This window comes from Nematostella vectensis, chromosome 8 (genome assembly GCF_932526225.1).
Source record: "Nematostella vectensis chromosome 8, jaNemVect1.1, whole genome shotgun sequence".
In the NCBI taxonomy this organism is placed as follows: domain Eukaryota; kingdom Metazoa; phylum Cnidaria; class Anthozoa; order Actiniaria; family Edwardsiidae; genus Nematostella; species Nematostella vectensis.
In genome coordinates this window covers 820,663-923,096 of record NC_064041.1, presented here as the reverse complement: position 1 = coordinate 923,096, position 102,434 = coordinate 820,663, and the positions used below count along the sequence as shown (strand labels likewise).

The 102,434-nt window shown below is 39.9% G+C and overlaps 4 protein-coding genes and 3 long non-coding RNA genes across 17 annotated transcripts in view; 3 read left to right on the top strand and 4 right to left on the bottom strand.

Moving 5' to 3' along the window:
• Window positions 1–5,690: 5,690 nt before the first annotated feature.
• Window positions 5,691–42,749, top strand: LOC116607025. 9 transcript variants are annotated; one of them, XR_007312439.1, is made up of 4 exons: window positions 5,691–6,024; window positions 6,413–6,540; window positions 36,579–40,456; window positions 40,964–42,749. XR_007312439.1 is itself a non-coding variant. In XM_048730978.1 (4 exons), exon 4 carries the CDS (start codon window positions 16,666–16,668, stop codon window positions 18,508–18,510), a length of 1,845 nt encoding a protein of 614 aa, XP_048586935.1. In that variant the 5' UTR covers window positions 5,716–6,024; window positions 6,162–6,186; window positions 6,413–6,540; window positions 15,072–16,665; the 3' UTR covers window positions 18,511–28,445. The 9 variants fall into 9 exon arrangements, 5 of the variants coding, with proteins under 5 accessions (XP_032224819.2, XP_048586935.1, XP_048586934.1 ...); XM_048730978.1 differs by lacking the exons at window positions 36,579–40,456; window positions 40,964–42,749 and adding exons at window positions 6,162–6,186; window positions 15,072–28,445 and having other exon boundaries at window positions 5,716–6,024; XM_032368928.2 differs by lacking the exons at window positions 36,579–40,456; window positions 40,964–42,749 and adding an exon at window positions 15,072–16,428 and having other exon boundaries at window positions 5,714–6,186.
• LOC116615509 lies at window positions 31,711–57,348 on the bottom strand. 3 transcript variants are annotated; one of them, XM_048730981.1, is made up of 4 exons: window positions 54,092–55,478; window positions 52,264–52,647; window positions 43,038–45,824; window positions 31,711–34,654 (listed from the first exon to the last, which is right to left on the bottom strand). In XM_048730981.1, exons 3-4 carry the CDS (start codon window positions 43,286–43,288, stop codon window positions 33,904–33,906), a joined length of 1,002 nt encoding a protein of 333 aa, XP_048586938.1. In that variant the 5' UTR covers window positions 43,289–45,824; window positions 52,264–52,647; window positions 54,092–55,478; the 3' UTR covers window positions 31,711–33,903. The 3 variants fall into 3 exon arrangements, with proteins under 3 accessions (XP_048586938.1, XP_048586939.1, XP_048586940.1); XM_048730982.1 differs by lacking the exons at window positions 31,711–34,654; window positions 43,038–45,824; window positions 54,092–55,478 and adding exons at window positions 55,485–57,184; window positions 57,256–57,348 and having other exon boundaries at window positions 48,375–52,647; XM_048730983.1 differs by lacking the exons at window positions 31,711–34,654; window positions 43,038–45,824; window positions 54,092–55,478 and adding exons at window positions 55,485–56,223; window positions 57,256–57,348 and having other exon boundaries at window positions 48,375–52,647.
• LOC116619259 lies at window positions 48,375–52,264 on the bottom strand. Its single transcript, XM_048730980.1, has one exon. It carries the CDS (start codon window positions 51,216–51,218, stop codon window positions 49,992–49,994), a length of 1,227 nt encoding a protein of 408 aa, XP_048586937.1. The 5' UTR covers window positions 51,219–52,264; the 3' UTR covers window positions 48,375–49,991.
• A 19,355-nt stretch (window positions 57,349–76,703) lies between the features above and the next one.
• On the top strand, window positions 76,704–78,031 carry LOC116609279. Its single transcript, XR_004292854.2, has 2 exons — window positions 76,704–76,907; window positions 77,543–78,031. It is a non-coding gene; the product is annotated as an uncharacterized LOC116609279 (long non-coding RNA).
• A 1,728-nt stretch (window positions 78,032–79,759) lies between these two features.
• Window positions 79,760–81,307, bottom strand: LOC125570182. The gene has a single exon (XM_048731415.1). It carries the CDS (start codon window positions 81,305–81,307, stop codon window positions 79,760–79,762), a length of 1,548 nt encoding a protein of 515 aa, XP_048587372.1.
• Window positions 81,308–96,857: 15,550 nt separating this feature from the next.
• On the top strand, window positions 96,858–98,830 carry LOC125570286. Its single transcript, XR_007312643.1, has 2 exons — window positions 96,858–97,974; window positions 98,347–98,830. It is a non-coding gene; the product is annotated as an uncharacterized LOC125570286 (long non-coding RNA).
• A 3,220-nt stretch (window positions 98,831–102,050) lies between these two features.
• Window positions 102,051–102,434, bottom strand: part of LOC125570154 — a 1,738-nt gene continuing 1,354 nt past the window's right edge. Inside the window, exon 3 of the long non-coding RNA XR_007312530.1 lies at window positions 102,051–102,389. This is a non-coding gene — a long non-coding RNA (uncharacterized LOC125570154). The remainder of the gene's footprint in view (window positions 102,390–102,434) is intronic.

Below are 102,434 nucleotides of genomic sequence, written 5' to 3'. Positions count from 1 at the left end.
CAGGACTCCCGCTAGAACAGTACGCGAAACACAAACTTCTCAGTGTAGCCGCATACTTACAAAACAAATCGAGTATGCGACTACATGAAGACTACTTCTATTGTTACCATAAGTTTCGCCGTTCCAGGAATTTATCGATACTGAAACACAAACGCAGTTTGTCTGTGCCGTTGTGCGCACAGTATGCGTGTCGAGGTGATAGGCGTTTTATAAAGAAAAGTTTGCGTAGGTCTCGTTAAGTAGACAGTGTGTGCGTGTCGTGTATGTATGCAGTGAATGTCGTTATGTGCACAGTGTGTGCGTGTTCTTATGTGTGCGTTGTGTGTATCGTGTTGTGCAGTGCATACTGTTATGTGCGCGATGAGCCCGTGTTGATATGTGTGCAGTGTGTTATATGTGCTGTGCTTGGGTTTCGTTATGTGCACAGTGCGTGGGTGTCGTTCTGTGCAGTTCGTATTGTTATGTGCGTGATGAGCGCATTTAATAAGTGTGAAGTGTGTTATATGTGCTGAGCTTGGGTGTCGCTATGCGTGAAGTTAGTGCTTGTCGTTATGAACAGTGTACGGGCCATCTTGAATGTAGGGCATTGGTGTCACTATGTACACATTTCATGAGTGTCGTTATGTGTATCATGTGTGCGTGTCGTTATGAACACAGTGCGTGCGTGTCGCTATGTGCACAGTGTGTGTCGTTATGTGTATCGTGTGTGCGTGTCGCTATGTACACAGTGCGTGTGTGTCGTTATGTGTATCGTGTGCGCGTGTCGCTATGAACACAGTGCGTGCGTGTCGCTATGTACACAGTGTGTCATTATGAACAAGGTGCGTGCGTGTCGTTATATGCACAGTGTGTGCGTTTCGCTATGTACACAGTGCGTGCGTTTCGCTATGTGCAAAGTGCGTGCTTGTCATGATGTGCACAGTGCGATCGTTCTATGTGAGCAGCAGACTCGTACCCAGTCGTTATCTGCTGTTGCGTGGACATCCACAGGAATCCTGAAGCGAGGACGGAAAAAAAATAAAGACTGGCAGATTACAGATCAAAGATGGCGGACGAAATCGGCGAGCAAAAATGTTACGAATTTTCACAGACGAAGAATGACCTATCCATACTGCATTTCTTGCCTGTAAAATTCCATGTGCACATGACAACTGCAGAAATAGCCTAAATACTTTCCTGGAGTTTGGAATTCGGCGTAAGTGCGTGAGTGTCGCTATGTGTATCGTGTTTGCGTGTCGCTATGTGCACAGTTTGTGCGTGTGTCATGTGTGATGTGTGTGGGTACTTGTCGTATCTTGATGTGGGCAGTGCGAGCATTCCATGTGTTCAGTTGGCCTATGTTGTGTGTTTGCGTCTCGTTTTGTGCATTCCATTCGTTCCATGTGCGCAGTTGCCCTGTGTTGTTACGTGCACAGTGTGTGCGTGTCATTATGTGCGCAGTGCTTGGGCGTCGCTATGCGTGCAGTTAGTGCTTGTCCGGTATGCACAGTGTGGGCGGCTCGTCTTGTCGTCTCTAGTCCATGGGTGTCGCTATGTGCACCGTTCGTGGGTGTCGCTATGTACACCGTTCGTGGGTGTCGCTATGTGCACCGTTCGTGGGTTTTCGCTATGTACAAAATGCGTGGGTGTCGTTATGTGTATCGTGTGTGCGTGTCGTTATAAACACAGTGCGTGCGTGTCGCTATGTGCACAGTCCGTGGGTGTCACTATGTGCGCAGTGCGTGGGTGTCGCTATGTCCACAGTCCGTGGGTGTCGCTATGTCCACAGTCCGTGGGTGTCGCTATGTGCACAGTGTGTGCGTGTCGTTATGTGCGCAGTGCGTGCGTGTCGTTATGTGCAGAATGTGTGCGTGTCGTTATGTACACAGTGCGTGAGTATCGTTATGTGTATCGTGTGCGCATGTCGCTATGTCCACAGTCCGTGGGTGTCGCTATGTCCACAGTCCGTGGGTGTCGCTATGTGCACAGTGTGTGGTGTCACTATGTGCAGAATGTGTGCGTGTCGTTATGTGTATCGTGTTTGCGTGTCGTTATGTGCACAGTGTGTGTGTAATGGGTAATGTGCGTGGGTGTCGTTAAGTAGACAGTGTGTGCGTGTCCTTATGTGTGCGTTGTGTGTATCGTTTTGTGCAGTGCATAATGTTATGTGCGCGATGAGCCCGTGTTGATATGTGTGCAGTGTGTTATATGTGCTGTGCTTGGGTTTTGTTATGTGCAAAGTGCGTGGTTGTCGTTCTGTGCAGTGCGTATTGTTATGTGCGTGATGAGCGCATTTAATATGTGTGAAGTGTGTTATATGTGCCGGCTTGAGTGTCGCTATGCGTGAAGTTAGTGCTTGTTGTTATGAACAGTGTGTGCTGGCCGTCTTGAATGTAGGGCATTGGTGTCACTATGTACACATTGCGTGAGTGTCGTTATGTGTATCATGTGTGCGTGTCGTTATGAACACAGTACGTGCGTGTCGCTATGTGCACATTGTGTGTGTGTCGTTATGTGTATCGTGTGCGAGTGTCGCTATGAACACAGTGCGTGCGTGTCGCTATGTACACAGTGTGTCATTATGAACAAGGTGCGTGCGTGTCGCTATATGCACAGTGTGTGCGTATCGCTATGTACACAGTGCGTGCGTTTCGCTATGTGCAAAGTGCGTGCTTGTCGTGATGTGCACAGTGCGATCGTTCTATGTGAGCAGTGAGCCGGTGCACAGTGTGAGCGGGTCTCTGTGTGCAGTCCGTTGGAGTCGCTGTGTATATGCAGTGTGTGCGTGTCGCTATGTGTGCATGACGTTATGTGCAGTGTGTGCATGACGTTATGTGCAGTGTGCATGACGTTATGTGCAGTGTGTGCGTGTCGTTATGTGCTCAGCGTGTGCGTATCATGATGTGCGAGCGTTTCATGTGCGAAGTGAGCCTGTGTCGTTATGTGCACAGTGTGTGGGTGTTGTTATATACATCGTGTTTGCCTGTAGTAATGTGCCAATAACGTTGCGTGTTGCTATGTGCACAGTTCGTGCGTATCGTGCTGTGCGCAGTGTGTGCGTATCGTGATTTGCATATTGCGAGCGTCCCTTGGAACAGTGTGTGTGTGTATTCTTATGTGCACACTGTGTGCATATTATTGGGTACGCAGTGTGCGCGCATCGTTGTGTGCAGTGCTGGTTGTTTTTTGCGCGATAAGTCGATGTATGCAGTTCGTGCGTGCCGTCATGGAGTGTATGCGTGTTATGTGCGCAGGTGTGTTGCGCGATAAGCCGATGTATGCAGTTCGTGCGTGCCGGCGTGGTGTGTATGCGTGTTATGTGCGCAGGTGTGTTGCGCGATAAGCCGATGTATGCAGTTCGTGCGTGCCGGCGTGGAGTGTATGCGTGTTATGTGCGTAGGTGTGTTGCGCGATAAGCCGATGTATGCAGTTCGTGCGTGCCGGCGTGGAGTGTATGCGTGTTATGTGCGTAGGTGTGTTGCGCGATAAGTCGATGTATGCAGTTCGTGCGTGCCGGCGTGGAGTGTATGCGTGTTATGTGCGTAGGTGTGCGTGCAGTGTATACATGTCTTTATGCGCGTGGTGTGTCAGTTTAATGTGTGCAGGGTGTACGTCATATGTACACAGCGTATGGGTGTTGTTATGTGCGCCGTGTGTGTGGTTCTGTGTCGGTGGGTGCCCAGTGCTCCTTTGCTATTGTGTAGTTGTCATTATGTGTGTATCGAGTATACTTCAATACCTACAAGCCAGTATTTATTGCAAAACGAACCAAAATCAACTGAAAACCATATGCATTTATTTAGTTTACAAGTTCATGTGGAAAAAGCTGTTTGAGCTGCTTTTAATATGTGATTTTTGATAGTGAATAAATGGTCACAACTAACTCATGCTGTCTCACATTCCATCATAACTATATAAGCAGTGATATAAGTATCATAATTGATTTAATAACTAGAATAGAATACTGTGAGTTAAGACTGTTGATCTAGTACATGAACCATAATGCATATTACTTCACTTACTCACTTTGATTAAGGTAGCAAGTGGAATGATGTGTCTCCCCTGCAGCCGTTCTTGGAAACGTTGTGTGACTGACACAAAGAACGGCTGCGCGGGAGACTAGAAATGACAGAGAATTACAAGAAAATAGAATAACTAACAACATTATTACGAGTTTCAAAAATATAAAGAAGCAGTTTGTCCTTATTAGTTTGTCCTAAATTATTCAGTGTTGTAAATCATGCTACATGATTCATATGATTCATAGAATGTCTTGAGTGAGTCATTGTAAAACAGAGACTCACACTCCAGTCCCACCCCAAACCCCATTAAAAGATAGGCTACACGGCTTCCTTTGAGAGAACAAGACAGATGATAAGATCAGAAGTGCATAAAAAAGATGGAAGAAAAGAGTAAGAGGTCAATCATTGCTGGAGAAGAAACTGGAATCTAGAATTCACATCATGAAAATAATGCAGATGTACAAAACAAAATTATATTATACTCAATTTCTTGCTATGAGGAAAATGAGGAGTTTTTGAGATACATTGACACACAAATTTTTCATATTTTATTAATTTGAAATCTCTTTTACCCTGAATTTTCTATATAACAGGAAAAAAACAAATTAATGGAATATCATGCATGACTATACTACTATCTTGTGAACACTGATTAAAACATCAATTTACTTTTATTTTAATAAATCCCAACAATAATATAAAAGCTGGATTGACCCTTGGCTTCAAAAGAGAAAACCCTGGAATCGGAAGATACTACACATTGTTGGATAAAAAATTCCAAATTGAGAACTACATTTTGTTTTCAAACACCAACAAGCCAGGAAAAAAGTTTATTTTAAGCCCATTTTTCAAGGTTGAAAATAATATTGTAAAGTAGGCGGGTCTAAGGGACATGCTCCCCTGTGAATATTTTGCCATTTTCATGAAATGTTAAAACCTAAATATAAAACAGCATCATTAGCTCCTATGCAACTGGAATCTTATTTAAATATGTACCACCAATATAAAAAATTAGTAGGGGGGGGGACTTCGACCTGAATCGAAATTCATATATTCGTTGATAGAATTAATAAAACCAAAACTGCAAAAAATTGAAAATAGTAGATGCCACACTTTAGGGGATAATGATTTTCAATGCCAGCCAAACAAAAGTCATGAAAGTGCAAGCATAAGGCGCATAACCTTACTTTATCTATTTTGTAGGAGTTCTGGGGTTCTCCCGAGAAAAAAAATTGAAATTTCAGACTTTTAGGAGGCTTAGAAATTGATCAGAATACTTTTTCAAAAAAAAAAAAAAAAAAAAAATTAAGCCCTCCCTAAACCCTGTATCAAAAATTGAGGCCCTCCCCCAAATTGATGGTAAAAAAATAGTAACTCTCTCTCCAAACAGAGCAGTCCTCCCCACCCCCCCCCCCCCCCCACCCCCGTTTAATGATGACCCTTTCCTAAAGAACTCATATTTTAGGGACTTGTTTTCGCTGTGATAACTACAATGACTGTAATATCATAGAGCTAAAATACTAATTACAGATTTTTTTAAGCTCTTACTAATCAGGCATTATTTATAAAGGCCATCGTAGTATATCCGAGGGAAGATATGCTTGAATGTGATATGTAGACGTGAAAAATACCTTGATTGCTTGTCCGTCCGCCATTCGGGTTAAATAGCGCCTGCGATTACCTAGACAGCGGTTAAGTCCCCAGGCAAACTTCCTGTGCCCGAGGGGGTCTTGAACTACCCATAAGTCCGTGGGCTCATGAGGTTTTCGCGCCGTCTCGCACTTCGCATCAAAGTGTGAAGAGTTCTTTCGTTCCTTCAAATAATCAGCTTCTTCGCGTTTATCGGCTAGCAAAGAAGGAGATAGAGTGAATTGAGGAGATAGAGTGAATTGAGTCCTGCATCTTTTTAAAGCGTACTTTAAATGACAAAGCCCAGCGACCAAGTTCGAGAAACACGATCTTGACAAAACCCAGTCATTTGAATAAGCCGTTGGGAGACGCTGATATCGATGAACAGTCCAAGGTGGGAGTGCTTCTAAAATGAAAACTCCGAATTTGTTTGGGAATGAAAGCTCGAACTTCCTTAGTAAAGTAACACCGTAACTTTTCCACAAGCCAGTGTAGTTTGAAAATTTTGCCCCTTGTTTTCTTATTCAACAGACATGGTATGGTTTGGATCACACAGGTAATTTCGTATGTTTTTTTTATCAATTTCTGTTTTTATTATCGAACAACTGAAGATGTGTACGGAAGTATTTGTTGGAGTTGTTGATGCTACTGTTTAATGATTTAGCTTGGAGTTTTTGGCTTGTTCTTTTAGGCTGTTAACAAATGTAAACCCACCATGCCCAGCACACTTACAGAACTTACAGGTTTCACATGGGGGTGCTTCTATTTTACACTCTTTGCAGATTGAGAGACTGCATCATGGCCCACCACCTGTCAACCTTTCTCCGCTGCCTGTCCATAACACTCACACACCAAGAGCATTGCATCAACCTGCATAGGGATCATCTCCAAAACATCATCTTCTTCACAGGTACAGTCTGGTCTATAAATTACTCCAGAAACGTAGTTTTGATAATGAATTCTTAAATTTTGTCCAAATGGCCAGTGTTCTATTGTACTCCATAGATTGTGACCACTGCCTGTTTCCAGCCTCACAAATCATTTTTTCCAATGCTCAAAATTATTTCCTTGCTGACTTGTTTGTGAACAATTTCCTATTCTTGTTAAATAGTGGTTTAAGTGTTACGCACTGCTACAGGATTAAAGGATTAAAAATGTTATGTCAAGAATAACAAGCCTCACTCTTCCAATTACCCTGCGCTTTCATAAATTTAGAATAATTGCAATATAATTGCAATTTATTATTTATGGTGAAACGCTATATTATAATAGTAATGACAATGATAATAACAATAATAATTCACACAACTTCTGTGAGAAAATGTATCCCAATAACATAAAGTGTCATAGAAAAACGCCCTTTTGCTTGGTCTCACCTTGATCATGTCTACTCAAATCAGTGTTCTTTTGGGGCCACATCCACTTGCTTTTCATTCTTTTGTCCTTGGAGTATCATGCTAGTCATGGCAATTGTGGATACCAACTTGGTTTTGGTTAAGCTCAACTGTTGCTTTAGTTGTTTGCTGCAGTGGCACTTGCTTGTCCTTGTTATCGGAGATTGTGATTTTTGCTTCATCTGGTACTGAATGCAACTGAAGTATAAAGTTGAAGTCTTCTTCCGAGTCCCAGCTTTGTTTCTGTTTGCTAAGATCTGTAAAGGTTGACTATTGTAAACTTTTTTTTCTGAGTGGTAAAGAAATGAACAAAAGTCAAGTCAAACCTAAACCAAGTTGCTGTACCTGTGCTAATGATGTGTCATTGACAAACAGTTTTCGTTTAAAGCAATGAATATAAGCAGTTTTGATAAGTCCTAGTTTAGATAAGTCCTGGCACCATTATGTAAAGGAACTGAGTGTAATTTTTTTTAGTGAATTCTTACAGTACACGGGCCTTTTTCTTACATGCAGTATCAAGGTTACCATCCTATGTCATCTCAATGCCAACTGTGTGTTGGACGCCACCTTGGATTTTGTGATTCCACCTCTCAGATCCATGTTATTTGTCAAATGGAAAGGCCAGTTTCGCAATTTCATTGCTGCATATTTAGCCATTGTGTGTAGGTTACATGATTTTCACTTGAAATGTTTCTCTTCTAATCATATTTGCACTTTCATCTTTGCTGTTCTTCTTTATAAGTGTTGGAAATAGATATCTATAAAAAAGTAATGTAATACGTTTTTTCACATTTGTACTCTCTTATGTCTAGTGTTTATGAATTCAACATTTTTTCCCCTGATGCACATTCAGGGGGGGGGGGGGACCAAACAACTAGACAACCAAGGTTTATTGACTTGGGAAAAAGGCCATAATACTAATACATATCAAATAACACTCAACATTACAATCGTAAACCATGATTCTGTTCATGATTTTCATCCATACATGAAACTGTTTTGAATAGTAAAACAAAAAATAGTTACACAGAAAATTATTTTAATTTTGGGGTCTGAGTATTGTTACAGACGTTACATGTGATTACTCACAAAACAAGGTTTTATTTTTACTACAACACTCACTCACTCACTATCCATTTACGTCAGTGTCCACCTATTGGCAGGTATGACACCGCATGGAGTTTCACATCGGGGTCGTGCAGGTTCTTTACAGCATCTCTCCATGCGTTACGGTTGGATGCCACGCTTGCCTTCAGGCCAGCCATTTTTAGATCGCTAAGCGTGGCATCTGCCCAAGTCTTTCTGCGTCTGCCTCTCTTCCTTCGCTTCCCCCGCACGAAGTCTCTGATGGAGGACACAGGATTTGGTGCCTGTGCCCTCTCCACATGCCCGAACCACCGAAGGCAAGCTTTCCGGAGAGCCAATTCCAAGCTTTCGATCCCGAGCCTGTCCCGAATGGTGCTCAAACTTGTGTCATCTTCGGGTTTCAATGCGCACATCCATCTAAGCATTGCACATTCGCTTCTCTGCAGCCTTGCTAGGTCACTGCTCTTAGGAGCCCAACATTCCCCAGCATAGAGCATGGCACTCCTGACGCAGCTGCTGTAAACCTTCCTTCTTGTGCGGAGTGATAGGCTTCTGCTTGATAGAACTGGAAGGAGCTCTTTGAATTTTCCCCAGGCAGATCTTGTTCTGGTAATTATAGCTGCCAAGCAGAATTTAGATCCTTTTTGAGTGTGTTATGGTTCTGGTAACTCAACCTTTTAATAGAGCTTCTAGCTTTGTGAGTACTATTCAAGATGGCGGGTTCTAGCACATGTGTTTATGCTAATTAATGGATACTACAGGGATACCATGACAGAGTGGTACTTCATATTCTTTGTAGTATCAACATGAAGAACAAAGATATGGCAAAAGAAAGGGGAAAGTCCTTTAATTAGAGAAAAAATGATGTTACGGACGTTACACTAAAGCGTTACAGACCTTACACAAGAGCGTTACAGACGTTACATGCCTTTAGTTGAAAAAGAAAAATGCTAAATATTTTATATTTATTGTCGTTATGTATGGGTGCTTTTCTTCTCTTTAACTCTAACGAAACTGTATCGTTCTCTGGATATAGGAACCCTGTATTTAGGTATAGGGACCATATAAATAGAAGACACATAAACAAACAACTGAATCACTGTGTATGCTCTGTGTATGTGTATGCTCTCACTCACGTGCCATGGCATGACAGCGTTGCTTTACATATGTTACAGAAACAAAACAAAAAAGTAGGGGAAACTGTGACTGAATTTTTTTTTGTATTAAAGAAAGGCAAAACAACATCCTCACTTGATCAGGCTTTTTCATGTCAACTAATGTTTCATGATCTGAAGGTTTCTCCAAAGGATATATTGGTGCTATTTGGATAATGGCCAGTTCTTTTTATTTTGTGGACTATTTCTTTTAAAACTACCTCAACTTGATGGATATTATGAAAAGATTAAAACCCTGGCAAGCATACTGAAGCACATGGTTGAGTAAAGTGAAAGTGATTTGTTGCATGGCCAAAGGCTCCAAAGGTTGGTGGAACATGTAATCAAGATATCCAACCTGTTGATAGTTTAACAGCTAGATTTTCATTTATGGGCTAGTTTCACTGGTTCTTAAAAAGAACTAGCCGAAACTGGGTTCACCCTACTTGAATGACTATGACGATGTTTACTGGGTGCATAAGGAGTGTTCAAAATGAAAATGGAAGGTCGTACTTAACAAAGTCGCTCCTTATATAAGCTAGCAAACAGAAATCCTTTGGTAGCTAGGCACTTGATATCTAGAAAGGCTTTCAGATATTTTTAGAGGTCTCACCTCAAAGTCAACCTTGGGCTGACTGCTGTAATGTTTACAATGCAAACGACGATGATGCTAACAAATTGCATGCATACTGCCTTAGTGCGAAAGGTAAGCTTCACACATGATTTTTATGATTTGCAGCATTCCATCCATTTTTGCATGTGCTCTTGTACTGAGGGTACTCTCCTGTTGACAAGTACAAGTGGTGGTGTTAGATAACCAACTTTCAATTGCCTCTTGAAACCGACTATTTTTTCTTATTTTTTTTCCGGATCTATTTTACACCCTTTGAATTTTGCAATTAAAATAAGCAGACAATAGTATCTTCTGCATGTGCGTAGCATTTTTAGTGTGACAAGCAATGCCATTACTAAATGAAGGTACAGGCTAGTTTCAAGCCCCTATTGGGAACCACAGTGCGTCATGGCGTGAAACCGTGAACGCTGTTCTAGGGGTGATGACTCAGTAGCTTCAGATGACATTGGAATAACATGGTGCAACCTCTTTTTTTTTATCACTTACAATACTATGAAACTGTGCTTACTTGAAAGGAGAACAAAAGGCAACAGCTGTTGATAAGCTATACCTGGGTGGACAAGCTTCAAATGTCTGGTGTTAAAAACAGCAACAAATAAAACAATGATGTAGAGTAAACACGTACTACACATGTACATACAAGTATACCATACTAACACTTGTACATACATACAGATACATACAAATACTAACAGAAATACATGTATACTATATTAACAGATGTAGATACATACATAATACATGTATACTATACTAACAGGTATACAAAAATATAGATATATTTGTAAAAATAATTTCAAATTTAAATTTAAGATTTAAAAATTTTAAAATATGTATATATCATACTAACAGGTGTACATACATTTAGGTATACCTACAGTATACATACACAATTGTTAACATGGTGGCATGCATGGCTACCAATGGTACCATGTGTTGGGTTTAGGGTCTAGCACCTTCAAGTGCACTAGGAAGAAATGAATCATTTGTAATTACATTACTTTAACCACATGCATAACCAGATTTAATTGAGGATAGAACCCTGCCATAGACTTTATTACTTGCTCATTTAGCCATCTTATTTGTTGTTTTTCATGTAAGCTTAGCGGTATGATTTACATTATACAAACTGGTCCCATACTCCGCTCAGGTTTTGGTGAACACCGCAACTATGTAATCAACCAGCTTTATTTCAAGCCATTCTGTAAACACTTTAACCTCCCTGGCCATTCTGTAGACCACTCATCTATTTGCAGTGTCCCAATTTCTCGTGCTTACAGAAAGAGAATAACTGTCCTTTTTCTTTGTCCAGATCCCCTAAAACATGCCCAGCTCTAATTGCCTATTGATCTCTTTTAACTTGTTGTTGGCTCGCACTAGCAGGATCTGCCGACTACCTATTGCTTGTATCCAACATTACAAATACAAACCCCCATCCGGCTATAGTCCCTTCAATTAACGTCTAAATACTCAAAATGTCAGCCAAACTACTCTCTTTCCACAAAGGCGCAAAACATAACTATTTCAACTTTATGTTGATTTGTTTCCCTGATGCCACCACGCCTATCACAGACACCATCTAGTTATTCTACAGCTTCTCTATTGTTTTTCTAGTGATACCAGTTAACCAGAACACTGACACCACCAGAATTATATGCCGAGGATCAAACATTCTTCAATAATTTTCATCATGAAATCGTTTTTTTTTATTTTCCACCATAGCACATTAAGTCAGTAGTGTTAAACTTAGCTTCCTTGTATTCTCCAAGACTAGTCTTATTAATTTGTAGGTCATTGTCTCAATGATAAGGTCATCCCTAAGTATTTTCGTATAATTGTTTTCAATTTTACTTTCTCATCCGCAGTGACTCTGGTAAATAATTACACAACAAAGAGTGAGCCTGCATCATCTTCTAGCCCTCCATTATGCATACCAAGCATCCAGAATGCAAACACCTTTTGTTGCTCTCGGCTTGCCTGTGTCCTTCCTACCATTCTTGTTATTTCTGTATGTCTTAAGATATCTGAGCTTAAGGACAGGCTTTAGAAGTACTGCACGACATTGTCTTTTATCCAGCTTCCTGGTTCTACAGTTTCTACTTGCCCACCTCCCTAGTTCATGTCACACTGTTATTATTCCCGAGGACTTACCTTGCATTGAGTCTTAACAGTCGATTGTCAGTCAAGAGCTCAAGTTTGTCTGGTTTCCCCAGAAAAGTGATGAGTTTAAACTGCTAAAAATAACACGGGTTCTTTCCACTGACGGGTTAAGCTTGAAGCTTTCTGTCACATGATCCTGCCGATAAATATTACTTTGAAATGCTTAGTCAACAAAAGTCTTACTGGAAACCTAAAAAGTATCAATCCTCAGTTGTTGATTGCTTTTTTTTTTAGAACATTTCGCCATGATTTTCAAAAATCCATTTCCAACACTAGCTTAAGCATAGTAACATTCTAAGTTTAAACACATAGTTCTAAAAACCCTACGCAATATTAGGATGTCTGGTCATTGAGTCTGCCCACCAGGTCTGTGCTGTTATAGTTTGGCACACCGAGCTTTGCGTAGAAGCTTTTTTTCAACTTTCTCACACTTCTTTCTTTTGCAAGGTTGGAATAAAATCTCACCCATTCTTTTTAGTCCAGGAATTCCAGCGCTGTGAAGGTTCTCAATCAAGAGAAATTAATAACATGTTTTTACTCCTAGAACCACTAACATTTACTTTTTGCCAAAAATTTATACGACGAATTTCCCTGGTTGCCCTTGTGTTTTGACTTGTAATTGTTCGACTGGACTATCTCAATATATCCTGATCTGACCTGTGCAGTATTTGAACGGATGGGTTTTAAGGGGAACGTAAAGGGTTACCCTATTCCTGGAATCTTTTGCCTCAATTTACGGTGTTTTGCTCCATATCCCTTTTAAGTGGGTAGCTCGCTCAAGGAGTTGGATAGGCACGAGTTGGTGGCAAATAATAATAATAATAATATCGGCATTTATATAGCGCCTCATCAATAATTGCCCTAGGCACTTTACAATTATATATCAATTAAATAAACATTACACAATTAAAAATTAAAAATCACCCTGAAAATACATTGTGTCTAATAGGAAATGTTACATTTATAAAAATCGATATTATAATTAAAATATATATATATATATATGTGTATGTAATGTATAATTTACAGTGATATTAAAAAAAATTAATTTTAAACTAATTATAAATTAAATGCTTCTTTAAAAAAGTGAGTCTTAAGGCATTGCTTGAAAGTATTGAGATTTTGTATTGTCCTTAAGTGAAATGGCAACTCATTCCATAGTTTAGGAGCCGCAATCGAAAAAGCGCGGTCACCATAGGTCTTCAAATTGCCCCGTTTGACCTGAAGGTATTGTTGAGAAGCAGACTGTAGTGATCGGGAATGAGTTTTATACTTGCATAGATCTTTAATATATGGTGGAGCCATTTCATTGAGAGATTTAAAAACAGTCAGTAAAACTTTAAAAATTTTCCGGTACTTTACTGGTAACCAGTGGAGATCTTGCAGGATAGGTGTTACATGCTTAGTCTTTTTGTTAAGCTGATAATACGAGCAGCTGTGTTTTGAATAAGTTGTAATTTATGAATTTGGTAGTCAGGTAATCCATAAAGGAGGGAATTGCAATAGTCTAGTTTTGAACTGATAAAGGCATGTATAAGTATTTCTGTGGAATTCTTGTCAAGGTACTTTCTAATTTTGCCAATATTTCTGAGGTGGAATCTTGCAGATTTACATACCGTTTTGAGATGATCTTCAAAAGAAAGATACTTATCAAGAATTACTCCCAGATTCCGTGCAGCGGAGGCAGGTTTGATGATTTCATCAACCACCTTTACATGTTCAAGACTTGGGGCAGGACAGAACTTGGAGGAAAAAAGAATAAGTTCTGATTTATCATGATTTAGTTTTAGCCCATTATGCACCATCCAGGCATTGATCTCATGAACACAACAGTCAACTTTAGTTTAAGCCATCAAAAGTTCATCTTGTGAATTACCTCGAAAAGAAACGTAAAGTTGTGAATCATCCGCATAAAGGTGGTATAGAATGCCATGTCGTGCTATGATCTGAGCAATGGGCGAAGTATAGGCAAGATAGGGTAGCGGGCCTAGGACAGAGCCCTGAGGAACACCTCGTTCCAGTCTACGCAAAGATGACTTGCAGTCCTCAACCCGTACATACAGTTTGTGGGATGTAAGGTATGAGCGGAACCAAGCGAGAACATTGCCAGTCAGGCCATATTTCAATGAGAGACGCGAAAGAAGAATGGAATGATCAACGGTATCAAATGCCGCCGACAGGTCAAGCAGTAGCATCAATACCGAGTTTCCACCATCAATGGCACATAAGATGTCATTCTGCACCTTAATAAGAGCTGTCTCCGTGGAATGGAATTTCTTATAAGAAGATTGGGGGGAAACATCCAAATTATTGCTAACTATATGCTTTGTCAATTGTTCAGCGACAGCTTTTTCGATCACCTTAGAAACCATCGGTAGGTTAGAGACTGGACGAAAGTTAGGGTAAAGTAGGTGATTGGCATTGTGCTTTTTCAATGAAGGGTGAAGTTCAGCAACTTTCGTTGGGTCAGGCATTACACCTGATGAAAGCGAGGCATTAACAATCCTGGTTATTATAGGAAGGAGTGTACTAAAGCATCCCTTTAAGTGGGAGGCCGGCAAAGGATCAAGATTACAAGACTTCGATATGGGCTTGTGAGCTAGGATCTTAACATCATCTTCAGAAATTACATCAAATTCACTTATTTCCACTGTACACGTATGGTCACAATAAGGGTTGGGGCCAACCATGGTTTGCTGTTCCATTAGATTTAGATGGATTTTAGATATTTTTTCATTAAAGAAATCAGCAAAGTTGTTGGCTAACACCTCACTAGAGGGTGCAACTGGGTAATATTGAACTGACTTCTTCTCAAGAAGTTTGTTAATGGTTTTGAAAAAAACCTTTTGATCCAAAGAATGCTCCTGTTTGATCGATGTGTAGTATGAGGTCTTTAGTGAATCAATAAGATTATTGACTACCCCACACTGGTAAGCAAAATTAGCATGGTCAGTTAAAAGACCAGTGGAAACCCATTTCCTCTCTAAGCGCCGTCTCTTACTCTTTTCCTCAGAGACCTCGGGTGTATACCAGGCAGCTTTTGTTCAGAGTTCAGAGTTGAGAAGGTCTTCAGAAAGTTGGTCTATGTCAACCAATCGAAGCTTTCTGAAATTCACGACTTTCTTCGCAAACTGTGGTTTGCAAAGGTCAAGTTCACAGTGTATGGCATGGTGGTCAGAAGTCATCGGGTTCCGGACAGAAATCCCTTTGATGATGTCATCATCAGACCAAGTTATTACAAGGTCTAGGGTGTGGCCATCTTTATGCGTTATGCCTTTGACGTGCTGCTTTAGGTCAAATGCATCTAATATGTTGGAAAACTTTTTAGCATATCTGTCATTAGCATCATCCATGTGGAGATTGAAATCACCAATAAACAATAGTTGACCATTAGACTCAGCAAGAACCTGCTCCAGTAATCGAGAGAACTCATCAAAAAACAATGTGTATGTGGATTCAGGTGGTCTGTAGACAACAAAAATCCTGAGCTGGACAGAATCACGAAGCCGCACATCCATGAACTCGAACGTGTTGAACTGTTCACAAATCCGGCTGTTGATTTCAAGACGATCTTTAAAGAGCAGTGCAACACCACCACCTCTTGCATTTAGCCTTGGGCTGTGAAGAAAACGGTATCCTGTAGGACAAAGGGTACCCATTTCGACAGAATTGTAATCACCATTCTTAAACCACGTCTCCGTGATTGCCAATATATCTATGGCATTGTCCACCGTAAAGTCTTTTATAATTGGAGCTTTATTATTTGCTGATCTAACATTAAGGTGAGACAGACGCAGTCTGATCTTTTTGTTTATATTATCTTTGTTGGTATTGACAATAGGGATCGGGATTAAATTACTTGATCTCACCGATTTTCGTTTAGATTGAGACTCCACCAGTTTATCATTTGCTGGATAGTTATTGACAAGAACAGGGATGGGTTGCCTTGCATTGTTCATCATCGAAAAGTTATATGTTCGATGAAGGTGCTGAGGGTTGTTCATCTCTAGCTGCGACTGTCGAGTATCAATAAGATTATGAGCGTTTCGTGTCCGAGTCCATGTAGAACTACGAACTTTAAAGTGAGATGAAACAACTGCTGGAATGGGGCTGTTCTCAGGTCCTGGGTTCAGTTTGAAAACTAGGTCACCTTCAAGAGGGAGGTGAAAGGTGGCACTCGTGTTGTTGTAATACATGCAGGAGCATTTCTGTCTTCTGATTCGTACTCTTGAAAAAATCGGTCGAGTGGAGCAATGCCCTATCCATCGAACCTCGGAGGAAACAGGCGCTTTCGAAGACGCCAGCACCAGCATAAGTGAAACATAGAGAACAAGTGCAAGGCTGCTCCTCATTGTGCGCACCAGAAACCAGAAAGAAAAAAAAATTGTACTTGATGATGGAAATTGGGTGTTTCAAGAAAATAAGAAGTTTTGACTAAAATTGCTTTCTTATTATATTCTTAACTTTCACGTGACGTCACAGCCATATCCAATTACCATGTCCGCCATTACTGTGCCCCTCAGCAGTAAGGAAATGTATGTAAAGTAATGTCATTTCTGTAGTGTTTTCTAATTTTCTCGTCAAAAAGTGCTTTTTTAGACCCGCAAATGTCAGTACCAGTATTGCCGAAATATGCTACATCACTAGAGGGTAATATAAAGAATCGTTACATCCAGAAAATTGAAAAAATCGGCATCGATCCAGCTACTATTCCCGATGAAGAACTGAATCCTGAGTGTTTACCGCCAATAGAGCAGTCGGACTTGTTTAGTTTCTTGGTTTTGGAAACAAGTCATTATACTAACGACCAGTTCAAGAACTATAAAAGTCTTGAAGCATACAACCAAGTGGTTTCTGGGTTTGTAGCGTCCGTGAAGGGAAGAATTGTTTCTGACAAGTATGTAGTCGTAGCCAAAGTTCGCCATTCTCAACGAATGAATGATCCTCTCGTCGATATCTGGCTCATTACAGGAAAGGATGGAAGAATTTTCTCCGCTCATTGCCTGGGCTGTAAGGCAGGACTAGCGGAATCGTGTTCACACATTGCCAGTGTCTTATTTTATATCGAATGCTGGACTCGAATCAACGGAAAGCTGGCTTGTACGCAAGTAAAATGCTCATGGCTCCTTCCAACTTATGTAAGTAATGTGACCTATGCTAGGGCAAAAGAAATCGATTTTTCTTCTGCTAAAAAGTTAAAAGAAAAACTTGACGATAACATTGAATCTTTTAATGAATATTCTCAATCTCGAACTGTTGGAGACGCAACGAACAAGATCATGACCCCTAGCGTTTCAGCGGAGGATGTGTCGGAGTTTTACAAAAAGCTGAATCAGTGTGAAACAAAAGCTTCAATATTAAGTTTGATCGACCCATATGCCAATCAATTTATTTCAAAAAGCAGAAACATTCCAGTTTTAACAGATCTTTACGAATCAAGTAATTTAGATCTGAAATACCCCGAACTTTTACGGAAATGTTTAGAAGTTAAGATAAACATTTCAGACGAAGAGATTGATCAAGCTAAAAGTCCAGGATTTTTTAGGCATCGTGCTGGCAGAATTGGAGCCTCTGTCTGTGGTGCTGTGTTCCATGGAAATCTTGCACAGCCTTCTCAAAATCTAATTCAGTCTATCTGCTATCCGCATCTATTTAAAATAAACAACAAGGCAACCAAACATGGTTGTAAATACGAGGAACAAGCTATCAAAAGTTATGAACACCACATGAAATCGCTACACACCAACTTTCAAATTAAAAGATGTGGACTTTTCATAAACAAAGACTTTCCTTTTATACATGCTACACCAGATTTTCTAATATCGTGTGACTGCTGTGGATTGGGCTGCGGGGAAGTTAAATGCCCCATTTCCGTCACAAATGGTAACTTCAACGAATACAGCCTGAAAGCAAGCTCTTGCCTCGAAAATGTGAATGGAGTATTAAAGTTAAAGAAATCCCACAACTATTACTATCAGGTACAGCAGCAGCTATTTACATTGCCTGATCGAAAGTATTGTGACTTTGTTGTTTTTGCCATTGATTCTGATGGGAACTCACATGTTTTATGTGATCGAATCAACCCTGACCCATCCCACTCAAGCGGTGTTATGAAAAAGATCGAAACATTTTGGAGAATTTGCATTCTTCCAGAAATGCTTGGAAGATGGTACACCAGACGGTGTGATCTACCTGAAAGCAAACTCATTGATAATGTCATATGTTTTTGTAGGGGACAGCCTAATGATGACATTGTATCCTGTACCAATGCTGACTGTCCATATGGACAATTCCATACTAAATGCCTTTCTTTACATAATGTGAAAATGCCAAAGCAATGGTACTGCCCTCACTGCTGTAAACTACCACAGCTCAAAAAACGGGCAAAGGCTAAAGTTGCACCATCTCAGGTAAACCAGGCTGCTATGTTAAAAACTACAATTTGTATCTAATGAAAAGGCAACCATGACTGATAGACTCATTGAGTGCCACAATGTAAACTGCAGCAATGGAAATTTCTTCCATCTGAAATGCTTGGGGTTGAAAAGAATGCCTAACAATTCCAAGACAACATGGCTATGTAATATCTGCCGAGGAAAAAAGGGCAACACAATGCCTTGTGATAAACCTACCACTTCTACTTCTACAACACCTATTACAAATCCTAAATCACCTGCAACAACATCAAACTTATCAGATGATGATGATAATGATAGTGAAGATGAAATAGAAATTACAAAAGTGTCAACTAGTTCTGGTTCTGTTAACAAGTATGCTATTCTGGCTAATTTAAACAATGCAGATTATGACATCATTAGTGATCCTGCTGGATGGCTTACTAGTGACATTATCCAATATGCTCAAGTCCTGATAAAAGAAGTTAACCCAGCAATTGAGGGCTTACAACGACCAACTCTTGGAAGAGTCAGAAACTTTGATGTAGTGTCTAGTGAATTTATTCAGATTCTACACACTGGAAGTGATCACTGGGTCTGTGTTAGCTCACTGGGCTGTCCACCTGGATATGTTCACCTGTATGATAGTTTATATCATGATGTTATAAGTCAAGAAATAGAGGAACAAACCAATGACCTCCTAGGTGGAAGTTTGATTAGTTTAGATTTTGTACCCGTCCAGCAACAGAGCAATGGTAGTGACTGTGGGGTTTTTTCTATTGCATTTGCCACATGTTTAGCTTTTGCTACTAATCCAAGTCACTTTACTTTTGACATTCCCAAAATGCGCTCACACTTATTATCATGTCTCAAAGATGAGACAATTAGCATGTTTCCATCCTTCTAATTTCTTGATAAATTTTGTAATTAGAGTGCAAACAATGCAGCCATTGAGCTATCCACAAAACCTGTCTAGTAATACTAAATAGTGCGATCTGTTGTTTACTATCCTTAATTAGCACTATTCTGCAATATTTAATCCTTTTTATTTTGCAGTTAAATTGTTTTCAATCTAAATGCAGTAAAAATCACTGAATTTTGTAAATAACAAAACATATTTGCATGTCCATTGGTGTAAAATAATGTGAAATCATTCACAATGATACATAAAATTTACAATAATTTGCCATAGAATTTACCAGAGATATGAATTTAAGCAATATTGTCATGTTTTGAAATAATTTTGCTAAATATTGAAATTATTTTGTTCCTGTTCTTAATATTATATTGACAATGTGCAAGATGACTTTAGATATATAAATAATATTTGATTCAAAAATTCAACAATCTTGTTGTTGCTTTTTAGTTTAAAACCAGTCACTATGAGTTTGTTATTTGCCAACTTAGACATGCATTCACATCATAGATTTTTAAATGATTAACACTTGTTTACAAAAAAAACTTTTTGTTAACATAACATGTATCTTTGCTGTTTTAGATCACCTGATAAGCAGCTAAATAATTTTGTCCAATAGCGCGATAACACTTAAACCATGAAATAACTAAAATATGTCTACTATTAACTATAGAGACAAATAGTAGCAAAATCCTTTGTTTTCTATTGCTTAATTAGTACTATTTGTACTTTTTAGTTAGTCCTTGTTTCACAGTTTCAGTGCTATTGCTTTAGTTAGAATGATTTACATTAACCTTTGATATAAAGTATGGTGAGTCGCTGTACAAATAAAAGAACACAAATGGATCTAAGGTATATTACCTCAGAATGTATTAATAGGTTAATGAAAACCACTCTATTAATAAATATCAATAATTATTTACAATAGCAACAATGTATATGCTGAAAGTAATCAAGTAGTCCAAAAATGGATTTAGGTATTTTGGCCAGAGGTAAGTGGTTGATCTTTAGTCTAGTACATAATTCTTGCACTCCCCTTGTGAAAATATTTTCCAGGATCCTGTAAGATTCTATCGGGATCCCAAACAGGATTCTGTCCAGGATTAGGATTTACCAAAGTCTTAGAGTCCCACAGGATCTTGATAGGATGATTAAAGATCCAATATCTACTAGGATTCTGGGAAAGATTTCCACCAGGGTATTGTCTTAGAAAACAATAAAAATTCATTTAAACTAGCTAATCAAATGGTACTATTGATGGGCAAAAATTTACAAGGGCTGAACAAACTCTTAGAATACGGTCTATTATGGGTACCTGGTTTTCTGCGGGACCGTTCTGGTCACAACTCAAGAATTTAGTGGGGAGTGTTCCTTCTAATATAGTATATTTCCTTCGTAGTAGACCTATCACTCGCTCCACATGGATCCTCACATTCGCTATGCCTCTTGAACGCTCTACATCTACTGGGTGCAGCTGAGCTTTTCCTTTGGTGAATGCAGGAATCACTAGCTTTCCTTGCTTCAAACCAGCACTCTCAGAAATTGTAAATCCTCTATCTGCCATTATAGTATCTCCTGGTATCAATTTTTCTAGGATTCCACAGTTCTCAGTCAGAAATTTATCTGATGTTCTTCCTCCCCAAGCCTCAGAAACAAATGAGATAGTGCCTTGGGGTGTGATTCCAATCAAAATCTTAACAGTGTTGTGGTTGTTATATTATGAAGAAAAGGTCTGAGCTCTGGCCATAAGGTTTGTTGGTTTCTCAATAAAAACTTCGAAACAATCAATTATTACAGTAACCTTACGACCAAAGGTGTACTGAAAACACATTGGCATAGTTTTCCACATCTGTTCCCTTGCAGGCCAATGAATTAAGCAAGACAGCCTCGAGTCCATTGCATGTATCCATGAGGTGAATATCCTTGACACACTTGTTAAGGACACCTCAAAACGGTATGCGAAGTCTTGAAATGGTACATTTAACCGTAACTTCATCAAAACAATGATAAATTCTTGAAAGCTGTTCAAGCTGGTTAAATCTGATCGTCGTGATACGTACGGGCTTACATGTTCAAACACTACCATTAGTATATCAAACGAAGACAATCCAGTGTAAAAACGAACTTTATCTGGAGATTGGAAGAAGTCTTTATCTGGAGCTTGATATACAGAGTTCTTAAACAAATAATTGAATTCTTGAGTCTGCATTCCTCTATTTCTCCTGCCTTCAGAAACTACTTCAAAGTCCTCCGTTGAAGTGGAACGATCAATCATTTCGTGGACGACTGTTTGAATTCCCTTCTCTGCCTGTCTCGTCGCCGTCAAAATATTCATAACTTGTACTGCCACAAGCTTCGTCAGAATGAGCGTCTAGGCCTGAAACATCTTCAGTAGATGTGCTAGCAATAGCAAAATCTATGTTTTGCACAGTCAGACCAGTTTGTTCCAGCTCTTTTCTCTTCTTAGCTGCTTCGATTTGTTGACGCTCGATGCTTCTCTTCCTGCGCTCCTTGGCCCTTTCAGCCTTCAAACTCGCTTCTTCTTTTTGTTTATCGACTGTAGGCTGCTTCGCTTGTGGCTTTCCAAGGTTTAGAGTTGGCACCCAGTCGATGTGATATCTATCCCAAGAGGCTGCAGCTTTTCCAGTCACAAAATGTAACCCACATACTCGTTCACTGTCGAGGATTCTCTTCGTCTCTGTATCGCCTCGACTTATTGCTGAAATCCAGCGCCTTCTTCTCTCTCTAGTGAGTTCTTCGTGCTCTTCTCCTTGATTTGATACAATCTTGGGTATTGTATGAAAGCTAACACGACTTTTTCCGCTTTTAGAAGCACATCCAACCACTATACAATGAACCATATTGAGTAAAAGTACTATATATCTCTGTTTGTTTACGCTTGAGGGGCACAGTAATGGCGGATAGCAACCGTTGTCAAGTGCGGTGTCACGTGGGTGAAAGTCAAGAATACTTTGTTATTACTTATTAAAAACTAAAATATAAATAAGATTTTGTAAAGTCTGTCAAACTGGTTCATTTACTTTAGTTCAATTAGTTGTTTTTTATCCATTTAACGTTTGTAAACTTTTATACATTTAGTTTAACTTTATTTTGTACTTATGTACGTACTTTTGCAATTTTTAGCAATTAGCGCGCAGATGAATAACAAAGCACAAATAAGTAATTTGTAAATGTACAAGACCTATACTTTACACAGTGAAAACACAGTAAGTATTTGAAGAGGTCAAAGCAGTCCCGCGGGAACACACAACGCACTTTCAGAAAGAACAATGCCTATGCTTAAATGCTTAAATGTTAGACCCTATTAAAGCTTGCGCTTATTTCTAGGGGGCGCCAAGGTATTATAGGCGGCGAAGGTGGCCAGGGATCCGTAAGGATCTTAAGACTGGCAGTGCACTTGATTTAAAGGAGTCAATCGACGAGGACTCGACAACCTCTGCGGGAAGCAAGTTCCAAGTCCTGATAGTTCTAGGAAAAAAAGAGTATGAGTGGGAAAGTACATTGGACTGAATCTGGTTATATTTAGAGGAGTTTGTTCTGGACGGTCGAAGGTTTGGCTGAAATTGTTGAGGTAGAGCAATGTTCACTAAATTGTTGCGGATTTTATAGAAGAGGCATAGTTGGGCGAGCTGACGTCGCACTTCAAGCGAGTCCCAATTCAGGGATTTAACAAGGTCAGATGAGCTTGCCCTGGGGTCGTAGGTACCAGTAACGAAACGTGCCGCATTTTTCTGCACTTGCTCTAATTTGTTGATGTCTCTATCCGTGAAGGGGTTCCATACTGGAGAAGCATATTCCATGACCGGTCTTATCATTGAAAAGTACGCACGTTCCTTTACACTCTGAGAACAGGGTTTAAGGGTACGTTGTAATAATCCAAGAGTCTTGTTGGCTTTCAAAGAGACTTTACAACAATGCCTACTCCAGCGGAGATCGTGTGCAACGCGGATCCCTAGATAGTCATGCTCGTCTGTAGAATTCAGGAGCTGGGAGCCTAGCGAGTAGTTGAACAAGCTGCTATTTCTCTTCAAGGTGATCGGCAGTAATTGGCATTTAGAGGCATTAAACTCCATCTGCCAAGTCCGAGCCCAGGCTTCAAGGTTGCAGAGATCGTGTTGGAGGGACACATGGTCGGCTGGAGATCGAATGGTCCTGTAGACCACTGTGTCATCTGCAAATAGGCGAGTTACCGAGCTGCATTGGCGTAGGAACGCAAACAAATATGCAAATATTGCTAAGTTGAAGTATACGGGTGACTGACCACTAGGGCGGTGAATTAATTAAGTTTAGTAAAAAGGCTGAATGAAAATAAAATTACACAAAAATTCAATCAGAAAATGGCAACGAGAAAGAATCAATCAAAAGAGAGTAGCCTCACAAGCATAGACTTTATCAAACAGGCTGCCTAGGCAGCTCACAAAGCGTCTAGGAGTATAAATAAATAAGAGCATCAAGAGCAAGAATGGTTGTGGTTTACCAGGAGTTCCAATATAGCTGTAGAAAATGTCGTCTGAGGCTTTGGTCTCTACAGTCTCTTCAAAATCGTGTAAAAAATGCTTTCCAAATCAGTTACGTTAGTCGTAGCCACGACTTGGTCCAAAAAACGATGTCCTCCCGCTTAATAAAATATGATTTCTCGTAGTGTTTTCACTTGATTTCAAAAGTCTTTGGTAGAAATTGACGGGGCTCTGTAGGACACGTCCACGCCGACATAATGCGCAGACATAATGTTAAAGGTACAATAAAGGTACAACAACATAATGGCAATGTGGAGGATTTAGTCTTGTCGCTTTTTTGTCTGTACATAGTTTGTCTGTGCCCTGACTGCCTCTGAATTGTCCAGCGGATGTCTTGCGGTAGTTTTAATCTCTTGTGAGATTAAAGCGAGCCAGATTCGCCAAATTTTCAGCTCTTTGTTTAGTTATTATGGTGGTATCTTCTAACTGTTGTATCTCTTCTCAATGCAAAAAATATTTGCATGTTTTCTTACTCTTGCAAGCCATCTTTAATATCCTCCATGGAAAAAAGTAAGGTTTTAAAGCCGGCTTGGGGCAATTATCTTGATTATACAATTTATAAAGCAAGAGCTCTGACAAGGAAGACAATTGTTTGACTGTTGATTGACAAAACGCTACCCTCTACCCAAATCGCTGCAAAGCTCGGTTAATGAAATTGGGGCGCTTCTGTAATAAGATTTGTATGGTGACAACATATATGACAGTGTTTCCAGCAGTAATCAACAGAACTTCCATGGCTGCGCAGCGGAGCTCAGTTAGAGGATCTGAGGTGGTTTATTGGTTTAGTAACGCTGGCATTTCAGTCACAGCTTGGAATAGACTTATCCAGGACTCAATGGTCCAGATCTTAGGTGGCTTTCCTGTTGTTGGTACTTTAAGGAACCCTGGCATGAGCAGATAGCTCCAAAGATACAAAGCCTTGCTGTGGGCGAGCTAACTGACAGAAGCTCAACTGAGGAAACTGTTGGAATCTCAATTACCAGAGCCTCCCCCTGAGCATGTCCCATGATTTTGGCGGCAGTCACTTTTTCACCAAAAGTAAATATGGCTATGGGTAATAATAATTAACGTGCACAAATAGATAAATTTGTTCATATAATAACAACGACCTTGTTTGCTTGATAGGATGCTACTCCTGTTGTAATTCGTCCTCATCTAATTTTTTTCACTGGTTATGGACTTACAATCTGATTGTTAATTTATTTATTTAACTTCGTCCACTATAAATTAATTAAATTACACAAAAGTACAAATAGTAGACTGGGACACCAGTTACAAAACAAAAGTAAGACAGAGAACTAAAAGCAAATTGACAAGTCAACATTATTGAAAGCTAAAAACAACATGAAATGGCTGTGTCGAGCAGACGAGATTTGTGACACTTGATGCAAATTGTCTTGAACGAACTTGGATCATCTACGTTATAGGAAATGGTCAGCGCTCGGCTGTAATATTGTAAAAGCAGGCACTTAAACTGATTTAAACTTAGGCTGTTTAGTCGGAAATGATCAGGCAAAGTGTTCCAGGTGCGCGAGGCACGGACGAAAAAAAGAGTTTTGAAAGCAAGATGTTCTACACCTGGGAGGACGAAAACTTACATTTGGATTAACAGTAGATCTAGTGGTTCTGACTGGTTCAATACAAGTCGCGAGGCATTCCTGAGATATAAAAACAAAGCCACTAATGGCTTTATAGAAAAAAACTAGATCTAAGTACTCGTGCCAATAGCACAGTGGCAACAAGTTAGTGGAGAGAAGGCGTTCAGTGTAATTCTCTGCGCAGAGGAACGGAAGGCTTAGCATATATTTGGTGGCTCTTCTTTGCACTCTTTCTAACTTTTCTATAAGTTTAACTGATTGTGGGCTCCAGACCTGGGTAGCATAACGGTCCACGGTGGTTCTGCGCAGAAAGCCCAACAACTTGTTAGCCTTCGCGCAACTCTCTGTGACGTGCTTTGACCACGTAAGGTCGCTGGTGACCCAGATCTTTCTTGTGAAAGGAGACTGTTAGCAGCAACCCGTTCAGATGGTATGGGACTTCGATGGGGTGGGACTTCCTTGTGACTTTCTGACACTTGTCCTGGTTGAACATTAGGCCAGATGTTTTTTACCAGTTTTCCAGGCTGCTGAGATTTTGCTGGAGTAGGGCGGCGTCTGAATCCGAGTTCACACACTTTACTAGCTTTGTGTCGTCTGCGAAGCACGCAACTTTTGAGTTGTGCACGACATCTGGAAGGTCCACCTTGTCGAATGCTTTCGACATGTCCATGTAGATGAAGTCCGTTTGTTTCCCGTTATCCAACAAAGAGCCGATATGGTGCAATACCTCAAGTAGCTGGGTAGTACAAGATTTTCCAGGCAGGAATCCGTGCTGAACGTTGTTAATCAGAGTTGCTAAATGATCCCGTATGTTAGAGTTTGTAGGCATGTGGTCCTTCGGGTCAAGAAACACATACAAGCATAAACTACCTACTGAGGGTGAAATGCCTAAATCTCCTTAACAACTGAAAGAAAACTTGTGATGCTCGTACCAGTTTATATTGACCATATTACAAGTGTATATACCCGCTTAAAACAGTATTATTTTTTGACTTGAGGTTTTCTGTCAGGAAAATTAAATTATATGTTTGGCGATATTACATTGATTAAATATAGGTTTCCTCTTAAATGTAAGTCATTCTTTAACCCTTTCACTACTGAAGCCCATTGTGTGTCTCCGCTATTCCTGGAGCCTAATTAGCATTCCCCACTAATATACATACGCAAACAAAACATGCATGCTCAGTAGGTTTTCGAGGCAGATTGTAAAGAATAAAGCACAGAAACAAGTAGCGCAGATAATGAAGTTTTTAATGAACCGAAATATTGGCGTTTTTGCCACTCTTGTTTAGAGCTGTAATGATTTGAATTAACAATTTCATACAAAAATTCAAATTTCGCGCCATCTTCTCTACCAATGATCTCAAATTTTGCATCATTCACAAAATTATTGTTATCTTAGACACAAAATATAAATAGAATATATAATAATAATATTTAGTCTGTACGATAGTTCATGCCGTGCAATGGTCCATTTCATGGAATGCCTGGTGGCATCCTTTATGGCAGAGACCAACTTAGCAGATCCCGCACTTGTAATACGTCTGGATCTTGTAGCCTTTCGGGGTCTTTTTTCCCTTCTTGCTGCAAAGAACACATGCCCTCTTCCTTCCTTCTACATGAGTGGCGACATGGACTGGGGCTGGGACGTTCTGGGGAGTTGGGGGAGCAGGAACTTGTGGGCACTTTCTCGAGTTGGACTTCGCTATAAGCGCTTGCGCAAGTTCGGTCTTGAAAACTATAACAGTTCTCTTCGCCTTTCCTTGTTATCTGCGCTTGAATCCTTCAAGGATGAAGGCGTTGGTCACTGCCAAATTGAACAAAAACCAAAACACGTATTTATACCATTTACGCGATTGCCAGCCCTAGGAATAAGACAATTGGAGCTGGTCTATTTCATTGCGGCCGCGATACTTTTCACTTTTCACTTTGCAACCTAGTTCAAGAGGGGAAACATTCGTCGAAAGAAGACTGACGTCCCTCTTGTCGTGCCATTTTGCAAAGAGGAGCTGGCTTGACGCTGAACAATTTTGCCGGGCTCCAACTTACCCTTGGGGCTTGACGGCAATTCCCTGCAATTCACGCGCACAGTCCCCCATGCGTAGGTTTTTTGATCTAGTTAGTGATCAAAAGCACAAAAGATATGTCTGTAGCTGCTCAGGAAAGGCTAAGCCATATCCATAACCACATCGTAGCCGAGTCCATGGACACGCTGTCTGTTTTCTTGTCCAAGGTACACTTTGTAGTTACACACGTAGCCGTTGTTCACGTCGGCAGCCATCCACACTTTCGGGGTCGTCTTTCCCTTATTGCTGCAAAGAACACATGCCCTCTTCCTTCCTTCTACATGAGTGGCGACATGAGCTGAGGCTGGGATGTTCTGGGGAGTTGGGGGAGCAGGAACTCGTGGGCGCTTTCTCGAGTTGAACTTGGCAATAAGCGTTTGCGCAAGTTCAGTCCTCTTCGTCCTCTTTCCTTGTAATTGGCACTTGAATCCTTCAAGGGTGAATGCGTTGGTCACTGCCAGATTGAACAAAAACCAAAACACGTATTTATACCATTTACGCGATTGCCAGCCCGAGGAATAAGACGATCGGAGCTGGTCTGTGCGGTCAACTCCTCCCATGTGCGCCGTGTAAACATCTGTCACCTTTGGCTTTTCGATGTCTATTTCTTCGCGGCCGCGATACTTTCTTCTCACTGTGTGACCTGGCTCATAAGGGGAAACATTCGTCGAAAGAATACTAACATCCCTCGTGTCGTGCCATTTTGTGAAGAGGAGCTGGCCTCGCTGACGCTGAGTAGTAGTAGCTTTTATTTTACAACGCTATAACCCTGACAACATCAGCTGGTTTTCACAAGGGGCGTTGGCTATCTACTTTTATACATGATACAATATTTACAATAATTTTACTAATTGTATATAAATATATATAGATATTTAATTTCTTTTTGTAAAAAAATAAATTCTTAAAATTGGTTTTTGTGAGGGGCTAATTTTGTTGCGAAGGCATTAAATGTATCACATTCTCTTGTTTCAGGGGATAAGCTGTTCCAAAGTTTTGCTCCGTTATATAAAAAAAGATTTTTTCATGTTTTCAGTTTTAGGGAGGGGTAGTTGCAGTGAGGAAATTGAACCCCTGAGATTAATTTTAGTAACTTCATTTTTGAACTTAAATAATTTGGTTAAACATTCTGGGGCTTGACCCTTCAACACTATCTAAAACAATCTAAAACATTGTTTCAGATTTAGATTTTGCCCATTGTTCTTCTAAAGTGTCCCATCCTAAGGCAGCAAGCGCCTCTAGATGGGGGGAGTCATTCCTCCAGTTTAGAATAACTCGAGCAGCCCTGTTTTGTAGGACTTGCAATCTTCTAACGTGGCCCTGTCCCAGAGTATCCCATACCTCACTGCAATAGCCAAAGTGTGGTTTAATAAGGGCATTGTAGATGGAGATTAGAGTATTTCTGTCCACATAGTCCTTAACCCTCCTTATTGCACCTATACCACAGGAGACTTTTTTTTGCAATTTCATCAATTTGGTTGGCCCATGACAAGTGACTATCAACTGTCACTCCCAATAATTTGCTATGGGATACTTGCTTTATGTTGCTAGAATCGATTCTGATAGATGGCTGTTTATCTAAGTTGTTTAACTTATCTAAGTTGTCTAACTTATCTAACTTCATCTAAGTTGTCAACTTCCTCCATTGACACGCCAGATAGTGTCAAATTAGTATCATCTGCAAACATGCGAGATGTAGAATCTACGCTGGTAGATCATTAATATATAGGAGGAAGAACAGGGGGCCAAGAATTGATCCTTGGGGAACACCACACGTGATATGGCTTTCAGAGGATAGCGACTCATTAACCTGGCAAACTTGTTTTCGGCCAGATAGGTAGGACTTAATTAGAGACAGAGCATCATGAGAAATTCCAAGGATTTGCATCTTGCGAAGTAAGATCTCAGGATCCACTGTATCGAAAGCCTTTTTTAGATCTAGCAAAACGACCAGATTAAACATTTTGCGGTCCATGTTAATTAACCATGAATTTGTGCAATCCAACAGAGCTGACATGGTTGAGTGAAGCCTCCGAAAGCCAAATTGGTGGTTAGAAATTAAACTATTTTTTAGCAGATATTTGTATAATTGGTTAGAAAGTATTCGCTCCATAATTTTACTAATGACTGGTAGAATTGAAATAGGACGATAGTTTTCCGGTAATCTTCGTTCACCTTTCTTTAAAAGAGGTATTACCCTAGCTATCTTCCAATCATTGGGAAAATGGCAAGTTTTGATAGAACTGTTGAAGATATAAGAAAGAGACTGAGCAATTGCTGGCGCTGCAGCTTTTAACATTTTTCCTGACACTTTGTCAATGCCAGTGGCTTTAGATTTTGATAAGCCTGATAAGAGCTTAAGAACATACTATCAATGGATGCCGCAAGATTTTGACCAATGTTGGAAAAATACTGATTAAAATTCTCAGCTATTTCATCAGGCGCATATACACTAGCGCCATTTATTTTAATCTCATTAACTGTACGCTGATCCGAGGATCGTCCGAGAAGATCATTAATTATCTTCCAGGCTTCCTTTGGATTATCATGTTCCTGGGCTATTTTATTTTTATAATAATTAGACTTCGCCTCCCTTAGGGCAATGAACACTTGTATTGATCAAAGTCTTAATTTCCCCATGGAATACTTCGGCGTCTTAGCTTTTTGCGTGGCAGCGGAGCGTATTTATCAAGGACTTCGAGAAAAAGCGTTTTCCAGCGCGACCACATTGATTCCGTGTCAGGCATCAATGCGATCATGTGCCAAGGCTGTTTGCCTAAGTCCTCAATAAATCGCTGTTCATTAAATCTTTTCATGTTTCTAATTTCAATGATTTTAGGTTCAGAATTCAATGGTGTTTTATAGTTGATTTTGCGAATGCCGAGAATCATTCCATGGTCACTCAATCCTAATTGAATAACACTTGTTTTCACAATCTTTTCAGGCGAGTTGGTTACATAATGGTCCAGTAAACATTTAGATGACTTAGTTATTCTCGTGGGTTTTGATATCAATTGAGATAGTTGATACGTTTGATAAATTCTTTTAAATATTTTAGCTTCATATGTTGGAACCTCAGAGAGCATATTCCCGTTGAGGTCTCCTAGGAGATGAAATTCAATAGCTAAGTCATCCAGATTCTTTATCAAGTTTTCAAGTTTTCAAAACTAACAAATAATTCACGTGAACTGATAATAAATGGGCGATAAACTGTACAAACAATGAATGGTTTGCTATTCGGCTTAATAATTTCAACACAAACTGCTTCTAGGTCTTCAGGGACCAAATCATTTCGGATGCGGTAATTATGCGAGTCACGAACATATAAACAAACACCGCCACCGTTACGTTTCCGGTCTTTCCTTATGATATCAAATCCTGGAATATTCATTTCACCGTTTGTAACCGTTTCATCTAGCCTAGTTTCATTAAACCCGAACACATCAACATTGGCAAGCATATTCATTATTCTTATCTCGTCAATATGGTTAGGCCAACTAACAATATTTAGCAGAGCCATTTTAAACCCTCGTAAATTCAGAACTATGGAATCAGTGGAATTTGTTTTTAAAAGAGCTTGACGCTTAAGAAGATGAGCTTGTAACCGGCCACTTATTTAAGTTACTCTGAAGTACCTTGCGGGTTCAGATGTAGTCCACGGGAGTTCAAATGACTAGAGTTGATGTTTGCGTTGGGCAGGAACAACCAACCATTCTGATTGGCGAAAGAACGTAGGATACGATTCGTCTCCTTAACTTTAGCCCCAAATTCTTGACTATCACAACGCTGAGAAGTGCTGAGATCACGACATCCGTGTCAGGATGTTGTTGTGGTTCCATATTACGCAGATCATTAGTTCCAACATGTAGGATAACCTTGTCGGGTCTCTCGTCTATAATGGGTTGGACATAATGGTTCATCGCAGCAACAGTTGCTCCTGGAAATGGTCTTACAGAAACACGACGCCCAGAGTTCGCCAACTCCCATCCCTTAACAAATTTCACAATTGTGTCGCCGGCTATCACCACATTTTGTTTCCGATTTGGATCTTGCTCAGATCGAGATGATGAGGTTGAACCGACTTGGCCTTGGGAATCCGGTTGGATCCGAGGTTCCGGTACCGATTTTTTAAATCTGGCTTTTTCTTTTTCCCCTTTGTTTGAGCGTCTGAAGACGCTGCTGTAGATTTAGGTTGGAGTTGCTCGCTGCCCAGTTCAACTGCCCCATTCAGTGTAGAAGCAGGACTACTTGACTTGGTGCAGGAATATAATTCTTTAAACATTATTTGCAGCGCAAGCTTTAATGAACCTCTCTCTTCAGAAATTTTTTGACATTCCTCTTCCAAAGCTAACACTTGTAGACGAAGAGTATTATTTTGATTCCTGAAATCTTCAGAACACTGTTTGCCCCTCAGTTGATCGATATCCTTCTTGAGCTCAAGGAAAAGCTGATGGCAATGACAAACTTGCCTCTGAGGTTCAGGCTTATTCTCAGCAGATCTATCCAACTGACTCCTTCGTTACCGGCGAAGCAGTCCTTCGCGACCGACGCCATTGCCTTTCTCAAACGGCTGACCAGATCATTTTTTTTTCCTGCTGTAGAGAGAGCTCGCCTAGTAAGTTCTTCTTTCAATGAAGTAATTGTATTCGACTCGAGATTCTTCCCATTCAGTAGCGGTTCTTGTATATCGCTATGAAGTGCTTCATCCCTTTCATCAGAAGAGTTGTCAGATATCAATGGTGCGGAATTCAGTGCCAATGGCTGTAGGGAGTCTCTGAAATCGCGAATAGCCTCTTGAAACGAAGTACTAAAAGTTTCCTTACAGATATCTGAGACTAATTTTGCTTTCCGAAGTGAATGATAACTAAAATTTCCGTTTTCGTGGAGAGCGGAAAAAATTCTTGTGTCCGCCATGCTAATTTATGAGATGAAGTAAGGGTATCTGTCGAGTGGATCTTTGGAGATATAATCAATTTTAAATTCATTGAATTCCAAAAGAATTTGAAGGTGTGTCTTAGTGTTGTTGGCAAAATGTACAATACATGTGATCTACTTCACAATTCCCAAGCGTGTCTCTATGGTAACAACACAACAGAGTACTTTGATGTCCAACCTCCAACAATTGAAAATTGTTGGAGGTTGGACATCTTGATGTGTTTTGACTCAGGAGCAATAATAATGTATATACCAATAAAACTATTCCAATCCTGGAGTGGGGGGACACTCCCTTATATGGGCTATATGGGGATGTGCTGCTGGTCAGGGTTTGGTTTTTTACCTGAACAGGGGATTAATATTTTTGGCCTTTCTGTTCTGTCCTAGACAGGGAAAAGATAGCTGAACTTACTTTCACACGAAAACCCCTCACTTTAGTTGTGACAACATGAGTGAATTCCAGCAGAAATGTTGACTTGTTGCAATGCGTTTTGTCTTGTTTAGGACTAAATAAAATGAATAGGACAAACAGAGTCAAAAGATATTCCAACGTTTCGGACATTTCTTTCCGTCCTTACTCAGGGCGGTTACACTCGAGGTTTTTTTTTTAGGACAAAACACATTGCAACATTAAGGATATTGTCCTGAACAGGGTCCTAAAATTTAAGGGTGTTATCATAAACAGGAATGAAACCCTCAGCAGCATCCCTATACCCAAACTTGTGTTGAGTTCCCCCTGTACACCAATATTGTTATTAATAAACACAAGTTGCCGGTATAAAAGGTATAGAGGTCCGAGAGACTAATTAGTATTCAAAATTGAGCGAATAATATTTTGTTATGCAAAGCTTTTTTATCCGAACCAAATCAGGTTTGAATAAAATTATTTTTCAAGGAATAATAAGCAATACACAATTGAAAAGGTGATTAAAAGGAAATCATTTGATACGTTTTTGCTCACATTTTGAATTCTAAATTTTGCAGTACAGGAAAACTTCCCCTATATACTTCCTGTAAGGGATGGGCTGGCAAGAATTAGGGGAAGTTCACAATAAATACAGGACACTAAAGTGGGGGTCCGCTATTTTTTCATGATACTATTTTTTCCCTAATTCAGTTATGGTTGGAAAAGAGGAAGCTCACCAGTAGAGAAATCATCTTTCTCTCACTTTCATGTTCAGGGATACATTTCTATCATGACTGAAACTCTACTAGTAAACAACAACAGTGGGGAGGAGAGAGAGAGTATCTAAAACATAATTGCTGTTTGAGTGGGATTAGGTGTGGGTCGAATTAATGTTTCTTCTTCTGATATCAAATGAACAGTCCCTCAACAGGACATTTTGTATTGATTAGTACCCTAAAATGGTTGTGCTGTTTAAATCCCCCCGTACCTGTTAATAAAAGCAGTAAACAATCATACTATAGGGCTTCTTGTTTTTTAGTACTTTTTCCATTAGCGTCATCATCAGGGCTGCTTGCTGTTGTTGCATTTGTTGTTGTTGCATAGGCTGTTTATGTTTTCTGTCTTGTAGTTCCTGCCTCTTGATTTCAAGCTCTGCTTTACGCGCATCAGCTTGTTCTGTGATTTCAGCTTTTCTCAGCTTCAGTTCCTCCGCCCTATTTCTGTCCTTGATTTCTCCCCTTTCTTTCAAATACATCATCTTATCTGAGCCAGTCGCTTTTCTTTTTTTGTGTTTGGGCTCATCGTTGTTTTCCCTTTTCCTACTTTCTTTGAAGGTTTCAAGCGACTGTTTTTGCATTTCTTCGGCTTTAGCCTTGTCCTCGTCAGTGTGCTTTTTCTGCTCCGATCTTGTCTGATTCTCGCTGTCATGTTCGAAAAGCTCCATGATATTTTGAACACCTTGATCAACGTCTGTTTTTTCGCTGGGACAAATTCCACTGGCTCGTGCCTCTGCCTTCACCTTGTCTTTGTAGTTTTTCTCTAGCGTGTAAAAGTAGCGATCCCTAACAGATCGCTGACTTACTTTAAAGACTGGTTCTTCTATAGGGTTTAATATGGTGGCTATTGTGCTCCAAATCTCACCCCTTTCTTGGGATCCATTTCTGCAAATCCATGGTTCGTTTGTCAGAATTTCTCTATCAAGTAGTGTGTCGTGGGCATTTGTCCACTTCATTGCCGGTTTTCTAAAACAAAAAAAGAGGGGGAATTACCAACTATACAAGCCTTAAAACTTCAAGAAAACAAATAGTCACTATGAAATAAGTAATTCCGAGACATAAATATAGTTTACTTCATAGAAAGTGCGACGTACGGGATTTTATTCACGAGTGGCTTTTGGCTAAACACGAACGAGCGAGTGTTCGAGCGATTAGTAGCATGTCAATCACTAAAAAAATGTGGTCACTCATACATATATCTTCTAACATTTTTCCTGGTAAAGGTTTTGAAGCAGAAAAATGATGTTCAATGTAATATTACAGTTTACTGAAAATTTGACCACTTTTTGTCATAATGCGGCTGAGATATTGCAGTTCAACCAATATTGATACTTGTCGCATTCCGCCGTATGCCACTTTTGGAAACAGTTCCTGTCTAGCTGAAGGCAGAGAGGAATGTTGCAGACTTTCGTCGTTTCTTTCGTCGTAGCTTTTTTCATTTCCCTAAATTGCATTCAGACAGAGAAACAAGGCAATGGTCCACTCTCACGGTTGATCTTTTTGGGCGACCAGGGCGTGGACACCATTTTCTTTTCCTTCATAGTACTTCATATCACTGAAGAAGTTGGTCTGATAAGTCGACCCCACTCATACTTTTATTCTAATAGTTTATGACAGGGGGATGGAAACAGTATCCTTTTCAAATTTGCCATTCACTATTTTTCCTATCAGTAGTTAAATTACCAGTTGCTGCATAGCATGTTGAAGGCGTACAAACAACTTTTGTGTCCTGCCAGTTTACGAAAACCAATTACCCTTCCCGGAACCACCGTGTTGCTCCTCTTGTAGCCTTGCTTGTCAATTCATTATTGAGTTTCACTGGAAACCCTTTCCTGTTCTGCCTTACAGTTCCTGTAGCCATGCAACCCTTTTCGAGGAGATTTCAAAATAGTTTCAGGCTTCTGTAGAAGTTATCTACGAACAAGTGGTATCCTTGGGAAAGCAAACTGTCCATAAGTTCAAACACTACACCATTACCAAGCCAATGTGTTGTCTTAGTTAGTATTTTTCCCGCTAAGATGCTGAATTTGTAAGTGTTTTAGAGCAGGCTAAAACCTAGAATTTGAAGCCCCATCTAGTTGGCTTGTCTTTTTCAACTGCTTCATGCAAAATCTCCTCTTTGACGCGACTATTCTTTCATTAATTGAAAGATTTTGTCATGCATGGTATTTGTAATTCTCATAGAAAAGGTTTAACCTTTAGTAAAGGGTCATATTGGATGCAACGCTAATTGTCACCAGATGCATGCTGTCAGTAAAGCGACGCGCTGATTGGTTAATTCAAGCCAAGCTGTCAAATTGAATTCGAATGTTGCATCCACGGATTCCTCTATCGTCTCTGGGTTGCCGATATGTGTAAAAACTTAGCCTTTTCTGGTAGAAAGAGTTTGTTTGGGAGGCCGAAAATCGCTGGGGACATGGAGATATTTATATTCTACCGCACTGTGTTGGTTGATTTTCGAGATTTTACTCGTACTCCAATTCTGGCCGCTTGAGTTGATCGCATGTCTCTGAAGCCTGCCTGCCTTTACTTTTTATAGGTATATAGTAACGCGGAATCCCTCAACTGCTCAAACGTTAGAAATACCGCTTATTCTGAATAAATACACATCTCAAAACAATGAGAGTTTATTGTGACCTTTATTCTAGGATATAAGACAATTATAGGACAATTACAGGAGGTGATCAATAGTGAAAATATTCGAGCTAGTTACTGGGATTGACTGGAGACTGACTGTGAGGTTGGTAAGCCTGTGGTAAACCGCGACGAGAAATGCGAGTATATAATTCCATTACAAATAAGCTAAGCATGACAAGAAATCCTCCACCAAGATTTAAAGAATTCTTTTTGTCGCTCACCTTCCCTCTTACCCTTTTCTTCTTTGTGTCAGGGAGAGCTAGATGTAGTATTTACCCGACAGCCATTAAACTAGGAATAGCGATGACGAAGCGTACCAATTATTTTGCTACGAGTGCGTAAAGGACAGACATCGCTTTAAAGTCAAGTTCATTTCAAGGCAAAGAAGCAAATGTATTCAATATTCTTAAAGGAATTAAAGCTGATTCTTGAATTGCCAAATTAGAAACCAAATTACCACACAATGTACAACACTCAAATACAGTAGAAAATACAATTAATATAACTGTTATTGTTATAAAGATTGACTTGAACAAATATGGAGTGACATAACATGTAAGATCTCACATAATACTCAACCCTTACTTAATCCGTCTAAAACAATATTATTATTTGTATTTATATTATTAATAAAAAATTGCGTAATTAAAATTGTTCAGTGTCTTTTCCATTGACACGCCAGATAGTGTCAAATTAGTATCATCTGCAAACATGCGAGATGTAGAATCTACGCTGGTAGATCATTAATATATAGGAGGAAGAACAGGGGGCCAAGAATTGATCCTTGGGGAACACCACACGTGATATGGCTTTCAGAGGATAGCGACTCATTAACCTGGCAAACTTGTTTTCGGCCAGATAGGTAGGACTTAATTAGAGACAGAGCATCATGAGAAATTCCAAGGATTTGCATCTTGCGAAGTAAGATCTCAGGATCCACTGTATCGAAAGCCTTTTTTAGATCTAGCAAAACGACCAGATTAAACATTTTGCGGTCCATGTTAATTAACCATGAATTTGTGCAATCCAACAGAGCTGACATGGTTGAGTGAAGCCTCCGAAAGCCAAATTGGTGGTTAGAAATTAAACTATTTTTTAGCAGATATTTGTATAATTGGTTAGAAAGTATTCGCTCCATAATTTTACTAATGACTGGTAGAATTGAAATAGGACGATAGTTTTCCGGTAATCTTCGTTCACCTTTCTTTGAAAGAGGTATTACCCTAGCTATCTTCCAATCATTGGGAAAATGGCAAGTTTTGATAGAACTGTTGAAGATATAAGAAAGAGACTGAGCAATTGCTGGCGCTGCAGCTTTTAACATTTTTCCTGACACTTTGTCAATGCCAGTGGCTTTAGATTTTGATAAGCCTGATAAGAGCTTAAGAACATACTATCAATGGATGCCGCAAGATTTTGACCAATGTTGGAAAAATACTGATTAAAATTCTCAGCTATTTCATCAGGCGCATATACACTAGCGCCATTTATTTTAATCTTATTTACTGTACGCTGATCCGAGGATCGTCCGAGAAGATCATTAATTATCTTCCAGGCTTCCTTTGGATTATCATGTTCCTGGGCTATTTTATTTTTATAATAATTAGACTTCGCCTCCCTTAGGGCAATGAACACTTGTATTGATCAAAGTCTTAATTTCCCCATGGAATACTTCGGCGTCTTAGCTTTTTGCGTGGCAGCGGAGCGTATTTATCAAGGACTTCGAGAAAAAGCGTTTTCCAGCGCGACCACATTGATTCCGTGTCAGGCATCAATGCGATCATGTGCCAAGGCTGTTTGCCTAAGTCCTCAATAAATCGCTGTTCATTAAATCTTTTCATGTTTCTAATTTCAATGATTTTAGGTTCAGAATTCAATGGTGTTTTATAGTTGATTTTGCGAATGCCGAGAATCATTCCATGGTCACTCAATCCTAATTGAATAACACTTGTTTTCACAATCTTTTCAGGCGAGTTGGTTACATAATGGTCCAGTAAACATTTAGATGACTTAGTTATTCTCGTGGGTTTTGATATCAATTGAGATAGTTGATACGTTTGATAAATTCTTTTAAATATTTTAGCTTCATATGTTGGAACCTCAGAGAGCATATTCCCGTTGAGGTCTCCTAGGAGATGAAATTCAATAGCTAAGTCATCCAGATTCTTTATCAAGTTTTCAAGTTTTCAAAACTAACAAATAATTCACGTGAACTGATAATAAATGGGCGATAAACTGTACAAACAATGAATGGTTTGCTATTCGGCTTAATAATTTCAACACAAACTGCTTCTAGGTCTTCAGGGACCAAATCATTTCGGATGCGGTAATTATGCGAGTCACGAACATATAAACAAACACCGCCACCGTTACGTTTCCGGTCTTTCCTTATGATATCAAATCCTGGAATATTCATTTCACCGTTTGTAACCGTTTCATCTAGCCTAGTTTCATTAAACCCGAACACATCAACATTGGCAAGCATATTCATTATTCTTATCTCGTCAATATGGTTAGGCCAACTAACAATATTTAGCAGAGCCATTTTAAACCCTCGTAAATTCAGAACTATGGAATCAGTGGAATTTGTTTTTAAAAGAGCTTGACGCTTAAGAAGATGAGCTTGTAACCGGCCACTTATTTAAGTTACTCTGAAGTACCTTGCGGGTTCAGATGTAGTCCACGGGAGTTCAAATGACTAGAGTTGATGTTTGCGTTGGGCAGGAACAACCAACCATTCTGATTGGCGAAAGAACGTAGGATACGATTCGTCTCCTTAACGTTAGCCCCAAATTCTTGACTATCACAACGCTGAGAAGTGCTGAGATCACGACATCCGTGTCAGGATGTTGTTGTGGTTCCATATTACGCAGATCATTAGTTCCAACATGTAGGATAACCTTGTCGGGTCTCTCGTCTATAATGGGTTGGACATAATGGTTCATCGCAGCAACAGTTGCTCCTGGAAATGGTCTTACAGAAACACGACGCCCAGAGTTCGCCAACTCCCATCCCTTAACAAATTTCACAATTGTGTCGCCGGCTATCACCACATTTTGTTTCCGATTTGGATCTTGCTCAGATCGAGATGATGAGGTTGAACCGACTTGGCCTTGGGAATCCGGTTGGATCCGAGGTTCCGGTACCGATTTTTTAAATCTGGCTTTTTCTTTTTCCCCTTTGTTTGAGCGTCTGAAGACGCTGCTGTAGATTTAGGTTGGAGTTGCTCGCTGCCCAGTTCAACTGCCCCATTCAGTGTAGAAGCAGGACTACTTGACTTGGTGCAGGAATATAATTCTTTAAACATTATTTGCAGCGCAAGCTTTAATGAACCTCTCTCTTCAGAAATTTTTTGACATTCCTCTTCCAAAGCTAACACTTGTAGACGAAGAGTATTATTTTGATTCCTGAAATCTTCAGAACACTGTTTGCCCCTCAGTTGATCGATATCCTTCTTGAGCTCAAGGAAAAGCTGATGGCAATGACAAACTTGCCTCTGAGATTCAGGCTTATTCTCAGCAGATCTATCCAACTGACTCCTTCGTTACCGGCGAAGCGGTCCTTCGCGACCGACGCCATTGCCTTTCTCAAACGGCTGACCAGATCATTTTTTTTCCTGCTGTAGAGAGAGCTCGCCTAGTAAGTTCTTCTTTCAATGAAGTAATTGTATTCGACTCGAGATTCTTCCCATTCAGTAGCGGTTCTTGTATATCGCTATGAAGTGCTTCATCCCTTTCATCAGAAGAGTTGTCAGATATCAATGGTGCGGAATTCAGTGCCAATGGCTGTAGGGAGTCTCTGAAATCGCGAATAGCCTCTTGAAACGAAGTACTAAAAGTTTCCTTACAGATATCTGAGACTAATTTTGCTTTCCGAAGTGAATGATAACTAAAATTTCCGTTTTCGTGGAGAGCGGAAAAAATTCCAGGGCAAGCAGGATTGGTTGACTTTAGGGGCGGATCTAGCTTTTCGCTTAAGGGGGGCTTGGTTCAGTGGCAAAGGAGGAAGTGGGAATTTTATTTTGTTACATATGGCTTTCTGGCGTCCCAAAGGAATGTTGCAGCCCCAAATACCGAATGGGTGCAGAAAGGAAATGAAAGGTCGGACTTCAGCAACAAGCCTCAACTCCAGGTGTGTGGAAATTTTACAGCTATAAAACATGCCTATTTCAAGTATGGTTGCATTGGGATTTTCATCTCACAGTCAAGATTAGGGAATTGACTAGGGAAAATAATCCTTATATCTATATTAATTCATATTTTTGGCAGCTGTGATACTCCATGCTTTCATAAGAGGACAGCAGTCACAGTTTTACTGAGAGATGACAAACATTCGATTGATATAAAAAGAGGAGATAAAACTAGAAAACTAGACTCTTCTATTAATTGGGAGATTATTTGAGTAATTGTCTTTCTGTGGACAGGTTTATGCAATTCTTTTTAAAATTTCCTTAACATAGAGGTGCCAATACATTGCTACATATATATATTTATATATTTTTAGTTATTTTTCCTTATTCTTTGCCGAATTCTATTTCAACATTGATTGAGATAGGTGTATACACAGAATGTATGCCATGAATCAAGCCTAGCATCATTCATTCTATTCCTCCGTGCTTATTTTGCATTTTCCCTTTAGATCCCTGCCTTGAAGCAGCTGAAGAAGACTCACGTTAATGGCCGCTTCTGGTTAAAAGCTAATGCCTGTGATGTTAAGCCTGCACTACGAGAGTCGGTTCGGGGAGAGTGGAATGGAGACATTGACCTTGGTGAGGGACAGGCTCTCCGCAACGAGTATGCTCGTCGCAAGAGGCAGGTAACTCCTCCTGCACCTGCCAACAGGGAAACACTTGAGAAAAGGATTACTGAAGTGTTCACCTCACTTGATGCTGACTTAGCCGAGGGACTGAAGAAGGCTGAGAGGGAGTACGAGAAGAAATTCACCGATGGAGGCACTCAAGTCCCTCTGCTGGGAAATTATTGAAAGCTGGAAGAACGGATTACGTTGAAGGGTTCTTTGCACTTGTACATCGTTTCCTTGGCAACATTTTTACCCTGAAGGAGTTTAAGTTTCCTTGGCAGAAACTTTCAAGGTTAACTTCTATATTTTAATTATATCCACCACAACTTGCAGTGAGTCTGGTCCAAGTAAATCCCCTTCCCCGAGTATCCACTGCAAGCCCTCAACCACCCCCCCCCCTCTCTCTCTCTCCTGGTCAGAACGTTCCCCTCCTTCAAAAATTCCTAGATCCCCTGTTAATATTGTCACTGCAATTTCAAGGAGTTCTGCAAGCGGATGAGCCCTGATTTACCGTTCTACTATTGGACGGTTAATGAGCGTTTTAGAGATTTGGGCCAGTCACTCTCCACATTCAACAACCATCCATGTGATGATGATGACGACGCCAGCAGTGATGTGGATGAGGATTCTCAGGAACACCCCTTACGTCTTCACAGACTCTCTCTCAACAGCAGAGAGGATTCCTCTATCTTTGTGGCAGGACGGACTTTTCTGCCAACCAGGAACCAGCCTACCATCAGGCAGAGAATCTTCAAGCCATGTGCACACCTTCCACAACCAAGATGCACCTAGTGAATTCTTTTCCTTTCTGGCATTAGAATTGCCATTGATAGGGTAGGAAAAGGCATTTATTTGTTTTTGGATTTGTATTTATTTTTCTTTGTCTCAAGCCTGATAGTTTGACCAGGCTAACTTTGAGTGTTGGGCAGATACATTGTTTCGAGCATTTAGTATCAGGATTCTTTTTTTTTTATTCCTTGGGCCTGTGTTAAAATTTATATCAAGTAATATGTTAGTTTCATATAAAACACGAAGTACTTGGCAATTGGAATTTGATTACCTAAGCAGAGTGTAGATTGATACTAGTAGTGTAGATTGATACTTGGTCAAATCACATTGAAACATTTTTGTTGTGCTCTTATGTACCAATTGTATAAATTCACTGCTGAAAAGCACTGAAGGCAATAAGGGTGCAGGTGGCCCTTTTATACTGCCCCATGTGTACACAAGTATATTCGATTTGTATCTGGCTCTACGATACCCAGATAAACATGCATAGTTACTATTATTTATTTTTTATTCATGGGTGCTATTCATAATTCACTAAATAGAGCATTTTGAAATTAAATTGAGGAGCTATTGTTTAGAAGAAGAAGAAATTATTATATATTATTAAATTCTTAAAAATATCCTTAAAAATTACAATAAAGAAACTTAGTAACAATTGGTTGCATGCTTTTTCAAATGAACACCTGAGTGCTTTTCTCAAACCTGTGAAATACACTTTAGCTTATGTATCACTTATATCACTAATACACTCTAATGTATTTGTTCTTTTGTTCTGGCTTGAATGCTACTGCGATTATTAAACTTTATTGCACAGGTTTTTGTTAACCACTGTTAACAATGTGTACTGGTTTAAAGGCGCATAACCTATGAAGCAGTGGGGGTTACGATTCTTCAATTCTTGAGTGCAACCAATTTTGAAATAGGTGTATATGCCCTAATCCTGGCTAAACACCTGGTCATATACTCTGCAATTGATACTATTCTAAATTACTATTGTACCGGTTTCCAGGGTCTGCCCTCTCCCAAGGACTCTCTTTGACTATTACCACAATTGCCTCAAATTTAAACTTTCGTTAACTCATTATCCATTTTCTCGTCATAGAGTGCAGGTAAACATACTTACGTTTCTTCTCTCAAGGCCCTGGTAAGCTTGGGCAGTTTTTCCAAAGGACAATACCCAATAACTCTCTCACATCCGCTGTCAACCACGGCAAAACTGATAGCATTCTTGTCACGTATATTCGTCGGCTCAGGTACAATTATCAGTTCAATGTCACACTTTTTAGTCTGCTTTTTAGCAGCAATTTCAAGGGCCTTTTGGTATCGGTCCTCCCACATAGATCCTTTCACTTTAAACTGTTCTGAGAAGAGCATGGCGGTCGAAGGCGCAGCGACAGTTTGTGGAGTTGCGCTAGAGTTGGAAGGGAAGGAGGCGGACTCCGATGACGAGGGATCGCTCTAGGACAACATGAGATCATCTAGATCGTCGTCTTCGATTAATAGATTGTGCAAGCTTTCAGCGGGCTGTAGAGGAGATCCAGATCCGGGGGGTGCTTCGTCGAAGCTGCACAAGCAAGAAGGTGTAGGCGAGAGGCAATTGCATTGTAGCACATCAGTCAGGTCCAGTGGCGTTAAAAGGTGGGCAGTGGCGTCTTCAGTGCATTTTTCAGGAGTCACAACTGAAGGTGATGGGGAAGGCAGTATTTCAAAGTCCCAAATTATAGTCGCAACACAAGAGCGACCGTCTTCGTCATCAAACTACAAAACAAAACAAATGTGTGAAAACTCTTTACTCTAGCTTAATTTTGACTCAACTACAAACTCCTAGACATTCAAATTCGACCAATGTTATCGCCCTTACCTTAAGATCAGATGCTGAATTTATACGAGGCAGGGCTTCTTTGTTGCTCAAAACTCAGAGGGGACATTCGCGGTAGCGGGGATCAGCGCGTTTCTGCGATCTCTGATTTTCTCGATAAAACTTACGTGAATTTGGTGAAAAACAAGCTGAAACCACTCAACTCCCGCTACAGCCACAGGGAACTCGGCTTTACCAACACAAAAGATATAGATGAGCGATGTATCTATTAAGGCAGTCGCAGAGTTTCTTCTGATGGTCCGGAGACAGGACATCGTCCCCTTTCGGATGTAGAACGCATCGGCAATATGTTTCAAATTCGCAAAGCGTCATGGGAGATCGTTGTGCATCATGGGATATTACTCGTACCTCCTCTGATGTAAAAAGAACAGGAAATAAAACCTAAAACAGCCCCCCCTTTTTTTAAACGGAATAAAAAGCTAATAACCTATGCACCATCCAACCATATTACTTAAATATGACAGCACAGTTAACCATACTTTCACTACTCTTGGCAATGACCTCCTGCGGTCCGTTCAGCCTCTTTACTGTGCCCATCACGGAGAAACGCGCGAAGGGGTACTACAAAGGACCGCCAAATTACATAGGCACCCGGTACACGTAGACCGAAACAAAGACCGAGACCGCCACCACTCAGTAAACTCACAATTAAATGCCTGTACATTACCACTACAACCGCTGCACTGGGACAATAACTGGGAGCACCAACCCTTGGCATGGCTATTTTATTAGCTAAACCATCCAACCGTATTACAGAGATGACAACACCATTAACTAGTAAAAAAGCACCTTTTTATTCCTGTCAACCCATCATACAACGATGCCGCTATGACCTTATACTACCCCCTGGACAATAAACACACAGCACTACGTCAACGCGGCTCTTTTAACCGAACCCTTAGCGTAACAAGAAATGCATTCCTTTCCTCCCCTAGGCACCAGGGCATCTCATATACCGATACTTGATACGCATGCATTCCTTTCCTCCCCTAGGTCCCAGCCCACACATACCGATACTTGACACCGGAAATCCTTTAAGCTAGCAAATATACCACATTCTACGCATTCCTGCCATCCCCTATACTCACACCCCTTACTACTCTTAATATAACCAACTTTTGCACTAGTACTTTTCCATCGGCCATGTCTTTGAAATAATCTATTTGCGACGCCTGCTGCTGCTGTTCCACCGCCACTTTTAAGGCTATGGGTGCCGATTTCTTTTGTATTCGGAATAATGCCTGAAAACGTTTCAAGTACTAGCTCGCTCTTTGAGCCTAGTATAACCCAATTTCTTTTTTCCTGCTCTAGGCTTATAGCATGACAAACATTTAGAAATTTGACACATAAAATACTCAGAATTCAACTTTGCTTCTTTTAAATACCTAGAAATCATAGACACTGGACAAGTTGGCTTCTGTGAAGCTGTCAGATTTAACTTTTCGGGAAGATTATTTGGAGACTTCTATTAAATCTGCTAAAAACGATCAACTTAGAGAGGGAAATTGTGTGCTTCTAGCAAAGTGAGATTTGCTTATTCATCCATCTCAAAACGCGGCAAAAGCTAACAAACATAACGAAGCTGATCTTAAATCGTACAACGAAGCAAAAGGACCGGCCTTATCTTTAACTAACTGTCCTAACGGAGCTACAGTAATTGGCGCCTTTTTCACCTTTGGACGCGCCAGGATACGCTTAGCACCTGCCATAACTTGTTTGACAAGGGGATGTTCTGTAGGCGAGGGATAAGCAGCTATCTGATGAGCTCAAGCTATGCCATGTAGTGCTGCTTCTTCAGGGGCAGGTGCATTTGCGTATAGCAACAGCCTCTGAAGATAAAGCGCCACCTTATAATGCAAAGCAGCCATAGGCTGAAGCTGATGAGAGGAACGCCATGTTTTCCATCAACGAAAAGCAGTAGAAAATATAGCACTTGTAGAGGTTGCTTCTCTTTCTCATACTACTTCCGGCAAGTATCAGCTGATCCAACAAAATTGTTTAGACCGGACCACATAGGGGAAGAGAACACATCTAAAAAGAAAAAAAGAAAAAACGAAAACATAGCCCATAATAAATAAACTTCAAATATATAAATTTATATGAGGACAAGCGAAACTAAGATGACTACCTAATAAGCGTCATTCAGTTTATATACCCTTTAACTGACGCGCTACCTTCCAATGTGCTCCCTAAAACAATACCGGTATATATTTCTAGGTGTGGTCTGCTCAAATGGCAGCGCATCCAGACCACCCGAGAACACGAGAACGTGCAAAGTGTTTCAGTTTCAGTTTATTGTTTTGTCACTTTTTACATTTTTTTAAATAAAGATAATTATAATAATTTACATAGTGTGACAAGGAGGACCGTAAGAAACCGCAAGGCTTATACGAGACGGACCTCCTAAATCTTAACAGAAAATACATATTTGATAGTTCGGACAGTCAGATTAATCATATAAATATTTGGTAGGAGAGCTTTCCTTTTTTTTCATACTTATATAAAAAACACACACACACAAACACAAATCGAGAAAGAAAAAAAAAAAGAGTTAATAAGAGAAGTCTTTAACTTATTACAAAAAGAGTTAATCGTTTTGGCAGACGGAATATCAGAAGACAATGAATTGAAATATTTAGGTCCCTGATGTCTTAACGCAAACTTATGTATATTTGTTCTAAACTTTGAAATATGGAACAAGTTAGAGCTTCTCGTGTAATAATCGTGAATTTGAGAGTTCAATTGAAATATCCTGTAAAATGTTTGGGGAAGTAACCTATTTTTAAATTGATACATTAACTTACCTATTTGAAATAAAAATAAATAATTGAATTTCAATATGTTTAGATTCCTATATATCGGATCAGTGTGTGCATCATAGGATGCTCCAACAATTATACATATTGCTCGTTTTTGGAGCATAAGAATACGATTTAAATTAGATGGATAAGTGGATCCCCAAGCACTAACACAGTATTGCAAGTATGGATATAACAAAGAATAATACAACGTCAATAGTGATTGCTTTGAAAGGCAAAAACTTGCTTTATACATAATTCCTACAGCTTTTGAAACCTTACGCGCGACATTGGTAATATTGTAATGTCAAGTGTTCGTCAAGAATAACACCTAAAAATACTGTTTCTTTGACTCGCTTTATATTCTGATCACATAAGGTGACCTTTATATCAAGGTTTTGCCTTTTTTGCCGTGGCATAAAGATAATATATTTTTTTTTATATATTTATAGATAACTTGTTTGCACAAAACTAATCTGTTAATTTGGTAAGTTCATTATTGATAATTTTTATGGGAGAAAAATATACTTGTATCATCAGCAAATAAAAGTATGTCTAAGGCGGTTGAAACGCTACATATATCATTGATATAAATCAAAAAGAGAAGCGGCCCGAGCACGCTGCCTTGTGGGACACCGCACTTCACTAATTTACGACAAGAAGAAACGCCATTAAAATTTACAAACTGCTCTCTATCTGAAAGATAACTTTCAAACCATTTGAGAGGAGTTCCACGTATTCCATAGTTATGCAATTTCGCTAGTAAAATGCCATGATTGACCGTGTCAAACGCCTAGAGAATATTTTTTATAATCAATAGCACTAGATAGAGTATCGTATAAATGAAGAAGTGCAAGAGCTGTCGAATGGTTATTTCTAAAACCATATTGGTTATTTGTAATTTGTAATGTATTTGTAATTTTTAATATCATATTTAATCATGAAATTATATAACCGTTTATATACAACTTTCTCGAAAAATTTCGAAAAAACTGGTAAGACGGACACAGGTCTATAGTTTGCATAAAAAGCCTGATCACCAATCTTAAACAGTGGTAAAACACGTGCCACTTTTAACTTCTTTGGGACTATACCAGACCGAGTAGATAAATTGATAATATCAGCTATTGGTTTGGAAATGATATCAATATTTGGCTTTATAATATCCATGTGGACGAAGGCTTGAGCAGATCTCAATGATTTCTTGGTGATCAGTATCAGAAAAAAATATTGAATTAAGAATATTATTGTTCAGAAAACTAGAGAAACATTTATCAGAAGATGGTACTTTCTTTGCTAACAAGGGACCAAGATTTGTGAAATAATCACAAAAACCATTTGCAATCTCCATCGGATCGCTGACTTCACGGCCGGCAACCTTAAATGTAGAAGGCAAACGTGAATTACTTTGACGACGATTAATAACTTCATTAAGAATTCTCCACGTTTTTTTAACGTCGGATTTGTATTCGGATAGTTTTTTGTCATAATAATCACGCTTTGCTATTTTAAGTATGTGATTAAGCTTATTTCTAAACTTCTTATATTGATGTTCGTGACGTAATGTTGGAGAGCATAAGAATTGTCTATAGAAGTTTTTTTTTTCTTGATTGGCCTCAGGAGACCTTTAGTTAACCAAGGCTTCATTGTAATGCTTTTCTTTGTTTTTACTTTTTTTAATGGAAAACAATTGTTTTATGCCTTCCCCACTTAGCTTCCATAGAACGAGAGCTGCTTTAACCCGCGCTTTGTTTACTGGGCATGGATACAAAACAAGACAGTGTTTGAATCATAATGGCTATGGGCTGTTAGCCCAAAGCCGCTTTATTAATAAAATTTGTCAAAATATATAATTTGCTCTGATAAATCTAAAAATTGCCCAGTAAAGGTGAGGGCAAACAACGCCAAATGCATGGTGGGTGATAATCCACAATGCAGCCCCACCCAAGGGAAAAAGCAGCACTCGAGAACGATAGCACATATAAGCTACAATCATACCTTCGCATAGTGTTGCTACTTAAAGCAAAAACAAAATGCTTTGTCAATTATCCAATCACAACACAACAAGGACACAGCCCATGCAAATGTTTCCTGTATTGTGACAGGAGAAAAGCAAATGCCAATTTGATAAAGGCGGCAGACTTTCGCCCTTATGAACAAGCTACTAACAAAGCAATTGTACCGCAAAGACACCGCCCATGCAAGTGATTGCCAGTACTATGCAAAAAAAGAGAACAATTTAAGTTAAATGGATTCAAGCAAACTGCTACCCTTGTAAGCAGTTGCCTTGTCTGGATTGTAGCTCAACCTAAACTCAAGGATGTGCAAGAAATACACTACTATGCAAGTTGCTACATATGAGATGTACTGCACACACTCAATCTATCGCCCTTGCAAGTAGTGGAGTGTATACAGTACACATCATATGCCTTCGAGAACCAATGGATTCCCCAGCAATCGACCAGTTCTAAAAGGAAAAAATTGTACTAATTCACAAGACTATTGACCCGTATGTACTTCTGAAGGGCATTAGATTTCCAGCGTCCCATAATCCTGATCTGTGCATCAGATAACCCTTGCGCTGCCGCATGAGATGCAGCTCCAATCCGAAAGCTGTGCCCTTTATAAAATGATGGATTAAGACCTGAATGTCTTATAGCAAGTGACAGCAAGTTAGTGAATTTATCTCTAGTAACAGCATTACCAAAACTGTCCAAAAATAGGGGGCCAGCATGTGTACCCCTCAAAACTAAGTACTGCAGCAGTAAATTAACTGGACAAGGGCTGTTCTGGCGCTGAATTATCAGGGAGAAGGGACGCTGATTGTAGCTGTGTTTAAAATTATGAAAAGTCAATTTCAGAGCTTTAACCACACCGGTCTCCGCTTTGAGTTGGGATAGTTGAAAAATTGTTAACAGACTTCCTGTATTCTGAGTTTGACTGGATTGAGTCATTTCCCCAACTCGTAAGAAAGCATAAAAGGCAAAACAGCACATTGATTGAAAAAGACATGATTCAAATTTCGTGGAACAAATAACAGGAGCTGCTGTAACCAAACGTTGTAGTATTGGCAAGGTGATGGGGAGCCGAGTATCAAGTTTAAAACAAATTTTGCTATAGCCTTTGAGTATCTGGATCACGTAAAAAACCTTAGTTGGATCAGGAAGATTAGATAAACGATGTGAATAGCCCAGCGCAGATACATAAGTGTGAACAGTTGAAGGGGCATAGTGATGATCGAATAAATATGCAATAAAAAGAGCTACCATACTTGGCGATATGGGCAGCTGTACAGCACAATTCTGGAAGGTAGCGCTGAGGAACTGGTTAAATAAACGCCAAGCCCGTCTATAGGTAGGGATGGATGATTGCTGAAGGCTTGAAGCCATGAGTGTTTCAACTATGGGCCCCAATGTTGTGGCAACAGAGACAACGGAATTTCCGTCGGGTTGGAATGCATTGTTGCTGGGGCTTTTTCTTTGAAAACCTGAAGCTGGAGACGAGATAAAGAATCTGCTAAAATGTTATGCACACCTGGTATATGCTTTGATCTGAAAAGAATATTATGTTTAAGACAAAGGGCGACCAAGTAGCGGACAAAAAACATTAGAGATTTATCCCGGCAGCTCTGTTTATTGATCACGTAAACCAATGCTTCGTTATCAGTAAAAAATAAAATGCACTGGTTGGTCATTCTATGCCCCCATAAATGTACACTAAGGACAATGGGATAGAATTCCAGAATAGCGATATTCTTTCCTACCCATGTATCGGGCCATTGCCCATAGCACCATTCGTCACCAAAAACTGCCCCATAACCCAGAGAGCCTGCAGCATCAGTAAAGAGCCGAAGTTTAGGTGAGCTCACCCAGTGCTCGTCAAGGAAAAATGACTTGCAATTGAAATTCTGAAGAAAAGACAGCCAAATTTTTAAGTCCTCCTTGGCACTTATATTTAGTCTGATCTTGTGGTGAGGGGCCCTAACATTAATAGTGAGATCTATCAGCCGCCTCAGAAAGGCCCTGCCAGGCATGACAACAGAACATGCGAAATTTAGCATTCCAATTAGCGACTGTAACTCCTGGAGGGACACCTTCTTTCTGCGCAAAAAACTAGTAATCAGCTGTATAGACTTGTCAATTTTGTCTTGTGGTAGGCGAGCCACTAACATTTGGGTATCAAGTTCAATACCCGCAAACTGCAAAGTAGTGGCAGGTCCCATTGTTTTCTCTGGTGCTATGGGAATACCCAGATAGTTACATAGGTCCAGAAAAAGTTGTAGTTGCGCCCTACATAGATCTTCGGTAGGGGCTATGATCAAAAAGTCATCAAGAAGGTGGAGGATTGAATGTATATGTAATTTGTTCCTAGCTATCCATTCCACAGCCGTACTAAAGGTTTCAAACGTTTTACAGGAGCTGGAACAACCCATAGGCATGCATCGATCATAATAGTAAGAGTCTCTCCATTTAAAACCCAACAAGGGGTAGTCCTTAGGATCGATAGGAATTATGCGAAATGCATTCTTTATGTCAGTCTTAGCAAGATAACAGCTGGTACCATTATGCCGAATAAATCGAATTGCGTCCTCGATAGTGGCATAACGGACGCTTGTATTAGCTGGCATTATGCCATCATTGATAGAAATCCCTTTAGGGAAAGAAAGATGATGTATAAGCCTAAATTCACCGGGTGTTTTCTTAGGTACAACCCCCAACGGTGATACCCGAAAGGGTGAAAATGGTGGGATTGCAAAGGGACCTGCAAGCCTATGGGCCTCCAGCTCTTTGAAGACCTTGGCATCAACAATTTCAGGATGTTCCGAAGCCGAAAGCAGGTTCTGAGATTCAAGGGGTTCTAATGTGCCTTCAAAATGCAAGGAAAAACCTGAATTGAAACCCTTAGACAGATAAGCAAAAATGGCTGGTTCATACCCAGAAAGTGAATGCAAAAAAACGTTCACTTTTTACCGGGGTTGGAAGATTGGGGCCTGGCATGTTCCGATTGTCCTCCCGGTTGTTGCCGTTGGGGACGAAAACATTTAGTGGCAGGGTGGCTACCAGCACTGCAGAGATAACATGCATGCTTGAAGTCGCAACCCGAACATGCCTTGCCACTGTGGAAACGGTAACAGAAACCTTTTGGGATAGCCTGGTGTGATTTGTTTGGAATTCTTCCGGTACTGGCAGGTTTAGTTACCGAAACATGTGACCGAAGCCACAATTCGGAATGGATATTGGCCCATGGGAACAGGGAGGGGTTTACCTGGCGCAGCGTACGGAATGTTTCATCATAATAACGCCAATTGTGGCCACGATTAGCCAAATCATGGATCGTTTCCCCATATTTCATGAGGGCTGGGGCCTCATTGGGATATTTCTGGGTATAAACCGCCACAAAAATTCTGAAGGCTGATGCCCACATCTCCATAGTCAGATTCCGTTTAGGCAGAGTAGTGGGCTCTAGACAAATTGAGGGCTGCCGGCCCCCACTACCTGATGAGACACTTAACTGATATTTGTCCTCTGACCAGGGATTGCTTAATAGAATACCAAACTCTAAAAATTCATTATCCCAAATCTTCGCCTTTGTCTTTGTGGAAACTCTTGTGTCGAGCGAAAATTGAACTGTCTGAAGGTCATGTGTAGGGGGTGGTGGAGGGTCCTTCTCACCTGAGAGCTGGCCCCGAACGTTGGCGATGGCTGACTCCACCAATGCATCGGTGCGCGTTTGGGGTGGAACCTCCACTGGTGTGTTAGCTTCTTCAGCAGGAACCCGCTGTGGGAGGAGAGGTATAAGGGCATCCGTGACCCTGGTTGTGACCGTTGAAATGATCATCTCCAACGTGTCTGGTGACAAGGTTGCGTGTTACGGCTGATGGTGGTGCGACAATTTCCTCCGTGTTGTTAACGGCTGGTGGAGGGTCGACCATTGACCCGGTTCTCCTTGCTTGCAGCCGAGCAGATCTAGGCCTTTTAGCTGGCTGAATTGGAGGTGGTGGTGGTCGGCGTTTCCTAGGCATGGTCTACTTCTATAGGGAAATAGTACAAATCTATCTGCAAAAGATAGGTACATGGAGCTGATGTAATATCATCCTCCAAAATTAATAAATTAGAGGAATGAAACCCCCAAATAATAAACATATGACAATGGGAGGATTGAAACCACCACAGCATCAGTGCAAGAAATCAAATCACAGCAAAATGAGAAACAAAATGATAAACAGGAGGATTGAAGCCCCATACAATCTACTAGAGAGAAAAATATAATAGAAAAGGAGGATTGAAAAAAAAACCCAGAAAACAAATTACTGTACAAGGAGTAAAGCCTTGTGCAAATAATTAACAAGAGGATTAAAGCCCCATAAAATCTTAGGGACAAGGGGAGGAATAAAGCCCCCACGAAGCCAATTGTAAGGATTTAAGCCTCACAGAATTAATAAACACGAGGATTGAAGCCCCATGAAGTCCGCGAGTTGATATAAACCTCTCGCGATTGAGAGCAGAAGGAGGATTAAAGCCCCCACAAGGCAAATTTCAAGCCGAACTTAAACAACAAAATATAATGTATGACTCCTCGTAAGGGAAATTTAATTGTACAAACATCGGATATAACATACCCGCAGTTATGAAGCAACTATGCAAGAAAGAAAATATCAAAATGCCAAAACCGTTAAATACTTCGCTATTAGTTCGGTAAAACAGTGGAGGTCAAAGAGGGTCAACAGCTCAAGTAAACAGTACGATAAAAACAGATTTTGAACAAATTAGTGCCACCACAATAAGAACGGAGTAAGTAATAGTAGTTCGGCTAAATTCAATGAGTGAAAAAAGAGACAATCCGTAAGGCCTATCAGTCATCAACAAACCTACCGATCGTTAAAGATGAGTTTCGGTCTCCGTTGTCTTGAGTAAGTTGATTGAATGAATGATAGCACCGCGATAGCTACGATACAGCATATACTGGCTATCTTGAGACAAATGAACTCCATCACGCAGGAATGGAGTATGGAAAGGGTTTTTAAAACCCCTGTGTGACCAGCAGAACACGTTTGGCAAGGACTCGAGAAGAACACTCGAGATTTGGTTAAGAGTTTCAGCATTTCTGTTAAATACGCGGTGACCGCGGAATGCACGCCCCCGTGGGATAACATGGCATAAACCGACGACGCGAACGGAATACTCGTTGCGTAAGAGCAACACTAATTCTTCAATGCGTGAGCCAACAACTTCAGGACCAACACAGGAAAGGTCATTGGTACCAATTTCAATAATAACTACATCGGGAGAGGACCGAGAAACGACATGGAGATCCCTGGCGCGAAGCCAAGGAACAGTGCGTCCTCCCACGCCGTGCAAAATAACATGGATGCTACCAGCAAAACCAAAGGAAAGATCCGCCCGGGAATCAAAATTAACCGAAAGATCCGAATGTAGACGACGGACAAAAGAATGTCCTAAGATGAGAACTTTAGGTATATCAGAAGCCATAACAACTCACCGAAAAACTTTAGCGGATCCTTCGGCGACTGGCAGCAAATGACACCGTGCACGAGTGTTTCCCTAGCCTAGTGCTAATGGATAGGGGTCAATGCAATGCATCCCCAACAGGAGTCACGTGTGGACAGTTGTTATATAACAATAACACAGGGTCCCCATCAATGAATTATACTGCACAGGGTTCCGATTATAATATTATAGCATTAATTTGAATAACCCGTGGGAAAGCATAAAAAGTCTATTCGCAAGCAAATATTTTCTATAAATCGTCGTAAACGTATCTAAGAAATTGCACTACAAGGATCATCATCAGGGATATGATCCCAACTGTGCATTTCTAGTTCAGATCTAAATTTCGCCTTGCTGGTGGCGGATTTTTCTCTATAAAATGTCCATTGTTTGTGATCAACAACATTAATATTTTCTGAAAGTAAAGTAAAAACTGGTAAGTGATCAGATACATCCGAAAACAATACCCCGCTTTTACTGAAACTATCGTGGTCGTTAATAAAGATATTGTCAAGAAGTGTAGCGGTATGAGAAGTTATTCTTGTTGGGCGCGTTATCAAAGGAAAAAACATTTTAGAATACATTATGTCCAAAAATTCAGCAGTTAAACGATGGGTATCATGCTTCATTAGGTCCAAATTCCAATCGGCCATTAATATACACAACTTGTTATTTTTAGAGATGACTAAAAGAATTTGATCTAGTTCATCACAAAATTCTTGTACGTCTTTTTCTGGGGGTCTATAGACAACGCCAACAATAATGTTTCTTTCCTTTTGACGAGTTATTTCAACAACTAAGGATTCCGCGCAGGTATCAGAAAAGCATATTTCCGGGCGGCATTTAAACTCGAATACCTGTTTTAGATACAAGCCAACACCTCCCCCAGTTCTGCCTTTGCGTGGTTCATGAACATAATTGTAGCCTGGAATGTCACAAGAATGACAAACATTTTTTAGCCAAGTCTCACTAATTCCTATCATTGAGAAAGTTAAATTCAATGTTGACAGTAAATTGGTTACCTTATCAAAATTACCGGACAAACTTCGGGTATTCAAATGTAAAATAGACCCCTTTTCCGTCTTACTATTCACTAATTCGTTAAATTGATCCTCGATGTAGTAGTCACATGAAAACGATGAATAGAAATTTGCATCGGGATCATTATTAACGCATAAGCTAAGTTGCTTGTTTGTTTCAGAAAGTAAGGGGTTGAATTTAAGATTTTCTATTCGATCATGATCGAATCTAATTACGCCATTTTGCTGTTCAAAAAGCGCTGATTGAAAATCTTCATCCGCTAAATGACAAAAAGGCAAAACGTTAGCTAAAGGAGTTTTAAGATTACTTATCACACTATCCGCTGCCGGCTGCCTGGATGTTACCTTCGGCTGCATCCTGTTTCTGATCTCTAATAATTAGATCTAGTATGAAGTAAGCCCTCTTCCCTTCAGCTCTCGCCTTCTTCATCTCTTCGATTTTAGCTTCCCTCTTAAGAAGTGTAGCCCTTGCAAGATCTTCTGCAACGTAGAGACCCGCCGGCTTGTCAATCCTGGCCTTTCTCACAACCGCCTCCTTCGTCTTCCAGTCCTTAAGTTTACAGACAATCGTCCTCGGCCTCTCTTTCTCCGACTGCGTCAAGGATCTGCCCTTTGCCTTTTTCCTTTCTACGCGGTGCGCCCTTTCGATCCCAATCTCCAAACCAAGCTTCGTCTGGATCGCCTTTTTCACTTTAGCTTCTGAATCGGCCCACGACTCTCCTGGACTTTCTGGTATTCCGGACACACGTTTATTATTACGTCTCGACTGGTTCTCGAGATACTCGAGAGCGTCCTTTACTTTAACAACCTCGCTGTCAGTCTCTTTAACTTTCTTGTTGATAGGCCCAAAGCGTTCAACCTCACTCTGAGTGAACTCAAGGCTTGCCTTTAGGCCCGAAACCTTCTCTACCAGATCATCGACCCGGCTACTTATCTGCGATACCATTGATTCAAATACGGATCTCATCATGGATTCCTGGACGGCCAGAAGATTTTTCACGGCCGCCATTTCCTCGTCCTCGACGATAGTAGTCGGACCGGGAGATAAAGAATCAGTTCGGTTCTTCGCTGCCTTTTTTGATGACTTTCTCGACATGATTAAATACAAAGACGCAACAAATTAAAAGAGCAAACTAAAAAAATGGAAATAAAAAATGACTAGTTATGTTCTCCCATCAATGCTGTACTTTGATAAGCACATGTATGTATTCTTTAGTGAGTACTGCAGAGACAGCAGCTCCAAATGCAACGCAGCCAAAATCAATCGATATACAACCTGGGCATTCTCAAGTGGAGAAACAACAGCAACCATTATAGCTATAAAACAACCACACTGGTACGATTTACCACCCATTGACTACTAACCATCCACTGGCTATATGTACCGAACACTAGTTAAACAAGCCACCCACTGGCGAACCAATCACCGGTTACGCAAGTCAACCACTGGCTGTTAAAATAATCCACTTGTTATAGAAGCCAACCACTGGCTATAAGAAACCATCCACTGGTTATATAAGCCACCCACTGGCTAAATTTACCACCCATTGTCCATACTAGTTTAAAAGGCCACCTAATAAATAATATTCTCTTTATTTTGCCTCACAACGTTCGCAGCATCCTAGATCCGCAGCGCAAAAGCCACTATACAGATACCTGGCTCGCGAAAAACTGATCCTCACTGAACTCTGAAACTCTGAAGTTAAGATCACATCTGCCAAACTGACCAGAACGATGACGACCAACATGGAAAGTACACTTTAAAGGTGGTAAATCTACCTAATCGTAAACAAAAGAAGCCAAATAAACACCATTTAAAGTGAGAAGTGGCCAATAAGGGGGCTGAACGCCAAACTGGAACCACCAAGGTACCACTTGCCTAACAAGCTTTCATATGACTAAGAACTCTGGGAATAAGGTGAGGTGGATCCAATATCAAGATGTGTAGTTGAGTTTGGATTTTTTCAACACGCCATTTGGTTGAACACAACATATATTCAAACCACGCTACGACTGACGAAAAGGCGATAAGCGGCGGTGAAAAACTGTAAATCATGTAAACAAACAGTCTCAGCATGTGACAATCAATGTAAAACAACAGCTCATATCTACTCACAATTCTATGAGATCTCCAACAGCGTTGCAAGTGGTAAATAATAGCAAAGAATGTAACCTCTTTCCACTGAAAGATCAACAAACGAGACACAGTCGCCTCGCTCACGCCACAAGACGCGCGACCACGTGACCGCACAGGAATCCCGTGCCTGAGTAGATAAAATGTAGGAAAACCCCCAAACAATCCCCAAGCAGGACCTCCGAATATTTTTTCAATTGACCGTCTGGCACAGAGGCCTTGTGCCTCATTGCCTGAAATACGGAATCGTAGTGGCCCGCATTATTACGACTCGCCTCTTTGGAGATCATTTTAAGGCCCAGCAGGGTGCCCAAAACTTTCTCTTTACTGAAGTTTGGTGATTTTAGAAGTATTTGGGTATTCTGGAGGCTTGTGTCTACTGTTGCCTTCTGGGACTCCTCAAGCTTTTTAATCCTGTGCAGCACTCTGTTTAGACCCTGGCGAGAAAACATTGTGGAGGAAAATTGACTTTCTTATAGATTGTCATTATAGATATCACTTTAGCTATTAAAGCGACCTGCCCCCACAATACACACCACTTGGGTATATCCACTTAGGTATATCCACTCTGGAGTCGAAATATCCACTCAGGTGTATCCACTTAGGGATAAAAACCACACAGGTATATCCACTGAGGAATAACAAACTCCACTAAAGAATCCAAAAAATCATCCACTCAAGTATATCCAGTCAGGAGTCCAAAAATTATCTACCCAAATATATCCACACAGGTATAACCACTCGAGAGTAAAAAATTATCCACTAAGGAGTCAAAAATTGTCCACTTAGGTATATCCACTAAGGAATCAAATATATATCCACTCTTGAGTCAAAAATTACCCATTCAGGTATATCCACTTAGGATTCAACAATTATCTACAAAAAAGTTATGCTCGCTGAGGAATAATTGTTCATTTCACTTAGGGCACGAACTTGTATTTATACGTATTTAAATTAACTAGGAAACTCTGTGTGTCTATCATACACACAAATTGTCTACAAGTAATTACAGCACGAAGAAAAAAGTTATGCTGCACTGTCCAGAAATAAAAAAAAGTTTCAAGAGAAAACAAACTTAAAGTTGCAGATTGATCTTGGAAAAAAAACGGATTAAAAGACATGGCGAGGCCGTCAAATCGAGGATATAGAGCTAAGAAAAAACAAACGCCTAGCCACGACATAGTATAACTAAAAACCCACGTGGTAATAAAGAGAAACCGAAGTATGTAACAAACATGGACAATCGCCAAGTAAAGTAACGCCAAGCTTATGAAAAACGTCCTGTGCTTAAGCGAAGAAAACAAGTAGGAAAAAAAACCTGGTAGAAAAGAACGTTCGACATTTTGGGCTGCAATAACGTCACAGCACCGTTCACGGCCTTGATCACCCTCTTAGGAGACGGTGAGATAGGAACTTGGTCGGCCATTAGAAGAGAGAAAACGAGAAAGACGGTCTTTGGAGAGATCCGATAAGCGCCAGTGAAGCTTGTTCTGCCTTGAACGGCAGCATTGAGTAGAATGCAGGGATTTGACTACGTGTAGTCTGCTTTTGGAGTTGTGAATATGTAAATTCCCAGGACCTAATTAGAATATGCATATGTCTTTGCATAGATCTTTCTTTCTTTGGTGGGTTTTTATACAAAACTCGAAATTGATTGTGGGCCACTGTATGTCACACTTTCATATATTACGCGAGATGCTGTGGTGCGCCGCTCCAACTTCGACTCAACTTCGTTAATATCTTTACTTGACATGTCCTCTAACTCTGGCTTTTTTTTTGCAAATCAGAAGAAGGCTTATTCCAATCGAATATTTACAGAATATTGCACTCATTCTATTCACAATATTTCATAACACATCACATGTACTTGTTCGTACAAAAAAACGGCCAATGCGCCCCGCCTGATTACACGACCAGCACACCCTTGGTACTCTAATAAACCACCCCTGCCTATGATATGGGGCTCCTGGCCTCGTTCGCCCAGGATTCTAGCCACATCCGGACGATTTTTTAGACGAATCTTGGTTAGCGCCTTGCAAACCTCCTAGCCTGTAGAGAAGATTTCGTCAACAGCGGGCGACATCCCATACTACACTGCCCTCTCATTTTTGTGTGTGTTTTATCCATCTCTTCCTCTAATGCAGCTATGGCCGCATACGCGTCAAATAATGCGCATGGACTACCCACTTGGCCTTAGAGAGTCTCTATTCTTGAATCCACATTTCCAGTTCCCGCTTTTTTCCCAATCAATAAGAAGGATTCCCTTGTATCTGAATTCCATAACAATCGTTCCTTCCATTCTCAAAGGAGACAATAACAGGTTTCTTGTGTTAGAGACCTTGGCTTTAGCATCTAGCAAGATTAGGGATTTACCAGAACCTGCCATAGGGGTGCATTTGAACCTCAACAGAGTATTACAACTATTACATAAACTAACCTTCCGAACTGTCGAAGTGATGAGCTCCACTTTGCTTTTAGACATAACAGGCCTTCAAGTACTTGTCCACGTGGATGATGATGGTCTCATTTGTCGTGGTGAACAATGTGGGGGATTTACGGCAACAAGTAGTGGTCTGACTATCCTGCGAATTGTAATTATAGTTGATTTGAAGTTGACTAGTTCTATTAGCGAGTTAACAAAATATAGCGCTAACAATATATGATATATATTTATGTACATTTAGGCTCAAGTTCAAACTAAGTCAAACTCCAATAGGAGTATTAAAAGTTTCACTCCACAAAGGGCATATGGAACTCCTCCGTCATGTTGACGAAGGCCGCTCCGTGGTCCCTCAAAGCCATCTTGTTGATGTAGATAGCCAGCTGTTGGACCTATCCTATCTTCCTCGACTTTTTTATGTCTGCAAGACTGGAAAACAATTTAGCATATTACTTAAATTTAACAAATAGGTTTCATGTAAATAAAAATAATAAGAAGGACATGGAATATAAAATATCTATGAAGTCCAGCGGCTGTTGCAAGCGAAAGCTGCACAACGTCTACTATCCTAACGTAGTGGTAAACCCCTCGCCCTTTGACAGTTTAACAAATTAGGTTGTTACAGATATAGACACAGCTATCTGTACCAAAAGCTACTCCAGGCCATAGTTACATATTTATCCACATTTTCAACCGCAAAAACCTCCAGGATTTGCCGAGTTTCTTACAACTGTGCAGTCACTTCTTGACTTGCTACGGTACTCAGATTGATTGGAACAAGCGCTTCTAGCTTCTCTTCTGAGAGCATAAGCGAAACTTTGTTTCGATGACGTGATTCATGATGTTTATGGCTGAAGTGACTGGAAGTTGAAATTTGCGTGGGGATTTCGGAATCCACATGCCCTTCTTGCCCCTCTAGTTCTTATTCTTCAAAGGCTTTTTCTAAAGCATAGTCGAGGGTATGTACTACCATGCTCACTCTGGCCATTTGCCCTATTGCCTTGGACACAATACCACGTCGGTTCTCGTTATCAGGTTTTGCCAGTTTACGCCTTTTTAGCTCGACGTGTTTCTCCATGAGCCGTTTTTGTAGTTGCGGGCCCATTGCCCGCCTCCATTTAAAGCCAAAAGCCTTTTCCTGTCCATAGTGAAATTAGATATTGGTCTAAGTTAGCTCATCATATGCACCAAATATCTTGCTTCCATTATGAAACATCACTTGATGGAGATTTTCGAACGAGAATTGGTCCACCATTAACCTGGGAAGTTCGTGGTCTTGGGCCTTGTCTTTTATAGCCTTGAAGTCTATCTGTATATCCAATACAGGTTTGGCTACCACATTTAGTGCCGCCATCTTTTTCCGTTCTTTCCTGGCGCAGACATTAAACCAAGTAATAGCAGGTTCCTCCCAACTTTCATTTATCTCCATTGTTCTGTTGTTGCCGGTGAACGAGGCATCGATAGTCAGAACAGGGAGAAAGATGAACTCGTGTGAATAAGACTGTACTAGCTCTATGGTTTGCTAAGAGACATGCTCCCTTGGAAATGTTACAGCTTTGGCGGTTGCGATACGTTTAACATTTTACGTTTTGTTTAAGTTTTCGAGAAGTTTAGTGAAAAGAGACATGATATCTTCACTTAGCCCGTTATTTTAAGTGAATCCTTTCAAGTTGACTAGATTGGCTTGAATCCTCGAGACCAAAATCTCGTGTTAACAATAAGAAATTTCCCTTGGAAACCTTAATTTCACAACAAATATAACGAGGAAATGATAGCCGATTTTTTTAAAGAATGGTCTGGCTTATACGTATTGACTCTTGTTCTCCATTTCAAAGCAGTAAAAGTATTGGCGTGTTTGAGTACTGTTTTTGCATCTGAAAACAGTGCGCTTTAAAGGCATTTGGCGTGCAACAAAGCCCTAGGGGATTCTAGAACAAAATAGTCCGTTATTTTGCTGAGCAAAACAATAAACAAAAAAACAAAACAAAAAAATACAATTCAATACAGGAAACTTCTTTTTAACAAGGGCGAATTGATAAAATGAGAGACAATTGAAGGTTCTGAGGCGATCTCATTCAGAGATTTTTGATGCAAAAAAGGAGGTACATGTCAATATCATGGATCTACTTCAGAAAATGGATACTAAGATGTACACCAAAATAAAATGTAACCACAACCACCCTCTAAGGGATATTGCTCCTGTTGTTATATCAACTAATTACAATCTTCGTAGAAAAAAAAAACCCGCGGCAATACTGATAGATATCGCAACGCCTTCGCTAATCGGCTTGCATTTAGATATTACCTAGCCTTAGCTAGGTTTCGCAGTAAAATCACTGGATTGATTTCCCCATAAAGTCATATGCTAGACTTTTGGGGGCCCAGAAAATGGCACTTTGAGCTGGTGTGAGCATGCGATGCACACAGGGTGGGACATATTCTTTAAGAAAACAGGAACAATAATGTTAGAATTATAATAATCTACAACAAATATGTTTAAAAATACATGATAAATGCTTGGTTTCGGAATGCAACTTGTGCACCTGATAGTGCAAAAGTGTAATAGAAGGTGAAACATGATTATGCAGCACGACAAGCTATCATGTAACAGCCCCCCAGTATAAAGCAACTGCAAATTATTTACACTTTCTAAGGCTCTTGTATTAATGTTCTGGTACAATAGGAAGTTTCGAAAAGATAAGCGCTGTCACCACCATGCTCTTCACATATAGTGCTCTCAAACCCTGGCCATAGAGCCCCGCTAACTCACAATAACCTTCTGTTGTCAAACAATACTTTTGGATTCTAAGAGTTTTGAGATTTGTTATGCACCAGGGCCTTGGGTTTTAGGGGCTCTCCCCATGGCTTTGAGGCCCACAGCCAGACGTGACAAAAAGAAGAGAGCCTTTAGAATTGTTTAGAATCCCTAGTATGAATTTATAGCACAGGGCTAATGTGACTAGAATTTATTTGGTCACCCCAAAAAAATGCATAAACTATGTTTCTACTTCTTATATGGCATTAAATGCTTTGCTCCCAAACGGCCTGCATGACTTCATTGAAATACTACTGAAAGATAAGTCCCCTCTAGGTTAGAATGTATTTGTTTAATCCATTTGGACTTGACCCTTATATACTGTATGTACTTTAGTATAGATTTATCACGAAAGGCACTTCTGCTGTTGGTGGCACATGAACTTAGATAATTATTTTCCATTTAATATAATACCCTATGATTTTTTGTAATCAGAAATGTATGCACCAACACACACATCCCCTCCACCCGCTTGTTCTATGTTCCAGGAGCTCTCAAGAGGCCCATAAAAAAACACTTAAAGTGGAACAGGGTGTCTCCTTAAAAATTTAGAACCTTATCTATTCTTTTACCTATGGTGCCAATGATGCAAAAGAGACTGATAATACTGTATAACTAACCTTGCTGATCCCCTCTGTCACTTTGGCCTCGCTAAATCACTCTCATCCGCATCATATAATGTATCATATAAATAAAACCTCATGATGAACTATATATTAACCTAATTGTAATACAAAGACGTAATTGCACCATTGCTGGCATATAATGCAAATCATCAGAGTACAGAGCAGAGCATTAATGATGTGGTGTTCCTGTTGTTTTTCATGCAACATGTTTTTGTATACGTTCTAATATCTCTATTTCAATGCGGGGTGCATTGGGGAATAATTGTCGAAGGCTGTCAAATTTATGGGGAAAAAACAATTAAGAAAGGGAATTATATAGTATCAAAAGTTATAGTTAATCTATTCATGCAATGAAACTACGGCAAGTATTCGAATTCTTTTTCAGATTTGATTTTCCGCGCGCTTGAAGATTTGTTTACACATCTTCCGAAATTGTCTAGAATAAGATTTCGCCTCCACGGTGATAATTTTGGAGATATACTTATTGTTACGTGATTACTTTACTGATTGTTCTTAGCGCTATATTTAGATGATTGACAACTCAATGATACTATCGCTACTATATTATCGCTTTGTGAATAAACTATTGAACACAACACGTAACACTTATTACTGTATACTTTTAATGTGTTCTTTTTGTGAGACACGGGGGTCTTAAGGTCATTTGTCCTTTTTGCTGCGGGAAATAAATTATTTTTTGTGCTTCTGTAAAATCTTGAAAATAGCGCCTTTGCGAGTGTGATCCTCTACCTTACAAAAACAATGCCCGCAGCATTTATCATGGAATAGTCGAGTCTAGTCTCTCTGCATTACTATTATCATTAACTATTCTCTGTAAAATATAGAGCTAAATAAATAAAAGAAAAGCTTTATTTATGATAGCTGAAATTCAAAATTGTCGTCAAAACAACAAGCAAACACAAACCAAGCAAACAACATGGACAATCAAGGTGTTCCGGACGAAGATTTCATTTTAAAATATGTGAATAATATATAAATAAAACCACAATTCCCTTCCTTTTTCTTTCATATGTAATGCTTGTTTGTGTAAATATCTATTTTGACGCGCAATCTTAATGGTTTCACAGTTCTACTATAAGAATCGTAAAAGAAACTTTTCCTCTCAAATAAAATACATCTACAAATTAAGGATTATCTCAGTTAGGTAAGAACGACCTTACTCGTGTATATACAGTTTTGTCAGTAAAACTATGTATCATTTAGCTAATTCAGTTGAGAATTTGTTTGTTATTTAAAAAGAAAAACTATTTCGCAATCATCCTTGCAAAGTCTTTCTCTTCCTATTACCTGTTATGGTTTCACAAATTCTATTTTCAAGATACCGAAACGTCAAAATGTCCCTTTTTCTTTCTCATGAAATATTGATTTGTTGTCTGTTTTCTTTTGGTAAGAATACTATTATTAATATTTTTATTTTCCTCCATGTTTTTCTCATGTTGATGTTTTTCTCATGTCCATGTTTTTCTCATGTTGAATGATAAGAAATTTTTTTTCTCTTATTCTGGTGAATCAATTTGAGACTGAATGAAGACGATGATGAGCAGCATTTGTAAAAAATTTCCATTTTCCTTTCTTAAAATTCTTAAATTAAACGAAACTTACCTCGAAGTTGAAGTTTGATTGGGATTCTTATAGTCACCATAACATTGAGGGATTAAGTGAGATAGCAACGATGCGCATGCGCAACTTCAGTCTTTAAAGAAACAGATTGTAGGCATCTTCAAAAACTTGAGGAAAAGCCAAACAATACTTGGAGGGACCCTCTAATACAGGGAGGGCACTTAATCCCTCAATGTTATGGTGACTAGAAGAATCCCAATCAAACTTCAAGTTCCAGGTAAGTTTCGTTTAATTTAAGAATTCTTCTACGTCACCACATTGAGGGACCAAGTGAGATTTTGCAGCCAAGATGACTGCAATCTGCGTAAATTTCCAACACACAATGTGGACAGTATTGTTGTAACAACAATGCATGTATTTACTCTAAAAATAATAGCCAACGCTATAACCAAGTCACATGTGAAAATTGAACATGTTTCAATGAAAGTGATGAAGACAAAAATTCCACTCTAGTACTGTAGTCTATTGCTCAAACAGTTATGAATCATTTGATACAGACAGTACTGCTTTAACAAAGTCGTTGTCGCTGACAACTGGCATGTTGTAATGTTTGCCAAATGTCCTCTCACTGGACCATCCGGCCTTTGCAAGGATATCTGTCACATGCACACCTCCTTTCCTGGCTGCAGATGTTGATGTTGCGCGGGTACTATGAGCACCAAATGCAACTGTGTCAATCCCAGCTTGTTCCATACATGACTTAATCCATCTCCTTAGAGTATCCGCACTAACAGCGTGATGAGGTTTGGAGTGGGTTATGAAAAGCTTTGTTTCACTCCCCCTGAGAGGTTTAGTTCTTGCTAGGTATGCCTCCAAAGTTCACATAGCTTTTCTTCACTTGGATACTTTGTCAGTTCAATGAAGGTAGATTTTACAGTAGGCCTGGACTGTTTGAGTAAACCAAGCTTGAATACAATGCAATCTGCTCTTCTTTCCATTGATGAAATGTCAAGTAAGTGGAGTGATTGCACTCGCTGTGCTGTAACGAGTGCTAGCAGCATGACAGTTTTCAGTGAGATTTTTTTCAAGGAGAGCTCCTCATTTGCCACCCATTGCCTTAAAAAGTTCAAAACTGGTTGTACATCCCATACAAATGCATATCTGCTTTTTGTTGGCCGACATTCAAAGACTCCTTTCATAAATCTTGATATCAGTGGGTGATTACCAATTGTAATTCTGCTGCCACAGTCCAAGCATGATAGGGCACTGCGTGCTGTATTTATAGCGCTATACTTCAGTCCTGAATTGTAAAGGCTAGTAAGAAATGCCAAGGCATTTTCTACAGACACCTCAGTTCTATCAATCTGTCTCTCACTGCAAAAGTGTTCCCACTTTTTTAAGATATGTTGCATATTGCTTCTTTGTTCCCGTTCTCCATGACTTAAGAATAATCGTCTTAGCTTCATCTGAAATGCTTTTTGTTTGTAGGCACTCCCAGAGACATAACAAGCCATCAGCCGCAACTTTGGTTTGAGTGGATGCTGTTCCATGGAGTGAGGTAGAATCAGCAGGTCGTCCCTCTTTGGCAAAACCCGTGGGTGATCTATCAGCATGTTCAGAAGTATGGGGAAGAATGTCTGAGTTGGCCAAACTGGAACAAGTATTACTCCTTGTGCTTCCTCCTCTGCTACCTTCTGAAGGCATCTGCTGATCAAACAAAATGGGGGAAAAGCATAAAATATTCTGTTAGCCCAAGAGATTGAAAATGCATCAACAAATGTTGCCTCTGGGTCTGGTCTCCATGAGACATAGGTTGACAATTGTTTGTTCAACCTCGATGCAAAAAGGTCAACCTCCATTGGCCCCCATAAGCTGTTAATTTCTGTAAAAACAGTATGGTGCAATTGCCATTCTGTTTTATCATTAAACAACCTGGATTCCTGATCTGCTGTGACATTATCTTTTCCTGGGAGATGTGCAGCACTCAGCCAGATTTTGTGCTCAATTGTCCAAAGCCATATTTCTCTAGCAATGGCGTTACATGATCTAGATTTACTGCCACCCGTATTATTAACATAGCATACTGCTGTAGTGTTATCACTTTCAATCCTGATGTGGGCATTGTAAACATATTTGCATAAAGATTTTAAGGCAAAAAATATCGCTTGGGTTCCTAGGTCATTGATGGAGCAGCTGGTTTCTACAAATAACCAGCGCCCCCCCTGTTCTCTTGTTGCCTAGTTCAGCACCCCATCCTTTTTTGGATGCATCAGTTCTGAGTGTCATGTCTGGATTTCCATGTGAAATCTGCTTTTCTGAATTAAGAATGTGTGTAGCCCACCATTCTAAGTCAGATTTGCATGTGTCACTTAGTTGGCACTCAGCATCAAAATTCCTTTTGTTTAGTTTTAGATGGTCAATTTTCTCCTTCTCAAGGCTTCTATAGAGGAGCATACCCATTTCTACACCAGGAGTGCTGGCCACTATGAGCCCGATTATGTGAGCTAAATCACGAATAAGTATATGTTGCGATTTTCTTAGCATTTTCTGGCACTCTGACTGTAAATTGAGGGCTTTTGCTTTCGTAATTTTTACTGTCATAGTAACCGAATTGATAGTAAAGCCCAGAAAATCAATCTCTTGTGTTGGTATAAACACAGATTTCTCGGGGTGTATAATAAACCCCAACCTTTGAAATAGGGATACAGTCTCTTTGACGTTATTCCAACACTCCGGTTGAGTAGCTCCCTGTAGGTAGGAGCCGTCTATGTATGCAACATTGACAAAACCTTGTTGCCTGAGTTCCGAGTACACAGGCTTGAGAAGCTTAGTAAATTTCCTAAGACACCATGCAAGTCCATTGGGGAAACTAGTATACTGGAAAAGAGTATTTTTCCATTTAAATCTCAGATATTTCCTATGCTCAACAGCAATAGGAACTGAATGGTATGCATCCTTGAGATCAACAGATGACATAAAGCAGTTGGGTCTTATCAGTGTAATCACTGATTTAATACTCTTCATCTTAAAATGACGATATTCGACATTCTCATTGAATGTTTTTAAATTCAGTATAACTCTGTGGGTACCATCCTTTTTTGGTCTTATAAAGATAGGGGATATAAATTCCCCTGGGCAATGCATGCAGACTTCAATGATACCTTTCTTTAAGAGCTTCGCAAGCTCACTATCTATGCTAGCTGCTTCTACTGAATTAGTGTGATAGATTTCCCTTGTACCTTGTTGACAATTCAATTCAAGGTCAGAAACCAAATCTATATGACTATGAAGCACAGAGTCCAAAATGGCGCTATCTGAGGTAATTTCTTGCCACTCGGGCAAGAATTCCTGTAGTCTCCCAGCCTTGAATTGGTCCACAGGTACCAAGTGAAAACTATCGTTTTCAAAACAAATGGCTGGAGCTCGACTCACCTCATGTATAGTTTTGTTCACTGCTTCTGTTTCTCATCCCTCCCCTCTTTCGCCGACTGTCTTGAGGGAAGGAGCGCTTGGCTAAAAAAGGCTTAGATGAGGAGTTGGAATACCCACTGGACGAGCTTCTCGAGTAGAAGTGTTGGCCCGTCCTACAGCGACTGCTACTAGAGCGTGCGTTGTTGTTATGGCGGCTTTTGTTTCTGTCTTTTCCCATCGCCTTCCTGACCACCTTGTTAGTCTTGTCAATATCATCCAAGCGTTTGGATGTGTCTCCCTCAAAAAAGAACTTATTGATCGGGACAGATGATGAAAACAGCGAAGTGTAGTCATCATTGAGGTCAGGTTTTATGCATTCACGGCGACGGCAGTTCAGCTCGTAATTTGCATAACTTAGCATTTCAATAGATGACATTCCTTTCTCAACAAGCTTGTCAAGTTCAATAACAATATCACTGTTATCGATTTTGTTTTCCTTGACTTGGGCCTGTAGATCGATAATGCCGTTGAGCTGTTTGGTGAGCTCGATTACGCCTTTCACAAGCGCACTCTGTGCAGTTTGTGCGCGTGAATCAAAAGAGCGTGTTTGTGGGCGAAGACGATTCCGAAGACGATTAATTCGTCTACTTTAGTCGCCACTAGCGAGCTGCAATTTTCTGGGCGGATGATTTTTTCCATGCTTTCCTTCATCTCCGCCTCGTCAGGTTTTTCAGCCTTAAATATAAGGTTGTTTACCAAATCTGCGAGTTGTGCATCTACTGACTTCTCCGTCTTTTCCTTCATGTTCAGTCTCTCAGCAATGGCGCTTAGCACGTTGTCTGAGGACGTTTTTCCCCCACTAGGGCTTGGTGCAGATTTATCTGTGGGTTGGTCCGATACCCTGGCAGCAGTTTTCTGGCCCACTGGTGAGGCACCAATGCGAGGTCTCTTGGAGGTTTTGGGCTGATTTTCATCAGCACTTTCATCTCCGCTCGATCCGCTCTCACTTATTTGAGAACGCGAAACCTCTTGTGGACCCGAGCCGTCTTCGTACCAGGTCTCCTCTATTGTGGTCTGGAGCTTTCAAAAACTATGTTGCATAGTTTCTTGGAGATTAATAATGGAGTTTGAGATCAAACTGCCAAATTTCATGAGTTCGCTCTGCTCATTTGTCGAGGCTGGTGGCGTGGTTTCGGCCGTTTTCCCATTCATGGCCGGTGCGCCTTGACTTCCCGCCACTTCTTTTGTGGCGCTTTGTGTGCCTTTTTTGGCTCCACTCTCCTTCTCCAAAGGAGTACTTGCCTCGCTCATGTCACTGAAGCTATACTCACAAAAGGACTAAATAAAATGCCAGACACATTTATGTTAGTCCCGATTATTTTATTCGTAGAAATGTAGTAAATAAAGAAATATCTGTTAAGTATCAGTTGTTTATCAAATGCAGCTTGCACACTTAAAGCTTGTAACCTCCTCTTGTGCTAATGGTAAATAATCTCCTATTTGGCATTATAAATAATGCCAAATAACTAATATAAATTACTAATATCACCAATATTTTTGGGGTTAGCTGCAAAAAAAGCATGATTTGGAGGAGGTCAAGTATTTATTATGGTGAGGGAAATAGTTAAGATCAAATACTGTACCATACATTTTAAACAGGTTGTATGTATGCAAGGGGGTGGGAAGGATATATAAAGCATACAGAGGTTAATGTTAATATTTTCCTTTTTTTTTTTGTAACTATGACCAGCGCGAGCGGCCAGCGTAGGAGTTCCAAACTTCATATGCCACTGGGTCAGCCAAAGTTGGGAAAATTGAGCGGCAAATTTTACGGGTCGAAAATACGGAAAGCCACGGAAAACCAACTCGATGATTATGGTGATTTTAATGTAAAGCGATCGTAAACTGAAAAATAATCAAATGAATCTAAAATTAGAATTTTTACCTCCAAAGCGCGTGGGAGAAAACATACATGCATCAATGTGTCTTTGTGGCCTGGGTAGACCATACAATAATATTTGAACTCTAATCATGGAATAAAGTAGAACATAAAATTGCACAATTATCCTAAACAAGTTACATGAAGTCAAGGCATAAAGGCCAAATTGTTAGACCCTTATGTTCTCTAACCTAGAGTTGGCGTTTCTGTAAAATAGATTTGTAGTAAACTCGTAGATTGTACATTGTAGACGATAATCTCGCACATGAAAACATATATGACCCACCGACAGGAGCAAAAAATGGCAAACACCTTACGAATTATAATATGGCCTCTCAGCGAGAAAATTTCGAGATCGAAACAAATGATCACTTATTTCCAAATTTATTGCTTTGCAAGAGCAAGAAAAAACGTCCCCGTAACAACGTTTGAGTCCACTTATGGAGAAATAAATAGTCCAAGGCTAGTAACAGAATGTTTCTTTCTCTGCGACAAAAAGGACTCAGAGATAAGAAGGCATATGACGATTGTATAAGACTTTGAAAACAAGCGTCGTTTTGCCCCTTCTCGGCCGCCATTTTGGATTCCTTGAGACAAAGTCAATTTTTCCGTCCTGTCATCTGATTGGCTAATCCGTGCGTCTGAAAATAGCCTGATCCTAGGAAACGCCGTGACACTTATATAATAGTTGATTGCCCCTACTTATGAGCCCCTGCGGGCATTTATTAAGTATTTTTTCTGAAAAACCACAGGGAGCCCAACTCAGAAATCAATAAGATCATGTGGGGTTTTTTTCATTCTTTCTTTTGAAAAACTTTCAAGTAATTCATGTTTTCTTATCAAAATGATACTGTCATATCTGTACAAGGTAAGCCTGTGAACAGTCTCCTCTACTCTTGCCGTGATGTCTTACTTTCTATGATTGCTACCAAACATTGGGTGTTCATAATAACTATGTATATCTGAGCGTTCATCTTCACTGTCATGTCATCTCTTATCATGTTTTCACATTCCTCCCCATCGTCACAGCGACTGCACAGATCTGTGAAGCCGCCACCAGACTTTCTGTACTTGCAACGCTTGTTATTGATACATCTGTCCTTTGCGCACCCGCACCTGACTAGATGGATAATGGCATCTGGTGCAGGTGGTAGATCTCTCATCACAGGGACCCAGATCTTCTTGGCGTTTTGCCACTTCCTGCCATATACACTTGGTGATGGCAGCACAGGGTTAGCGACTATGTCGTTGTTCTACACCAGCAGCTGGTAGTGTGATCGAAGGATGGCCTGCTTCAAGGCAGCCGATGTGGGGGCCAGCCGTTCCGATCTTGCCTGGTTCTTCTTGAATAGCCACCACCTTAGTGCCTTGCACAATTTCCGCATGCGGCAAAAAGAACTGACATACCAGCTTCGCTTCTGCGAGCTGTGACTGCGCACTTGGATAGATCCCTGTCCCAAGATTAGAAATCGCGGCAAGCACCTCCTCACTGGCTTCACAAAATGCTTTCCAGTATTTTGGCTTTCCCTTGGAAGCAAAGGATCCGGTGTTGTAAGACCCAGAAAGTGCATGGAAGGCTGGTAGGGCGACAGTCTTGACGGGACCAAGAGTATTTACCTCAGACTTTGTATTCCTTACTTGGTTGCGTCAGAGTCAATGACATAGTGATTTGGGCAAGGCTTAGTGCACTCAGCCCTCTGAAGTGCATATGAGTTTAAAACGCCCCCTGATATTAAGAGAATCTTTTAAAGTTAGTTCAAACTAACTTATTCCAGTTCAAACTTTATTTAAATATAATTACGTACCTGATGCGAAGTCCTTAGGTCCTTCAGTGATCGGCAATTGAGATTTATTGATGTCATCTAGCTTCCCTCTGAGTTCCCACTGCTTGCTTTAATTGATGGACTTCCTGAGCATAATAGCTGCTTCATAAAGAGACTTCAGCTGAGTTGTTTTAGAACGATCCTCCTTAATTGACAATATTGAGGCATCCCTTGTTTCTTTTAGAGATTCATTCTGATTCCTTCTTACTTAAAGGCTTATGGAACGCAATGCCGCATAGTTCATCAGATAGAAGTCGCTTAACTGACTTCCTGTTTGAGAGGGGATCGACATTATTTTCCTCCATGGTATTCTTGCATGGTTCCCGTCTCAGTAAATTAGTCACCTTCATTGTATAGCATTTGTTATGGTACTTGATATCAATAGCGTGCGCATCGCTAGCATTGATAGCTGAAGACAGCTTTACCATTAACTTCTCATCCCCACTGATCTCGGTAGCTTTAGGAATTGCTTGACGTGCTTCTCTTGTGCTTACATAGTGGAGATTTGCGGTAAGTGGGACCCTGCTTGTAGAAAAAACATGTTTCCCTGTCTAGTGACACTGTCTGGGATCTTGTAAACCTCTGGGGTGTTCATCTCGATTTTCTCTAGACTGACGTACAGTCATTAAAACCTTGTTTTTCTCATCTTTTTATTGAGTTGGGCTCCCTGTGTTTTTTTATACAAAATACTTAAATGCCTGTCATACCACCTTTCTCTTACAAAAGCAGAAATAAATCATTACTGGTATTTCACTATGGATTTTCCATCTTAAAAATGCTTAAAACGAAGCTTTAGCTATAATTTTAATTATAGCTAAAGCTTCGTTTTAACAGCATAATTAAAATTATGCTGTTAAAAATGATTTAAAAAAAATTCAAACAGCCTTGCTTTCATACTGTGTTAGTCACGTGACTTTTGTGTAGTCTTATATGCTTATATGTGAATCCCAACATATCCTGCAAGTTTGAAATGATTTGGTTAACAAACGTCAAAGATACTCCTGTTTTTATTATAGAGCCTCGTTTCCATGCTGGAGGAAAAACGTCATATCTTAAACACGTACGCGCACTATAAAAGGGAGCTCCCTAGCAAAGCTCCGAAAAATCTGTCAATCAAATCAGTTGAGTCGATACTTCAAAGCGTCCGGACGTGTTTCACGGAGCTCTCGACAAACCAGAAAATGAGTCGAGCTACAGTTCAAGTAAGTAAAAATTTGGTCCTTTTGTTATCAGAAACGTGTTAAAATGCAACGGTATCTGTAGCATAAAAAGAATAATGTTTTAAAGCAGAAAAGACATATCTCAATCGTAAATAGAAATAATTTTCCCCTACGCGAGTGCTAAAGTTCCCCGTTCGAACTTAGGCATGTTTGTGGCTTTTTTTATCAATAAATCCTCAAAATTGTCGAAAAAAAGAGAAACCGGTAGTCCCTTCTCTCTTTTTTATTTCAATCTCTTACGGGTTTTAGATAACCGACCTCGTGAACGTAAAAATACGAGCGCACAACTTCATTTGTGTCGCTCGTATTTCGCTTCTCGTCCAAGGAGGAGTTTTTTTGCTTTTTGGCACGAGAGTTGTACATTTGTCAAAGACTTTTATCCGCTTATGAAGTGCTTTACTCAATCTTTACCCAAGTTGCATCGATTTTCTCGTATGGTATTCATAATAACCATTCCGCTTCTCAGTAAAAAAAAAAGGAAATTCAAGTTTTGTTAGGCAATGCATAAAATCTTCTAAAAATAGAATAAGCCAATGCCTGTAAAAACATTGATTGATGCACTTAGATCATGTGTTGTAAATAAAGCGAATATAATAATTGCTTTTCTTCCTTTATTGTCACTTTACCTTTGACCTATTTACATTTCAATCACAGACCTATCCAAGTGCACAAAGTTTGGAGCCCCAAAGTTTGTTCCAAGTTCCAATTCTGCATCTCCTCAAACCACTACTCCTACTACTGCCAGCTCTCCACTAACATTACAAATGTTAATATTTGTTTATTGTAAATACCTAGATTAGGCATGATCAAGTGTGCTGTACATGCACAGACTGATCTATGCAGTTTACAATATTGTGAATGTGAGTAAGTATGTAAGCACTGTACTTGAAGATTTTCCCTAAATATAGTGTAATTCAGTGTAAATAGAAGCATGAAACCATTAATAAAAACTACTTGTTGTTTGAGTTGATTAGGCAGCATGCCTATGGTCATCCTCACATTGTATCATATATAAACCAACAATGATGACAGTGCATTACAAGACAATTGGTATTGTAGTGGAGGCAGTCTCAAAGTCTCAAGGGGAAGTAAGATGTGAAGTGGAGGCTAATCCAGATTACGAGAGCAATGGGGATGTAATATTGTATTTTCAAGGGTGCATCAAATCATCTTGACTTTATTATCTGCATTTTCCTAATATCAGATGGAACTCCCAATTCCAAGCAGGAGAGTTAGGGGTATTGGGCTTTGTTCCCTTTTCTCAAAATATAGGAATCAGAAAACCCTTGTATAGATTGTTTATTGTTTCATCTTTTGTAAATGTTTTCACAATGATTGAAAAATAAACTGCATAGTTTAGATTGCCTTTGTTATTGAATAGTTACACAAAATAGATGGTAAGATGTGTCATGAACTACAGAAATAACACACCAATTTAGTATATTCAACATATACATAAACCGAGATGTGTTGTTATGCATTATGATGAAAAGTGTTTTGTAAAGATAGAGAGGTTTTCAAACTCCAGTGCAACAAAATGTAATTGTTAATGTTTAATAGTCAAGCAAGAACAAAAGAGAACAAAGACATTACAGTGTATTAGTACTAAATAAACTAAATGGTATTTCACGGGTTTTTGAAAACCACTCTGCACATTTTATGAACCTAGGCAAATGTAGAGGGGCTATTATTTGATAGTAGGTCCTAACCTGGTTTGCTGTCTATTTCAGATTTAGATTTCAGTAGTACATAGCCATGAATTGTCAACGGGGTGTGCCCTGACATAGATATCATGCAAAAAGCAAAAATTATATGACTAATAAAAAAGATGATGTACACTTACCCTTCTATAAAGACATGTTTATGCAAAGCTACTGTATAAAACATAACAAGTCAACAAATGTAGTATTGCTTATGAGCTGAATGCTCCACCCTAAATCCTACACAGGACATAGATCACTAGAACATTGTTTGGGTGAGGCATGGGCGATGATTCAAAGAGGGGCATTTTAATTTGAAGCTGTATAAAGTGGTTTTCAAAATCCGTGCAATAAAATGTAATTAAGTGTAATAGTCAAGCCAGAACAAAAGAGAGCAAAGACATTTCAGTTTATTTGTACTAAATAAACTAAATAGTATTTCCCAGGTTTTTGAAAACCACACCATCAATCCTTTATGTCTGCCAAATATCTTCATATCATATCAGGGCTGCATCACAAACACTAGCATACTGTCTCTGTGATCAGTTGATTCAAGGTCATGAAGCATCATTCTGAACAGTATAGACAATATAATAATTCTATTGTAGTCTTTATTTATAAAACATGACTTTTCAAAATTACGAGGAAAGATAATTACACAAACGTGTGTCACCAAACTTCCAGATGACACAGTTGGTGAGTTTATCAACTTCATAGAGTCACCGCAAACACATTGCATCTGCACGCTGGTAGAGTGGCCCTGTCTACAAAATGCAACGCTTTGCGTGTCAAAACAAAGACTACAAAACGCACACATTCCTTTCGTTTTTTTTTAAATAGAATAGACTTAGTGAATAGATAAATTCATCGGACTGGCTTCCTGGGATTTGATCGCAAGCTATTTGAAAAGACTGAAGGGTTCAGTTGCTTGAAAAGAGGGAGGAACTTCAGTGTGAATAAGTATACATATCAGTTGTTGATTACTCGGGGTTCGTGAGTAGTGCTTCAAGCAAACTTGGCCTTCTCGGTCGTTGAGGTTTCCTTTGATGAACCAAGACAGGATTTGTAATCTTGTTGATGATCCTTAATTCTCTTAAGTCGACTTTCGTCTCCTGTAGAAAGTTCTGTGTTGAACAGGGTGCTTCGATCTCAAAAAGGATTTCGCCACCATTCCAAATGGCCGTTGCACTGCTTATGGATCGACTGAAAGACCGAACTTCTGGCTTTGGTCTCTATATTTGGGGGTAGTTTTGCGACTGTTCTTTTGGTTGAATCTGCTATCCACAATAACAAACTTAGTGGGGGCTTGGAGAAAGGAAAAGAGTGAGCCTGGAGCAAAAGTGACTGATTGACACTGGGAAAATGGCGCGAATTTCAAAAGCAGCCTCCATTCACAACAACAAAAAAACGGAAAATGCCGTATTATTACATCATGTCGAAAAAAAATACCATACATGCAACAGATACCACATTATTTATTAAATTAGAGCTTTATTGACTAATAAAAAGTCGTTTTTATGATGCTTTATTCGAGCTGTCTTTCTCCCCTTTGATAACGCTACCAGCCGCTTTGGAATATCTCTAGCTCGGCATGTAACAAGACAACTGCTCACTTCGATTCGTATTGTAGACTAACTTTATTCTTTAATTCAGATAATTATATAGTATACACCTTTGACCTTATATGGCTTAACAATCACTTGTCACGTAATCATTACGAGCCTTTACCGAAAACAACAATATCGTCAGCTAAGTTTAACACTCCAGGTAACCCTGCAAGAACCTTCTGAATCATGGCCAGAAATACCGAACCGGAAGCCATTTTGATGTTATTTTCGAGCTCGCGCGCTTGCCAATCAACTGATTGTTTTTTTTTCTGGTCTGTCATTGGCTTATTTTCCGAACAGCGCGTTTGTTTATAAAATGGCGTAAAGACGGAAGGTTGGCTTTTACGCTACATTAAATCAGTTAACGAGCCTTGATTCAAGTCCTATTGTCATATAAAGACAAGTTAAAGGGAAAGGAAAGCTCTGGGAAGTGAAAAGGCTGATCACTTTACGCCAAATTGCCAAAAAAAAGGTAAGAACTAAGTTGTAATCAGGTAGAAGCGAGTTAACCTGCCGACTAGTTTTTCGTCGTTTTAGGGCACGTTGCACTCGGCGGGATTTGGTGGAAGTTTCATCCATAAGGCGACCTGTCTTTGCAAAGTCTTTCAGTGCAACTAAGTTGATAATCAATTCTATTTGACAACCACGTGTAGTTAGAATACCTGGTGCTTTGGAGGGGTTTACTCGACGTACGATTCATTCATCTGATTGCATCCGGTATGAACGGCATAAAATCAGTGCCTACATGTACATCTGTCAATTTGATTATATTCAGAAAATTATAAAATGAAACTTGTCAGAGGGCAGAAAAAGTTCCTATTCTACGTCAGTTATTCAAAGCAAACAAACACTGGAATATCCTAGTTATAGTTGGAATTTGATTTCTTTTGCAGCACCTGTAGGACATTACCTGCTGTGCTTGTGTCAGATATAGATTTCATAAATATCTTACCAGCCTATAAAGGGCTGAATATTATTTACAAAGAATATTACACAAAGTGTACAATAAATTGTTAAAATATCTAATTACATCGAATAATACTACGACAAAAAAAAGCATAAAATTGCATATAATAATCTATTAATACATGTTTTCCTATTTTTCAGCCTCTATTACTCGTCTCCAGTCTTACATGATGGCCTTTTAGTATTGGAGCAGATGGCCTTGTTTAGAGCTGCAGTAGAAGGGTTTATTTTGTCAAAATCTAGGTTGCCTGTTTCTTTTAATTTCAGAGGGGATTTTTTTCAGGGTTCTTTTCAGAATATTTGATAACAAATGGTATTTTATTGATAATGGAAGATTTCCCACAATAAGTTTTTTTCCAATTGGTTGGGACACTGAGTAGCTGATCGTCATGGACAAGGACTGAAAGTTTTTTTTATCCAAGGAAAGTCAAATTCTTTGTTTCATTTTCTCCAAAAAATGTCTAACGAACAATTATCTAGAGCTTTCCAGGAAAAAGTAAAAATCTGTTATGTAAAAAATGCACTTAATGATGACGAACGGTGAGCAATAGTCCACTACTTGGGTGATACTAAACAGTTAATATCCACCCTGTAATCACCTCACCAGGTATATATGTTAAACTTATGTTATTTTGGGTGTATTTCTCCTTTTATTCTCTTCAATAATAATAATAATAATAATTTAATATAGCATTATAAAAATCTCAATGCTTTACAAACATCCTACTCTATTCTACTCAATAATTTCGCTAAAACTCTATCTTACACATATATAACTGATGCAAATATATATATATATATACACACATACATATATATATATATATATATATATATATATATATATATATATATATATATATATATATATATATATATATATATATATATATATATATATATATATATATATATATAATAATAATACTTAATACTAATACTTATGATAATATATATATATAATAATACTTAATACTAATACTTATGATAATATTTCTAATGGTTAAAAACTAATCAATTGTTGTAGTGCTTACAAAATAAGTACGTCTTTAAAGACGATTTAAATTTGCTGAGACAGTCGGTGTTTCTAATGTGTAGGGGGAGGGAGTTCCATAATTTAGCTGCAAAGTTTGAAAAAGATCTGTCCCCATAAGTTTTTGTTCGTGATTTAGGAATGACGAGAAGGTTCTTGTTAGCGGGTCTAAGGGATCGAGATGGCGTATACGGTGTTAGGAGTTCAGTGATATATTCAGGAGCCTGGTTGTGGAGAGCTTTATGTGTGATTGAAAGAATTTTAAAGTCTATTCTAGAAGCAACAGGTAGCCAGTGAAGTTCCTTAAGAATGGGTGTAATGGCGTCCCTCAACCAACGATTAGTCTTGCGGCAGAGTTCTGAACACGCTGTAGTTTGGCTATTTCTTTTTCTTGGAGTCCAGACAGAAGACTATTACAGGCATCTAGTTTTGAAGTTATGAAAGCATGAATGAGCTGCTCACAGTTATTGCGGTCAAGGTATTTCCGTATTCTGCCAATGTTCCTTATAGAATGGTAGGCTGATTTGCAGATGCTGTTGACATGTTTTGTCATAGATAAACTCGAATCGATGATTACTCCGAGGTCGCGTGCTGCCTGGGCTGGTTTGATGAAATGTCCATCAACGTCGGTTTCAGGAATTATGTTGGTTGACGTGAATCGAGATGAGATATGTACAATTTCCGTTTTATCAGGGTTACAAGCGAGGCCATTTGACGTACACCAGATGAGGATATCCTTGACACAGACTTCAAGCCTTGATAGACCTGAAGACCGATCTTCAGACGGGCAAATGGACACATATAACTGCGTGTCATCAGCATACATCATCGCACCAAGACCATGTGCACAAACAACATCTTCGATAGGCGCGAAAAACAAAGAGAACAACCACGGGCCGAGTACAGAACTCTGAGGAACGCCATAACGCAGTGGTTGGCTGAGGGATAGAACACCGTCTATAAGGACTTGTTGAGTTCTTCCAGTTAGATATGATTTGAACCACTGGAGTGCTATCTCATTAATTCCATAACGATGTTGCATACGCGACAACAGAGCCGAGTGTTCTATAGTGTCAAACGCAGCCGACAGGTCAAGGAGAACAAGTACTACTTCCTGTTGGCAGTCAATAGCGGTCAGAATGTCATTAAAGACGCGAAGAAGAGCAGTCTCTGTGCTGTGGAAGGGGCGGTAAGCAGATTGTAATTTAGCCAGTAAGCCGTTGGGGATAAGATAGTTCATCGTCTGGTTAGCAGCGACACGTTCAAGTGTTTTTTATAGGAAGGCAACGTTTGTAATCGGTCGGTAGTTTGGATATACTTCGCGGTCAAGACTGCTTCTTGATGGAAGGGTTGATCACTCCACCCTTGAGAGAGGTAGGGAAAACACCAGATGACAAAGATGCGTTGACAATGGAAGTGATGGCCGGGGCAATAACATCAATGGATTGTTTTAGTACACTTGTCGGCACAGGATCTAATATGCACGATTTAGACTTGGATTGTTGTAAAATATCACGTATATAACTCACTGATACAGCAGAGAACTCAGGGAATGACGCCACACATTGTGGCTGAGCTGGCGTCACTGACATCTCCATCGTTAACAGGGGCGATGATCGTAGGTTGTCCTTTAAATGCTGAATCTTGGTAGTGAAAAATGAGATGAAATCTTCTGCAAGAGCTTGAGGTGATTCGTATGATGGTAGCAACGGAACCGGCTTCACCCTGAAAAGGCCATCGATTAAACGAAATAACTGCGTCTGATTGGAACCAGATATTTGATCCTTGTAGAAGTTCCGCTTAGCTACATTCAGTGCAATGCTGTAAGCTCTACACTTCTCTTCGTACATCTGGCGGTGGATTTCTAATCTCGATGAAACGTATCTCCGTTCTGCTTTGCGTTTCTGTCTTTTCAATAACCTAAGACTATCATCATACCAAGGTGAATAGGGTCGCAGTGTAACTGAAAAAGTGCGAACAAGAGCATGTTTCCCGATGAAGTGGTTTAGCACAGTGTTATACTGGTCACATAAGACGTTGCAGTCAGAGTCATCACTCGGAGCAGAACTGTAGATGGCGGGATCCCTGATGTCATTGCACCAAGAGTCGAAGTTAATTTTCCGTAACGGACGCCGATGGAGTATTTTCTTGGAGGCACATGGCTTTGGCATGTCAACATCACAAATAATGGCACTATGGTCAGATACAGAGTTAGGGAATGCAACGATTTCAAGACGTTTGCGCACTGACAAGTCGCCGTCCCGCACAACAACTAGGTCAAGGGTGTGGCCTTTTCTGTGCGTAGGACCTACTACCTTTTGCTCGAATCCAGCTGCATCGAGCATATCCAACAGTCTGACAGCATCAGCGTCACCAGGGTCTTCAATGTGAAAATTAAAGTCACCTGTTATAATTAGTTTCCCAGGATCCATTGCAAGGTGTTCAAGAAGAACAGAGAAATCATCAAAGAACATTCGAGTAGTAAGCTTGTTTACTTTAGACGGTGGAGGTCTATAAACGGTGACTAGACGCATCGATGAGCTCGATGCAGTGTTAGAGAGATCAACATATTCCAGAGCCTTAAAGACAGTCGACGTATTAGGTTTAACATTTAAAGCCTTTCTAAGAAAGAAACCAATGCCGCCACCTCGTCCAGCACGCGGTAGGTGAATAAAGTCAAAGTCCCGTAGAGTGTTTATTACATCGGCAACAGTGGGATCTGAGCAGTTAGGAACAGGCAACCGGGTGCTTGTCTCTTCAACCACGGTAGACTTAGAGTTGTTTTCAGCAGTCAGCCAAGTCTCAACAAGGGCTAAGACATCAATTCTTTTGGATATGACAAGATCACAGATAGATGCAGCTTTCCTGTTCATGGCACGAATATTCCAAGTAGCTAAGTGTAATCGAGGCGCACTGTCCGGTGTAATTTTTCCAGTATTTATTTTTAAGAGATTAGATGAGTTCCTGGCATTATGAGTGTTGGCGCTGGTCGAATTATCATGGCGTGTGGTGATTAACACAGGTAGGTGTTGGCTATTGTTCTTAGTTCCATGAACAATAGAATGGTTGCGGCCAGGATCACTTGAGATCGCGGTGTTGACATGAAGTTGTAACCCAAGTTGTAAATTAGCTTCAGATCTCTTCCTCTTTCCAGCTCTTTTCCCTCTGAATCTGAATATACCCAGGTGCTTTAGTGTGCAAAATAATGAGATATTAACAGGTTTCAGAAACAGATTCCTTGTTCTCATTTGGCGGCGAATACTGTAGAGGGACTCACGAGAGAATGTTGGTGTTGTTTTAGTGTACGAAGCTGTATGCAAATCCATAGCAGGTCGCGAAGAATAATCTAAGTGAATTTCTGGGCCAGGGTTTATAGAAATGTCCATAAATATTGTAACATCAATCGGAGGATCATGTCCTGGGATTGCTAGGGATGTGTAGCCATGTTTTGATATCTTGGTGAGGGAACGCGTCGATCGGTGAAATCCTGATGGCACCAAGCGCAATAAGACTGGCAAAGGCTTGAAAACAGTGCAAAAAACCCCGAACTGGTGTTGCCTTGGGCGTTTCGGCGAAGACGAATCCATTTCATTGATTGAGAGATTTTGATGAGGAACAGTACAGATCATACACAAAATTAAATACAGAGCAAAAAACATCGTGGCCGCCATGATCGGCGCCTGCGCCGATCAATAATCAACGTACAACATGACGGATCATAACACACAGCCCACGAGGCCAACAACTAACCAGAATGCAACATTGTAGGCTACGTCATGATAAACACTGCTTAACAATACATTCTTCATCTACCATGACAAAGCCATTCTCTTGTACTTCATTTATCTCCCTTAGTGCATCCTTGAAGCACTCTGCTATTCGTTTCCTTGATTCAGATCCACTTACTACTGCTATAGTAAGATTTCATGGTATGAAAAAATGGACCAATAATTACATAAGAATTTAAAAAAATGATTACATACAAATTTTAACAAAAAAATGCAGTCTTTTGATGACAATAAATCATCTATACTATGAAGAAAGGAGAAGGACAAAAGAACAAAGTTGCTCATGTGGCTAATCCCTGCACCATCACCACTTATCTTCACTTGAACCCTTTCCCAGGCTTAACAATGTTGGAACTTTTCTAAAAAAAATAATTGAACATCTCTTTAGGAAAGGCATAGCATTTTGTTATATAGAAAAGGCTATAAAGTAAAATGCTAGTAAAACTTATCATAATCACCCTGTATTGTTTTTTGGTGTAACAAACTTTGTATTGTACATGTTGAAAAAAAACTTACCAGAGATTCTATATGGTCAGCCAGTAAGCTTCTTAAAAGACTGTCAATCACCTGGAGCCTGTCCTGGTGTTGTTGTTATTTCACATTCATTGTTTAGCTTTGATCTGCACTCGCTGTTTCTTGCTAGATTCAGCATCAGAAATAGATGAAGTTATAGTGTTACTAGAGATTGAGAAATAGATGAAGTGATAGTTTTGCTAGATTCAGCAGCAGAAATAGATAAAGTTATTGTGTTACTGGAGATTCAGAAATAGATGAAGTGAGAGTGTTGCTAGATTCAGCAGCAGAAACTACATGTAGATGAAATGAGATTGTTGCTAGACTCAGCTGCAAAAATAGATGAAGTTATAGTGTTACTAGAGATTCAGAAATAGACAAGTGAGATTGTTGCTAGATTCAGCAGCAGAAATAGAAGAAGTTATGCTAGATTCAGAAATAGATGAAGTGAGAGTGTTACTAGATTCAGCAGAACTTGACACGAGAATGCCGGATGGTGTAGATGGATTAGATGGTGCACATTCAGCTGTTGTAGTGCTGCTTGTAAAAGTCTAGGAATGCTAAATTTTTTCGTGACTCACGACGTTTTCTGTCTCTATGAGGAAAGCATCCCCAGGAACATTTCCGTTGAGCAGGTCAATGAACCTAATCTTACAAGTAGTTTCGCACTGGATTGTTCTTCTCCACCCGGCAAGAAGTCCGATATTAATCTTGGGCCAGAACACAACTTTGTTTGCGTTTTGCAATTGATCCCTAACGTAACTTTAGCTTAGAGTTTTGTGATTCTGTCAGAACAACCATAGATGGCTTAGAGTCTGACATTTTACCTTTGATCTCCTATGACATCTTGTTTTCATAGGACTCAATTAAAGCAAAACAAAACAAAAATTGACTCGCGCGAAAACAACTTGACAAACTTGTTGCTATGATTGCTATGGTATTGGATGGTTCCTCATTACTAGGCTCTCTCGGCATGGTACATTTTCAGCAAATATGGCGGCGATCAGCACTCAAGGAGTCGAACAAAACACCGTTTTCTCGTGTACTCGCGCGGTATTATAGAAGTATTCGATACAAGAACACACGTGCGACATTCGCGACGTGATCATTGATAAAATCGGTCTCATTTTAGTGGCAAAACCGAAGCGAAATCTTTGAAATAACGTTTAAAAAAAGGATATGTCACTGTTTCATTATTCGGGATTCGAAATCAAGGCCGTGCAATTGTTGCTTCACAATCAATGATGCGGAAACCGATGCCGCAATGCTAGAACTTCTGCAAATTCCCTGATTCTTCTATTATGGCCGCCATCACCCAGTGAATTACACGAGTTCCACAAAACCGAATTGTTTTTTGATCGAAATTAACTATGTTAGCCAAACAAACATTCTATACTTGCTCAGTAATCCAACCAAAGGCCGTGCAATGTGCGAATTTTATTATTTATATAAATATCAAGGTATGTAATTCTGGAGTCGAATACTTTACATTGATTCTTATCCTGCGAAAAACGCTGTTTTTTTTTCAAAGTCTCGCGCGCTACTGCGCATGTCAGTTCGGTATTTCTGGCCATGTTGTGTACTGAAACAACTCAAGAGCGCATGAAATCCCCATACCAAGCCTTTTCATTCTGAATAAACCCACATAAGTAACAAAGGTCGTGATTTCGCGAGATTCTTTGTCCAACTCTAGCTGAAAAAATCCTTGCTTTAAATCTAACTTAGAAAATACCTTGGACCCATTCAATGCTGCTAGCATTTCCTTCATAGTGGGAATGGGGTACCTCTCCCGAATTATTGCTTTATTGACCTTCCTGAAGTCAATACACATTCGCAAATCACCGTCCGATTTGGGAACTACAACAATAGGGCTTACCCAACGTGAACCAACCCCCTCTACCGACTCTATGATATCTTCGGCTTCCAGCTTTTCCAGCAAAGTTGCCACTTTATCTCGGTATCCGAAAGGCAATCTGCGCACCGGTTGCGCTAGAGGCTCACGATCTGGGTCTTAACCATGTATCTTAACCTTAGTACCCTTAAGTTTACCCACCCCATCGAAACACTGAGTAAACTTCGACTTAATTTCCGTCTCTAGACTGGCGCGACACTTTTGACCTGTGACGGAATTGACATGAAGTAATCGTAACTCATTAGCGGTTTTGTTACTTATCAAACTGTTGACAGATGCGTTTCCATTAAACACGTAAAAAATAGCGAGAGCTTTGTTATCATTTACAGTAATTTCCGCTTCAAACTCTCCTTTCAATTTCAAAGGCACCGATTGCCCAAAAGCAAATGACTTTTTGGTAGTCTTCCTAAGTACCACATCACGTTTGATCTTATCATACAATTGATTAGAAACTATGTTAGCGGCAGCTCCTGAATCAATGATAAAATTAAACGCCATACCCCTAATCTCTGCCTCGCACGTGGGCGCTTCCTTTACGTTTCTAACCTCTACGGAAAACAAATGTGTTACCGCCTTTTCCTGTTTGGTATCGGCGTGCTCATCGGTGATCTGGTTCGCACGGCCTCCACGTCGCGAACGGCTGCCGTTCCTACAGCGTGACGACTGGGAGTTATTTTCTGGTCTTACTAGCCGGCAGAATTTGCTCTTCGCAAAATGTCCGACGACGCCACAGTCGTTACATTTCTTGCCAACGGCCTTACAACTCTTATCACGGGCAACATGCCCTCTCTTCCCGCAACGGAAGCACACAACCACATTTCCCTTTGAGATCGCCGACACGGAGACGGGTGTGTCTCTCTGGCCCTCACGTCCGCTTTTTGCATCAAGCAAAAGGAATGCGCTTGCCTCTTGTACGGCCTCCGAGAGTTTAAACGGCCTCCCCTTTTGGAGAAGTTTTCGTTCAATCCCTGGGTGGTTTATCCCAGAGATAAACTGTTCCACCAGATTCTCGTAAAGAATTTCTCCGGTAAACTCACAATACCGTACCGCGTTACGTAGTCGCACCTCGAAATCAGCTACGCTCTCCTTCTCGTCTCTTCTGAGAGCCCGAAACTTTGCTCTTTCTAAACGAGTGTTCCTCGCAGAACCATAGTGCTCGATTAGTCTCCCTTTGAGCGTGTCGTACGCCACTTATTTTGGAACCTCGGGAGCCAACAGGTCTCTCAACGTTTGGTGCTGACCTGCCGTCAGACCACACAGCAACAGAGGGACTCTACTCTCTGTGCGAGTCTTCATCAGCTCGAAGTAGCACTCTAAGCGCTCGATATACCCTTCGATGTCCCCCACCCCTGTATAGATCGGGACCGGAATGCTCTGAACCATCTGTTGAGCCATCTCATAAAATTTCTCGTCAGATCCTCGTCGCCAATTTGGAATATCTCTAGCTCAGCATATAACAAGACAACTGCTCACTTCGATTCGTATTGTAGACTAACAATTATTCAGATAATTATATAGTATACACCTTTGACCTTATATGGCATAACAATCACTTGTCACATAATCATTACATACATAATCAATTACATCATCACTAGTGTTAATCCTATAAATAACTAAATGCTAATACACTACAGCCGCCATGTTGCATACTGATTAGTATGCAAAAAAGGGGGCGGAGCGATCCCTTTTATAGCGCGCGTTCGTGTTTAAAAACCCCATTAAACAGCACGTGACAGGTTGCATATTTGGCAAAATCACTTTTCTTGTTATTTGAGGTCCTCTGAACACAACTAGCCTAGTGGTTTGCTTTTATCACCAATTTTCCACGGAAGCTTTTTTTTGGACATTTTCTCCCTGACTACAACGTGTCTTCTATCCGCCATCTTGTTTATTACATTCTATTGTATGTGCTTAGCCACCACGCACCACATTCGCCAACATCACCCCATGCATGTGAACACAACTTTTTCTTGACCCCAGGTAGATGGGGTCCCCAACCTCCATGTGAACAGGCCCTTAGTCCATTGAGGACCTTTCCCGACTGTCGGGCATATAGCCACTGGGTTTCATTTTGGTATTATAAGTGTAAAAATAAATAAGTGTAAAAAATGCTCTCCTCAATCTCACTCCTAGTATAGCTTTTAAGTTTAAAAACGCGATGTTCGCTATAACGCAACGTCTAGCTTAGAGGTCCTGTAAACTCCTAGTAGCAAACAAATTATTTTGTCTATATTTAACAGAATTCGAGGTCTTTTTGCCCGTTTCGGCCTAAAAGTTGACATTTTGGCGATTGCAATTTTACTTCAGGTCAAATATAGGGCGGAAGTAAATTAACCCTATAGGATTTAACACCTATTTGATGGTTATTGCCCTTAAAATACGACCTTCTTAAATTTTAATAGCTAAGAAAAATGTTTCATCGGAAAATTTGATCTCTTCTTCATATCACTGCGAAAGATCTTTCATAGAAATTTACTCTAACTTAGTTAGATTTTAAGGTTATTTTTTTTAGTTCTGCACGACACAAAATGCTGTTTTTTTTCTAAGTTCATCCAAGGTCATTTTGCAAACGCGCCAGCTAAATCAACACTCGGAAGGTTAACGATGAATCAGAAGAACCTGCTACTTATAAAACCTCTAAAGTGGGATGAGATGAATGAAATAAAAGATTGCGAAGCAGCCGATGACTCATCGTCAACAAAATAGTGTTTTCATTCATGAATAGTTGTTGCCCTTTGAATTGAATTGTTTGGTGATTTATTATCTCACCAGCCACATTAAGCATAGTTATGCTCTTAAATAGAAACGTTTTGACGATATAAACATTGTCTTTTAACTCTTTGAAGCTTCATAATGCCGATTGAGATTGCAGTTAGCCTTGGGCGGCGAAGTTGTTATTTCCGCGTAAAAAACTGTTCGATAAACTTATTTTCATTCGAAAACTAAAACCTTGCCCCAAAAGGCGTACAATTGTAACCCTTTTGAACCAGATATTCTAGTTATAACATGGTAGCAGTTGCATAATAGAATTAAGATCTTTGAATAAAATTGACCGCTTTATTGGGCAAACCTATCCACTTTCTTTTCACGAGGAAATCTTACCATTTCGCTTTGTTTTACCACTACTCTGTTGATGTAGTGTCGTCGTAAATCTCATTTATTGTCAGCTCACATTTCTTTTTTGTAGGTTTGTAAGGGATATGTTCTTATTCTTCATCGTTCTCAAACTTTTCGGATGATGACTGTTTTGCTGTGAGAGTTTCTACTAGGCATTATTGGCGGTGAACTTTGGAAAAACAGCTTTTTGTGTCCCGAGAAACGTGAAAAGGTGACCTAAACTTTGACGTGTTGGCCGTTGCAATTTTACTTCCGGTTGAATATACGGCGGAAGTAAATTTATCCGATAGGTTTTAACACTAATTTGATGGTTTTTGCCCTTAAATACAGCGATCTTCATAGATTTCAACGGCTAAGAAAAATATATCATCGGAACAATTGATCTCTTCGACATATCACTGCAAAAAAAATTTGGATGCAAATATTCTCAAACATAGTTTGTTTTGATCAAAAGTTTAGCCAAAACTTGTCGTTTTTCCAGACGCGGTCACTTTAACCAATAAATTAGCTAAAAGACTAATATATTCCTTTTTTGGAAAACCTGCATGATTTTTGTCATTTTTAAGGCTGCCGTACCGCAGGTGCTTCGCAAACTTTATGAATTGTATTCAGAAGAGAAAAGCAGTGACCGTGACCATCTTTAGTCAATGGAGAAAGCCTCTGAAAAGCAACTTAAATTTCTCGGTACCAGACCCCTAAAACGACAACGTTTTCTTCATATGCTAGGCGTTCACTATCTTCGCCATCGGGGGCGAAGAAACAAGCACACATAATGCCGTGCATAACGAAGTGGTTTATTTTCGTAATAATCGTAATCACGCGCTAGATGGAAACACATTTTCCGTGCTTGCTTGGCTCATCGGGCTTATTTCACCAATTTGTCGGCAGTACTAGCCTTCTCCGCACGCATCTCGAGTGTTTTTTGTAATTTTTCAGTATTTTTATTAATTGGGGTTACTGTGGCGAGTTTTACCTGGGGGTCGTTTCTCGAAACTCCCGGTAATTACCGGGCCCGTTAGGGTTCCGGGAGAGTTTTCGGGATACTTTTCCGGGCGAGGAAGAGCGTTTCTTAAAGCTAGCGGTAGCGTCCCGGTTGTTTACGGGTTCCCGATAAGCAAATTATATTTTTTTAGAGTTAATGAATAGATTGGCCAAATAATTATTGAATATCAATAAAAATGGTAGATTTCTTGATGTCTGTAGACAACTGGTACCCCAAATACTGCCGTGGCATCGGCACTTTTCGAAAAAAAGACAAAGAACAAGTAGATAAGTCTCATTTTGTAGCAAACTTCCAATACCTTCGCAAAGTTGTTTACATTATTTTAGGCGCACGGTGTCAGCTAGATGTCAAATCATTTGACAGAAAAGAAACCTGATTGGCTGGTAGGGAATCCCATAAAATGATGTTAGCCGTGATTGGCCCACTTCTTTCCGGGCAGTGATATGGTTCCCCCAAGTGATGAAAATTCACTACAACTCGACACAAATTGAAAATGGCGAGATTTAATTGGAAAAAAGCACCAAATTGGATAGTTCAACTTGACCAATATTAGATGAATAGTTGATCTATAAATTCAGCTGAAAATTTTAAGGAAAAACGTCGTTTTGGGTATCAATTATCGCATTAAAAGTAATATTCCTGGTAAGTTAACGCGAGCTCTTATGTTCCCGTAAGTTACCGGGCGAGTTAGCGGGATTTTTTCCGGGCCCGACAATAACGGGCGTTTTGAGAAACACCCGTAAAGTTTATCGGGGGCTTACCGGGTAACTTTCCGGGTTATCGGGACTTTTGAGAAACGACCCCCTGGACCGGGAAGCCGGACGAGAGGACCTTTTTCTTGACCACGCCACAGGATGCCCAAAATCGAAAGAAAAGTCTTTTTCCCAAAACACTTGAGACGCCTGCGGAGGCGGACTGTCTACGGAACAGATGCTCATTTGCATAAGCCTCTGTCCGGCGTCCTCGATTCCATGCGATTCATTTTCTGCCATTTGTCGTGACAACAGCCCACCCTTTGACGAAGGCGATGTTTTGTTAACTTTTATTACATTTATAACATTAGATAGTATGCTCGCCTGTTATATTTTTTACAAAAAAATATCATGACAATAAAGTATAAGGGTCAACTTATCTCATGTTGGCAAATCAACTTCCTAAGAAATCTTAAAAGAATCAGATTTTGGCGATATTTTGAAGAAAATGAATCACATGAAAAAAGTTCTAACTCACTAAATTTCACATTTTTGGTACATCCAGTCATAAGCAAAGTTAAAAGCCGAGACTCACAGCATAGCTAAAACTGTTATTTTACTTAAACTGAGTAAACTCTGAGCACATATTTCCACCTTGTTTTAAAATTAGTAAACGATTACGAGGGGTGTCTACAAAACAAAGACCTAATACCTAAAACCTGTGACCCCAAAAGCTACGACCCCCCCCCCAAAAAAAAAAAGAAATTGCAGTTATTATTTAGTCTACCTTGTTTCCCAAATGGCTACACAGCACGAAAGTTTCAGATGGAATCAGTGATCCTATTGAGGTAATTCAGCGAATTTTGTTGTGCTTTTCATTGCGTGCCAATTAACAAACTATTCTAATCGTCGTTATTTGTCCCATTAAAAATTGCAGTTGCACTCATTTTTCAGACACGCTCCTTTGCCCGAAAAATAATCCCGAAAACTGTCCCGGTAACCTAACAGACCCGGTAATTACCAGTAATTTAGAGAAACGCCCCCAGAAGTTTTCGAGCTCCCTGGCGAGAGAGCGTTTACAGAAGCTCTAGAGCGAGAAAGTTACTGTTCGCACATGATCGTACGCCGAATTCCAAACTCCAGGAGAGTATATAGGCTATTTCTGCAGTTATCATGTGCACATGGAAATTTACAAGCAAGAAAAGCAGTATGGTGTAATTTTATTGCTAGTAACGTGTGAACTGATTATTAACGAGCACGAGTCGTAAACACGAGTGTATTTCAAGATGGCGGACAACACTTAAAGTTACAGAGCATGCGCTCACAAAGTAACCGCTTGGCGCGCATCGCGCTGGCTTTTACATGTATAGCTCTAAATGTTACAACTCCCCTTTTGTAAAAGTTCCTCCTACAGGGTGGTAAGTGTTCTGTAGGACCTGAACGTGATATATAAATGAAATAACAGTATGTGAATAAACATGTGCTAAATCAACATGGTTTGCTTGCACGTGTTTCAAACATAGTCCAGAAGTTTTTGTGGTCTTCTGATTGCTCTACCACTGGAGCTTCTCTTGACATCAGGGCAGTCGTCCTCGATTGCGCTGGGCGCTTCATCTGGGATATGTGCTGGTGATGCATCTGTAGTAGGCGTTGTTCCTCCTGTGGTAGGTGTGTTGGTCTTTTCTTGGTCCCTTGGTTCCTTAGTGTCTGGTTCTCCTCTCCCTTCAACCGTCTTTAGCAAATGACGTCTGTTTCGACGCAGAACCCGACCACTGGGACTCCACATTATAGGACCTGGGTGCGTCAGCCTTGCTGACTACTGTTGCAGGAAGCCATCGGCTCTTGATTTGCATCCGGATAGCTTCACCTTCCTGTAGTGGTGGTAGCGATCTCGAACCTACATCATAGTGGGCCTTCTGCTTTTATTGCTTCCTCTTAAGCTTTTCTCGGATGATCTCCGGATCCACAACCGTCGGCGTGCTCTGAGGTGGTGGGAACAATCGACCGCAATCTCCGGCTCATTGCAATTTGTGCCGGGGATCCAATTCCATCAATTGGCGTATTTCGTTGCTCCAAAAGTGCCATGTAGGGGTCTTTTCCCTCAGCTTTGGACTTGTCTAGGATCTTCTTGATGGTCTGCACTGACTTCTCGGGTAGACCATTGGCTTGGGAGTGGTAGGGGCTGGTAGTGACATGAGTGAAACCCCATTCCTTAGCAAACTGCTTGTATTCTTGGCCCGTGAATTGAGGGCCGTTGTCTCCTCTTACCATTGGTATACCATGTCTTGCAAATATGGATTTGCTGTGCATAATGGGTGTGGAAACCATGTAGGCAACTGAAAATGCTCCCTCTAAGGAAATCTCCTTGTTAAGTGGCCTGGGGTCTAGGCACACCCTAAGCTTCTGGGTTTTGGGTTTTTCAACTACTATTGATTACTCCATCCTTCTCCATTTCTTCCAGGGTTGATTTAAGCTTTTCTCTTAGTGCTACAGGCTGGTTTTTAAGTGGACAGACCACTGGCTTGACATCTGGGTCTACTTCAATGTGGTATGGCCTGTCCAAACAGCCAAGACCTTGGAAGACTTTGGGAAACTGCTGATATACATTCCCCTGATTATTGTAGACATTCATCACAACCTTAATTAGGTTGAGGTCTTGAGATGCTTTAAAACCCAGGAATGGTGGCTTGTCAGTGTTCACCACAAAGAACTCAAGTTCCTGACCCTTGCATTTAAGTTTACATTGTCCCACGGTTACTATATGGTCCCCAGTGTAGCTGTTTAGGGTTGTGCTTGGTTCCTCTAGTTGTATGTTAGGTATTCTCTTGAACGCTGAGATAGGTAGAATATAAGCTTGAGCACCAGTGTCAACTTTAAACTTCACGTTGATGCCATGTACATTAAGGGTTGTGAAACACTCATTTGGTTTGATTTCAGCTTTGTGAGACTGTTTGTTGACAGCACCAATAAACATGGGCTCGTGTGAGGTTGACTCATTGTTATCCTGGCTTACAGTACTGTATGCACACCCTTGCTTGTCTTGCAGTAGTTTGCAAAATGATTCTTCTTCCCACTTTTCAGGCATTCCTTTCCATAGGCAAAACATTGGCGTAGCGGGTGTTTTCGTCCACATTTGCCACATGGTTTCCCTTCTGTACCTCCCTTTTTGTCACTCAGTTTGGCATTTTTCCTTTGCTGCTTCTTTACTTGGTGGTTTCTTTGTACACCGTGAACTCCAGATTCATCTCTCATCAACTTGGCATTCTTCTTGGCTTCTTCGACAGCACGACAGATTTTCACTGCTTTGGTGAGTGTGAGCTCGTCTTCTCTCAACAGTCGCTCCCTCATAGTATCTGAAGTTATTCCACAAACAATCCTATCTCGCAGGAATTCATCCTCTAAACTTGGAACATCGGTTCCAGTTTATCCTTCTCATCCGCGGTAAAAGATAAAGTTTCATAAATATCGCTCCCTTGCTGACCGATAATGTATAACAATGCTTGGCATCGCTCCTTTTCCGACTTCTGTGGCATCGCTAGGGATAAATACAGTTCGGTGGTGTGTCTCCATTTTCTCCATTTTTCCGGTAAATTGGTCTGAAACGGCAAAATCCATCTCCGGAGGCGGCTTGATTGTTCCATGTTCTGACACCATGTAACGAGCACGAGTCGTAAACACGAGTGTATTTCAAGATGGTGGACAACACTTAAAGTTACAGAGCATGCGCTGACAAAGTAACCGTTTGAAGCGCATCGCGCAGGCTCTAACATGTATAGCTCTAAATGTTACATATGGATAGGTCTTTCTTCGTCTGTGAAAATTCGTAACATTTGCTCGCCGATTTCGTCCGCTATCTTGGATCTGTAATCTGCTAGTCGTTATTTTTTTTTGTCTCCGCTTCAGAATTCCTGTGGATGTCCCCGCAACAGCAAATAACGACTGGGTACGAGTCTGGCGCGTTTATCAAACCAAAGCTTTAGCGTAGCGTTCCGATACGCGTTCCCGACAAGTAAATAATAATTCCCAAAGTTTATGGATAGATTGGCTAAATAGTTATTGAAATCCTAATTTTGTCGATGTCTGTAGACAACTTGCACCCAAAACATTGCTGTGGCATCGGCATTCGAAAGAAAGACAAAGATCAAGTAAATATAGTCTCATTTTGTAGAAAAACTTCTAATTCGCAAAACATATTTTTAGGCCACTTTGACAGCTAAATGATAGCTAAATCATTTGACAGAGATGAAACCTGATTGGTTAGTTGGAATTATCATAAAATAAAATGATGTTAGCCTTGATTGGCCCATCTTTTACTTTACCGGGCAGTGGAATGGTTTTCTCTGTGATTAAAACTTTCTACTCGACACAACTAGAACATGAAGAAACACCCAGGATAAGTTTAGTGGGTGACTTTCCGGGTTTCTGAGTTTATCGGCGTTTTAAGAAACGACCATCTGGAAACACAAGTAGTTCTTTTCCCTATTTTCCAATTAAAAAACAAAAACAAATTGAACTAGCTAATTATCTCATCACTGATTCCACATGAAACTTTCACGCTGTGTAGCCATTTTGGGAAACAAGGTAGGCCAAATTAAAGCAATATTTTGGGGGTCGTAGCTTTTGGAGTCACAGGTTTTAGGTCTTCGTTTTGTAGACACCCCGATTACGAGCTTGCATGGTTTCACCGTCTCCAAACTGCAAAGCACGCATGGAATTATATTCTAAATATCTCGAAATGGCGTGGAAATCGTTGAAAAGTTTGTATTGGACGTTTGATAAGAATTCCTTCAGGAATTTGTCTGGGAGGTCTGATTTCCGTAGCACCCTTTATTAAGAGCAATAAGCCCTTTAATAGCATAGACATGCAACAACAGCAAATAATTATGTTTGCTTCTAAAAACATTTTTGGTACACCTTGTCATAGACTCGTTTTATGAAAATCATGTACAATCAAGAGAGCATAAGATAAGAGAGGGACACTTTGGTATTACCCGCGCGCCATGTCGATTCCGAATCCGGCTATTTTTAGTAACCACCACCCCACCACTGCGCGTGAGCATTTCTACTCACCCTACCCCCGCGCTTTGGAATTTACATCTTGTTGTTTGCCGCTGTTTTGTGACTCGAGACCGAAAAAAAACACCCTATTTGCACAAATACCATCGAAAATTTTATTCAAGCATCAAGGATACGGGCAGTTGCGGTTTGCTAAGGGGATGTAGTACTTCGAGGATTGCAAGATTTCCAAAAACGAGACTTCATTCAAAATCAAGAGCGGAAAACCTCGTGCTTCAATCACCGTTTTTGCTCTAACTTGCTGCTTCTCCGTGGTTTCTCAACATTCATTATCTTCCTAATGGTCAAACGAAATCTATAAGTTATAATATTGATTTTTGTGAATATTCCGGTGAATTGAGAAGGAATCAAAGAAAAATACATTTCATAAAACTATCAGCTTCCTTGTAGCGAGGGAATGCATTTTTGTGATAATCAAAGCCAGCAAGCTGAAGTATCTGAGCTTTTGTAAAAGTGAGAAAATAAAGAGGTAGATACTTCTGTACTTCTTTGATGTTGTTATTATTATATATTATATTATTATGTTGTTATTATACAAGCTGGAGTCGGGATTTGAATCAAACGCAGTATCACAGCCATTTTATCGCTCGTCGGTTTTTTCTTTCTCACTTGACTTCGCCGCTCAGACAAACAAAACAGTCAAACTATTCAGGGATTTAGCTTTCTGTGAGTATATTTGCCAATGTTGGTAACTTAAGTTAGACTTGTTTTCTTCTTCCGAGTTATTTTACATGATCTCTTTTCATTCCTATCGAGTTGGCAAAACAACAACACGCAACCCGCGGGGGAGTAGGACAAAATAAAAGGAGCAAATCCTCACGCGAAGTGGTGGGGTGGTGGTTACTAAAAATAGCCGGATTCGGAATCGACATGGCGCGCGGGTAATACCAAAGTGTCCCTCTCTTATCTTATGCTCTCTTGGTACAATATATGAATCTCCAACTAATAAACTCTCGGTGTGTGAAAGATGGGCTGCAGATCCTAACGCGTTAAAAAATAGGAGGATAAATTCAAAAGTGTGTCATTCACTCGACTAAATCTTTGTTCTAGCCGTAAAAGCGTGCGTAAATAGCAAAAGAATGAAATGAACAAGTGACCGTGCATTCCAGCATGGCAACTGCGTTAAAAATAAACTTTTTTTCCCAAAATTTTGTTCATTTGAACTAAATAAAATTTTATTATTATGCGTGAGCATTACTCTTTAGGATGAGGTACAATTTAGAAAATGAAAACGAATAAAACACTCAAAATATAATTTTATTCACGTCCTAGATATGTTATGCTAATGAATCGAGCATGATTTTTATTGTAAATTTCCTCTTCGCATTATCATGGGGGTAAGACACCGAGAGAGAGGGTAGAAAATCAGCGAAAGATACCTCTTAAGCCTTTTTGAAGCTAGAAACATTACTTTTGGTACTCCGCCTGAAGAAGGAAAATGCCATTGATATGATAGTGTAGGCTGTTTAATTTATGAAAGTTGTTTTATCAGCTTTTAAGCAAAGCGATTAAATCGAATCAAAATCTAAACATATGAACAATGATTGATATTAGGAACCCCAAAAAAAAATACTCGCAAAATAGGTTCCCAATGACAAGAGTCATCAAACTGTCATGTGACCCATAGTCCCTAATTTGTCAGATTAAAGCGGGTAAAATCGAGAGAGGTTAGTGAAAAAAAAGGTTAGAAGACGCATTTTTAGCTATGGTTGCAAATCAGACAGCCTATGCTACATCAACTGTATGCAGCATTAAAGGTAAACCTCCGTGAGCCAACTAAAAGGTCATCAATGACAATTAATTTTATAATTTTAAATAGAAGCTTTAAACGACCAGAAAGGTGTAATGCGCAACTGAAATTTTTGTGTGTTGTTGTGAACAATAATGCGATAAATTTTAGTAAAGGAAAGAACCAAATACGTCCGATCTTCAAGATTTCTAAGAAATGATCATGTTAATGTGAATGATTTACGAAGTTTGGCGACCAGCTTTAAAACTTTGAGTAAAACAGCCTTCTAACTCAAACCCCCAAATGCACTGTTCGGTCGCATCTCTCCTCAGAAGCTATCTTCCACCATATTAATATTTTTAGTGCGTTTCCTGAAAAAAATTTTAAAGCATTTGGCTAGAAAAGTTGCTCACGTTAAATTTTAAAATGTTTTAAAGTTTGTGCTCAAGTACAGGGTTGGGTTTATTTAGCTAGGTAGAAAGCTTGATAAGTTATCTCATCCGTGTGAAACGATGACTTAAAATGGCGTCGCATGGAATCGAGGACGCCGGACCGTGGCTTATGCAAATGAGCATCTGTTCCGTAAACTGGTTGGAGGCTAGTAGCCTAGTCAATCTACGGTTTAGATCGGACTAATTGAAACACAAAGTTGTTCAACGTTTTTGTATTTATTAAGTCTCCTTTTATAACATACTAAAAGTCTGAAAAAATCGGAGCACGCAAACACCCCGAAAAACCGCAACGAATTTCCCCGTGTATGAAAAAACACAGGGATCCCAAATAATAAAAATCACGAAAAATATACATACATTAAAAAAATCAAATTTATGCCACTATAAATGATAACAATATATATTTCTACTCGATCTGGATAAGAAACAACGTTATGTGATATAGCTTATCTATTTTTGGCAAAATCCACAGGTTTCTACTAGCTATCTTTACGGGTATTTAGAAAGAGAATCAACCACAACATGTTATTATTATCATTAATTTGAGTTTGTTTGATTTAAATGGCGTCAATCTCAAGTTTATTGTTATCTTTCCGCAACCCTGCTTTCAATTATAATTATTAAGTGTGGTTTTAAATGCAGGACCACAGTGATATCAGATGGAGTTAAAGGGGCTTATCCTGTAAAAACATTGGTAAAAATATTAATTTTGTCACCATTACGATGCTTGTAGACATTCAACCCTTTTAGACACTTCTGAAAGTTCTGTGGAAAGATTGCCTTTTTTTCAAGACTCTACACTGTTTACGCCGACAGCGCAGTTAATGTTGATACCGCTAAAGTGACCGAGAAGGGATCTTGAAAGCAGATAACACAACCTCGCAATCGACTGTTCCCATTGACAATGACGTCGTACATGTTACAGCTGTCGTTTTAGCGCTCAATTCTAGCTCATCCCCAGAAGAAATTGAACAACATTTCTCCTTTGAGTCTGAAGTTTTCCTCGAGTATTGCGAAACTCTTATGATGCAGAAGCCTGTTTTGGCCGAGGTCATTTGGTCCACATTGGATTGATACCAAAACACCATCTACCGTGCTACAGTATGTATTGGATGGAGATTCTCTTCTATACTGAATACCCTAGCCCAAGGAAGTCGACACATTATTTTACGAAGGTTAAACCCCTGCTGTAATTATTTCATGGTGTTTTGATTGGTAACGCCGATGGCTTCTTCACAGAGGTCATGAAAAAAAGGTAAGGAGCCTCCTTTATGTTCTTTTTTAAACATGGCGGTCCCTATGAAGAAAGAGGTTTTTTTGGCAAAAAAGAAAAACAAGCAGAAATCTATTCAAATGTTGAGCAAGTACCTGAGGGTAAGCAGTTGTGGCACAATGGACACGGAAGCTCTATGAAGTATCGGAGTTTCGAATGTTTATATGGAAAGCTGCGGCGAAATCGTCCACACGATTAGCATTACCGTTCCTGTTGGTGACGATAATTTCATATGGAAGCCCATGACATTTATCTAGGGAAAAGTTTAAATGTTATTTATATTTATCAGTTTATTTTTTGCTTTTTATCCATGCGCTATTTGGTTGTGATACCACCTTCCATGACTACGGTTAGGAAAGGGGGCATCATTCAAGAAGCTTGTGTCCTCACCCTACATCTGCGCACAGGCAGCTGTTAACAGAACAGAGCTAAGAGAACCACAAAATCCTCAACTTCAGCAGCAGCAGCCATGTTCCACAGTTCCAAGTTCCAGTATTCTAAAAAGTCAACCAATGGAAAGGCGAAAGAAAGGCGGTCTGAGATCTGAGCCTAGATGTTGGTCAACGACAGGGTGAACCCTTAACAGATCTTGAGAGACCTCCAGGACTGCAGCACGTTTAGTGCTCCTGCCGCATGGACAATCTAGCGTGTTCGCCCTACGGCCAATACAAAGGGTCATCGTGTAATAATTCCCTTTCAATTGAAGTCACGGATTCCATGGATTTAATCTGCACCCACGAGTAAGAACCTAGAGTTTAAGAACCTGTAACAGGGTCTTAATCTTAAAGAAATTATAAAAAATTTCAACATTAAAGAATCTATTTTCACGAAAAAATGATACCACGAGAATGATTATATTATAAGTAGTGTGTCCATATACTTTCTTATTTTATACTACAATGACATTATTATTATTATTATTAAGAGGCATTTCGCACTATTTGTATGAGAACCTGTTTTCGTCACGTATAATTATTTATGATAACGAAATGTCGGCGATATCAAAGTGGTGGTGACAAGACCTATAAAATTTCGTACGCATTTCACACATTATAACTTAACTACTTCAAATAGCGTTGATTTCTATCCTTAAAGGTAGAAATATATATCTCTAGTAATCTATAGTGGTATAAATTCCTTTTTTCTAAAATATGTATTTTTTTCGTGATTTCCATGATTTGGGAAGTGTGGCTTTTAATACAAACCTTGCCGATTTCTTTAGACTTTTAGTATGTTATAGAGGGATACTTATTGTGCAAGAAACCGTTAAAAAAACCTTGTGTTGCAATTAGTCCGGTGCTGGCCCCTTTTTTGACGTAGATTGACTGGACTATAGGCAAGTAAGTATACAAGATATGATAAATACTGCAGCCGGTCTACCTGTAGCCTACGTGTAGCCGCTGACTCGCGAAATCCTCTCGTAGCGTCTACGCAACGGCGGCGATAATCGTGTTCCGTGACGTCACGGCTTTCACCGGAAAACCTATAATAGTCTCTAATTGGCCACTGACTTAGTAACTTTCTCTTGGATATTTTGATTGGCCCAGATCAGAAGTTGAAATTATAGGTTCCCGCTGCTTACGATGTGAGTTTATCGAGCGGTTCAAATATGGAGAAAAATAATACGACTCTCCCACTCTCCCACCTAATTTATCGCGATAAATCTGTCCTAAGTTCAGCCTTAGAGATGTGTCAACGTTATTTGGGATAGAGAAACCACACAAAAAGAACAAGAGAAGGCTTTCTCTCCTTTTTGAACGATGATGTCGATGTCTTTCTACGAAAAGTCTTTCATTTACCAAGCAATTTCGTTAATTTAGTTATTTTCCAAAGTTCTGTCCAAAATGGCTAGGTTTTTATCAAAATGTTTGTTTTACAGGACGAAACCTGAACGTGTTTCGCGCGCCGAATAAGAGAAAAGCCATGCATAGATGTCAAAATTAATTTATTCAAATTTATTACAATGGCGTCACGGAACACGATTATCGCCGGCGTTGCGTAGACGCTACGAGATGATATTTTCGCGAGTCAGCGGCTACACGTAGGCTAGTCTACCTGTGGAAATTTGGCGCCCGGACGACGCCATATTGAAAACTACCCAGAAGACCCTGCGCAATGCAGACTTACGGCAACCTCGTTCCCAGTGTCTTCTGGGTAATTTTCAATATGGCGTCTAGCTGAAGAAGCAACCCTGGCGGAGGCTGACCCATTTCCACAGGTAGACCGACTCTAGAGTATTTCGAGTATGTACAAAGATCCAATATGGCGGACGGCAAGGGAGAAACGAATTCGTGGAAGGAGGTTAAAATGCTACGTTTCTGAAATGATCAAATCTTCATTTCAAGACATCCTGAAACTCATTAAGAGAAATTCTTGTGCCGGGCAGGCAAATTGGCTTGCAATTGTATTTAACTCTCTATTTTAGTCTATGTTTTTCCCATTCAGCCTTTACGGATGTTCGGGAAGCGGTGTGGTTGAAAGAGGTTAGTTTCAAGAAATATTATCTCACAACCCACTGTCTGTATGACTACATGTCAGATCACCATTGAAGTTTGTTATTAAGCATTAATAAATAGGCTTCTATTGTTCTCGGTACATCAAGGTGTATAACCTGCCTCACTTTAGGGATATTGACTCCTAGTCCAATAGCCACAGTAGCAAATACAACACGAATAGTTTTGCATTGCTTGGTACCTGTTAGCTAATCTAAAATAACTGACTTCATGTTATCCGTCTTAGGAGCATGGTAATGCGCAACCAAGCAGTTTTCCGGTATATGGGGTGGCCTTCAGGATAATACAATCTATCTCCCAGAATATCTTGAAAAAGTTTATAAGCATAACCACACCATTTCAGTGCAAATCACGTTAAGTGGAAAGCTATCAAGTTCCTTTAAAAGCTGTTTTGCTATAGGTACTAGAATTTCGTCATATCCCTCTGAGCCTAGATTGGTAGGCGTCCGCTTCTTTTTGTACAAGGAGATGTTTGGCCTGTCGAGATTGGCTACAATAACCCCAGGGGTGTCTAATGAAAGAGACCTTTCCAAGAAGACAATAGTTTCTTTTGGAGCTGTAGCTGTTAGGCAAATCATTTGAGATGCGGAAAAAATTTAATCGTAATTGTGACAGTCTAACAAAGTCCTTCCTAAATTCTGCCCCCCATTCTCCAATGAGATGAGCTTCATCCACGACACAAGCACATACGCGTTGTTGGTAAGCTTTAGAGAGGAGTATTTTTCTTCCTTCACTGTAGTGCGCGAATCCTCAATCTGTTTCCGCAGGGGTCCGACTTGAACGGGGAACTTTTCGATTGGACATTTTATAACTAAAACACCTATGATTGGTTCTTTTTTGATCCGATACTTGCGTATAAATAGCACTTTGGCGCCAGTTTCATAAGTTGGAAACTTGTAGCCGCTATAGGCAGAGTTCGTGCGGTTTCATCTGTATCTTGGTGAGTGCGGCAAGAACTATAAATCTAGATAACGATGGATTACGAGGGAAAAGAACAGAACAAACGTCTGGAGGAGTTTTCACCACCTCCTCAAACGTCTAAAAAGGCTGGTACTATTCGTCAATCTGTTCTTTGTCGGTCAGCCCGTTCACTTGATTTCGAGGAATCGAATGGGAGCACATCAACAACAAGCGACTACTCCTCTACTTCCGCAGTCAAAGCAGCTACTCCAAGTATGCTGTGAAAATGCTCACCAGTATTGCACAATTAGAGGTAATGTCTTATTGATATTTTTAAGAATATTAAAGTTGAACCATAGCGGCCCTAAGGACATCTGGAAAAAACTTTTGAAACAATTGATTGGCTTTATGTAATAATTATTGATGAAATTAAGGACCTCAAAGGGTTTTCATATTTTGCACCGAGCGGCAGCAACTTTTTTAAATTTTAACTGATAAAATAAAATGAATTCCACCCCTTACTTACCCATCTCCACCGCCTACTATGAAAGTTAATAAAACCCCTGCCTCATATTACCCTTATCATCAATTTAAGATACAGTTAAACCACTATAAAGCAACAATATGTAAAGAAGTCATTCTCTATTTGGCAGTCTCTTGCTATTTTTATTTCAAAGTCAAAGTAAAAAAAAAATGTTTCTTATTTGCTTTACATAGAGTAATTGCGGGTCAAAATAAATGTGTTTTGACTTTTCTTCCTTTCCATGTCTATAATATCACTGTTTTATAGGGCTTCCTTTGCAAGCTACCTTTCCAGCAGGGAGTCAACCACTTTTTAGAGCCCCATAATGCTAACATTTTTACAATCCTTTATTTCCAGGCTCTCCTGTCAGAGGAAACCGCACATCGCGTCAAATAGGGACGATTCGTGAACTGGTCTGGTGGGAGAGGGAGGAACATCGCCTGTGATGCAGCACAAGAAATCTGTAACAAGACGAGCAAGAACATCATTAAGAGCATTGGGGCTAA

Coding starts and splice junctions, on each gene's coding strand:
- LOC125570182 (XM_048731415.1), bottom strand. CDS start 81,307: ATGAACAGGAAAGCTGCATCTATCTGTGATCTTGTCATATCCAAAAGA.
- LOC116607025 (XM_048730977.1), top strand. CDS start 16,666: ATGTCAGTACCAGTATTGCCGAAATATGCTACATCACTAGAGGGTAAT.
- LOC116615509 (XM_048730981.1), bottom strand. CDS start 43,288: ATGCTCTTCTCAGAACAGTTTAAAGTGAAAGGATCTATGTGGGAGGAC. Junction 34,655..43,037: donor AGGGCCTTGAGAGAAGAAAC/GTAAGTATGTTT, acceptor TTTTTGTTTTAG/AAAACCGGCAATGAAGTGGA.
- LOC116619259 (XM_048730980.1), bottom strand. CDS start 51,218: ATGCCAGCTAATACAAGCGTCCGTTATGCCACTATCGAGGACGCAATT.